The sequence below is a fragment of the Aaosphaeria arxii genome, assembly GCF_010015735.1.
Source record: "Aaosphaeria arxii CBS 175.79 unplaced genomic scaffold BU24scaffold_6, whole genome shotgun sequence".
In the NCBI taxonomy this organism is placed as follows: domain Eukaryota; kingdom Fungi; phylum Ascomycota; class Dothideomycetes; order Pleosporales; genus Aaosphaeria; species Aaosphaeria arxii.
Window position 1 is genome coordinate 1,199,347 of NW_022983479.1, and position 109,043 is coordinate 1,308,389.

At 49.6% G+C, this 109,043-nt stretch overlaps 36 protein-coding genes across 36 annotated transcripts; 15 read left to right on the top strand and 21 right to left on the bottom strand.

The window, feature by feature from the left end:
* Positions 1 to 4,835: 4,835 nt before the first annotated feature.
* On the bottom strand, positions 4,836 to 8,491 carry BU24DRAFT_350792 (valyl-tRNA synthetase; the record flags this gene model as incomplete). Its single annotated transcript, XM_033523657.1, has 7 exons — positions 4,836 to 6,013; positions 6,070 to 6,533; positions 6,586 to 6,693; positions 6,748 to 7,435; positions 7,490 to 7,774; positions 7,841 to 7,956; positions 8,034 to 8,491. The coding sequence occupies 7 exons, from the start codon at positions 8,489 to 8,491 to the stop codon at positions 4,836 to 4,838; spliced, it is 3,297 nt and encodes a 1,098-aa protein (XP_033381849.1).
* A 1,466-nt stretch (positions 8,492 to 9,957) lies between these two features.
* BU24DRAFT_351124 (casein kinase II subunit alpha) lies at positions 9,958 to 11,328 on the bottom strand (the record flags this gene model as incomplete). The annotated part of the gene is given in 5 exon segments (XM_033523673.1): positions 9,958 to 10,053; positions 10,104 to 10,460; positions 10,519 to 10,832; positions 10,852 to 11,034; positions 11,184 to 11,328. 5 exon segments carry the CDS (start codon positions 11,326 to 11,328, stop codon positions 9,958 to 9,960), a joined length of 1,095 nt encoding a protein of 364 aa, XP_033381850.1.
* A 483-nt stretch (positions 11,329 to 11,811) lies between these two features.
* Positions 11,812 to 13,213, top strand: BU24DRAFT_424516 (PHP domain-like protein). Its single transcript, XM_033528525.1, has 3 exons — positions 11,812 to 12,049; positions 12,135 to 12,193; positions 12,395 to 13,213. Exons 1-3 carry the CDS (start codon positions 11,974 to 11,976, stop codon positions 13,100 to 13,102), a joined length of 843 nt encoding a protein of 280 aa, XP_033381851.1. The 5' UTR covers positions 11,812 to 11,973; the 3' UTR covers positions 13,103 to 13,213.
* Positions 13,214 to 13,236: 23 nt separating this feature from the next.
* On the bottom strand, positions 13,237 to 15,269 carry BU24DRAFT_239549 (uncharacterized protein). The gene is made up of 3 exons (XM_033522264.1): positions 15,170 to 15,269; positions 14,608 to 15,120; positions 13,237 to 14,557 (listed from the first exon to the last, which is right to left on the bottom strand). The coding sequence occupies exons 2-3, from the start codon at positions 15,013 to 15,015 to the stop codon at positions 13,541 to 13,543; spliced, it is 1,425 nt and encodes a 474-aa protein (XP_033381852.1). The 5' UTR covers positions 15,016 to 15,120; positions 15,170 to 15,269; the 3' UTR covers positions 13,237 to 13,540.
* Positions 15,270 to 16,210: 941 nt separating this feature from the next.
* Positions 16,211 to 17,023, bottom strand: BU24DRAFT_424518 (uncharacterized protein). Its single transcript, XM_033528526.1, has 2 exons — positions 16,541 to 17,023; positions 16,211 to 16,471 (listed from the first exon to the last, which is right to left on the bottom strand). Exons 1-2 carry the CDS (start codon positions 16,607 to 16,609, stop codon positions 16,319 to 16,321), a joined length of 222 nt encoding a protein of 73 aa, XP_033381853.1. The 5' UTR covers positions 16,610 to 17,023; the 3' UTR covers positions 16,211 to 16,318.
* A 740-nt stretch (positions 17,024 to 17,763) lies between these two features.
* Positions 17,764 to 18,899, top strand: BU24DRAFT_411246 (oxidoreductase-like protein; the record flags this gene model as incomplete). The annotated part of the gene is made up of 3 exons (XM_033526038.1): positions 17,764 to 18,101; positions 18,174 to 18,442; positions 18,499 to 18,899. The coding sequence occupies 3 exons, from the start codon at positions 17,764 to 17,766 to the stop codon at positions 18,897 to 18,899; spliced, it is 1,008 nt and encodes a 335-aa protein (XP_033381854.1).
* A 1,742-nt stretch (positions 18,900 to 20,641) lies between these two features.
* On the top strand, positions 20,642 to 23,039 carry BU24DRAFT_452392 (GMC oxidoreductase). The gene is made up of 4 exons (XM_033531184.1): positions 20,642 to 21,176; positions 21,243 to 21,422; positions 21,488 to 22,487; positions 22,552 to 23,039. The coding sequence occupies exons 1-4, from the start codon at positions 20,940 to 20,942 to the stop codon at positions 22,944 to 22,946; spliced, it is 1,812 nt and encodes a 603-aa protein (XP_033381855.1). The 5' UTR covers positions 20,642 to 20,939; the 3' UTR covers positions 22,947 to 23,039.
* Positions 23,040 to 23,389: 350 nt separating this feature from the next.
* On the top strand, positions 23,390 to 25,222 carry BU24DRAFT_424523 (MC family mitochondrial carrier protein). The gene is made up of 4 exons (XM_033528527.1): positions 23,390 to 23,632; positions 23,696 to 24,410; positions 24,476 to 24,533; positions 24,584 to 25,222. The coding sequence occupies exons 2-4, from the start codon at positions 23,707 to 23,709 to the stop codon at positions 24,962 to 24,964; spliced, it is 1,143 nt and encodes a 380-aa protein (XP_033381856.1). The 5' UTR covers positions 23,390 to 23,632; positions 23,696 to 23,706; the 3' UTR covers positions 24,965 to 25,222.
* A 239-nt stretch (positions 25,223 to 25,461) lies between these two features.
* BU24DRAFT_424524 (uncharacterized protein) lies at positions 25,462 to 25,951 on the bottom strand. The gene has a single exon (XM_033528528.1). The coding sequence runs from the start codon at positions 25,691 to 25,693 to the stop codon at positions 25,520 to 25,522; it is 174 nt and encodes a 57-aa protein (XP_033381857.1). The 5' UTR covers positions 25,694 to 25,951; the 3' UTR covers positions 25,462 to 25,519.
* Positions 25,885 to 27,314, top strand: BU24DRAFT_424525 (uncharacterized protein). The gene is made up of 6 exons (XM_033528529.1): positions 25,885 to 25,962; positions 26,070 to 26,220; positions 26,322 to 26,352; positions 26,545 to 26,614; positions 26,736 to 26,861; positions 26,925 to 27,314. The coding sequence occupies exons 2-6, from the start codon at positions 26,175 to 26,177 to the stop codon at positions 27,093 to 27,095; spliced, it is 444 nt and encodes a 147-aa protein (XP_033381858.1). The 5' UTR covers positions 25,885 to 25,962; positions 26,070 to 26,174; the 3' UTR covers positions 27,096 to 27,314.
* Positions 27,315 to 28,171: 857 nt separating this feature from the next.
* BU24DRAFT_411251 (kinase-like protein) lies at positions 28,172 to 29,367 on the bottom strand (the record flags this gene model as incomplete). The annotated part of the gene is made up of 5 exons (XM_033526039.1): positions 28,172 to 28,516; positions 28,570 to 28,685; positions 28,733 to 28,810; positions 28,871 to 29,171; positions 29,251 to 29,367. The coding sequence occupies 5 exons, from the start codon at positions 29,365 to 29,367 to the stop codon at positions 28,172 to 28,174; spliced, it is 957 nt and encodes a 318-aa protein (XP_033381859.1).
* A 638-nt stretch (positions 29,368 to 30,005) lies between these two features.
* BU24DRAFT_350248 (Methylthioribulose-1-phosphate dehydratase) lies at positions 30,006 to 30,990 on the top strand (the record flags this gene model as incomplete). The annotated part of the gene is made up of 6 exons (XM_033523635.1): positions 30,006 to 30,110; positions 30,178 to 30,321; positions 30,391 to 30,641; positions 30,691 to 30,774; positions 30,824 to 30,871; positions 30,921 to 30,990. The coding sequence occupies 6 exons, from the start codon at positions 30,006 to 30,008 to the stop codon at positions 30,988 to 30,990; spliced, it is 702 nt and encodes a 233-aa protein (XP_033381860.1).
* Positions 30,991 to 32,102: 1,112 nt separating this feature from the next.
* BU24DRAFT_349607 (uncharacterized protein) lies at positions 32,103 to 36,787 on the top strand (the record flags this gene model as incomplete). The annotated part of the gene is made up of 2 exons (XM_033523611.1): positions 32,103 to 32,948; positions 32,999 to 36,787. 2 exons carry the CDS (start codon positions 32,103 to 32,105, stop codon positions 36,785 to 36,787), a joined length of 4,635 nt encoding a protein of 1,544 aa, XP_033381861.1.
* An 833-nt stretch (positions 36,788 to 37,620) lies between these two features.
* Positions 37,621 to 39,523, bottom strand: BU24DRAFT_493985 (uncharacterized protein). Its single transcript, XM_033534006.1, has 3 exons — positions 38,927 to 39,523; positions 38,489 to 38,871; positions 37,621 to 38,434 (listed from the first exon to the last, which is right to left on the bottom strand). Exons 1-3 carry the CDS (start codon positions 39,273 to 39,275, stop codon positions 37,892 to 37,894), a joined length of 1,275 nt encoding a protein of 424 aa, XP_033381862.1. The 5' UTR covers positions 39,276 to 39,523; the 3' UTR covers positions 37,621 to 37,891.
* A 3,032-nt stretch (positions 39,524 to 42,555) lies between these two features.
* On the top strand, positions 42,556 to 47,320 carry BU24DRAFT_239816 (uncharacterized protein). The gene is made up of 4 exons (XM_033522265.1): positions 42,556 to 42,877; positions 43,071 to 43,436; positions 43,496 to 43,653; positions 43,707 to 47,320. The coding sequence occupies exons 1-4, from the start codon at positions 42,859 to 42,861 to the stop codon at positions 47,139 to 47,141; spliced, it is 3,978 nt and encodes a 1,325-aa protein (XP_033381863.1). The 5' UTR covers positions 42,556 to 42,858; the 3' UTR covers positions 47,142 to 47,320.
* Positions 47,321 to 48,028: 708 nt separating this feature from the next.
* On the bottom strand, positions 48,029 to 49,403 carry BU24DRAFT_483301 (uncharacterized protein). The gene has a single exon (XM_033533277.1). The coding sequence runs from the start codon at positions 49,304 to 49,306 to the stop codon at positions 48,347 to 48,349; it is 960 nt and encodes a 319-aa protein (XP_033381864.1). The 5' UTR covers positions 49,307 to 49,403; the 3' UTR covers positions 48,029 to 48,346.
* A 1,252-nt stretch (positions 49,404 to 50,655) lies between these two features.
* Positions 50,656 to 52,513, top strand: BU24DRAFT_483303 (uncharacterized protein; the record flags this gene model as incomplete). The annotated part of the gene is made up of 3 exons (XM_033533278.1): positions 50,656 to 50,963; positions 51,015 to 52,438; positions 52,482 to 52,513. 3 exons carry the CDS (start codon positions 50,656 to 50,658, stop codon positions 52,511 to 52,513), a joined length of 1,764 nt encoding a protein of 587 aa, XP_033381865.1.
* A 907-nt stretch (positions 52,514 to 53,420) lies between these two features.
* Positions 53,421 to 54,526, bottom strand: BU24DRAFT_411258 (uncharacterized protein; the record flags this gene model as incomplete). The annotated part of the gene is made up of 2 exons (XM_033526040.1): positions 53,421 to 54,419; positions 54,479 to 54,526. 2 exons carry the CDS (start codon positions 54,524 to 54,526, stop codon positions 53,421 to 53,423), a joined length of 1,047 nt encoding a protein of 348 aa, XP_033381866.1.
* Positions 54,527 to 55,026: 500 nt separating this feature from the next.
* Positions 55,027 to 57,113, bottom strand: BU24DRAFT_239850 (MFS transporter). Its single transcript, XM_033522266.1, has 5 exons — positions 56,681 to 57,113; positions 56,354 to 56,591; positions 56,091 to 56,295; positions 55,786 to 56,040; positions 55,027 to 55,732 (listed from the first exon to the last, which is right to left on the bottom strand). The coding sequence occupies exons 1-5, from the start codon at positions 56,874 to 56,876 to the stop codon at positions 55,130 to 55,132; spliced, it is 1,497 nt and encodes a 498-aa protein (XP_033381867.1). The 5' UTR covers positions 56,877 to 57,113; the 3' UTR covers positions 55,027 to 55,129.
* Positions 57,114 to 58,345: 1,232 nt separating this feature from the next.
* BU24DRAFT_411260 (uncharacterized protein) lies at positions 58,346 to 59,049 on the bottom strand (the record flags this gene model as incomplete). The annotated part of the gene is made up of 3 exons (XM_033526041.1): positions 58,346 to 58,461; positions 58,519 to 58,867; positions 58,927 to 59,049. 3 exons carry the CDS (start codon positions 59,047 to 59,049, stop codon positions 58,346 to 58,348), a joined length of 588 nt encoding a protein of 195 aa, XP_033381868.1.
* A 583-nt stretch (positions 59,050 to 59,632) lies between these two features.
* Positions 59,633 to 61,827, bottom strand: BU24DRAFT_424533 (uncharacterized protein). Its single transcript, XM_033528530.1, has 3 exons — positions 61,674 to 61,827; positions 60,677 to 61,603; positions 59,633 to 60,576 (listed from the first exon to the last, which is right to left on the bottom strand). Exons 1-3 carry the CDS (start codon positions 61,755 to 61,757, stop codon positions 59,806 to 59,808), a joined length of 1,782 nt encoding a protein of 593 aa, XP_033381869.1. The 5' UTR covers positions 61,758 to 61,827; the 3' UTR covers positions 59,633 to 59,805.
* A 632-nt stretch (positions 61,828 to 62,459) lies between these two features.
* On the top strand, positions 62,460 to 63,501 carry BU24DRAFT_349935 (F-actin capping protein, beta subunit; the record flags this gene model as incomplete). Its single annotated transcript, XM_033523624.1, has 5 exons — positions 62,460 to 62,485; positions 62,549 to 62,854; positions 62,930 to 63,009; positions 63,056 to 63,373; positions 63,428 to 63,501. 5 exons carry the CDS (start codon positions 62,460 to 62,462, stop codon positions 63,499 to 63,501), a joined length of 804 nt encoding a protein of 267 aa, XP_033381870.1.
* A 164-nt stretch (positions 63,502 to 63,665) lies between these two features.
* BU24DRAFT_239875 (NAD(P)-binding protein) lies at positions 63,666 to 64,708 on the bottom strand. The gene has a single exon (XM_033522267.1). It carries the CDS (start codon positions 64,583 to 64,585, stop codon positions 63,779 to 63,781), a length of 807 nt encoding a protein of 268 aa, XP_033381871.1. The 5' UTR covers positions 64,586 to 64,708; the 3' UTR covers positions 63,666 to 63,778.
* Positions 64,709 to 65,243: 535 nt separating this feature from the next.
* On the bottom strand, positions 65,244 to 67,077 carry BU24DRAFT_452403 (uncharacterized protein; the record flags this gene model as incomplete). The annotated part of the gene is made up of 2 exons (XM_033531185.1): positions 66,566 to 67,077; positions 65,244 to 66,453 (listed from the first exon to the last, which is right to left on the bottom strand). The coding sequence occupies exons 1-2, from the start codon at positions 67,060 to 67,062 to the stop codon at positions 65,244 to 65,246; spliced, it is 1,707 nt and encodes a 568-aa protein (XP_033381872.1). The 5' UTR covers positions 67,063 to 67,077.
* A 1,266-nt stretch (positions 67,078 to 68,343) lies between these two features.
* On the bottom strand, positions 68,344 to 70,072 carry BU24DRAFT_464309 (uncharacterized protein; the record flags this gene model as incomplete). Its single annotated transcript, XM_033532193.1, has 2 exons — positions 68,344 to 69,592; positions 69,663 to 70,072. 2 exons carry the CDS (start codon positions 70,070 to 70,072, stop codon positions 68,344 to 68,346), a joined length of 1,659 nt encoding a protein of 552 aa, XP_033381873.1.
* Positions 70,073 to 70,326: 254 nt separating this feature from the next.
* Positions 70,327 to 73,441, bottom strand: BU24DRAFT_350928 (uncharacterized protein; the record flags this gene model as incomplete). Its single annotated transcript, XM_033523665.1, has 2 exons — positions 70,327 to 72,071; positions 72,124 to 73,441. 2 exons carry the CDS (start codon positions 73,439 to 73,441, stop codon positions 70,327 to 70,329), a joined length of 3,063 nt encoding a protein of 1,020 aa, XP_033381874.1.
* Positions 73,442 to 73,644: 203 nt separating this feature from the next.
* Positions 73,645 to 75,002, top strand: BU24DRAFT_424536 (uroporphyrinogen decarboxylase-like protein). Its single transcript, XM_033528531.1, has 4 exons — positions 73,645 to 73,707; positions 73,760 to 73,801; positions 73,852 to 74,387; positions 74,441 to 75,002. Exons 1-4 carry the CDS (start codon positions 73,653 to 73,655, stop codon positions 74,858 to 74,860), a joined length of 1,053 nt encoding a protein of 350 aa, XP_033381875.1. The 5' UTR covers positions 73,645 to 73,652; the 3' UTR covers positions 74,861 to 75,002.
* A 27-nt stretch (positions 75,003 to 75,029) lies between these two features.
* Positions 75,030 to 75,782, bottom strand: BU24DRAFT_493995 (cytosine deaminase; the record flags this gene model as incomplete). The annotated part of the gene is made up of 4 exons (XM_033534007.1): positions 75,500 to 75,782; positions 75,296 to 75,434; positions 75,109 to 75,235; positions 75,030 to 75,054 (listed from the first exon to the last, which is right to left on the bottom strand). Exons 1-4 carry the CDS (start codon positions 75,656 to 75,658, stop codon positions 75,030 to 75,032), a joined length of 450 nt encoding a protein of 149 aa, XP_033381876.1. The 5' UTR covers positions 75,659 to 75,782.
* Positions 75,783 to 76,368: 586 nt separating this feature from the next.
* Positions 76,369 to 78,558, top strand: BU24DRAFT_239935 (uncharacterized protein). The gene is made up of 4 exons (XM_033522268.1): positions 76,369 to 76,490; positions 76,621 to 76,840; positions 76,904 to 77,737; positions 77,795 to 78,558. The coding sequence occupies exons 2-4, from the start codon at positions 76,735 to 76,737 to the stop codon at positions 78,127 to 78,129; spliced, it is 1,275 nt and encodes a 424-aa protein (XP_033381877.1). The 5' UTR covers positions 76,369 to 76,490; positions 76,621 to 76,734; the 3' UTR covers positions 78,130 to 78,558.
* Positions 78,559 to 79,663: 1,105 nt separating this feature from the next.
* Positions 79,664 to 80,153, bottom strand: BU24DRAFT_424539 (uncharacterized protein). The gene has a single exon (XM_033528532.1). The coding sequence runs from the start codon at positions 80,075 to 80,077 to the stop codon at positions 79,772 to 79,774; it is 306 nt and encodes a 101-aa protein (XP_033381878.1). The 5' UTR covers positions 80,078 to 80,153; the 3' UTR covers positions 79,664 to 79,771.
* A 4,244-nt stretch (positions 80,154 to 84,397) lies between these two features.
* BU24DRAFT_424540 (uncharacterized protein) lies at positions 84,398 to 87,695 on the bottom strand. The gene is made up of 2 exons (XM_033528533.1): positions 85,734 to 87,695; positions 84,398 to 85,678 (listed from the first exon to the last, which is right to left on the bottom strand). Exons 1-2 carry the CDS (start codon positions 87,664 to 87,666, stop codon positions 84,804 to 84,806), a joined length of 2,808 nt encoding a protein of 935 aa, XP_033381879.1. The 5' UTR covers positions 87,667 to 87,695; the 3' UTR covers positions 84,398 to 84,803.
* Positions 87,696 to 88,133: 438 nt separating this feature from the next.
* On the bottom strand, positions 88,134 to 90,030 carry BU24DRAFT_394412 (cytochrome P450). Its single transcript, XM_033525222.1, has 3 exons — positions 89,878 to 90,030; positions 89,335 to 89,825; positions 88,134 to 89,273 (listed from the first exon to the last, which is right to left on the bottom strand). Exons 1-3 carry the CDS (start codon positions 89,986 to 89,988, stop codon positions 88,214 to 88,216), a joined length of 1,662 nt encoding a protein of 553 aa, XP_033381880.1. The 5' UTR covers positions 89,989 to 90,030; the 3' UTR covers positions 88,134 to 88,213.
* Positions 90,031 to 96,345: 6,315 nt separating this feature from the next.
* Positions 96,346 to 96,865, top strand: BU24DRAFT_351197 (CKS-domain-containing protein; the record flags this gene model as incomplete). The annotated part of the gene is made up of 4 exons (XM_033523680.1): positions 96,346 to 96,458; positions 96,525 to 96,669; positions 96,722 to 96,780; positions 96,832 to 96,865. 4 exons carry the CDS (start codon positions 96,346 to 96,348, stop codon positions 96,863 to 96,865), a joined length of 351 nt encoding a protein of 116 aa, XP_033381881.1.
* A 2,096-nt stretch (positions 96,866 to 98,961) lies between these two features.
* Positions 98,962 to 100,817, top strand: BU24DRAFT_483308 (putative Ran exchange factor Prp20/Pim1; the record flags this gene model as incomplete). Its single annotated transcript, XM_033533279.1, has 4 exons — positions 98,962 to 99,184; positions 99,255 to 99,841; positions 99,888 to 100,503; positions 100,561 to 100,817. The coding sequence occupies 4 exons, from the start codon at positions 98,962 to 98,964 to the stop codon at positions 100,815 to 100,817; spliced, it is 1,683 nt and encodes a 560-aa protein (XP_033381882.1).
* Positions 100,818 to 104,479: 3,662 nt separating this feature from the next.
* BU24DRAFT_424542 (uncharacterized protein) lies at positions 104,480 to 105,130 on the top strand. The gene has a single exon (XM_033528534.1). The coding sequence runs from the start codon at positions 104,493 to 104,495 to the stop codon at positions 104,988 to 104,990; it is 498 nt and encodes a 165-aa protein (XP_033381883.1). The 5' UTR covers positions 104,480 to 104,492; the 3' UTR covers positions 104,991 to 105,130.
* A 1,774-nt stretch (positions 105,131 to 106,904) lies between these two features.
* BU24DRAFT_424543 (uncharacterized protein) lies at positions 106,905 to 107,331 on the bottom strand. Its single transcript, XM_033528535.1, has one exon. The coding sequence runs from the start codon at positions 107,169 to 107,171 to the stop codon at positions 106,974 to 106,976; it is 198 nt and encodes a 65-aa protein (XP_033381884.1). The 5' UTR covers positions 107,172 to 107,331; the 3' UTR covers positions 106,905 to 106,973.
* Between the last annotated feature and the right edge of the window lie 1,712 nt (positions 107,332 to 109,043).

Here is a 109,043-nt window from a genome sequence, read left to right on the forward strand (position 1 = left end):
AAGATGAGCGAGCTAGGAGCTTGAATTGCTGAATTGTGATAAGACATGTCCGCCCACATCAAAAGCTTCTTCTCATCCTCGTCCTCGATAGTACTATTTTATGATGTCTATGATGCCCAGCTTGTTTCTTACTATCGAAAGGTTTCTTGAAAGCCAATGTCCTCGCCCTGAGAGAAATTCAACGACACTAGGCCAGATGACCGCCAGGGCGAATAGATGCTCAAATCAACGTTTAACCTGCTTTAAGGTTTGACTGTGACAACACATGTCCGGCTGCACCTTTCACATCAATTACATCATGGCCTATAACCCATGTGTCAATTTCCTAGACCTTCCTCAACGCACTTCCCTATAAGTATGGAAGAAATCCTTTGATACGTCTTCATATGACCGCTGTGCCAAAGGGAGACACACTAGAAACCCATGAGCAAGCTTCGAGCCCTGGATTGTGACAACATATCACTGACCACATTGATGGTCTCTACCAATCATTAAGCACTACTTATTGCTTAGTATCCAACACCTTCCTCAACGCGGGATCTTCCATAAGCATGGAAGAATACTTGTCACCAGCTAAATGGCTGCTTGGGCAAACGAACGCTTCATTGAAACTCGATGAACTTCAAATGTCGATTGCGACAACACATGTCCAGCCGCACCGTTCGCATCAAACACATCAAGCAATCTTAGAGCACGACCTATGGCCGAACTTCACGCACCCCCTTTCACCGTAAAAACCTACCAACTTTCCAGAAAGAAATTCTTGATTCCTGCTATACATCACCGCTGGCTGAACAAGTGCTACGTCTAGAATTTCATGAGCGAGTTTTGAATATCTCATTGCCACAATACATGTCCGGCAGCGCTCTTCACATCAATCGTGAATGAAACACCAGCCAATGCGTCCCCTCCATCAAAGTCCTCATGCAAGACACTGGAAAGAAGATATCGACCCCATTGATGTCTTCGCACTGGAAGAGCTTTTCGACATTCACCCAGATCACCGCGGTGCTAACGACTACTATACAGCTAACCCATGAGAGAGCTACAACATTCGAGATTATCGCACGATGTCCGGGCACGCCTCCTGCATCAACCAACTATTGCCCACAACATCTACGTAAGTAAATGTTCAATAAGGCTCTACATGCAAAATCATACCAAAAAGACTTACTTCACTCTGAATGATGTCTTCGCGCTGGAAAGACATTTCGACATTGATGCAAATGACCAAAGAAAACTACATCGCAAATCCATGAGATACCTACAAGAATCGAGTGAGCTAGACACATACATGGATATGGGAAAGCACAGCCTGTGCATTTGGTCCATCAAAGATTCACATCCAAACACACGAACAAGACAACTGTAACCATTGTTACAGGCACCTTATGGAAATACCATTCAACACCCGTTCAAACACCCACCGCGAAGAAACAATTGTTTCAACCGGAACTGATGAGCTCCAAATATTGACGACTGGCACTTTATGTCTGACCACAGCCACGACATCCCCGATCACGACGTACAAGCTATTGCCTATGATCACACACATGCCTCTCTCCCAAACGCACACCCTGTCATATGCACAGAAAAAAAATCATCGGGCATGCATCTAAATGACCACTGCGAAGAAAATAGCTGTATATATCGGAAGAGCATGCACAACATTCGACCTCCCAATCAAGAGTACGTATGATCGAAGGACTATGACTGGGACTCATCTATAACTCTATATCACTCTTCATTTCCAGTACGGACTATGGGTTGGTTTAATGGGAGTCGACCTGCTTCACCACTAATTCACCACCTCGTCCCCTTCTCAAAGATACTCTCATATGTCTTGCACGCAAGAAACATGCAGTATGCATTCAAATGACCACTGTGGGAAAACAGATGCATATATCAGAAAGCACCAAACAGAACACATGAGCAAGATCCATGATTATCGCCTCATGTCCGACCACCACCCCTTTCTTTCTATATCAATCAGTCATAAGGTGACTATATCCTTGCAATGGGAAACCCATAAACATCCATAAAATGACCACCGCGAGAAAACGAAGTTCAAAATATAACACGTGATGAGTTTCAAACCCTAGATTGCGACAATACATTTCCGAACAAAGGTCTACAATTGGCGATCATGGTGCACAACCCGTGCTTCACACCACACATCTTCCTCGGAGAGATTTCCTGCGAAAGGCATAGAAGAAAGCCGGATCCGTCAAATGCATGAGCGCCGCGAGAAAACAAATCTCAACGCAGCGTTAATGTTTTTCAAACAGTACGCTGTGCCAGTATATGTCCCAAAACAGCTTCCGGATCAACCTTTCACTACCTCTCTACTTATGTGTCCACTCCTCAGCCCTCACCTCTGTCTCAAACGCACACCCAGAGACCTTGCTGTGGAAAACCCGTTGCTATCAGTCTTTATGCCCGTGAGGGTGAATAAACCCAGCCATTCAGACCCCATGAGCAACCTTCAAAATCATTATCCTGGATCCATGAATGGAGCCGTCAAGACGAACAGTAGACTTCATGATCCGTCCATGAGCGAGTTGTGAAGTTTTCGTTGCATACATGACAACACACGCACGGGTACATCAATGGCGTCCTTTCGACTATACATCACTGCTTAACTCATGGAACAAGCTCACCATAAATCCCACCGATGTGGCCCTCGAGGAGAATAGTTGGCATCATGATCAGATCATGAGCAAGCTGTGAAGTTTTCGTCGCATACATGACATCACACGCCCGGCTACATCAACGGCATCTGTTCGATCAACTCCTCACGACCGATTCTATGGGAGAGAACTTGTCTTGAGTGCAACCGTGTGTCCGTTGGTGCAATGAACGCTGTACTTGAGCAGGTTCATGAGCATCGAATTTCTTCTTTCGACAATACATGCCCGACCGCCCGACCCGCCACAACATCTTTCGAATGAGAGAGGCAACATGAGAACACGAATCGCAGAAAAAGCAAGAATGCAAATTATCATCATGTTCTCGCCCGTGGAGAAATCTTTTCGAAAGGGGGTTCACGAAATGACATGAGTGCCGCGGGGGGCGGATAATCTATTCTGGAAGGATGTGATGAGAGGAAATTCGAATATAAACGTCGTTGATCTCATGTTTGGACGTGTCGGTAGCTTTGCATAACTGCTTATGCGGCCGTCCTGAATAAAAGACTATAATACCTTCTCATGAGAAAGCTGTGGGGCATTCCGAAGCATGGCAATGCACGACCGGTCCCATCATTCATGTAAAGACACTAAATCCAACAACATGATTGTCGAGCCGAACAAAGTATTACATACGACATATGATGGTGCAGCGCTGCTTCGAAGGAACACGTCGGTGCTCACATGACTGGACGTATCTGTGCCTTGAGATAACCGCTTATACGGTCATCGAGGCGAAAAAACGTCTACATGAGCTCTCCTGAGCAAGCTTTGAAGTTCGCACCGCATGACAACTCGTGCGGAGGCATTTCATGGAACAAGGTTACTGAGCGAACGCATGTGGCCGTCGCGGCGAAAAAGAAACGGAATTGTCACTCGAGGAGCGAGCGCTGCTTCGAAAGCACAATTCCTTGACAATTTATGGTGCGTTGGTGCCTTTGAACTACCGCTTATGTTGCCGTCGAGCTGAATATATGGGATGGAAACGCCATGAGCAATCTTTGGAGTGTTCAGCGTATGACAACTCGCGCGGAGGCACTTCATAGAACAAACTCAATAAAAAGGGTACATATGTGGCCGTCGCGGCGAACAAAGTAACATACATGACATATGATGGTGGAGCGCTGTTCGAAAGCTCAATGTCGTGACAAAATGTCCGGACGTGTCGGTAGTTTCGAATTAACCGCTCATGTGGCCCTCGAACTGAGCAAAGGACTGTCCGTCAACTTTATGAGCAAGCTGTGAGGTTTTTCGAAGCATGACAACACATACCAGGCACTATCACCCATGGAACAACCTTCAGCGCGAACACATACATGTGGCCGTCGCGGCGAACAACTATATACATAAAAGAGAAATGAGCAAGCTTGGGAGTTTTCGGCGTATGATAACACGCCCAGCCCTATCACCCATAAAAACGTCGAACATACAGATGTCATGGCCGCCGGGGCGAACAAAGTAACGGAATTGACACTCGATGATCGAGCGCCATTCGAAAATCCGTAATCCTAATGACGCATGACTGGGTGCGTCGGTGCCTTTGAACGACCGCATATGTGATTGTTTTGTGGCGAATAAAGCACAATTGATGAGCAGTAATGGGGGAGCGCTGTTCGAACAGCAAATGCTCATGACGCATGACTGGGCGCGTCGGTGGCTTTAATCTCCTTTCAAGGCATCTTATGTTGTTGTTTTGGATCCAACAAAACAACCAGACACGGATGATGATCTTATGTTGTCGTTTTGGATCCAACAAAACAGTCATTCATCAGCGACAATGGGCCAGCGCCGTTCGAACAATAAATAACCAAGATGTATGACTGGGCGCGTTGGCTGCTTGAATATACCTGCAAGATAGCCTATGGAGCTGGCGAGTGCGTTGATTCCATTTGATGGAAAAGCGATATGGGGGGAGGGCTTGTGTGGGATGGATGTTGGTGATGGTGATGAGTATCATCATTACGGTGGAACGGTGGTGGTGAGTATCATTGTCAATGAGAACATGCATTTCTTCGAAAAGATATTTCCAGGTGAAAACATAACAATCTTTTTTATCTGTCTAATCGAAAGCTACCAGTAACGACAACGTGCAACTAGCTCGATTCCTCATTCACATCACCCACCATCTCTAACAGATCCTACCATCCTCTACTCAAGCTTCAGCCTCTCAAACTGCTCAATACTCGCCTCCCAATTCCTGCCCTCCACCTCGGCTGCCTTCAGCCTCTCCCTCTCCGTCTCCTTGACGGCATCAGACACCTTCTCCTCCCACGCCTGGTCCATGATCTTCTTCTGCTTCTCCGCGGTCTCGTTCGCCTTCTTGAGGCGGTCCTTCGCCTTCGCGATCTCCTTGTCGATGTCGATGCGGCCCTTGACGTCGAGGAAGACGGTGGCGGCCGTGCCGACAGTGTAGACGGCGCAGCCGGTGGGCTGGGCGTCGGAGGGGGAGAGGATGGTGAGGTTGGAGATTGATTTTCCGGCGAGGGAGAGGATGGAGGAGCGGGAGGTTGGGGATTGGAGGATCGTGGTGGTGGCGTCGTCGAGGGGCTGGATGAAGGTGGTTGCGGAGTCTTTGATGGCGTATTCGGAGATCAGGGACCGGAGGCCCTTGGAGCAGTCGACGAGGAGCTCGTATTCCTTTTCTGCGGAGGGATCCGAGAAGGTGGAGATGAATTGCGGGTACACGGCCACGGTGATGGAGGGCGTGGTGTCGCGCTGGCGGCGGGGAATGCGTTGCCAGAGCTCTTCAGTCAGGAAGGGCATGAAGGGGTGGAGCATGAGGAGGCCGCCTTCGAGGGCAGTGTAGAGGGTTTGCTTGGTGCTCTCTTTCTCCTGGTCGGAGCCGCCTTCAAGGATGGCCTTGCTGTTCTCGATGAAGACGTCGCAGAGGCTGTTGAGGAAGTACTTGTATGCGACCTGCGTTGCGGAGGAGAAGTCGCGCTGCTGGAGAAGGGTGTTGATCTCCTTGGACGCGGTGGTGAGCTTGTGGAGGATCCAGCGCTCGGGAAGGGTCTCGTTGCCAGATTTCTCGATGCCAGCGCGGGGGGTGAAGTCACCAAGACGGCCGAGGACGTACTTGGTGGCCTGGTACATCTTGTTGCAGAATCGTCGGTAACCGTGGATGACGGCAACGTCGAAGCTGATGTCGCCGCCACCAGTGGTGTAACCGCATAGCGCCAGTCTCAGGGCATCGGCACCGCACTCGGGGATGCCTTGAGGGAAGGACGTCTTCTGGTATTTCTCGGCGGTCTTGAGCTCCTTGGGGTCGAGGTTACCAGTGCGGAGTTTGGCATTGAGGTCAGCGAGGCTGATACCTTGCATGATGTCTATAGCCGAAGTTAGTAGCTGTTCATAAATTTTGAAGACACGTTAGAGCACATACCAATCGGGTCAATGACGTTTCCGAGAGACTTGCTCATCTTCCTGCCCTCGCTATCTCTGATCAACGAGTGGCAGTAGACCTCCTTGAAAGGCACCTTGCCAGTGAGCTTGAGCGACAGGAAGATCATCCTAGCAACCCAGAAGAAGAGAATGTCCCAACCAGTCTCGAGGACGGAGGTGGGGAAGAGGTTCTTCAAGTCGGGAGTCTCCTTGGGCCAGCCCAAAGTGCTGAAAGGCCAGAGACCAGACGAGAACCATGTGTCGAGGACGTCCTCGTCACGCTCAAGGGTGAACTTCTTGCCCTTGAACTTCTCCTCCGCCTTCTTGCGCGCCTCTTCCTCGGTGCGGCCGGTGATCCAGAGATCGTTCTCAGCCCGGTCTCCCTCCTCGCCTTCGATCTTGACGAAGTAGGCTGGGATCTGGTGACCCCACCACAGCTGTCGAGACAAGCACCAGTCGTTGACGCTAGGATAAGTTTAGTAGGTAGATCAGGATCAAAACAATATTGGGAACTCACTTCTCCATCCAGTGGTAGTAGACGCGCTCAGAGGTCTCTGGTCGGATCTTGATGTCACCGTTGCGGACGGCGTCGATGGCAGGCTGGGCCAACTCCTTCATTCGCATCCTAAAATACAGTCAGAATCAATTTCAGTCTTCAAACACCATTGTCTGAACTTACCACCACTGAGGCTTCTGCAGAGGCTCAATGACATCCTTGGTCTTCTCGCAGAGAGGGACCTTCATTGGGTTGTCCTCCTTCTTCACGAACAATCCAAGCTCGGTCAACTTCTCGACGACGGAGTACCTGGCATCGAAACGCTTCTGACCCGCAAAAGATCCGGTGTTCTTGTTGAGATAACCGTTGTCAGTCAGGATGTTGATAAACTCCAGGTTGTGCCTCTGGCCGATGGCGAAATCGTTAGGGTCGTGCGCGGGGGTGATCTTGACGGCACCAGTTCCGAACTCGGGATCGACGTAGTCGTCGGCGATGATGGGGATCAAGCGGTCGACGAAGGGGTGCTTGGCGAACTTCCCGTGGAGGTGCTTGTAGCGCTCGTCGTTGGGATGGACAGCAATGGCGGTATCACCCAACATTGTCTCAGGACGTGTTGTCGCAACCTCGACGGTTTCTGAGCTTCCATCGATGGGGTACTTGAAATGTGTGATCACACCGAACTCGACCTTGCGCTCATATCCTGGCACATCAAGGAGCGTCCTGCCAGCCAATTCCTTGTTGACGACCTCCAAGTTCGAGAGTGCGGTGTTCAATTGTGTGCACCAGTTGACAAGACGGTTGGCACGGTAGATGAGTCCCTCCTCTTGAAGTTGGACGAAGGTCTCAGTAACAGCGACGGAGAGGTTCTCGTCTGAACGACAGTTAGTCCATATCTTCAAACACTACACGCAAACGTTAGACATACCCATAGTGAAAGCCTCACGCTCCCAGTCGAAGCTACCACCAAGGCGCTTAAGCACAGAGACGATCGAATCATGATACTCATTTTTCCACTCCATCGTCGTCTCAACGAACTTCTGTCGGCCAAGATCATGTCTTGTCTGCTTGTTTTTCCGCCAGAGCATGTTCTCGACGACGTTCTGTGTGGAGATACCGGCGTGATCGCAGCCGGGGAGGTAGAGGGTACGGTAACCCTGCATACGATGCCATCGGATCATGACATCTTGCAGCGCGGTAGCCAAAGCGTGACCTAAGACTTGTCAGTCCTGTTCCAACTGCCTTATGCCTGGAATTATGTGTCCCGGCGCAAACGTACCGCAGTGAAGTTTTCCAGTGACGTTGGGGGGAGGAATGGGAATTACGAAGCTGCCCTTGCCCTCGGCCTTCGCACGCTCCTCATTGTACTCAGGCTTGAAGAAGCCTTCCTTTTCCCTGCGCACAATATGATCAGTCCGAACTCTCAATCCAATTCAAGAAAATTCCCACAGGGAATAAGGAAAAAAACATACCACCATGCACCCCAAGCGCTCTCGACAACCTTCGGCACATACGCCTTGAGGTGAGGATCCTCGAGCGACTTGAGAATCTTCTTCTCGCCAGGCTTAGTCTCCTCGACGTACTCCGGCAGCGCCTCCTCCTTCTTCTTCTCTTTCTTCGGCTTCGCAGCGGCGTCCTTGCCGCCCGCAGCGCCAGCAGCACCTCCAGCGCTCTGCGCGGCCTTCTTCGCCTTGAACTTGGCGTCCTTCTCCGCCTTCTTCCTCTCCTTCTCGAGCTCCTTCTCCGTCTTCACCTTCTTAGGCGCCGCGCTGTCGCCTCCATCTTTACCGGGCGCGGATTGGCCTGTGGGATCCGACGAGGCGGCCGCGAGGACGTCGTTCTTGGTCTCTGGGGACACCTTGGGGGGCTCGGAGGTTACGGGGCCTGTGGGCTCGCCGGTGGCATTGTGGGAGGCGGCGTTGAGCGCCATTCTGGCGGTGGTGAAGCGTCGGTGTTGAGGTTGTGTGTGTCGGAAATGTGTGGTGGGCACGAGGGGACGGCGGGAGGAGGGTGGATGTGCTGCGTCCGCAATAGGGCTGTGGGTGCTCAATTGCGATTGAGCAAGCTGGATGTATGCGGGACGCAGGTGTAGGGAGCGTCTGGTTTGGGAGAAAAGATATGTGTGTGTGTAGTAGTGGTAGTAGGAGGATGAGTAGGAGCGCGGGGGTAACGCTCGTCGGCGGGGCAGCATAAGTAGAAAGGGCAGTGAATTATTCAGTCATACTACCTTGCCCTACTGTGAGTACGAGTATGACTGACTACTTGCACTACACAGAACGGGATAGGACTTGTGCAACCAATTACTGTGTACTGTAGTACCGTGAATAGGTAAATTATGGACTATGACTGGCTATGACTGGCTAATAGTGAATGACTGGCCGGGTCATCAAAAATTTAATGACTGAACTTGTCTAAAATTGTTGTCAGTCGGAATTCGCCCTCCACCGATCTCTTGGCATTCGCCGCCCCGCTAACTCTTCTTTACATCTAAACACTAATTAGTAGTAGATATATGCTTCAACATTGTTCTTAGTTACGAGATGATGGCAAAACCAAACACAAGATTCATAGAAGGAGTTGATAGAGCAATAGAGAAGAGTCTATACTCTATTCTGAACTCTCTCTACCGCATTCTATCGCATGTCTAATCGACCACCCTCTGAATTTCGACTCGTATCTAAAAGGAGAGCAGTCACCATATGAGGCACAGTACATTTAGTAACCGCAGATACGATATATCTACGATTAGTGCATCATTGATCTCATAAACGTCATCGTACCTCGCCAAATCCGAGCGTATACATGGTCACGTGCTGCATTACCGTCTCGACTCATACAATGATACAGGACAAGTAGTTGTATCCTGAGTCAATCCATCTTGAGTCAATGCAGTGCGGCTGAAGATGAAGATTTTGAATGTGTTTTCGGCTTTGTAGGATATCCCCGTAATCAAAAGAATTAAAAGTCTCGCCATACGTTCGACCATTGTTACTCATGTTTCCCCATACTCCTTCCCCCCTCAATCTCCCTGGCTGAATAGTCTGTTTCCCATCCCGGTGTAATCTACAAACCGTCCTCCATCCACGTTCCATCCATCCCTTGTAACTCTAACAGCGAACAACAAATAATAACGACGCTCAATGTTACAGGGGGGAGAGGCTTCGGAGGAGCATGCGGCAGAATCCCCTGGTCCGTGGTCCCTTGACCGCATGAATTTGCTCAATGTTGTCGCCTAGCCACCCAGCCGCTTCCATCAACGTAAAGGATGCTTGCAAATGGGGTTCCGAAGTCCAGTCCCCGCGCCGGGTCTTGTCGGTTGGGATTGAGCGCGGTTGGTGCGTGTCAGATAGTTAATGCCAGATTGTACATGTTCGCAAATGTCAATGGGTATCTCAATCATGAATGCGGCGTAGCACTGGCGTGGTTCTGCGCATTCTGTCGCACGGGTGCGAAGTATGGATGGGCCATAGCCTCTTGAGCGGTGAGACGTTCCTACGTCATATTAGTACAATGTAGGTAGAATAATCACAAGAGTTACATACCTGATGGTCGTATCGGAGCAGCTTGTCAAGGAAGTCTATCGCGTCGTTGCTAACGAAGCGCTGGTTCTCTGCATTGATGAACGAGTGCCACGGCTTCTTGGGGTATCTCGAGAGAATGTCGTCGTACTGCGCATCGAGCTCGATGTCGTACTTGTCAAGGTAATCGAAGAGATCCTCGGTACCGAGGACCTTGGCGATCTTGACCAACTGATCTGAGTTGCTGTTGCCGTGGAAAAAGGGCTCTTTGCGGAAGATCATCGACGCGAACATGGCACCGAGGGACCACATGTCGAGGGAGTAATCGTACTCCTGGAAATCAACAAGAAGTTCAGGACCCTTGAAGTAACGAGATGCAACCTACGGGAAAATAAGTAACGGAGCTGGGGAAGACAGGTTTAAACCAATGTAAACCTACACGAACGTTGTACTCGGTGCCAGCATGGTAGAACTCGGCGAGACCCCAATCGATCAATCGCAATTTGCGCTTCTCGTGGTCGATCATGACGTTGTGGGGTTTAACGTCTCGGTGCATGATGCCCTTGCTGTGGCAGTAGTCTAGCGCTTTGAGGAGCTCGTTGATGTAGAATCGGACGTCATAATCGGTGAATTTAGGGTATAAGCTACGGAAGTCGGTGTTGTTGACGTGCTCAAAGATGAGCGAAGGGGTCTTGCTCTGCACGCGATCGTTAGAAAGAGAGTCGATAGATGGAAGGGAGACATTTAAGCCCCCTCTATCTCTGGGATGCACAGACCTGGTTATCGCGGACAACATCAAGCAGTGCGACGATATTGGGGCCTCCAGATAAGTTCTGCAAGATCTTGATCTCACGCTTTATCTTCTTCTTCTTAACAGGTTTGAGGACCTTGATGACACACTTCTGGTAGTTGACGACGTTGATACCTTCGAAGACTTCCGAGTACTTTCCTCGACCTAAAAGAAAAGATGGTTGTTAGCAATGGACCTTAATATTGGCGGTAAACCGTGGCGGAGAGGATGAAAACACAGCGCATCCGCCCATTGACCATGTCCGACTCCCCCGCACCATGTCGCGCCGCACCATAAGAAAGTCGAGGACATACCGATCTTGCGCACCACCTCATAATTCTCCAGGACGCCCCAGGAGATGTTTACGCTGTCGTAGTCCCAGTAGGGGCGCGGCATGTTGGCATTGACATCGGCGTAAACCCTGGCGATGCTGGCGCCGCCATTGGAATTGAGCGCCATAGTGGTAGATTTATCTTGCTCAGCCCAGACCTCGAGCTCGGGCTCCTTCACTGCGGGGCTTCCGGAACAGCTCTGTGACACGTCGTTGCGGTGGGGGAGGTGATGGTGGTTATGGAGGAGAGTGGAAGGCTGCAGCTGTCGAAGGTTGGGCGAGATGGAAGAGGTGTAGTAGAGGATGCAGCCGAGGAGTCCGATGATAGCGAGGAAGATGAATCTTCTGTGGGCGCAGGGGTGGGCGTAGGAAATAGAGGGCGTGGGAGCGTGTTTGGAGAGTCCAGCGTCGTTATCGTCTGGTTGTACGGGACGACTCGGACGGCTGCCTTTGGTGTCGTCGTCCTGTCTGCTGGTGTTCGTCTTCGTCCTGTTGTTGCTGGTCGCTTGTTTTTGTGCCTTTCAGTCAGCGGATTCGAGCACGTGATTGGCGGGGTCTTCTCTTCTCTCTCTCTTGGGCTAATACGAGTACGAAGCTCCGGCCAAAAGAGTTGCCGACCTTGCGACATCCTCTCTCCAATCCAAAGCTTCAACAACTATTAATACTTTTGAGCAATTCACTCACCTGTCAGATCTCTCTTACGGACCTTACTATCCCATGCCTTCTTCATAGTCATATTCGCACCGTTCGTATCGCCTCGGTCGCTCGCAAAAATGTATTACGACTTGAACGTTCCATGGACAGACAATCAGAGGGAAATGCAGCGAGCCATCGCGTTCCTCGACGAGTGTAAGTACTTTCCCTCGTCTCAACAACCAGACGATTCCAGCAAGAAACAATAAAGGAGGCAACCAGAACTGACCCGGATCTGCAGTAGGATACGACGTCGTTGCACTCACACACACCCTATCGGGAAAGATCCCTAGCGATCATGTGAGTAATTGGTTTTTTTTATGGTTTCCTTTCCCATGGGATTGGGGACCGTCGTCGCATACTGGATATTCGGAACCCTGAAACACGTTTCGATACACATCCATCCTCCTTATCTATAGCGGTCGACCAGTCACATACGCTTCCCTTCCAAATCAATCCCAACGCCTCCATCCAATATCTCAACTAACTCACCGACCACAGACCTCACCAATCCCAGCAACCCTTCCCTTCACCGTCCCGTCCCGCCTGCGCATCCTCCGCCGCTGCACCCTCCTCCTAACCGACAGCACCACGAACAACAAGCTCCCAGACCTCCGCAGCAGCTACGACATCGTGGCCGCGCGCCCGACCTCCGAGCGCACGCTGCAGCAGGCCTGCCAGACCCTCGACGTCGACATCATCTCCCTCGACCTGACGCAGAAGTTCGAGACGCACTTCAAGTTCCCGACGCTCGGTAGCGCGATCGCGAGGGGCGTCAAGATCGAGTTGTGCTACGGGCAGGGCGTCGGGACTCAGGATGCGAATAGGAAGAGGTTGGTGATTGGGAATGCGACGCAGTTGATTAGGGTTAGTAGGGGGAGGGGTTTGGTGTTTAGTAGCGATGCGAGGAGCGTGCTTGCGCTGAGGGCGCCGGCGGATGTTATCAATCTCGCGAGCGTGTGGGGACTGGGCAGGGAGAGGGGGAAGGATGGGTTGAGCAAGGAGCCGAGGAGTGTGGTGGAGTTTGCGAGGCTGAAGAAGGAGAGTTATAGGGGCGTCGTGGATGTCGTGTATGGTGGTGAGAAACCGGCGGTGGTCGAACGGCAACAAAAGGGTCAGAAGGGTCAGTCGCAACAGCAGCAGAACAAGAGGAAAGGAGATAACCTCGAGAAGGGAAGCAAGAAGTCGAAAGTCCAGTCCGCTAAATAGCATCTAGACATTTCGACTTCGCGCCCTTCATGTTCGATTTCCATACACAAAACTATGATACCCCCTTTCAAAAGTTAGAATACAAAACTTCATACCATTCCACCAAACCAGATCGTTATCCAGATCTCCGAGACCCGTGATTCATATCATCATATATGTTTGAAGTAGGAGTAAAAGTAAAAAGGTGGTGTATATATTACATCTATACTATCTCATTCCATCCATCCTCATATATTCCATCCTGTACAGCCAAGCCAGCCAGCCAGCCAACCCCCAAATAAAAGTGACGTAAAAGAAAAGGAAAAAAAAGGAAGTACAAAACTCAGTGAGTAAGCGACAAGGTCGGGAGATTCGGGGCACGGTTTTTCGTACTACATACAAACATATCTACTATATTTTCTTTAGAAATCACATCCCGCTCAGCTTCCAACGATTACACTACGACAGATCCGAGATATCGAACTCACTCGGCGTGCCAGTCTGCACCGCCCTCCTCGCCCGCACGAGTTCATCGTCGGCCAGCTCCTCCGGCGTACCTGACCTCACCGCGCCGCGCCGCTGACGCTGTCGACGGCTGAAGTCCTCGATGTCGAGTTCCTGGGGCGTGCCTGTTTGGACGGCTCGGCGGCCCAGGACGGCGGTGACGACGCTTTGGAGGTCGACGGTGTTGATGTCGAAGGGGAGGCGGTTCTGTTGGAGTTCTGTGGTGGTTGCTGAGGGAGTTGGGGTGCCGGAGACGAGGGTCGGCGAGCGGATTTGGGATTGTGCTGGTGGGGCGGAGGACTCAGGGGTGGAGGATTCGGGAGAGGACGCGGCGGGAGGTGCGGCTTCTTCTGCTGGGGGTGCTGTGGTGACGGCTGGTGGGAGGGGGGCGGTGTCGTTGAGGGGTGCTGGGGGCGCGAGTTCGAAGGCGGCGGACGAGGACAAGGGGATTTCAGCGGCTGGGGGTGGAGGTGGAGCGGCGGGATCAGTGACGAGAGCTGCTGCTGAGGACGAGGTAGCGACGACGGTTTGAAGGGTATTAGGGGGCGCCGACATGCTTCCTAGGAGATCTGGTTGAAGCTGGAATGGTGGAGCTGCGGGTGCGACCATGGGGAAAGATCCCAGAGGGCAAGAACACTGGCAGTTGCATGAATCTGCTTGGGCAGAGGCTGCTGGGGGCGCAACTACTCCAGCGGCAGAAGACCCGGCTATGACAGTAACACTGCCTGCTGCTCCTCCTGCTGCTGGAGCGGTGGCATGGGTAGCAATGACAGTTATGGCTGGGGGTGCCGGCTTGGAGGATGTTTCCACTGCTGCCGCGGTTTCGTTCCCACCCATAGGATTGCCACCCGCTTGGAGAGGTGGTGCCGCTGCTGCTGTCGTAGCGGAGGCTGCACCGGATCCTCCTGCAATGACTGTGATAGCCGCTGCGGGAGGTGGAGCCGCCGCGGCCACGGTTGTCTCGTTACTGGCCTAGAGGGGGGATTAGTGAATGGAAAATAGAATTCGAAGACAAGACTTACGGCTGGTGCTGCGCCAGGGTGGCCTGCAATGACAGTAATTTGCGAAGCTGGAGGCGCTGCCGCTGCTGGAGGCGCCGCAGATGTGTGCTCTACCATAGGAGGTGCTGCTGCAACGGATGTATGCTCTGCCATGGGTGGCGCTGCAGCTGCTGGAGGTGCTGCTGAAGTATGCTCAACAGCCGGAGGAACTGCTGCTGCGGGAGGTGCTGCTGAAGTATGCTCTGCTGGAGGAGGCGCTGCGGCGGCTGGGGGTGCTGCAGAGGTATGTTCTACCATAGGAGGCGCCGCTGCGACCGATGTATGCTCTGCCATGGGGGGCGCTGCAGCTGCTGGAGGTGCTGCTGAAGTATGCTCAACTGCCGGAGGAACCTCTGCTGCTGGGGGTGCTGCGGATGTATGCTCTGCCATAGGGGGCGCTGCTGAAGTGTGTTCGGCCGCTGGAGGAGCCTCTGCAGCCGGAGGTGGTGGAGGTGGTGCCTCAGCTGCAGCAGTAGTTGTTGTTGCGTTGCCTCCCTGTTCATCATGTTAGCTATTGCATTCAAAGGGGCTTTGTAAAAGGAACCTTACGCCTGCAGTGATAGTAATCGGTGCTGCATAAGAAGTGGAAGTTTCGTTAGCGATCTGGAGCAAATGTCAGCAATCATGTCAAATGTGAAGGTAGTTGGACCCAGAAACTCACGTTTCCACCTGGGGCAAGTTCGGTCTTCATAGTCATCATAGACGTGTGTTGCTGTCCACCACCTCCTGGGATAATGATGACTGGGACGATCTCGATGATGTTGATACCCTGTTGACCTTTGCCCTTCTCTCCTTTTCCTCCTTTTCCTTTCCCTCCCTTGCCTTTGTCGTCGTCTTTTCCTTTGCGTCCTTCTCCTTCGCGCTCCTCTCCTTTGCCCCCTTTGCCTTTGCCGCCCTCCTCTCCTTTGCCTCCTCCTTCACGGCCTCCCCCTTCGCGGCCTCCCTTTCCTTTTTCTCCTTGACCCTCTCCCTCGCCTTGATCCGGATTTTTCGGGTCGAAAAGAATAAAGTCGATATCATCTACATTACCCGGGGCTGTGGCAGCTGGAGCCTCTGGGGCGACTGCCGTTTCTTTAGGTCGCTCCTCGACAGGCATCTCCGGTTTCTTGCCATGGCTGAGCTGTCCCTCCAATCCGATACCGCCATTCTGCTGTTGGCCTTTTTCTCCGTTCAGAATAGCGCCAGCATCAATTCCACCCTGTTGCTGGGGGCCTTCCGGTCCAACGATAATCGAGCCAAAGTCCTTGCCACCCTTCTGTTGCAGCTCGTTCTGGCCGTCCAAGAGAGCACCGGCATCGATTCCACCAGGTCGACCGACTTGCGCATTACCCAGACCACTACCCAAAGACTCCCCTAACTTTCCGGCTTCCACGCTACCAGCAGGTCTACCAAGAGTCTGGCCACCCAATCCCTGGAGTAAAGAGTCGTCAATTCCACCCCCCTTTCCAGCACCGGGCCGGCCGTTGTCGAGGCCACTAAGTAGCGCGTTTGCATCCAGGCCTGCGACAGGGTTGGGATTGCCGATGTCGAGTGCGCGATGAACCTTTAGGTTTTCAATTGCCGCCTCTTGCTGCGCGTTGTTGTCGACATTGACGGTGCCCACACGGAGGTTTGGTACTTTTCTTCCTTGGATGCCAGGGCCGATGTTGTTGCTGAGGTTAATTCCTGGCTCGGGGGCGGCGACGACCACCTGTTACCGCATTAGTATTGAAGAAGACATGCGATAGACCAGAACAATGAGAAGGGCTTCACGAACTGTGGAGGTGATCAGCATAAGCTCGAGGGCGAACCCTATTGATGACTTGATTCTCTTCATTTTGGCGCTAATAATTGTTGATTGTGACTGGTAAGAATTGTGTTCGTATTGCTGTGGAAGGGTATATTGTTGAATGAAATGAGTTGATCAATGTATTAGTAGCAACACACAGTCCAGCTGGAAGTCAAAGTGATAAAGAGCGTAAATGTCACAGACATGCAGACTCATTCGAGAACTGCACAGCAGACTATCGAAGAGCAAGAATCGAAAGAGAGAGTAGTGAAGAGGGAAAGAAAGAGGAATAGGAGGAGGGCGCGAGAGAAAGAGAGTGTGTGTATGTCCGGAGGAGCAAAGAGAGCGTGAGAGGCGCGCCGGACAAGAAAGACCCAAACCAACTAGGATGAGCGCAACAGCCTCAGGCGCATGGCGATTATTGTACGAAACCAATAATAGTGTAAGCTACTTCACAGAACTGCGGACCCACACCCTGTGCCTGTTTCTAGTAAGAGCTTAATCCTCGCTGTCATGGCTGGATAGAGTCTGGGAGGGTCTGGGCAGAGTCTCAATGTATGGATTGGAAGATTGAAAGGGTGGATGCTCATGTTTTGCCCTGCGGTCGCATTGCGAGAACTTACGCGGCCAAGCATCAGATTGTGCTGCGATTCAGGGCAGCTATACCGTTATGGGGAGAAACCAGCTGATTTTTGGAGAACAAGAGGTATCAAGACGGTCTGGCTTCGCGCTGGGGCTGGGGGACATGAGACGCGAGGTGCGTGGGAACTGGTGCCCCCGTACCGGCTGTGTTTCATAAAGGCCGGGTCCAGGAGTCATGTTCCATGAGGCTCCGGCTGATGAGTCCGGCAAAGGTACGAGAACATTAAAACATGGGCTACCGCATGTTCTCTGTCTGCCTCACTAATCAGTAAAACATCAATGGCAAAGTAGTCAGCGGGAGCCGTGGAAGGCGTAGCATTGTTTGGAGAGATGATGGAGTGTCGTGCGATTAGTGTTGGTTGTCATGATCGATGGGCCGAATCTCTAACACCAACGATCGCTTGGCAAAGATCAAATGCGTCATCGCGTTCTCTTTTCGTCCCATTTCTATCCACAGCCTCAACCTTCTTTTCAATAGAAACTACGAGTATTATTACTAGACCAAAGTCATCTTCGTCATAGTCGGAATCGGGACAACTCATCAACCTAATTGACCCGTTCGATACTACTCGTATTTAGGTGCAGTAGCGAATGCGACCGTAGAAGCCATATAATGTCAATACAGCACGCACGCTTTCAACCATTTCATCAGTTTATTTTGTTTGAAAATCCCGGATCAACAACATCGTTTTGATAGAAACATAAAACTTCATACTCGCCTCGTAAGCATGGGCGCCGTCCATGTCCTAGACAACTACTACCTAGCCATCACCCTCCTCATCACCATCGCCTACCAGCTCTTCTTCTTCTCCATCGCATTCACATTCAAATTCGACAAACTCACCGACTTCGCTGGAGGAACCAACTTTGTCCTTCTTGCTATCCTCACCCTTGCATTCAGCGATGCCAGAGACAATGCACGCAACATTGTCGTGTCCGTGTTCATCATGGTCTGGGGAGCACGATTGTCCGCATTCCTACTATTCCGAATCTTGAAGACCGGCAAAGACGATCGCTTTGACGACAAGCGCGACAAGTTTTGGTCTTTCCTTGGCTTCTGGGTGTTGTACGTTCAAACCCTCGTATTCTCTGTTTTGTCCGCTCCCCCGTGATCGTCTCCGACTAACATCGTATGCAGTCAGATGATATGGGTGTGGGTTGTTTCCTTACCAGTGACACTGCTCAACTCGCCAAACGTCACTCAGTACGGTCAGCCTAGTTTTGGAACGGGGCGTGACATTGCGGGCGTGGTGTTGTATTCCATTGGCCTGCTCATGGAGAGCGTGTCCGACATCCAGAAGTACAGGTTCCGTAGCGCGCACGGAAGCGACGGGGCGGTTTGCAGTGTTGGATTGTTCGCGTGGTCGAGGCATCCAAACTATTTTGGAGAGATCATCATCCAGTTCTGTAAGTCTAACATGGCAGACTGGAGTAATGTTTCTTTGCTAATTGTTTCTTGATAGCAATCTTCATGATTGCAGTAACGCCAGCAGCACATGGCTACACCAAAGGCGGTGCATATGCCGCTCTATACTCATCCATACTTGGACCTTTCCTCCTAACTGCTCTGCTCATGTTTCTCTCCGGACTGCCATTGCAGGAGAGACCTGGTGCAAAGAAGAGATACGAAAAGGGTAACCGATGGGAAGAGTACCGACGCTGGCTTAATCGAACCAGCATCCTTATTCCTTTCCCTCCTCAACTGTACGAGAAGATGCCAGTGTTCCTAAAGCGAACCATCTTCCTGGAGTTCCCGATCTACGTCTTTGATCCCGCGAAACATGCTGATCAGAGTAAAGTGCAAGCGTCGACTGCAGAGGAAGGGAGGGCGAGACCCAGTGATGAGGAGGGCCTTCGGTCGTGAGTGTTTTGAGGAAACGATTGCTACGATTTTACACGAAAAAATGCTATAAGATGCCATTCAGTTGCTCAGTTATACCCATATTAGATTCTTCGAATAGCTCACTAATTCATAATATATAACTATCCCCTGCTTCAGGCTCAGATCTTTTCTACCTTGGTAGCAACGCACTGCTTTTTTCGTTGTACCACATCAAATCTCCAATTATTCCCTCCAACATCACGTCTCCCAACTTCTTTTGCCATCCCAACACCGCCTCCCCCACCCCCTAACACCTCACCTTAAAATCACACATCCCCAACCCCTCATACCCATAACACTCTCCACTCTCCCCGTCCGAGAAAACCGCCTCGTAATCCCTACACGTCCCGCACTTCTGCCTCCTCCCCAAACACGGCCCGCAGTCATGCCGACTCTCCTCGCGCTGTGTCCTCGTGAGTTCGTACCACTCGTACTCCTCCTGGAAATTGTTGATGTACGACAGACTCTCGCAGTCGCCGACGGAGAAGATCCCCCATTTGCGGCCCTGGGGGTCGGAGAGATCGCGCCATTCAAGAGATGAGGAGGGCTTGCCGGTTATGCTGAGTTGGGGGAGTTAGTTGGGGTTGGGCATTGGAGGGTGGGGTGGCGAGGTACTTGAAGAGCAGTTGGGCGTTCCAGTAGATTTGGTATTCGAGAGCTTTGGGGGTTAGGAGGGTTTCTTGGATCGTGGTGCAGTGGGCTTGGACGCAGCCGGTTGCGTTTCTTACGCGTGGGGTGAGGGGGGTGATATTGGGAGCAACGTCTATGGAGGGCGTTGGGACTGCGGTTGCGATGAAGGTGGTGAGGTAGAGAGGTCTGGCGTTGACCATGAGAGCTTGAATAGGAGTTGCGTTCGACGTCTTGGAGTTGTGTCTCCGAACATCGAGGAGTTCGTGATGTAGCCAAGACAATGGTCCATCCTAGAATTTATACAGATTCTGTCTCTGCCCATCATCAATTTTCTCTTTACTGCGATGTACAACGCGTTGTCTCGAAGGTCCAACAGATCCGAATCCGAAAGTACGAAAATAACAGGTATTCGCAGCAATCGCGCATTTGATAGGCGACCGTTTTGGTAGATGTTGGGTTACGGATTGTTAGTTATGGTAAAGCGGTGTTCATCATACTCTGTCGATCATACGAGGGCTGATCATACGATGATCGTACAGGACAAGCAGAAGAATAGAGGGCGCTGTGGGATTTAATTCTATTCTAAAATTATTTATCTTAGACCTTGGGATGCCATTGCAATTTTGCAATTCTATACATAGCTTGAGTCATGGCTGATTGTTGAACAGAGTAATTAATCGGGGGTTATGTCTATACCATTCATGTCACTATGTCAACATACAAAACCCTCATGACTTAGAAAAATTAAACTGCTAATAATTTTGCTTCAAATATCTCAGCTCTCTTTCCTAAGTCTGTAACAACCAATCTTGACCCGCCTTTATTTTAACATCGCACACATCTCCGCATTTAGCAAAATCCCTACAACACATTTGCAGCATCAGCACTACAGCCCAAACCACGACAAAATCCATCTCACACGTACCAACCTCCCAATAGCCGAACGGCTACTCGGCAATCTATCTACATCTTTAGCACATTGTGAATAAATTACTATATCCTATAGACAGAGGCACAGCTTGACACGGGAAGCGAAGGACGCGTGAGACCTGCCTCGGCTTATATTTTGCATCCAAACGCATCCCCAGTATTGTAAGCGCTAGACAGCTTGTCTTTCTGTACAAAAACATGTAGATCGATGAGTCTTGCCAGTAAAACATCAAGCTTCTTACATGGGGACAGTCGTGTGATGCGCAATGTAAGAAGCTGAAAACTGTCTCTTGGAAGATGTGGGTAAGTAGGTGGGTAGATATATAAGGGGCGTCGACGTGAGTCAATCTTCAATCTTCAAGATCATTCCTTCCTTCCACCAAAGCGATTGAGAGTTCCGCGCATACATTGAATAGTTTACTTCGATTTCGACATTGAGCAAAAGATCTATACAGAGCACACATGGCCATCGTCACGGTCGAAGACTTCACAACCACCAGGTTCGACTATCTGATCCTCGGCGGCGGCACAGCAGGTTGCGTGGTCGCTGGCCGCCTATCCTCAGACCCCAACATCACCGTCGGCGTCCTCGAAGCGGGGAAGTATCTCCCTGACGACCCTTTCATCAACACCCCCGGCCTTGTGGGCGCGTTGTTCGAGAACCCGGCGTATGATTGGTGTATGTATACCACGCCGCAGGTGAGACTTGTCTACCTTCCTCTCGGGATGGAGGTGATTGGCTGACTGATATTGTGGGATTGGTAGGAGAATGCGGGAGGTGTGAGGCATAATATTCCGCGGGGGAAGGCGCTGGGAGGGAGTAGTGCGATTAATGGGTTGATGTATGTGAGGGGGTCGACGCAGGATTATGATAGATGGGGGAGGATTTTGGGGGATGAGGGGTGGGCGGCGGAGAGTATGATGGGGTATATGCGGAAGCATGAGGTACGTCAATCCTTTCGGCGTGTGATTATTTGACTGGCTATGGAAACTGATTTGGAGGAATGTAGACGATGGAGGAAATCGATCCCAAGGTCGCAAGTCTCTCGACAATTGCGTACGGAAAGGAACATCATGGTACTGAAGGCCCAGTGCGAACCAGTTTCAACGACAATATGCTCGACATTGGAGAAGCGGTGATTAATGCGTGCAACGACGTGTTTCCCACGAAGGCTTCAGAAGATGCATGGTCTGGAAACCATCTCGGCTTTTTCAACAATCTTGGAACGATTGCACGGTCGGGTCCACAGAAAGGGAAAAGGAGCTATGCTGTCAACTACCTCGATCTTGCAAACACTCGCCCGAATTTGAAGATTCTATGCGAGGCGCATGTAAACAGAGTCATTCTGGATGGCACGAAAGCCACAGGCGCGGAATTCACCGTTGGCGATCGTAAATTACAAGTGTCAGCCGCGAAAGAAATCATCGTTTGCGGCGGCGCCATACACTCTCCCCAGATCCTCGAACTCTCTGGAATCGGCGACCTGGAGGTCTTGAAAGCAGCTGGAGTGGAATGTCGGGTTGTCAATAGAGGAGTTGGAGCTAATTTACAGGACCATGTTGTCTCGCCGTTGGTGCACACAGTCAAGCCTGGAGTGTTCACCTTGGATGCTTTGACTCAACGGCCAGAGGTTTTGCAGGAAGCTATGGCCGAGCATGCAAAGTCTGGTTCAGGTCTACTGGCTTCGGCGATGAGTGCCCAGGGATTCTTGTCTTTCAAGGACATCATGAGCAAAGACGAGTTAGAGGCCGTGACGAGTGGTATCAAGAGCACAAAACCTGTGAGCGAGCTCCACAAACGTCAATTGGAGCAGATAGCAGAACAGCTGGAGGGCGAAGGGTCGGCCAGTCTGCAACTCATCCTGTTTCCAATGACATGCGATTTCGGCAATGGTATTCCTCATCAGGGGAAGTTGTTTCCTCAGAACAAGCCAGAGGACCCGGCCGGTGTCACGTTCATGATATGTTCTCAGTACCCCTTGAGTCGGGGTTCCGTTCATATTGGACCAGGTATGGGATTCCAGTTCCTTTTCTCAGCCTTCTAAGATTTAAGATCGTGCTAACATTATGTAAGATCCCACAAAACAACCAGTGATCAATCCCAACTACGGAGGTCATGAGGTCGACCGCATGATCCTGGCAAGCGGCCTACGCTGGGTCGACAAAGTGACACAAAACACGTTCATCAAGGACTCTCTGGCTGAGCGTACGCTTCCATCGCCCTCCAGCGACCTGCAGAGTTTCCAAGATTGTCTCAATGCTGTCGATGGAACGATGTTTGGCGAATACCACGCCTGTGGAAGCGTAGCCATGGGAGATGCATTGGACAGCAAGCTCAGGGTGAAAGGAGTACAGAACTTGCGTGTTGCTGATGCAAGTGTTTTCCCTGGCAATGTTAGTGGGAATATCATCAGTTCGGTCTATGCTGTTGCTGAAAGGGCAGCGGATTTGATCAAACAGGATATGTAGACGATGTAGGGAACTCCTGCGCATTTACAATCTGCCCATTGTTTCCTACATGAATCTATCGTAACCTCAAGATTGCTCAAAGATACAAAGTTCCATTATCAACATGAATCGGTGTAAAATAATGACCTATCTCCGGTGAGCACCCGAGTCCGATTCGTATATGTGGGCCGTGAATAGTTGATAGTGACTTGTGTCCCCCAAGTACTTATTAGCATTATACCAGTCTATCTGAATCGAGATGTCCCCACAGATATTAGGCCAGAGATTGAATGGTTTCGACGATGGAATACCCGAAGGAGGTGTAGTCTTTACTATTAAGAGAGTCGTCTTGGACAGGCGGAGTTTAGGTTGGAGTGCCCTACATCCGGGCGTACAAGGGTGTCAGGCCAAGGCCAATGACGTCGCACCAAATCCGAATTGCCCTGTGACTTGCCAAACACTCGTTCAATCCCTTTAACCTGCTTACTCCCTCTTGTTTCTTCCTTCTCTCCGTTAATCCTGAGTCTTTAATACCTCATCATTCGAAATCTCGCAATTGACGAGCGGGAGAACCTCTTGACGCCGCCGTGCAGGACACGTCTCGTAACCGTAGTTCGAGTAGCAATAATAGCTCCGGCTTCCGTTCCCCAGTCCCACCCGCCGCCCTGTGATCGTCCGGGCCTACACGGTACACTAATTGATTGAAGGTTAGTTTCAAGTTTACAAACAATGATGGCGCCAAGCTGAGACGTTGGCTGAATGGCATTTAGCTATCGCATCAATGCAGAGCCTCTTCCCGACACAGGCGACATTGTCGCAGACCTTCATCGGATGTTCCTCTCTGCCGAACCGCAAACCGACGCCGAATAAGTGGACTGCGCGACATGAGCTCTACCCAGCGTGGAGCGCTGTCGACGATGCGAAGAACAAAGCAGCGAAGCTGAGCGATGCTGCTGCTGCCGAGTTTGAGAAGGCCAGCTCTAAGGCCCAGGATAAGGCTGGCAAGATCGAGCTCTATTCGCCTAAGTTCTATGGTGCATGCACAATTGGTGGTATTCTTGCTTGTGGTCTTACGCATACTGCCGTGACGCCTTTGGATTTAGTCAAATGCCGTCGCCAGGTCGACAGCAAAATGTACAAGGGCAACTTCGAAGCCTGGGGTAAGATTGGCCGCGCGGAGGGTCTTCGTGGTGTCTTCACCGGTTGGGGACCTACCTTCTGGGGCTACTCCGTCCAAGGTGGATTCAAGTACGGTGGTTATGAGTTCTTCAAGAAGTTCTACGGCGACCTCGCGGGCGAAGAGAACTTTCACAAGTACAAGACCGCCATCTACCTCGCTGGTTCTGCTTCTGCTGAATTGATTGCCGACATCGGTCTCTGCCCATTCGAGTCTGTCAAGGTTCGCATGCAGACGACCATTCCACCTTTTGCTCGCACCACTCTCGGAGGCATCAGCCATGTCGTTAGCACCGAAGGTTTCGGAGGGTAAGTTTAGATGAAAAAGCTTCGCAATGCTTGTTTGCATGAAGTTCGAGCTAATCGGTTTCAAGCTTGTACAAGGGTTTGTACCCTCTCTGGGGACGCCAGATCCCGTATACCATGATGAAAGTGGGTCATCCTCCCATGTAACAGCATTTTACATCGCTAAATGTTTGCAGTTTGCCTCGTTCGAAACCGCCGTGGAGATGATTTACAACTACCTGCCCGGCTCCAAGGGCGACTACGGCAAGGGCGCCCAAACCCTCGTCAGCTTCACGGGTGGTTACATTGCCGGTATTCTCTGTGCAATTGTCAGCCATCCAGCCGATGTTATGGTTTCGAAACTCAATGCCACCCGCAAGCCTGGTGAGGCGTTCGGCGCGGCCACTGGCCGCATCTACAAGGACATCGGTTTCGGCGGTCTCTGGAACGGCCTTCCCGTCCGTATCGTCATGATCGGTACGCTTACCGGTCTGCAATGGATGATCTATGATTACTTCAAGATCTTCATGGGTCTGCCAACCACCGGCGGAGCTTCTCAGGAGGAACAGAAGAAGTGAGTAGGAGGGAATTCGTGACGTGTATGATTTCATTTCCAAAGCATCCGGATATTCTGGGTGGCTCCCAGCAATTGTGGCGCCTCATGCCTGGTAGTGCGCCTTGAGTTTCCCAGCCATATATCCTGGGGCGTTTTTTATGCAATTGTATAGTTAAGTTGTGTCGTTGTACCTGTCCATTAGGAGTATGTCTGATGCTGGCCGCTCGATTGTATTGATATCGAATAGGCGACAACTTAATATTCCGCAATACTTTCCGCAATTACAGAATAGATCATCCGCTTTGCATTCCTGAAATGAACAGTGTACAATATGACGCGCCCATTGCGCCTGTGACTCTCCAATCCTTAACTGGCAATGGAGGAGAACGAGGGGGGTGGGATACATCCTCTTCGCTTAGACTGGCAGGTGCCCGGCCAATCAGAATGCTCCGCCCTTATCAGACAGATAACACATCCAAAGCATAACATCACCGCATCACTCAACCACAATTCCCTTTACGGCGAATCTCCTCAGCCAAGCACTTGGTAGCCTCTTTCGCATACACTCACATACAAATTACAGGCACTCACAGACATCTCCATACTTCCTGGCCTCCTCCGAATGGTTCATCCATCGCAAAAGGGTGGCCGCCGGACGTGACGTCTCCGCGCCGCCTGTGAACTCTCTGCGGCGAGCCTGCGAGTGGCTGAAAGGATGTACATCCCGCGCCCAAGGGAGGCGTTGCGTCATAGTCCTTAGTTACCTATCAACTCATTTCTGTTCCGCCGTGTGATCTTACGAGCTGCATCCATTGGGTTTTTTTCTGGTTGCGTTTTCCTTGGTCTGGACACGACGTTCATTTGGGATCGTTCTCTAGGGAGGCAGCATATATTGTCTGCGCCGGTCGCTCATTTCTTCGCGCCGGCGCATTTTCGTTCAAACTACAATTTAGATATCTCCCATAATTTACCTGTCTTAGGCATACGCCAAAAGTTGGGAAAATCCGATAAGAATATTTGGTAATAATTGATTCCCGCCGGGGGCTTTCTTTGTTCGACTACAAGTACCCTTTCTCGACTTGCGACTACATCCGCGACCGAACACCTGACTGAGTCTTTTGAACTAGATTGCGCGAATATCATATCCCACCTAAATCGAATCCCCAGACAAAACAAGCAACAAAAACAAACAATTCAAGAGAAAGAGCCAGGAATTTGTAACAATAGACATCATGCCTGAGCCAACATCAGCACCCATCCACTCCACCGGCCGTGGCGGTAAATCTCCCGTTCATATCATCCTCCGCGCTTTGATCATGTGCTTCATGTATCGATTGAAGCTATATCGCAACAAACACGGCTGACACGTGCAAATACAGGCGCCGGAAACATTGGACCTGACAGCACTGTGTACGTCGAATTTCCTTACCTTTTCATCGCAATTCAAGGAATTCCAAGAAAGAGAGGGGAAGCCAAAAAGCAAATATGCCATTTGAAAGCCCGCGCAAATCAGTACTACCTCTCGCCGCGGGCAAGATCTTCGATCCCCTGAGAACCTTTCATTTATGAAGAATCAAAACTAACCACATCACGAACCAATAGCTACACCGACGGCGGCATCGTCCGCGAAGGCATCGTAGGCGAGAGCGTAGATGGACCTTACTCCACCGGCGTACGTTTCCCTCTCCTCCCCTCTGCATCTACAACATGAAATGCCTCCCAAAACCCCAAACATCACCACCAAATCGAGATCCAAACGCCAGCAAAAGCGCATCTTACTAACCCACCCTCAGCGCGGCGGCGCAGGCAACGTAGGCGCCTCCCCCTCGCTCCAACCCACCCGCCCAGAGGGCCGTCGCTCCATCGACTACATCCCCGAGAACGCACTCAGGCCCCACGAGGAGAACTACCACACTGGCGTAAGTCACCTTCCCCATCCCTCCAATCAACCCCCGGTCACACGCTAACCAATAAATCCACAGCGCGGCGGCTCAGGCAACGTCCACAGAGAAGGCAGCCACAGCCCCAATCTCGCCGCCCAGCAGGACAAGAAGGGCCTGGGAGACAAGATCAAGCACGTTTTGCACTTGGACAAGGATAAGGGGGAGAAGAAGGCCGAGGGAAGCCCGTTGGTTAATGAGTCGAAGGGTTGAGTGATGTGCTGTTCTCCCTTTGTGTAAGGTGAGAGACGGGGATGGGTTAGGGGAGGGGTTGTTATACCTTTTTGTGATTGATTGATTTTAGAATGTATGGGAGGAGGGTAGATAGAGGGGATTGGAGATTGAGAAATGGGGGTTGAAGAGGGTTGAAGGTGTTGGGCTTGTTAGTGCTAATGTAAACGCTTCTAAGGGAGCTGACATGGTTCTCCGTTGATCGTGTGAAGTACTCGGATGGTGAAGACTACTCCACTGCTAACTTAGATCTCCGCGAAATAGGCACATGAGTAAATTTAATTTTGGAACACGCCAACATTAGCGACCCCTCTAGACTTCAGAACTTCGTATGTGAAAACTGATTTCCTCAAGATTGCCTGAAGAGAAAGGCTGTCATGTTTTTAGTCTTTCGGTAGTTCTTCCTTCAGCGTCCGGTACGTTGACTCGAGACATAGGGAAGATCGCCTACTAGATTGAAGCCATCAAGGTGCTCGACAACGTCGCAAACAGTTGCAGGTAGCAGAACAGTCTGGCCGCAGCTTTACTATGGTGGAACATTTGCTACCAAGAATGTTGAACGATAACTATTTATAAAGACGAAATCGAGGGAAGGTTCACAGGTACCTTGGCACGGCATACCTACTTCGATAGATCGTGTGCGTATTATAGATATTCCATAGCGATCATAACAGGTGGAAAAGCTTATATTTTCACTTGGTTTGGATGAATACACCGGACTAGGTTAGGAAGTGGTTTCGACTGATTTGGATACTTTGAATTCAATGATGATAGCAATTGTGGGTCAGGCTCGAGCTTGAAAGTGTGTAAAAAGGGGACATTGAACGTTTGACGAATACAGAGGCCTGTCTTTGTGTATTACGTCTAGAGGTCATCTATGGTTGCCAAAGGCGAGGGGGTTATCAAACGGTAAGGTACAATTACATGAAGAGGAGAGCCAAGCGAACTCGATTGATACAATTCCGGGGATGGCGTTCATTGAGAAACGAGAAACTAGTATAGTGGCTGTTGATTCCTGCACTTAAATTGTGCTTGAATACATTCCATGGTAGCGCAAATCAGGCCAGGCGGCTGAAGTATTCCGACTTCAGAGCTTCGCCAGCAGTTGGTCTCTTCGTGTGATCGACAACAAGTAGATATCGAAGAAAGTCCGCAAGTGACGGTGCTACATCGAGCTTCCCAAGCTCCTCGTCAAAGTCGCCGTATGTGAAGGCGCGGTCTCCCGCTGCTTCGACCATCGTTCCGATTTTCAGTTCCGCTTCGTAGGTTGGGTGATTTGAATGATTAGCAGTCACTGAACCGGGAAATAGCCGCAGCATCTTTGCTACTCCATAAGGCTCGTTCCAAAACCACGGGTCTGTGTCGTGGTCTCCGAAGACGCTAGGACGGAACCAGTCAAAGAGCTAGGGTTCATGGATTCAGATGATGAAGAAGAGGGGAGGAGTTAGGGACTGACCGTGGCGGCAAAAGACCATACATCGGAGGTATGGAAGCAGCCAATTCCTGACCAGACTTCTGGAGCGCGCATCGCCATTGCTTGAAGGCGGCTTTTGTTAAACCCTTCAGGCCGTACTATGCACTGTTAGCATATGTAAGTCCTGGTAAGAGGTGAAACTTACCAAGTCCTAGATCTCCTAGCTTAACGATTGGTGATGGTCCGTCGATATTGGATATGAGGATGTTATCATTCTTTACGTCTATTTATTTCAGCATGAGCTCTGAGCAATGGAAACTCTTCCTCTGAGGGTTAGATTGACCTGCATGTATGAGACGCTGCGACCCCAACACATCCAAAGCGCTTAGCATTGCCTCCGAGACGCTTTTGTGTAATGTCGAGTTGCTTTTATGGGATTCGGGTGACAGATCTGCGAGAGTGCAATCCATCCACTCGAAAGCCAAACAGGACCCCAACTCAGGTTCCATATCTTCTGGACTGTCAATGACATCGCAAAGAGCTCGAAACTGACTGCATGACCTTATGGCGGGATTGGCATAGTATTTGCGCTCGTTTCGTAGCATTGCCTTGACATTTTCCTTGAAGCTTGACTGATGACCGCCCTGCGAAAGTCTAGAGTTCGATTCGTCGCGGTGATATTGTCACCGAGACTCACCATTGTCTTGGAACGATGCTACGCACTCCTGGCAGTACTTCAGCCTTGAAGACACTCGAGCAAGCCGTTCCTCGATCAATGCACTCAATGAGGCGATAGTTCCATTTCATTCCTGGGAGGACCTGGCCAAGGTTTAGAGTCATAACGAAGATGTCTGTTGGCTGTCGAAATTGGGCGCAGATCTTGACATGAAAATGTCAGGGACAGTAGTATTAAGGAATTCAGAGCATTGACTGGCAAGTTTGATTGATTTACGGAGGCTTTGTGGGAAATATTTGCCAGCAACCGTGGATGTGGCGCCTGGGCAGATTATCGAAATGGCATTGGACTTAAAGTGGTCTATGTTTCCAAAGAATTATCGTTCACGTTCGCATCGGAAAGTAGTCTCGATTCCTTGACCTATCTACAGATTCCCCATGTGCTCGCTAATGTTGATTTTCTGCTAGAGATTAAAAGTCATAATGCTATGCTGTGAACAATCTTTAAGATTTCTGTTCCCAAGTAATACGGTGTGGTGTAGTCACACACATTATCATCCATTTCGTATAGCGACCAGAATGCTCCCATCTGGCCAATAGATGGCCTGGATTGCAGCATTCCCTCGAATTACCGATTTGAGTATGGTGGGGTTCAATTAAGCCGTCGTGTGGGCGTGTCTGCTACCCCACTAGATCGCGTCATTGTCGTCCCTCCAAAAAAAAGCGCGACACTTTAACTTGAGCTTCAACCTTCGCAATCAGTACCTATCTATATATATCTAGGTATTTAGCTACTGCCCAAAATGGCGACAGGTAGCAATGCAGAGCATCTGATCCATTCCGACGATCCTGAGCACCCTGCCAACCATATCTGCACGCTTTGCGCAAAGTTCTACGAATTGGGCTGGGTATGTTTTGGCGAATTCCTGCTCTATAATGCTATTCATAGAAGATGTGCTGATATTCAAGGGCCAGGTCACTGGCACCGGCGGTGGAACAAGCATTCGAAAAGATGACCTCCTCTATATTGCACCGTCGGGTGTGCAGAAAGAACTCATGAAGCCTACCGACATGTTCGTGATGGACTATAATACCAAAGAATACCTACGAAGACCTACCGTATGTCTGCATTAGCTTTCAGGTTCCTCGTTGGGATGAAGAGAATCTAACACACCTATCTCATACCAGGTCTACAAGCCCTCCGCCTGCACCCCCCTCTTCTACGCTGCTTTCACCCGAGGAGCAGGTTGCTGCATACACACGCATTCCCAATGGGCCGTTCTTGTTACCTTGCTGGTGGAACGGGAATTTGGCTCCGACGCCCCCTTTGAAATTGGAATGATTGAGCAGATTAAAGGAATACCAAAGGGACGAGGAAAGCAAGGCAACCTTGGATACTTCGAGAAGTTGACAATACCAATCATCGAAAACACAGCGCAGTGAGTTCCCAGGTCCATATTATGAAGCGTAATGCTTATCAAGGGATAGTGAGGAGGACCTCACGGAGAGCTTGGAAGAAGCTATGGAGAAATACCCTGATGCTTATGCGGTACTGGTTAGAAGGCATGGAATGTGCGTATACAACAAAGCTTTGCGACACGACCAGGACTAATGAAAGTAGTTATGTCTGGGGGGACAATGTTCACAAGGCGAAGACACAATGCGAAAGGTATGGTAATCATCTGTCAAGACAATGCTCCACTACTAACGTACGATAGTATTGATTACATCTTACAGCTTGCAGTCGAGATGCACAAGCTCGGCCTTCCGTGGGTCAAGAAATCATGAAAGGTCAGCAGTGATAACGATCTCTCTGTTTACATTTCGAAGGAAAGTTAGAATACTAGATACCAATATCCTAAGCTTGAATCACTCTCGTCAAAAAATCTACTGTAGGTGGCATGGCCGAGAGACAAAAAACATGACGAGCTACAGGAAAGCCGAGTCTACGAAGAATCCTCCATTTTTTAACGTTTTCCAGCTGTTTGGCGCCTGATAAGTCTGTATGGTCATTTCCTGCCGATAACGTAGACTTCTAGTCCACCACCATGGAATGTGAAGCTCTCAGGTGGTACCTGCACAGCAACATCTACACCATTCAAACCGAGCTGTAAGCGCCGTGTGAAGGATCCCAATAGAACCAAACAAAAGCATTATCACACGCAGGATCAATAATCACTGTTCATGACCAGGAAGTAGAGAGAAAATAAAATGCTGGTCTTAGGCCCGAAGTAAAACAGATCTTACAAACCGTATAATTATATGTGAGGTGACAGTATTAGTCTGAACTGGCCCATGTAATCACCAAAAGAAATCCTAGAAATTGTATCTGGCCGGCAAAATGGGCAATGATGTAATGAGATATTTGTTAGACTGACCTGTAGTTGAATAAATATCGCAGTGTCGGAATATGTCATCAGTTTCCTATTCCTGACCCTCAAAGACGTGAGAGAGAAAACGTTGGAATGGTGGTGCATGAGATTGCAAATAGCATTGTTGTGATACATGTTCTATATGAAGTTTCATAATAATTATTCCGGGCGATAGAGGGTATTGAGATATTTAGCATAGAATAGTACCCAAGAAGTTTAACGCCTCAACTCAATCTCGAGCATATAGATCACCATTAAAGTTCCGCTCGTGTAACCTTCCACACGTTTTGATCGCTGGAGGTTGAGCGGAGCGCACGGGTAAGGAGTAAAGCCGAGCGCCGCGCGCCAAGAGAACGTGCGTTCAGGCTGGTCGGCGTTTCCCATTCAAGCTCCCCGTCGTCTTTCGCATTTGAAGATCGCGACAACAGCATCTCCCTCACCTCGCCGCAAGCTGCTCCCCCACCCCGATCCGTTCTCATTCGATCCTGTTCCTGGTTGAGAGCAGGCCTCTCATGTTGCGCCATCGCGATGGCTGAAGTCCCCGATATCGAGGCCTCCGGGACCGCCTTCACTGTTTTGAAGCAGAAGCTCGACCTGGACTTCAACTTCTGCCCGCGCTTCGTCAAAGGAAAAGCTACAATCGAGATCCAACCACAGTCGCAAAACTTGCGCACGATTCAGTTCAACTGCCGCCAGCTGAAAATCAAGGCTATCCGCGTGGATGGACGCAGTGTTTCGGCGCCTGGCGATATAGGCTACGATTACTCCGACTTGTACAAGCGCTTGAAATTACACCCCGGCACAGATATCTATCAACACCATTTCCCGAGAGCTCGTATACGTAGACATGCGCAGAACCAGGAGATCGAGTTGGAGATTTCCATCCCGAAAGGGGTGGATATAGTTCCAATGCGCGCGGAGGATGCAACGATGGACCAGGTGGCGGCGGCGAACAGTTTCGGATCGCTTGGAGAGAGTCTGTACGCGCCCATAAATGTGGAGATAGAATACTATTTGAAGGACTTCCGGGATGGACTGCATTTCGTGGGTGTGGAGGATGGCGACGCGAGATATCCTCACGTGTATACGCGGAATTCCCCATTCACAGGCATGGCCTCATCAATATTTCCCTGCGTGGATGATGGTGTGACGAAATGCCCATTCGAAATTTCGATACGCTATCCGCGAACTTTGGGGGATACTTATTCGAAGCCTCAGAAGAAGCCTCAGAAGAACGGCGTCGTTCCTGAGTCGGGCGAATCACCAAAGGCGGATAGCGTTATGAGCGATGTGGACGACGATCCAGCAGAGTTTTCAGAGGAAGAGAAGGGATTGGAAATGGCCGTCGTTTGCTCCGGGGAACTGACCGATGACGTAGGGATTATTTACTCCACATTCCAGAGCCTCTCACTGATGTTTTCTAGATTTCGGACCCGAACGATCCTACGCGAAAGACTGCGAGCTTTACATGTGCCGTTCCCATTCTTCCTCAGCACGTCGGAATTGCTATTGGGCCCTTCCAGGTTGTCGAATTATCCGAATACCGAGACACACAAGATGACGAACGATTGGGATCCAATGCTATCCGGGTCCACGGTTTCTGCCTTCCAGGACGAGCCGAAGAAGTGCGTAACAGTGCTATGATACTAGCTCGGACCCTGGACAGCTTCACAGAACGTTACCAGAGCTATCCCTTTGAAAAGGCATTCAAGCTGGCTTTTGTGGACGATCTCGACTGCGACGTGGCACACTCTGCATCCCTCTCGATATGCAGTTCCCAGCTCCTTTTCCCGGAAACGGTTTGGGAGCCCTTGGAGGCAACTACAAGGACTCTCATCCATGCCGTTGCAAGTCAATGGATAGGCGTCAATGTAACACCACAGCGTCCAAATGATCACTGGATCATCGTTGGTGGATCGTGGTTCATGACTGAGTTATATCTGCGCGAACTGTTCGGCCGCAACGATCACCGATACCGTCATAAAATCATGGCGGATAAGGTCATGGAATTAGACACTCGCCGACCGTCGCTGTTTAACCTCGGTGAATACCTGGCATTGGATTCTGGGGAGCGCAATTTCATGGAAATCAAAGCTCCTCTGGTTCTATATATTCTACACAACCGACTTGTAAAGCAGAGCGGCAAAAATGGCGTGGATCGTTGCTTGTACCGACTCCTCTTCAATGCCAGGAACGAGAAGTTGCCCAACGGTATCATCAGCACAGATCAATTCCTGGAAATTTGCGAAAAGGTTGGGCATCAGAAGCTTGACACGTTCTTTAACCAGTGGATCCACGGCTCTGGGTGTCCTACTTTCGAATGTCACCCCTCTTTCAACAAAAAGAAGCAAGTCATTCAGTTGACCATCAAGCAGACACAAGGCGATTCGTCATTGAACCCGGACGACCGCACGGTGACGCCCCAAGAGCTGTTCAGAGAGGCCAAAGAGAAGGCCAATGGCTTTCGGCCTAGCGCAGATTGGCCTGCTTTCGTCGGTACCATGACTATACGGGTTCACGAGTCTGATGGAACTCCATATGAACACATCGTGGATATTAATAGTTCCATTGTCAAGGTTGAAATACCCTATAACACAAAATATAGGAGGAACAAGCGGAATAGACTTCGAAAGGAGCAAGAAGCAGCTGAGAAGGGCCAGGCCCTTGAAGGGGAGACACAGGACGACACACCGATATACCAGTTGGGAAATCTCCTCCAAAAGCCAGAGGAAATAAGTGAGTGGAGGCTTGATACTTGGTCCGCAGAGGATGAATCCCGAATGGAGCAAGAGTCCTATGACTGGTTAAGGGTCGACGCCGACTTCGAGTGGATTTGTAAGGCCAACATCAACGACATGCCAGCCTACATGTATGTTGCTCAACTGCAGCAAGATAAGGACGTTGCTGCGCAGATGGAGTCCATCCAGTGGCTTGCACTGAAGGAGGGACATCCGCTTATTTCCAGCATCTTGGTGAAGACCTTGATGGATGACAGATATTTCCATGGAGTCCGGACCCTAGCCGCAGAGGTCATGGCAAACAGTGCAAAGGAAAGCCTTCGCTGGATCGGCCTTTTCCATCTGAAGAAAGCGTTCCGAGAGCTTTTCTGCATCGATGACACTTTGATGACCCGCTCAAACGACTTTTCTGATCGCAGCACCTACATTATCCAATGCGCAATTCCGAAGGCCATTGCCAGGATTAGGACTGTTGATGGAACCGCACCATTGGAGGTAAAGCGGTTCTTACTCGACATGATGCGCTACAACGATAATCGCGGGAATGATTTCAGTGATGATCATTACCTTGCAACCCTTATGCAGTGCTTGGCACAAGCACTTGCCACCACCAAGAAGGGAGCTACGGATCATGATCCCACTTTAAGTCTCGAGCAAGAGAATGAAGAGTTTGAATTCAGGAGAAAAGCTATTGAAGAGCTTCATCGTCACAAACGACTCGATGAATGGATTCCGACATATCATAATATCTACACCACGACTGCACTCGAGTGTGATCTTTTATTAATGCGTAACGGTGTCGTCCCCCTCAAGCCTTCGGATTTCTTGCAGTACACACGAATTGGCAATGCAGATAATGTGCGGCTTAGAGCATGGAAGTGCTTGATCGAGCTTGGAGTGATACGCTCTGACAGCATTCTCAAGTACATCCTCAACGATATATCCTCCGATCCATCGCCAGCTTTTCGTCGAGGCCTTCTTGGTATACTCAATTATGCTTTTGGGCAGGTTGCTGTAGGCGATGTATTCAAGCCAAAGCAATCAGAGAGCCAGCCGATGTTTGACCTAAAGATTGAACAACATGTCGAAGGCCCCTCGGACCGTGAAGCAGAGTTGGCAAGGAGAAAGCTCGAGGGTGCCCTCCGTGCTCTTAAGACAGAGTACGCTGGGAATGAGACGCTGCGCCACTCGTTGGAGAAAGCGCTGTTCAGCACGACAACATCAGTATACGATGCTGCTGAGCTTTTGGAAGTATGCAGTGTCTTCTATTCACCACACAGCAAACTGCCTGTCACAATCAAGTATCCCAAGTACTGGCGAGTGCAACATCTGGGTAACGCCAATATGCGATTCTACCATTCCGATAAATACAGGACGCAGCCAAAGGTGACGCTGGAGTCCCTCATGCCTCAAAAGCAGGTACTGCTGCCTCCTGCGCCACCATTGCCTATCCCACCACCGCCGTCGGCTACGGCACCACCACCACCAAAACTCAAACTACAATTCAGTGGATTCAAACCGAAGACTCCAACTGTATCGGAGCATCCGTCACCAGCCGTTGCAGCAGCAGCAGCTCCCCCAACAACTACCGCTCCTAAACCTTTGGTTGTTGCTCCTCCTGTTCCACGTGCTCCCAACCCACCCATAAAGTCGGAGCCTGAGTCCAAACCGTCTGTCCCAATCCTGAAAATACCCATTAAACCGCCAAAGGTTCCAAAACCATCAAAATCACCAGCTCCACCTGCATCTGTAGGGCCATCTGCGCCTTCGCCCAAGCCCTCGCCCGCGCCCTCACCGGCACCTGCGCCGTCCTCGAAACCTAAACCTCAACCACCGGCCAGCCTTCCAAAACCGAAACCAGCCCCATCTCCAATCTCAGTGTCGGCACCTGTGCAAGCCAAAGCAACGCCACCACCCTCCCAACCGCCTGGCCCGAAGATCAAGTTCAAGAAAGCCCAGCCTTCGCCTTCAACCGCAGCCGCTATGTCAGCCGCTCTGTCCGCCTCTTCTTCGCCATCGTCCACTTCTCTCACTCCTTCGATTGCAGCTCCACCCCCTCGAAAGCCTACATCGTCGACACCTTCCCTTATCGTGAAGTTGCGTCTCCGACCGGCCCTTCTCTCTAAGATTGCCCAGGATCAACGTCTCTCATCTGGCATCAAGCGTAAAGCCTTGGATCAGGCCGATGGCCAACCAAGCTTGAAACGCCAAGCGAGCACCGACATAGGTTTCGCTGCTGGTGAGCCCATGGACGGTATCGTCAATGGCACTCCGGTCCGTAAACCCAGTCTCAAGATCGGATTCAAGAGCGCAGATAAATCGTCGGCACTCAAGGAGAAGAAGAAAAAGAGGCCGAAGATGATTGTCAAATTGAAGATTGGCAGAGAGAACTGCAGAGCCATCAGGCAAAAGGAGAAGATCAAATTAAGTCAGGCGTCAAGTTCCACGCAGGCATCGTCATCGACTCTAGGGTGATGCTGGTTGAATGGTCAGACCCCCTTCAGACGACGTGCTATCTATTATGCTCCCTTTTACTTCCTTCCTATTTGGCGTTTCCTGGAAAGCACATCGGAATCCCTCGCTCACACAACAACTCCACCTCGAGAGTGTGAGCTTAATCAATCAACGAACTCCCAAACGCACGACAAAACAACCTGGAGGGATATCAACATATTTGCATCAGCGAATGGCGTTCTTCTTTTTTTTTCTTCCCAATTTCCATTTCCCCGTTTCTACCACCTTCGATTTATATTCCCCACCCTTTTACTCTTCCCACCTATTCACACTTTTATCACACAAACATTATTATTAACCCCACACCCCATAAATCAATACCCTAGTGCTTTTGGTGGACGGAACAATTGGAGAAGACCCTTTTTCTTTCATGAGGGCTTAAGTCGCGCGGGCTATATGAACGACGACGACGGGGTTCGGAGTCAGTTCGGCGTCTGGCGGATAGTGGAAGAGGCGGAAAATATTAGGAGTAAAGAATGGATATGGAATCGTAGGAAAAAAGAAAACTAATATCTTTATTGACTCGAGATGTGGATGTGTTGATTCGTGATGTGTGATTGTTGGGGTTTGTTTGAGATGGGTTGATGTGTGTGGTATGCGTGGGGATGGGTCGCTGTGCTTGAGAAGACTAGGGGATGTGGTTAGATGAGGTGAGGGAGTGAGTGTGTAAGGCACATCGGACCCTCGAGGGAAGCAGAGCAGTGTATCTGCTGTGTCGAGACGAGTAGAGGGCACGTTCTGCTGTATTCATGTTCGTCACAATGAATAGTGGAGTGGAGTAGAAGAAAAAGTGTCTCAATTGGGTATCTAAATGCTATTTGAGAAGGGGAAAGGGTGGGTAACAGTGGATATTCGTTTTTATCGTCAGGAGGGAAGTCCAAAATAAGTCAAGGAAGGCAAGGTGAGGCATTCATGGCTCCCAAGAAGGTCGTCTGGCGTCCAGAATGTCAATTTTTCGAGGTCAAGACTCCGGTTGGGCAGGCTGCCGTATTGACAAGGAAGGTTCAGGTCTCGAGGAAGGCAGGATTGCGATTCTGGGAGGATCCTGAGCCTGTCGTTAGCGACTCAATCAGCACTCGTTTCACTACCAGCGCTGGGACTCTTGGTTCCCTGTTCATCGTTGGTAGTTGCGGAAGCTTCTTGGCTGACTTCTTCGTCAGATTGTTCAACCGAAGCTACCTGAATGGTGTCACCACCTGGAAGCTCACTGCTGGCTCTCTCCACATTCGCTGCACAGAGCAAGCAGATGATGGGCGAAGTTTGCCAGGTTTCGCCCGTGTGGCCCTCGCGGTGGTCCGTTACGGTCAATGAGAGACTATTCTCCTGAGAGGTTGTGAGCTCTGCAGAGAAAAGTTGTTCGACTGGAGCTTGGGAAGAAGCGGTGGAGCTCGCGCGTTTGACACCATTGCGCTTCGGACGTCCACGTCGCTTAGTTGCAGCATCCTTGTTCTCAACCACCGGCGGTTCAAGATCGTTGGAGCTGTATGCCTCTTTAACAGCTGCCTGTTCGAGGCATGAAGCATGTAGCCAGCCCAGACAACTGTCGCACTGGATGAGCATTTCATCTGGATTGCACTCACGCTTGTCGATACAATGGCGTGGGAGTTGCTATGGGTGGGTCAGTGATGTCAAAGATGACGACAGTCGAAAGCTATATCATACCGAAAGCCGCTTGGGTGCCGGAGCGGTGAAGTCATACGTCTGTCGATAGAAGAACTGGTCGTATCCCAGCACATCATTACGCTCCGCGGTCTCATTCCAGTGCACGACCGAGATCCGTCCCTCAACAGTGTTCCCGTGTATTACATCCATGTGATTGCTTGCGAGCAACTCATACCGTGCATGATAGGGCCTTCGACCGCCGTGAATTTCGTCGGGCGAATACATCCACAAGATCCTGATATACACATGTCGTTCTCCCCCAGCCCGTATCTCAACAACCTTTGCGATCCATTTGGGGTCGTCTTCGGGACCGGGGAATTGCGCATTTCTCGGAGTGTTGCGGACTAAGACGTAGTCGCCGATCGAGATCCTATCCTCGCCCACTGCAACTTCGTGGTAAGCATTGGTATTACACATGACGATGTTTTGATGAAATACCTTTGAACTGCCTGTAGCGGCGAGCGTCGAGCCAGTATTTGGACGGCGTTACACGATAATACACCTCCCCAACGCTTGTGTCATGAAATGGAGGCGGCTGGTACCTTTCTGCGGGTACCAGCGCATCATCGTACTCGTAATCCGATTTCTTGCTCGACTGAGATTTCTTGATTCGCAAAGTGTTTGACTTGATAGCATCGCTCTGCTTCAATTGCTCAATCTTGAAGCGGAGCTCTTCCAACTTGGACCAGTTGATATTCGCTTTCGGACGTTTGGCCGGAGTATGGGCCGGGCTTTTAGTGCCAACAGAGGGCTCGGTTCCAAGAGAAGACTTGCGCTTTGGTGGCATATCGCAGGCGCTCGTGCAGTACTTTGTCGTAAAATTGTAGGTGAGATGGATGATCAGCGCCGGCCACGACCAAAGTAGCAAACACAGCGTCAAAAGAGATGAATAAAGTAGAATTCAGGGCCAAAAACAAAAGCCGTTCCAGAAGGTACCCCGTCCACCAACCAGTACGCAGTACGGGGCAGATGGATGGTGTGTAGCAAATGATAGCAACAGTAAGTGGATGGAGTACTGACTGTGGGTTGTAAAAGTTGTAGGGCTGTGGGCGCGTCATGCTCCACAGCACGCGAGAAAACGCGACGAGAGAGAGGGTCCGTGCGGATAGTACACTCGAAATCACGTGAATCGCCAATGACGACATACCTTACCCATTGCGATTCAATTGATCTATCGTTACTGTACTGTGTATACCTAGTGTACAAAGAGGACACTTCTCTAGATGATCTTGGAGCGAACAAATGCTAACATTGTGAACATAGCATACCGATACGATATATCAGCTTCTACATAGTATCCGCTTAGAGTACTACAATGATTCAGCCAACCCGGCTGTTCATCCCGAGCCAATACCAACATGAACGATGGAGCCGTAAGGCAGGCCCGGCAGACAACCGATTAATCAACCAGAGACCGTTGACATTCGATTAACCTGCCTTATTGTGATTCGTGAAACAATGCCTGGACAATTCGAGCTGAGGTGTCCCACAGCGTGAGACCAAGGCTGAAACGGGTAGAATGCGTTCCCGACTAGAATCTTAGAATACCCATAGAAAGCAATAATAGTAGTAGTAGCTCGTAGTCTTGTACGAAGTACAATTCTCCATGATCAACTATCTTCAAACCTTGGTGATGTTTGATATCATCGTAGAATTACCTAACCACTTAGTCATTGCATTGATTGGCCCCACTCTCGCATGATCGAGATGCCACCTTATTGTTACTCCATGTCCTCCCTTTCTCCATCTCTCCATCTCACGGACGTTCTCGCAGGAAGCAATCGCAATGAGGAAACATTCCTCGCTCAAGTATTACACAGTTCATGCGTGCGCCTTTTCACCCATCTCCCGCCTCGTCATCCTGCACCGAATGGTTACAGCGCGCACAATATTGACCAAAGCTTGGCTGAGCCGGCCGAGATGCACTGCCCCAATCTCATATACCAACACGTTTCAGCATACACATATACATACGAATGACATTACATATTGATTATTGATTACTGCTACGAGTAGTAGCGTTGTTTGTTGAGGACTCGATCACGATTCGCCAGACTGCTCCGGTTTGTTTCAAAAGGGGGAGGCAAACGCGCTCAGTATGCATGGCACAGCAGACAGATGCAGAAGCTGGAGCAAGAGGACAAGCGGAAGCAGAAGAAGACAGAGGAGGAGAGTGCGAGTTCACTGAACACGAGTAGCGCCCGATTGGGAGGCTACCGCACATAGTCCGAATGCTCTACAGCTACCAAGCACCCAATGCGACCATCGTGACAGAATGGAGTCGTAAGCTTTGGCCTGGCACCGTCCTGACGCCTCGCTCGGAATACGACGATTCGCTGTGACCATCTGTCTATGTCTAAGACGAGACAAGCCTGATGCCCCAACCTTTTCATTGTTAATGGTCGAAGATTGCCGCGCGTGCCTCCTGCAAGTACGACGCCAATAATAGCTCGGCGCGAATCAGTCGGTCTAGTCCGATTATTGTTTACACAATAGCTACATCAACAACAGCTTGCCGTCTTGTTGAGCGAAGTTTCCGATCAAGAATCAATCGGAAGAGATGAAATGATATGCTGTTTGCGCCATTCGGGCTCTCCCACGGTCATGTCTTTGAGGATATAATTTTTCCTTCTTGTTTCCGAATAGCATTTGCTTTTCTCGGGCATACAATGGCTTTCAAGATCTGCCATGTTCCCGTCCTCACCTTTCTACCAATGCTCTGACGCCTCTGACGACGACATCGGCTGCCCACACCGTGCACGCCATGCCATGTGCCTTGGAACCTTGCTAGGCCAACAAGAGGAAGAACATCAGTCCGCGGATCATGACAATTGTACCAACGAATATGTACGAGTAGGAGAACATAACACGGAGACTATGTGGTGCCTCTATATCTGCGATTTGGCATTGTTTTTTTCGTCGACTGTGTACTTGGAATAATCCGGCTTTTTTGGAGTGATAATTCTTCTGTGCAGTCCAGACACAGTCGTGCCCAACATTGACTACATTGGCATCTGATCTCATCTCATCGACCATCAACCGTTGACCAGATTCATCATCATCATCCAAGCAAGCGGGCGACCGTGTCCGCCCTTGGACCCTTTACGCTTTTCGTCATCGTCCTAATACTGTAATTATTGAAAAGGCCTCCCCTGTCCGCCCTCAAGGGTTTAAGGTTAGAAACTCCCCCGGCCTTGTTTCTATTCCAGCAACAGCTTGGCCCGCACTGGTCTACCTAGGTATATACCACTGTGACCGTACTCGTACTCTCGCCCTCTTGCTGTCGCTTTCTTGCCTATATCTTTATTCTTTTATCCTCGGAGCATCTGCTCGTATAGGCCTCCCCTCCGCTCCAATCCTTCTCGTACTCCTCGCCGCTTCGAGCTACGCGCCAGGGTCTCAGGAATCCCCTTCCGGCGTCGCAAATCTATTTTGTTATATATTGTGACCTAGCGTTTACATGATTGTACGAGTACACTAAGCAGCTGCTTCATTCCTCCAAGTGCACTCCACGTTCTCGGCATAGCCATATACGCCTCGAATCCTTTTGCTTCTGTTCCATTCTACCAATATTTCGAAGTCAAGTTAGTCTCCTCCATTAAAACCCCACCTATTATTGTACACAGACTCACATTTACAGTAATACCGTAGAAGGGAAGGGAATCCATTATTGAACGACATTTGTGTCTGACTTGGATACACACACCTGCATCAGGCCAGCCACCTACCTTGGAGAAAGAACGGGTGAGTTTGGTTATTACCATTACTTCATTCACGCCTGCTCAGATTCATTTCCTACCTACCTACTTACTCCATCCTCCGCCGTTCTTCGCTCGTACACTAAAGGCGACCTACTGCTTTCCCGTCCACGCACGCACTTGCGCCCGCATCCATCGTCACCTGCAGTTTAAGATACATACACCTGCACCTTTCTGTCCCTCATCCGATACACAGCTACACTACGCATCACATTCCATTCTTTCCTACAAAACTCCACCGTCTCCGTCTCCCGATCCGCATCTACTATTCACCTCCACTGCATCCTGCCTTCTTTTGGTTCTTTTGCACCGACTGACCATACCTGATCCGCTGTAGTCACTCGTCAGCCATCTTCCCTGTCTCCTTGGCCCTAGTCGCTCGCTTCCTCTCGGCTTGTCTCGTGCCTGTGCCTGTCTGTGCCTGTGCCGCCTGTCCAGTTCCAGTCTCGCATACAGACGACCTTTCAATAGCACCCTTGCGTCCACCCGGAACTTCCGTGGCGTGGGCGGCTGATCTATCAACACCACGCGCATTCACACAACTTCTCTTTTTCTGGCAACTCACACCCAGCTGCCGCTTACACCTTTGAGCCAATTCCCCTGCTTGCAGCCATGGTCCGCTCAAGAAGAGGTAAATATCTCCCTAGCCTCCCTCCCTCGTTCGTCCTTTGCATTCGCATTCCCTTCACGTTGTACACCCGGCATCAACTCCCGAGCCCTCTATCCTGACCCAAACTTTACCACAACCTCCCCCGAAATCTTTCAGTATCTACAACCCGTCTAGAATATTTCACTAATGCTGCGCTCTGTGCGCCCTTCTACAGTACTTTCTTTTATGTCAGAATGGGGTGGCGGCTCACCACATAGGAAATCGTCTGCGGCCGCTTCGCCCATAACGTCCCCGTCCCCCTCCAATACGCCGCAGAACACGGGAACCGCATACCCAAACCCATCTGCCTCTTCCGCCGCTCTCGATCAATATGACGGCACAACGGCGAATACTCAGCATCGTTCTGACTCGAGACCCTCGTCACGGCCCATGTCAATGATACAAACCTACCAACCGCCCGTAATGGAGGTGTCACAGGACACGCTTCCCGAGCTCCAACGCATATTCACGTTTCTCAACAGCCATTCGAATAAGCTATATCAGGAGGGATATTTCTTGAAGTTCCACGACACAGACTCGCGTATGTCTAGCCTTTCCCGGCGTCACCCAAACCCCGCGTCACAACTGACCTTTGTTTAGGTGGCCGGCCCGCTGCCGATCGAGTGTGGCAAGAATGTTTTGCCCAACTTGTAGGCACAATTCTTTCTCTATGGGATGCTAGCGAGCTAGACAAAGTAGGCGGCGATGCGGAGGTGTTGCCCACTTTCATCAACCTGACCGATGCGGCGATCCACATGGTAGGACAAGATATCACAGTACCCCAATGTCCCGTCCCGCTAAACTTCTTTAGATGCCCTCCATGGTCCTCAGCGACGGTAAAAAGCTCGACAATATTCTCAGCATCTCGACCGCGGCGAGTAACAAATATCTGTTCCACTTCAACTCCTTCAATTCCCTTACCCAGTGGACTGCCGGCATCCGTCTCGCCATGTACGAGCATACGACATTGCAAGAGGCGTATACGGGTGCTTTGATCGCAGGCAAGGGCAAGCAATTGAACAACATTCGTGCTATTCTGGACCGCCAGCGTGGTTTGCACGAGGATTGGGCCCGCGTCAGGTTCGGTGCTGGAACTCCTTGGCGACGGTGCTGGTGCGTTGTAAGCCCGCCAGACGAAAAGGAGTACGCCAAACTCCAGAAGTCGCAGAAGAAGCAGAGCATTTATGGCCATAAACCTATCGTTCTCAAGGGTGACATTAAGTTCTACGACACCAAAAAGATCACCAAGAAGACACGACCAATTGCGACTGTCCGGGAGGCCTACTCGTGCTATGCCATCTATCCCCAATCCAAACCACTCATCGATCAGTCTACGCTTGTAAAGATCGAGGGAAAGATCACCATTCATTCTAAACCGGAATCTGTCACCGAAGGCTTTGTTTTTGTCATGCCTGAAACGCACCCCGCAGTCTCTGGTTTCGAGATCATGCTTCGCTTCCTGTTCCCTGTGTTTGATACTTTTGCGCTCTACGGCCGGCCTCAGAAACTGATCTCCGATGTTCTCGACACACGAGGACTCATGTTCGCCATGCCTCCTGATAGGCGATATGGTTATCTAGAGATGTGGGATGTTGTCAGCCTCATTCACGCCGAAGGTAGCCAGAACTGGTCTGAGCGACAATGGCGAAGAGAGCTAAAAGAGTTGACGTCGAAACGCATGCTGGCGACCCCATCCCGCGGTACCAGCAGGGCTGGTAGCCGGAGAAACACCCTCAGTCGCGCAAGCCTGTCCGGACGAAACGGTGGTGTTCGGTTCGACGAACACGGCTCCGCTCGCTCCCAACCTTCCACCAGGCAGTCATCCCCATCGCGCCAGCTCGATTTCGAGGCCCAAGGTCCACGACGCGTTGATTCCGCACCTCCTACGTCTAACTTGTCTAATTCCCGCCACCAGCGATCTGTATCAGAAGCTACTGGCTACAGGTCTCGAAGTAAGGAGGCTCCGTCGCGCTTTGCTCACGACAATGGCATCGATGACTATGATACTCCCCCTCCGCCGCCACAGCACGGTTACATCCCGACCAGTGGTGAGGATATCTTTTCGGACGGAGAAGCCAGCCCTATTCGCGATCTCCCGCAAGTCCAGGTAGCGCCAAGTGCACCTCCCAGCAATCCTGTTGCCGCTCCCCCATCATTTGCTCACGCACCGAGTCAACGGCCACCTGTGCAACCAGCCCAAGCACATGCAATGAAGCCCAATGCCCACATTGATTCGGCCACTCTTCATCAATTGGCGGATGCCACTCATGCAACACTACCAGCAGGCATCGCAGTTGCTGGTGCTGCAGCAGCCTGGAAGAGCCAAGATAGTTTGGCCAGCAGGCGGAGTGGTGAACATGACAGAGACGGAAGCCCAATGCATCTAAATGTAAACGGACGACCGCAACTAGCTGATCAACAACCACACAGTGCGAATAGCTCCCGTTCCGGCCATTCGGGCTCCAGGCTACCGACCATCCCCGCCTCTCCCTTCGTCGAGCAACCAGAATTCGTGCAATCGCCCGCGGTATATCAACCTGCAGCACCTGCTGTACCGGAGTATGCGGAAGTGCCTTCGCAACCCGATGGAGAACTTGCGCACCGCCCGCGTCCTACCAGCAGCGGCAGCCAAATCCATCGTAAACCAGTACCAGGTCGGTCTTCACTATCCTCGCGAGGGGACCCTGATAATCGTTCAACAAAAAGCTCAAGTCACGGCAGTTTCAGAAATGACCTAATGGATCCAGCGGCCCTCGCGGCCCTGGACTACACCGACCCCAGCATGCTCAGGACGGCAACGATGTCAAGCAGCGTCTACGATGATGACACGGTGTCGACATCCACTCCAGATTACGCAAGTGTATATAGTCAAGAAAGCAAACCGCCTGTCAAGAGGGTACCGGAGCGTCAGGAGCGACCGCGTAGTGGGATGTTGAAGTTTGTTGGTGATCCAGATCTGAATAAGAAGAAGACGGAGGTTACGGTGGGCGATGTGCACTATAATCCCGGGGCAAAACAAGAAGAACCCACGTCCGATATTCCTGAGATTGATTTTGGTCCCACTTACTCTTTGAATCCTGATGCTAAACGGCCCGGGACCAGCGGAACCATGACTCAGGACCTTCACGATAGTGGCTTTTCCCGCTCACAAGAGAAACTCAGTCTAACCCCGGCGGAGCAAAAGCGTCAGTCTTATCTCACTGGACGAACAACCCCTATTGCCGCTGCTCATATGCGAAGCTCTTCTGCATCACCCAATTACTCAGATACTCGCAGTGTTGCCTGGCAGCCTGGCATGACTTCTCAAGTATCATCCGAGAGGCCCAAGTTGACTCCCGATGAATGGGTGGCACAGCGTGCCGCTCCAGGTCCACAGGCTTCTCCGGTCTACTCGCATGGGCGTAGCAGGTCGCATACGCCCACGCTACTCACCCGGAACCACTCCGGTGATTGGTCCCATATGCCGCAGCTTCAAGAAGCGATGCCTGCCCGTCCTCCAAGCCGCCCGTTGAGCCGTCCCAATTCACGTGGCGCAACCCATTTGTTAGATCAACGGCCGACCTCCCTATCTGCACGTGAACAGGAGCAAGTTGCCCGAATGACCGGAACCCCCCTTATTGACCTGAAGCACAATGTGAAAGAACCCCCGAAGCCATCATCCGCGGGCCTGACTGCATATATCGATAAGCGTGAGAAAGAAAAGGCAAAGACCAAGGCAAACCGTAATTCAGTCGCCATGCAAACCGAAATTGATCGACGAATGATGGCAGCTCAGCAGCGTCAAATGATGGAAATGCAGCACATGAACCAACAGCAGACGAACCAACAAATGGCAATGGCGCAGAGCCAATATGCTCCTTCCGTCATGGGTGCTCCGTCGATGATGGGCGCTCCAACCATGATGGGCGCCCCTTCCGTCATGGGCGGAGGCTCTCCCTCTGTAATGGGCACTCCTCCTATGATGGCAGCGCCCCAGGGATACCAGCAAGCCTTTGCGTATTCAAGCCCTAGCCAGATGCAGCAGATGTATCAGCAGCCTCAACAGGGCTACTTTCCACAGCCTTCCATGTCTCCTGCCATGCAGCAGGGTTTTGGAACTCCTAGTCCACAGCCAATGCAAGGGCAGTACTTTCCACAACAGCAACATATGATGCAGCAACAACAACCGCAGGCACAGCCGTACGGTGCCAGCTTTGACCAAGCCCAGGCGGCGGCGCGTTTTGCCCACCATCAACGCCGGGGTTAGATTCCATCAATGTGACAGAAGATAGAGCGTGGCCGAAATCATTGAGTGAGGATTGGACCGTTGAAGATGGCGGTCGACGTTGCTTTTGTGTGAAGCGAGCAGAGGCAGTCAACGTAAGATGAAAGAGAAGCTTTCCGATTCGATTCTATGTAAATTCTTCATTGGAGAACCACAACTTTCGCATAAAGGCGACAACAACGATCACGACGAAATGGATGACTGCACAAGAACCATCATCATCACGACTCATATTCACTGTATCATTTCCGTTCTTCTGCATATAAGGGATTTCCCGTTTTCCCTCTTCATAGCAAAGCGGTCTGTTTTAACTGGTATTTCCATTGCACTTTCCGGGAGTTCATAGCATGCAGAGCAGATTTGTTTTGAGGGAGAGATTGAGAAAAAATTTCGGAGACATGAAAGCTGTTCCTCCGGGTGCGCGAACGGGCAAAGGGGATTGGGCTTTAGACTTTTGGGGGCCATCGATGTCCTGGTGTGTCACAAATACATGTATGTATGTGTGTTTTCGGTATATAGAAGAGTGCAAATCATACGAAGGATTCGTGCCGCCAGACTTTCGGACGTGCCATTATCGTTGCATTGTCATTTGGTGATTCGGTATGATTGAATGATTGAAGGAGATGCCAATGTAGTACGAGGAGCAACGCTTACCCGACTCTACCGCGCCCTACCTACCCCGAGTTGACCTCACACATTTCTCATTTTCCATTGGCTGAATTAGTCGCCCACTGAGGTATTTGTTTGGTTGCGCTGGAGGCGGGGGCATGTGAGAGGATTGTGTTGGGTTTTGAGATTCCATTTGGTTTAAGTGTTTGGGATTTGGAGATGGTGAGGGTTTTAAGACGATTAATTACTGAAGTATAGAGGCTTTGTTATGTTAAAGTTATTATACATTATTGCTAGGTAGAGGGACTGTGTATATTTCTTTCCCTATTCAATCGAATTATAACTGAGTTGACAGAACGGGAAACAATAAAAGAGATCTGAGTGGCAGTGTTGCTGTGCTAAGGAAATGGTGTGTGATAAGAAATTTGACAAAGTCCAATAACGGAACAACATCAACTTTTGATAACCTTTCGACAACATCTTTCTCACACCAGTCCAGCTAGTTAGAGAACCACACTTAGTTGCATCAACGTAACAAATCAATTGGGTTCGTATAACCCAATCTCTCATCACCATCATCACTTAACCTCCGCCACAATATCCAACCACCCCTGAATCAAATTGATCAACCGCTTCCGCCGGTCCCTCACCTCAGCATCCGCAATAGCATCCGTCGGAACCAGGCAAAGAATCTGCGTCAACTCCTCCGTCAACCTCGTCCTCTCCTTTAGCGCCCTCCCCACCACATCTCGAGGCCGACGCCCCACGAAGTCCTTGCATTGCGGAGCATACTCCCTCGCGAACCGATCCCACAGCGCGTCGAGAGTGCGGCTCATGAGGCGGTCTTCCGCGGAGGGAGGCCCGATGTCTGCGATGGAGTCGGGGGACTTGGAGCGTCGCTCCGTGGCGGGTTTGCGGCCGCTGAGACTGTCTTTGTAGATGGCGGTGCCTTTGCGGAAGTGCGGGAGGGGGGTGGGGGGTTCGTTGTTGCGGGCCATTTTGGGGGGTGAGGGGGAGTGGTGTGTGTATTTGTAGTTGGAGGTTGAGGTGGTTTTGGTTTTGGGATTGTTGTGGTCGTGGTGATTGGGTTGGTGCTTGTGGTGATGGTGGTGGTGCTTGTGGCTTTTGCGGGATCTCAGTGCGGGCTTGAGGTCGTGTTTGATGCCCACGACGACGTCGTCGTCGTCGGTGGTGGGCTTGAACGACATGCTGTCATGACTCTGAGTGGACGACGTACGAGAATGCGTCCTAGTTCTGCCGTGTGACGACGGGGGCGGGTAGATCTTGATTCTGGGGAGCGGGCGCTCGGCGATTGGGTCGACGAGGTATTCTAAGTCTGAGTCGTCCGAGACGTCGTCGGAATCTGGGTCGGCATTGTCGGAATAGTCGAGCTCGGGTACGTCGCGGTCGTTGAGGTCATCTGTGAGTGGATCTTTGAGATCGGAATAGTAGGATAGTGTGCCGCAGCAGGGGCAGGAGAATCGTTTGGAGCTTGGTTTGAGGCCTGGGGATTTGCCTCGTAAGGACTGGAAGATCATGTTGGTTATAGGGAGCTTGGTGATGTGGGGAAAGTATGGATCAGTGGCTGATATAACCAGAGAAGTAGTTGTAAGTTGTTAAAATGTGACGAATTCGGTGATGCAAAGATAATATAGAAGACACTGATCAAACTGTTTGTCAAGTGTCATACAAAGTTTGATATTGCCGAATTTGTTGAAAGCTGTAGAATCAAACAATATGATAATGATGATTCTGTATAGCAGATTATATTCTCGTCTATAGGCGCCTGTAGATATTCCGAATTAGTAGAGCTCGGCCTCTCATCCCAATTTGTAGGTATAGCCGCCAGTATGTTCTACCTTGAGACTGCATAATGGCGTTTCGTCGACCAAGCGAACACTAGCGCAGCCAAACAGACCGATCAAGAAGAAGTGTTACGCATACGCCCCAGGGGCAGCTTGCGGACGTATCAAACGCTCGCAACCCGGCCCCCACAGCTAACCCACGTGCGAATTGCTACCATGAACTGCTAAAAAAGCATGCAATTCGCTTTCCAGAATGTATTTAAGCGATGCTGCGATCGAACGAGTCGCGTTTAGAGGTCAATCAGGGGCGCAAGTGACATAGAGCTGAAAACGACAAGCCTACATCCTCCGATACATTCACTTTGCTGTGTAAAGTGGCCCCCAACTCGGCAAAGATAAAGACCATTAGAGTTTGTTCAGTGTACATATTTCGACCACGTAAAAGGAACCAAGCAAATGATTGCGTCGGAACTGCCAAACCAGCTGCCTCTTTCGGTTGTTTACATTATGCTCAACAACGATCCATAGCGTCCGTAGATGTATTTTAGGTTTCAAGGCAGGTTTCGTCCTGCTTTCCAGGCTTCAGCCTTGTGGCCTTAAGAGTAAGTGCAGCGTGGGGGAACAGATTATACAATTCTAAATGTCCTAGAGGTGAATTAAGCTGGAGCTAAAAGCACCAATGAGTTGACTGTTTCCGGTTGTCCGAAGTATGCTGAGACCCTTCCAAGCCGTGACACTTTTCACTCAAACCGCCTATCAAAACGTTGAGTGATTGATTGAGGCACCTCGCTGGTGCATTGACTGCAAGATAAGAAGGAAGTTCACTTGAAGCTCTGTGCTTGGATGCTGTCATTAGGCATCTACAATTATGGTGAATCGGTGCCACATGATTCATTTCTCATTGCGCACGGAGCAAGCCAAAGATGTGAGGCTGGCACTTGCAGCAGCACAGTAAACTGATTAATCAGGTCTCACAATGATTCTTATCAACAGTTCTATATGAAGAAAAGAAATTCGACTTCCTTCTCCACTACATCTATTGCAACAAACGTCTCGACTACTGTTCAATGGATCCAACAACCATGGACAACAATCACCATCCACCACCAACTTTGTCGCCATTGGAACGCCTGCCACTACTCCCACTCGAGCAGATCTGCGAATATCTTGGTGCAGGAGATAAGAAGCGATCCAGTCTTCTGGCATTTGCATTGGCCAGTAAGCACTGTTGCGAAATAGCAGAACGCGAACGATTCGAACGGCTTGTGCTCGACGTGAAAGGCGAAGAGCATGCAGCATCCCTGATCGAACAAATCCAAAAGACGCTTTCGATAAAAGACCGTGTGCGATATGTTCGTCGAGCGAAAGTCTTTGGGAGCATGGTAGGAAGGTACACGGATTCAACCCGATTGTGAACCAAGGATCCCTGTTTGAAAAGAAGACTGAAGGAACTCACCAATGACGAAGACCCTTTCACAAGGCCAAACCAAGAAACATCTTTCGTTGGCGTAGATCTCTCATGGAAGAAGAACAAGCGACAAGCCAACCTGAGATGGAGAAAATTTGCAGCATTTATACGGACGCTACCAGTACTGAAAGAGCTAGTTTGGGTATCTTTTGATCAGGTTCCACGATGCTTGTTAGATGTTCTCCACACAGAATGTGTCAATGTTACTTTGCATGTTCTCACCTTTAGTATACGCAGCGTCTATCAGGGGACTACGGAATATGGCGAAGTTGATCCCGATGAATATGCTCTGATCTCGTCGCCTAACCTGGTCAGCATATCGGGTCCCTCCATTTCAGTCCATCATCCACGTCTCGACTATTCCACACATCCCAACCGCTATGCACATCTCGATTACAATGATAAGATTAAAATCGCCATGGCGAGGGGACTGGCTCCTAATTTACGATCTCACTGTTTATGGCCACAAGATCTGCCAATTGCGGGAGAGGGACTGGATTATCCACGGACAAAGTATACTTGGCACGACCCATTTAAGGCCGAACCCCAGGGACAGTCCTACGAAAACACAGGACCTTTGAAGCGGTGGATATGCGTCTTGGATCAGGATTTATTCAAAGAACTCGAGAGACGTCGATCTCTCGACTCTCGGAGCAGTGTCGCAAAGCACGCTTTGAAGATGTTGTCCGACGAGTTGGTAAACTATGATTCGAGCAACCTCGCAGCCGTGGTCGTGAACATGATCTCGTTCCGGGCCCATGAAAGAGCACTCATAATGCGGTTTTTGGTGGCCATGCCGCCACTCACTGTACTAAAACTTGAGGCAGTCAACGATCATATCATACAAGCCATCCGAAAGCAACACGGACAATCTTTGAAAACTCTGGAGGTAGAATATCTCATTTGCATGACTAGAGAAATCGAGGAAATTCACGGAAGTTGCCCTAATCTCCGTCACCTCAGTCTTACACTCTTGCGAAAAAACGGGGATGTAAAGGAAGTTGCCTTATACAAAGCCCTGGGTCGATTCCGGAGACTGGAATCTCTCTCCCTAAAACTTATGAATGATGTCTTTAGAGACAATCCCAATGAAATCAATACCAATCGGACACGTCGCGAGCTCATCGATGGTGCAGTCGACCAAACCCTCGTTCAGGCGATCTTTCGATATATTTTCGAAAAGCATCGTATAGAGCTAGAAGGACTAAACCCATCCCTTCAGCGTCTAAAGATCCAAAGCGCCCCACTGTTTACCAAGCTGGCCGTTACAGAAAAGATTTGTGCTTATATGTCTCGGCGCTGGCAATGTGAACGCCGTCGGGTGGGTCTGGAGTGTGGGGAACTCCACTGCGAAGAGCTCTCGCGCCCATTGTGCCTAGGTCAGTTTAGGTACAGAGGTACGTTTAGATCGGATAGAAATTTCAAGGAAATTATGTCCAGATGGGAGAAGTCATCAGGATCAGGACAAATAAAGAGAATAATGATCATGGCAGTTTGGGAAGAACTATGGCCAGAGTCCAAGGGAAGAAAAGACTGGTATGATGTTTGGCACAGTTTCCCTTTGGCTGAATATTAAGATTTCCCTGCCTGTTCGTCTGGCACATCTTCGTCATCCACCACCCGAAGACTGGTATGTTGGCGATGAAGAAGGACTGAGGGTCGTTTCTTTTTAGCCTTTGGTATTTGTCTTTAACCTGTGTTATGGGAAATCTTCCACGGACCCCTAATACGGCATTGTGGCGAGCTATGTAAGATGTTTGTTTTGGTAGGAACTGGTTTCAGGACCAGCCTTCAACTGCATGACCTATAGAGATGTATGCTTTTCAGCCATGGTCAGAACTTCGATTACATTACCCTCTATATATATACAAATACAACCTTTAATCTTTGATCCTTTAATTAGGATACAACATAGAAGTGACTGTTCATTGGAAGTTGTATGTCAACCATCCCAAAGGCAAATTCATGTTCACTGTGATGCGTAGAAGAATTCTCAAAAGATAGTAGCCATACGAGAGATCTTAATCCCCAGAGATGAACAGCTTCTACTGTTTTAACTTTTGTTTTTACTATCTTGTCCTACACCTGTCTGTCACCTCTGTAATATAGCAATACAGGAAAAGCCCTTTTCCATGCAAACCTCCTTAAATTGACTGGATTCTTTCATCGAGTTAGAAGAACGACGTCATTGCTACCGTGAAATATGGAACGGGAATCCGAGACAAGGTTTCTAGATTCTCTTAGGCTATGACAGATACTAAAAAGCAAGACGTCAAACACCAGAGGATTTCGCTGATACAAAACCAACCTTCACTCTCGACCAAACCAGTACCTGAGAACCCCATACAACCCTTCTCTCCATACACACAATCAAACTCATCAAACCAAAACCCCCCTCTTCCTCTCCTTCCCCCTACCCCCCTCCCCATCCTCCCCATCCTCCCACCCAAACCACCTCCTCGGCCAAATATTCAATCCAATCTTCTCCCCCCTCCTCACCGGCAACCCCGCATGCCTAACCCTCTCATCCCCAACCCCCTCCCCATCAACATTAACCCAAAACACCGCATTCCCCACAACCGGCTTAAACGCCACGCCCCCCTCGACGCCCACATCCTCCCCCGGCACCACCGTATCCCCATACACCTCCCGCAACGCGGAGGCATTGGTGAGAGGACGCACGTCGGGGAACCACGTCTCGCCGCCCTCGAGGGCGTCCGCGCGGAGGAACACGAAGAAGGATGCGGGGCGATTGTACAGGCGGCCGGAGTTGGGGTCGCCTGGGGCGCGGAGGACTTGGTGGGTGGGCCAGTGGTCGGTGTGGAGGTCGAATTTCTGGGTGGGGTGGTAGCGGACGAGTTGGGGGGTTGAGAAGGGGGAGGAGGGGGGGAGGAGAGGGCCCATGAAGGTGCGGGCGCGGGAGAGGAGGCAGGTTACTAGGGGCGAGGTGAGAGGGAGGCCGGCGGAGGTGGAGGTGCGGCCGTGGACGGGGATATTGCCGGAGGGAGTGGAGATGTGGGAGGGGGTGAAGAGGGAGGCGCCGAGGTGGATGAGGGAGGTGGATTCGAGGGGGGTTAGGAAGGAGGTTATGTAGATTACGAGGGGGGAGGTTGAGATTATGGTGGTGGTGTAGGTGTGGTTTGGGGTGCAGGTTGTGAGGGGGGTGAAGGTGGTGAAGGGGGTGGTGTCGTTGAGGAGGTTGTCGTGGGATGTTGATGAGTTGGTGTTGGTGGATGAGATATCATTCCAGGTATTGAAGATGGGTGGAAATTGCACGGGGAGGAATTGGTTGAGGACTCCTGTCCCAAGAACTGCTGATACTGTCACTAGAAGAGCTACAGAAGAGATGGGAAGTCTATAATGGGATCGTGGGTTCTTCTGCTGATGATGTTAGATCGATACAGTTTGGGTGTGAACGTTTATGAATAAGAGCCTACGTTGATCGTGTTTGGATCCCGTGGTCGAACTTCATCTTTTACGTCCATCTCTTTGGCAGTCGTGAAGATCGTAGCTCGCAGAACCTGAGGCTGAATGGGCAGGTATATCAAAAGGATAAGACGGTGACTTGGGCAGTCAGTGAATCACAAGTCATTACAATCCAAGACCAGCTTCGCAGGCTCAAGTACGCAATGCAAACATCCGACTATAAATTATCAGAAGTTGCCAAAAGACCGTTTCTCCCACAAGACAGATATATCATTTCCCCAACACACCCTGTCCCCTCACATGTATCGGAACATTCGACACAGCTTCCATATTACAGTAACGCTCGCTTGGCTCCCCAAGCGATGGGGAAATTATCTGGGGTTTAATCAACATGGCGGGGAATCCCTGCACGTGGATAAATGAAACGAAGAAACACGTTATACTTTTCCCAAGCATGTGAGCTTTCCAAAAAAAATACGTTTAAAGATGCAGGGCAGGTTGGCACTGGGCAAATCAGCTTTGATAGATGGAAATAATATTGAACTATTATCATATAGTGATTAGCTATTCTTGAGCAGTCTTGGTATCTCGTGTATCAGCAACAAACCCCCTACGTTCTTAATGATGCGTCTTGTAAGTAAAGCAAGCAAGCAGTACGCCCCCTAAGCGTTGAAATGCCACCTCGGATGTCTATCACCCTGCCTCAGATCCTCATCGGAGTCATGGAACCCATTCGTCTCGGGGTGCGTGGCGAGATACTCTTGTTTCTGTCTATTCTCCTTGTTGAGGATGACCCAAAGCGTGCTCACGACGACGATATTCATGACGAGGTACCCGAGCGCGAAGGAGTGACCTAGGAGGTACCGCGGCGCGGTCTTGGGGCGGTAGAGCTGGGTACCCAGCACGGCGCCGAGGTTGCCGATGGAGATCTGCATAGCGTTTGCGGTTGCGCGCTTGGTTTGCCCGGAGACGTTGATGGCGGGCCAGGAGAGGACGAGGGCGACGGAGGGGTAGATGCCGACGGCGGCGAAGAAGGTGCCGAGGTAGGAGACGCCGGGTTTCTGTTTGGGGTTGGGGTTGGAGAGGAGGATGATGTAGCCGATTATGGCGAAGGAGGAGGTGATGACGATGAAGAGGGCGCGCTTTTTGTATTTCTCGGAGAGGATGGCCCAGAAGACGGTGAAGATGGTGGCGACGGCGTAGGGGGGGATGGTGAGGAGTTGGGAATGCGCGGAGGTGTAGCCCATGTCTTTAATGATTGTTGGCTGTGCAGGTTGTGAGCATAACGCGTTGATTAAGTCTACAGGAAGAGACTTACCATGAAAAGAGACAGAGTATACAAGGGAAGACTCATGGTGTGGAATCCAAGGCCGTATAACCAAACCTTGATATCTTTGCAAGATTCCCATACATCGGCCCACCTGAAAGCCTCCTGGTTCGTTGCATCGCTATCAGCCTTCAGACGAGCCTGGATGAACGCACGCTCCGTCTTGGACAACCAGCTGACGTTCTCGGGATAGTTGGAGATGAACCAGTAGGCAATGACCGCAATGACGCAGGTAAGAATACCTTCCTATATCATTGTAAGATTGATGAACAGATATAAACTCAAAGCGAACTCACGAGAATGAAGATCCATCGCCATCCCGCATACCCACCAACACCCTTCATATGCGCAATACCCCAAGCCAGGATACCACCAAATGCGCCCGCAAGCGAAGCGCAGCTGAAGAACAGAGAAATGCGGTACTGTCGCTCATCTCTCTTATACCACATGGAAAGATAGTACACGACACCTGGGAAAAGGCCGGACTCTGTCACACCCAAACTACATCCCAATCAGCATCGAGAAAGTCAATTCGTCTCCAGCAGCCACGGCAACTTACAAGAAGCGCACGACGAAGAACCCAGCAAGATTCTGGGTAACACCCATAAGCGTAGCCACGATCCCCCATGCGAGCGTCAAAGTTGGCAGCCAGAATTTGGGCGTGGTCCTCTTGAGAATGATGTTGCATGGTATTTCGAAGAGCACGTAGCCGATGAAGTACAACGTCAGACCTGTTAGGTACTGGTTTCCTGTCATTCCAAGATCGGTGGTGAGGCCCTCAATACGCGCGTTGGCGACTGTTGGTTGTTATGTTAGTCACATGACGTCAAACAGCACCATGACGGAGGAGAAAAGATAGATAGTGCTGGGTAGTTGATTGGCATACCATTGCTACGGTCGAGGAAAGATAACAAGTAGAGAACCGATACCGCGGGAAGCAATCTCAGGTCCAATGCACGCAGCAACTTCTTCTCATTGACGGCACCGCTCTCAGCCTCGAGCTCGGAATCAGATGTATTAGACGCAGGCGGGCCCTCGCCTTTGGTAGCGTCGAGCTCACGCTTCTCTTGCTCGGTCGCCATGTTGTTGGAACGCCAGTAGGATGTGATCGATGAATGATTCAACTTTCAATTGCAATCCCAAAAGTACAGGCAGAAGGAAGGAAAACCGTTGTCCCTGTCCCAGTATCCAGGTCTAGCAACGAGAACAGCACGCTGCAGCTCTTTAATAAAACGGCGACATTGGCCGGCCGTCACAGACAGACTCCTGCATGATGCAATGGCAACCCACAAGACTGTCATCACGCAAGCGAGTCCTTGAACAAGACGCCACGGAGACAAAGCTTCATGGGGTAATGAAGTCTTGATTGGGTTGTGGGCGCTCATGTAACTGGGGTTTTTGGGACATGGCGGCGGACGCGAACCTGCCCCATGCGATGAGCTAATTCATGGCGGACCATTTATCATTGGTGATCGTAGGGGAATTCTGATGACATTTTGGGGATTACTGTCTAAGCGTGGGAGCGGGAGCTACAGAATGAACTGGTAGTAGAGGTGAATGGTAGTCGCTGGTAGCAGATGGGATGTGATATTCGGCATCGCGGGGGTGAATGTCGTGATTGCCGATCTGCATGCCCCCGTCTCTTTGCTAGCGGGGCGGGAAACCGTTCTTGACGAGGCTTTTGGTCCGATGGATGGGATCGAGGCTAATGGTGGAGGGCTAGATCTTCTGCATAATTTCTTTTCTACATTGTGCTACTGGATCGGCGGAGTGTAGGAGATTGAGACCGGGCGAATCGAATTGATACAGCGGTGGTGAGGATTGATGGTTGTTGCGGAAGCGTGGATGCGATGAGGTTGATGTGATTATCTGCACAGGCCATATCTATCAAGCCATGTCCGTCTTTGTTAGCAAGTGTAATTCAACATCAGCCCGTCTCACCTTTGGAGTGAGCTAAATGTCTTGTATAATTCTTGGTATGCTCAATTATGACGCAGTGCATTAATTCGACTTCATCGACGCCCATGTGGAGACAATGTTGTGATAAGAGAGCAACGGCCCGCAAGCGCTGCATAGCGTCGATGGGGCGAGGCTGGAGGCGTCAAGAAACATGAAGCTACCACCAAGGCTTATTGCGACATCTTGCTCTGATTTACAATGCTACATTTGGAGTCTGGAAGCGAACATGAGTAAGAATTCAAACGTTTTAGAGGTAAATCGTTGTATTTTATTCGGATACTAGGCAAGATCAATGACAGAAGCCAAAGTGATACCACCACCTATGTACCAGGATAACCTAATCCGAATTGTAATGCGGTCCGGTAGACAGCGAAAGAGATGCTATTCCGGTACCAAATTCTGTAGCTTTTCCATGAAGCCTTTTGATCGAAAAGAAACCAGGAGAACCGTCACTCCAATATGCCATATCGATCAGTCACCCACCCACCAATCCTGAATGCGCCAATTGAAGAAAACTCCCGAAGGTGAAGGGCGGTAAACGTGTGTAGCAGGTAGAAGAATGCTATCAAGCACGCGGTTGTTGGTCGGAGACTCAGACGACCTCTTCGGTGTTCGACTCGTCGTCGCCGTTGGTGGTGTCCTGGGTCTCGGGACCAGACTCATGCTCGTCAGACTGCTCCTCAGCCTTGACTTTGGCCTCGGTTTTCTCTGTCGAGAGGTATTAGCACACACCGCAAAGTGAAAGAGAAACACTAGAAGACTTACCGGTAGCCTCCTCCTGGGATTCCTGCTTGACCTTGGCACCGCGGCCACCCTTCTTCTTGGGAGATGAAGGCTCACCATCAACCTCCTGCTTCTTAGCAGCGCGCTTGCGAGGAGTCTTCTTGGGTGCGGGAGAACCATCTCCGCCGTTGGTCTCTGCCTCATTGTCGCCATTCTCGGTCTTGCCCTTGGGAGTAGCAGCCGGCTTCTTTGCGCCGCCGCGCTTGGGAGTGGCCGGAGCAGAGCCTGGAGTGCCGCCAGACATGAGCTTGACCTTGATCTTGCCCCAGGCGTTGGACGCGGAGCGGTCATTGGTCATGCCGGCCATCTGAGCGAGCTTCTTGTAGTCGACCTGTGTAGTATGTTAGGTCACTGAAGAGCCTGAAGGTGTTGGAGGATGTGTTTATTTACCTCGGGTGGACCCGACTTGAGGCACTGCATGGCGAAGCTGAGAAGCTCAAGTTCGCGCTCGGTGAAGAGGCCAGAGACAGGTTTGGCGCCCTCGGCGGCAGTGTTGGATCCTTTGTCAGACATGTTGAAGTTGAAGTTGATGATGAGTTAGATGGGGTTGGAAGAAAGAGATGAGAAGAGAAGAAGATGGTTAAGAAGATTGTAGATGCGAAAGAGTTGATGATCAAGAATAGGCGTTAGGAGCGTGGTGTGAGTGAGATCAATGTTGAGAGAAAAGAGATGGAGGATAGCAGGCGGAAGTCAAAGATATATAGGAGGCTGGGGAGACGGTGAGAGTGCGAGAGCAGATTGCGAATGAAGGTGAAAGCGAAAATTGTGCGGTCTGATGCCGCTCGCGATTTCACTCTCACCTCAGAGCAGCGCCCTCGGAAATTGCAGTGTGCTGCTGCTCATTGTGCGAGCGCTGCCTCTCTTGACAGGTAGATGCGAGTAAGATGAAGTGAAGTGAAGTGAAGTTAAGCCTGAGTAAATTGGTGATCGTTGACGAGGCGACTATGGGACGATGAAGCGGGCTCACTGTGTTCTTGACGCACGGCACGGCAGTTTATGCGTCGGTTACCTAACTGTACTGCTACTGGCTGAGTAAGATAAATTAGGAAAGCTATTCACATAGTCAATGAGAGATAGTCAATGCCAAATTGTTGGGGCATATTTTGGGTGGCTTTTTCATTTTTCTATGTTGACTCTAGCCGATGTGCCGGCTCGTCGCGAAGACATATCGCCGCGAGACATCCAACGTCCTCCAATGGACATCCCAGCTTAGTATTATTACATGCACCCAAACACAAGTGGTGTTACAGTTTCCAGGGCGACATCACGCTACGTAATGTTGACCGATATACCTTTCGAAGCGACGACATCCTGTACATAGCCCCATTTGCTACAATCTGCCAACAATCCCCGCAATCCCGCTGCCTTCAACTTTTCTATATCCTCCACACTTCGCTGAACGTCGTGCTCGAGAGCAATCTTGAACTTGTGTCCCGTGAAAACGAACGTTTCATTGTATCGATCAAAAACAACATCCAAGAGGTCTATATCATCTTTGAGGCTTTCATCTCCGGTCATTCGCCACTGTATGATATAGACGCATGCGGCGAGGTATAGCGTAGAACCCAAATGTGGTGAGACTACAAGATCCATGGATATCTTCGAGGCGTCTTTGATCGTTTTCACAATGTTCTTCGCTGCCAGCAATGCACGAGCAAATTGATCGGTTGCAACTTCCTCGTCTGCACCTCTGGCGGAACGGAAATGCAAAATTATAGCCATTAGGTTCAGTGTCAACGAGAGCCAGATCGACTGGCTTTGATCTTCTGTCTGTACATCCAAAAGCGATGTCGCGGCTCGTGGTACACTCAGCCACAGTTTACCGAGATAGGAGTCGAGCTCCTCGCATTCTTCTGCGAACTCTTGCGAGTTCGGGGTGGCGTGGACCGAATGCATCGTTTCCGTGATGCGTCCTAGCAACACATGGGCGATAACAAGATGATGGAAGACATTGATCGGTTCTGCTGGCTTGGGCCGGGAAAGGATGAGGGTATTCAAGCGTCTCGAGAACGGTACAGTCATCGTCGGATCGAGAGTGCTCTGCTGGAATTAGTCTTGCTTTTCGGCAGTGTGTAAGATACGAAGGACTTTGCTATCACGATTGGACAAGGTGGGCGCAGTCGACGATTTATTAACTTACACCAGCAGTTAAACTTTGGAAAAGCTGTTCCGCAATTGGTATATTGACCATGATATGCCGCTCGTCCATGGCATGCGGCCATCCTACTGGCCAGGTGAAATTTCGATCCACGACAAAGAGTAGCCAAAGCGTTCGCCTCAATTCCTCTTTGCCTAGATCAGAATGTGGCCTCTTTTGCGGGAGCCCATATACCGTGTCATCGGTCGAATCCAAACGGTTGAATCCGAGCGCACATATTTGTCGCCATGCTTTTCCCAGGATTAGCCACGCCGTAGAAAAGTCCCCAGAGTTATTGGCGTGACTCATAACACATATTGCAGCTTGGAGCAGACGAACTGGATAATCCGGGTATCTCGTGGACTCCTCGTACAATTGCTTCGCAAGGTCGTACCACTCAGCTTGCCGAGCGCGAATGTTGAAATCGTAATGATATCGTGCAGCAATTGTGCAGATGGCGAAAAGGACAAGCGGACATTCTGTTTGGAGTTTTCGACTCTGGACCTCCTCCAAAAGGGTTTGCTTATGGAAGCAAGGATAGTAGTGGTAGGCGTTCTCAATGAAGAGTTGGACTAGTTCAAGTAATATCTTATCTGGTGGTAATCTTGTGTGAGGTAATAGATCTTCCTCTGGGTTGAATCCTATGTCAACCGGAGGAGGGACCAAATCTGATACGGGAGGGGTCGGACAGCCAAAAGGCTGCTCGTTCAGCAGTGCCGGATCTATTGCTATCTCATCGTTGGTTTCGAGTGGTGGTAGTGCACTCATATCACTTATTCCTTCTAGGCCCATTGGAAAATTGGGGGCAGCTGGAAAGAGTGGTCCGGGGAAAGAGTACATAGACGGTTCCTCAGGCCTATTTGGTGGAGGTGCACCATACTCGCATTGGATGCCCCATTTCCTACATAATGAGCAAGATGGTCGAATGCCCTTTCAGCGGTGTCAGTTTGAATAAAGGGAGGGCGCTGGTGATTGAGTCAATCTTGATGGCAGGACTTACGTCGCATCTTTTCTTTCGATGCCTACAGCTTGAGCAAGCTTGTTTTCGCTTAGCGACAGATGCGGGAGCTGTTAAGGTCTGCATGTTGAAGTCATCAAGATAATCAGCTGTAACAAGAGGAGAAAGAGCAAGATTAGGAGTAGAACGATGATGATATAATTGGATTGGATTGGATTGTTATTGTTCGAAACGTGAAAGATGACGGTGGCGGCGGCTTCTCGGAGGTTCTTTCTCGTGCTCTGATTGGTCAAACGCTTGCATGGAATGTGTCTAAGCCAGGTGAATGTGATTCATACCTCAAGCAAGTAACTATCGAATTAGATATTGATAAGTTATTTAATTATATTTCTATGCTCTCATTATGCTATTTCTGAATATCTCAAGTCGATGTAATGTCTTCTATATCATTCCAAACACAATCTGCTGCCTTGATCGTGCTCAGTGAAGGTGGCAATGCTCACTCACTATAGATAAACAAACACAATACAGAGAGGAAGGAACGTGAGTGAAATTGTAAGATGAACAGATTTTTCCACAGCATCTATGTGCTCTTTCCACATGAAAACATCACACAGCTCATCCATCAAATTGAACAAAAATCATTGCAACGGTAATCGAACGATCAATTTGTATTATCCTACTTGGGCCATGGTTGGCATTGACGTTGGCAGAGAGGTGGCCCAAGCGCATATGCTGGAGGGGCATGGTCATGCAGCTTCTCCAGCACTCGGCATCATCAAAGACCCACGCCTCTTCCACTTCCTAGACCACAGCACAATTGGAGCAATGGCCGACCCTATAGACAGCGCACTGTAAGATACCCCAAATTCCCTCATGATATTCCATCTTGACCGCAGCTGACCGCCATTCTCCAGCGACCTTCTCCGACGCCTCAACCCGAAGGACGTCAAGGCCAACGTCGACCACCTCATCAGCCTAAACCCCGACCTCACCGAAGACCTCCTAGAATCCGTCGACATCCCACTTTCGGTCAAGAAATGCTCGAAGACAAAGCGTGACTTCCTTTGCTGCGACTACAACCGTGACGGTGACAGCTGGAGGAGTCCATGGAGCAACGACTTTGAGCCGCCGCTGGACGACGGCGAGGGTGTTACTCCAAGTGACCGCATAAGGAAGATGGAAATCAGGGCTAATGAGGCTTTTGATGTTTACAGGGAGCTGTGAGTTTTATATCTGGATGGAATAGAGCTTCACGAGCGGATCACATCCTAAGAAACATAGCTGACCGCCCCCAGGTACTTTGAGGGTGGCATTGCAAGTGTGTACCTCTGGGATATGGATGATGGTTTTGCAGGATGCGTGCTGCTCAAGAAATGTACGAAAACCGCTCTACTATCCTCACATTCGCTGATGATTTGCAGCCGTTTCTCCGTCCCCTAAGAGCTCCGGCAGCTGGGACAGTATCCACGTCTTTGACGCCCAAGATCGTGCTCGTACCGCACATTACAAGCTCACCTCCACCGTCATTCTTTCCCTCGGCACCGACTCGGAAGCACTAGGGGGACTTGATCTTTCTGGAAACATGGTCCGTCAAGTCGAAGCCGACATGGCTGTTGAAGACGACAGCTCCCATGTCGCCAACATCGGCAAGATGGTGGAAGACATGGAGCTCAAGATGCGCAACCTGCTTCAGGAAGTCTACTTCGGCAAGGCCAAGGATGTCGTAGGAGACCTGAGAAGTATGGAAATAAAAAAGAAGCGCGGTCGGAGGTTCTCGCTGACGGAATTTATAGGCATCGCACCGCTCAGTCAGACGAATCGGGACCGAGCAACGCAGCGGGAGATGATCAGTGGCATTGGCAGGTGATCGCTCGACAGGATTCGACGGCGCCACATAGACATCAATGAATACCAATCCATTCGAATGTATGCGGAAACTGTGGCTCTTGCGTGCGTGCTGCTTGTACTTACGAACCGAAGAGTGAGGAAAAGGCGTAATTAACTGATCTTTGATGATTCTTCTTGATTACTATATTGATACGTATCTGCTGACGATGACACGAAAGAATAATCAGCACGGAAACGAATTAATTGGAATTACAGTTGACTACACCACAGCCTCTAATACCACCCACTACATCCTATCACACCAGAAGTCGACCACCATCCGAACTCGCGGTCTTCCCCGTAACAAACCAATCCCTCATCAACCACCCATACGCCTCCGCCAGATCCTCCGGCTGCCCCAATTCCCCCGTAACACCCCCCTCCCTCTTCATCTTCTCTAATCCATCCGGCCCCAACATCTCCAAATACCCCTGGAGCAACTCCGTCTGCACCGCACCAGGCTCAACCTGATTCCACCTAATCGGCTTCATATCGACCGCCATGCCCCTCACCAGCCCGTCGGTCGCCCCTCCCCACGCCGCCGCGATCGACCACCCAGGCATCGGCTTCACCGTGTTCGTCCCGCCAGTCACAGTCACCGACGACTTGTGACTGACCGGCATGTACTTGCCCGGGTTCGTCGCGAGGACCTTCGCAATTATGACCGGCGCGAGCCACCGCACTTTGAACCCGTCGAACACCGTCGCGGGATCCACAGTCTCGACTGTCGGCTTCCCGTTGATGTCCCCCGTCGCCGTGAACACGATGTGATCGACCTTCTTCTCCCCTCCGTTCGTCGCTTTCTCGAATACATCGATCAGCCCTTTCTCAAGGTTCACGGTGTCAGACAAGTCCAAAGCGAAGCCGGCAACCTTGTCAGAAGGAAGGGACGGGTAAAAGCTCCGTAACAGCGTGACCTTGTCGTCGACTTTCGGCTGCCGGGAGCCAGAGATGGTCACGTTGGCGGCGTTGGACAGCGCCATGGAGGCTGTTGCGAAGCCTATGCCAGACGTGCCGCCGAAGATGAGGACATGTCGGTTTGTGAGACGGTTTTCGTGTGCCATTGTTGTTGTTGATGAATGGATGGTGGATGTTGTGTTGTAGTTGAAACAGTTTTCTGCGTCTGGGAGATGGGAAATTGGGTAATTGATATCTTGTATGAGTATCTAATAGCGAAAATGTATCTACTTGACTATTTCAACCTTATATACATATCTGTTATCACCCTTTCGAACAATTGTGCTCGGCGTATTTTTCATATCTCCATCATTCCATCATTTATCACCGAGCCCGCTCAAACTCTCGAAATCCCGCCTCCGGCTTAACTCCCCGCTCGTACGTGGTTTTTTTTTGCGCTCCATTTCGGGCGGAGATGGGTTGAGTGCGAGTACTATTGGATCTGTAGGTGAGGTTGCGCGGCGAGCGGGGTGGCGAGCGGGATGCATGAGCGGCCTGGAGCGGAGTGGGCGGGCACGGCGGGCATGGTGGGCGGGCAACGTCAGAACGGCGACTCGTTGATCGGATGAGCACGTCGACGAAAATTAGGTTAGATAATCCTCAAGGAACTTTATTCGAGGAAGAGTACGAAAAGAAGTAAAAAGAAAATATAAGAAATCGAGGTAAGGGGAGAGAAACAAATGTGTTTTCATTTCACGTTCTCCATGCATCATGAAACTCGTTGCTATATACGAACATCTACATGTCAAAAGATATATATAATAATCAGGAAACCAACTTAAACACGTCCCCACCCCCCAGCATCTCCCAAACCGCGCCCTTCCTATCTCCCACGACACTCGCACTCGTCTCCCTATCATCTAGCTGCTCCCACACATGCGGCGTACCAGTATACCTCCAGATGCTCCCATCCGCCCTCCTCGCATAGATATAAATGCCCACCGCAAACACTGACACGACATCCCCTTCATCGTCGATGACGACCCAGTAGTACTTGACCGACTCCAGCCAGACAACGAGTCCGTCGGATTGGAGCTTGTAGAACTCGGTGCCGCCGGTGACGATCTGCGTGTTGAGTGGATTGACGTCGACGATGGTCCAGCCGCTGCCGTAGGGCCAGGTCGAGCGTACGAGGTCGCCGTTGGTGAGGAGGTTCCAGATGGTTTTCTGGTCGGTGACGGCGATTTGTTTGCTGTTGCGCGCCTTTTCGATGGTCGTCCAGATGAGGCCGTTGCCGCTCCAGCGCGCGACCCAGCCGTCTTTGCGGCGGACGTAGATTTGGTCGGAGGCGGCGACGATGTCGACGACGTTGTCGGATGGAGCGCCGATGTATTGCCAGTTGGAGCCTGTGCCTGAGTAGCGGTACACGGAGCCGTCGGTGTGGCGTTGGTAGATGTTGCCGCCTGCGCCGGCGATTTGGGCGGTGTCTTTGTTGGAGTCGACGACTTTCCAGGCGTTCGATGAGGGGGTGTAGGAGAGGACTTGGCCGGATGAGCGGAGTTGGTAGAGGCCGTCTAGAGCGGAGGCTGTATTTTCTAGAGGAGTGGAGACTTGGATGATGTCTTTCGTGCCGGAATTCGTGTCGATGCGGTTCCATCGTGGGTCCTTCCAGCCATACAGTGTGTGGATTGCGGCGGTGTCGTCTGGATGCATTGGGCGGATGATGCCATCGTAGTATGGCCACATGATGGCAGATTCGACCTTGCTGTGGGAGAGGCCAAGCGCGTGCCCTATCTCATGGACAGCGGTGAAATTGAAGAGACGGTCGTCAGCCCAGTTGTAGTCGTCGTTGAAAGTCACGTTGATGAGGCCAGAGGACATTGTCAGACCATCTGCGATCATGTTTGTATATGCATACCCGGTTTCTGCAGCGCCCAGAGATATGAATCGTATATGAATGTCAGCACGAGGTGTCGAAGTCGAGGCCTGAGTAATGGTCAGAGGAAGAAAGGCCATCCATTTGTCGAATGCAGCACTACCCAGTTGTTAACATTAAAAGCCCAATAATCTCTACATCCCCGTTCCATAGCAGCGGGAAAGGGAAGGCAAACTAATCTTCCCAGTCATCGAGAAAGATTCATCCATACCTGATAATAGCCCTCTGTCTGTCCTGTGATAGATCCGCCGTGTAGTTAACGAACCGATAAGTCAACGCTGTACGATCCCACTTTGGTCCCCAGAGCACATATCTCTTATGCATAGTACTGTTATCGACTATTGCGTCGGACTCGTTATATGGCTGGACGGTCGCGCACTGAGGCCTGCTCATCACCGTCTCCATCCGCTCATCGTAGACACCAGTCTCTGGCTCTCGGAGCACTCGCTGAATCTTCCGTATGGCTCGCGGCATGTCCGGGTCTCGTATCGTATCATTTCGTCGGAGCCATCCAAACAATTTGAAGAAGTCATGAATGTGTTTAGCTTGTCTTGTTCGATTTTGTCGCCATGTCGGATCGAGAGTGGGTGAGGAACTTGGTATCACTGCAAGTGTTCTTGCCAATATCTTCTCAGTCCTGTCCGGGCTTGCGGCATTGGCTAATGAAAGGGTGCACAGGAGGTAGGCCACGGTAGTGGGAATCTTCATGCTGGCGATCTGTAGAGGGAATCCCGTAGCTATGGTTTGAATATGCAGTATCACCCACCAGATTTTCACTGTCCCAGAAACCTTGGAGTGTGAAAATCAGCACAACGAGACAATCGGCTCATTGAATCTGATAATCGATGATTATCTACAGACGCAGACCAGTGTCATTATAATGAGACAGATTCCATTTCCTCGAGCGAAACCAGCATGTACTTCACGGATGCAACATATCCGCATTAGGGCAACGACTTCGTATATGCTCTATATGATGAATGAGAGGGCATACGTGTGAAAGCACTATAGCGGGCCGCTCATGCTCAGAAAGCAGGCGGGTGGGGATCGCTCGTATTCGGTGCAGTGGATTGTTCTTTGGTTTCTATTTTTCTACGGCCTGGGTTTTGTATATTAGAAAAGGCCTCCCCTCGTAGATTGGAAGCTTGAGGTAGACATTGAAATTGAGTTTTAGGAGGGGTTCATGACTGGTGAGCGGAGCTGATCCATGCGGCAATCACTGGTCGCGGCTGAGTATTGGCAACTGTGTATTGCTTAATTTGGCGGCTGTATGTGCGGATGGTATGATCGGCATGGAGTGCTGCACGATTTGGCTGATTGCGCTCGTTAGGCTAGGCAGATATTAGTGGCCCTGTGCAACGTTATATATGAAACCCCTTGGAGAAATGTAACTTTGCCGAGTGCCCAGTCGAAATTGCCAGATGACAACAACGCCAAAGACTGTTAAAGAGAACATGTCGATAAAGAAACAGAATTCGAGTATTTGACTATGGTGATGATTCCTCGTTCCTAGATCTAAAGATTAGCATACAGCAAGATCTGAGAATGCCGAGCTTCAAGATTAACCTGAGCACCTATGCATGCAAATCTGACACTATACTGTATATTGAGCAAGAAATCTCGGCCTCCTGCGAAACTTCGGAACCAGCAATGTCGGACAAATATAGAGATTACCGTCTTAGGAGTTCTAGGCGCCAGCACTTAAATCGCGAGGCGGAAATATCTCAGTCCGCCCAATCGCTTCTTCACGCCGTAGCAGCTTGCCGTGGTAGGGTGAGAGACACAGAGACAATGAGAAAGTAGACCTTGGAGATGAACAACTGGTCCTGGGAGACGATTTGTACCATTTCTGCAGTGTGCATTGACTTGAGATTGTAGTGTCAGCGTGCTGCGAAATATGCATTAGCAAGACGCTACAAGTCACCAATGCCAAAAGAAATGAAGCTCTATTATCATCTATAGGGTCTGATGCTTTCATGATCAAGTCCCTTAGCTCTCAGACTGAGCCAGCCCACACCGCGGGCATTCAGCGAGTGTACAATACCAAGGATGAAGACGATCTTCCTCTCGTTCCTTCAGAGAAAGCTCATATTCCATACTCGATGCAGACGCAGACGACGAACGTCTAGAAGGCGTGGCCTTGTTTTCCTCGACTGGAATACCTGGCGCAGACCTAGAAAATGAACGTCCCGTAGATATGGACTGCTTTTGCTCGACTGGGATGTCTTCGGAAAAACGGCTAGGACTAACGAACTCCCCTTCTACGTTCGCGTCAATCGTAGCATCGCAGGTAATCTCTGGTCCAGCGAGAAAGGGGGGCTCAAGCACCCACGAGAGCCATTCATGGGCAGCCTTCGAATTCCATTCTGTTGACCATGGTATGGCATACTCAGGAGCCTTGTTGAGACTACGCATCACAGAATCTAGATATTCACGTTTCGTATGCACCTCGCTCTGATCGTCTCTCTTGCTGTCCGATTTATCGTTGGTCTGATCGCCTTTGGCATGAATATCGCTATCAATGTCTGGTTTACCATTGATTCGATCGCTTTTCGGATGATTATCGGTACCAATGTTTGACTGGGCAGGCAGGTCCCAATTTGAAGATGAGTCGCCCCATACGCTATCGTGTCCAGGCAAATCGCGCTCTATTTTTCGCTTGGGGACGAGGGTAACTGCTGATGTTGACTTTGATATACTAGATTTGCTTGACAAGCCTGACTTCTGAGACGTGGTGCACTCTCCCATATCAGGATGCAATGTGTGCCGTGGCCTGCCATTGACGGTTCTTGCTTCGTAGGGAAATCCACGAATCAAAACAGCAGCTTCAACGTCCGACGGGTCAGTATCACCAAGTTGTACTTTTAAAGCTCGACTGTTCGTTATTGTGGTTGCTTGACTAATCTCATCTTCGGCATTGAGAAAGCTGGAGGGCCCATACGGTAAGCTAACGATAGGATCCGTCCGTGAATCTGCGTGATCATCCAAGTTGCCACTTTCCGCCTCATTCAATGATGGTGGCGAAGATGCAGACTCGGGTTCGGAGCGGTCGGTGCCACTTGATTGTTCGTGTAAGGATGAAACATGGGAGGATTCAGTCGATTCAGAGCTGACCGTAAGACACTGCCGCAAACACGTGCCATCGCCAGTGCATTTAAATGCTGTTGCAAGATATCGACGGACCATGGAAAGGGGACAAGTTGGACCTAGAAAGTCTGACATTGGAAACTGCTTTCCCCTGGCTCAGCATCAGCATGCTATGATAAGACTGCAATAATTGTGTGCACAAGAATGCAAACTTTACTTACAGCCATGCGAAATTGCACACTGTCGTATCGCTCAAGATTTCCCATGATCTTGGAATTACTGTATGTGAGAAGGTCAAGTTGCATACCGGGTGTCCTTGCTGTTCGACTACAGGCCAGGCTCTGTAGACCACTCGCACAAGCGCCATTTTTTCTGCCATGAGAAAATAGACTTGAAGGTCAACATCTAAGTTAACGCCATCGCTTTGCATTGTGATAGGGACCCCGACACTTTGTATCGACTCGAAGGTGTCAGGAATTGGTATGAGCATGGATGACAAAAGACTGTGAAGTCGATCATGTGCAAATTGAGTTGCCTCGGAGCGAGCGCTGTCTTTGCGCATGATGCGAACTTTAGTAGGTAGGCGCATGCCTGTGGGCGAATTGGATAGCCATTGGTATCGCTCGTCCATATTGAGTTGCGATGAGAAGATGATGTTTTGGTAGCTCAACGAAGTACGCAGTAAGTGAAGATGTTCCGGAGTGAATGCAGAAATATATGGGTATTCGCGAGAACGATGTTCGCTGTGCTGAATAAGTGGAGATAATGATACATGAAGAAATACAAGAGATGAAGTCGGAGATAGTCGTTGCGCGTAGTACCTTCCTCGGATGATACCTCAAGCAAAGGTCCATTTTGAACGGTGGCTTGCGGAAAGCGCTATCCCTATTTGTTAGCTTCGACAAGTTCAGTTTTTGGTCGATGAGACTTGAGCTCAGCAAGAACCATTGCAGCTATCGTTACTGCTTCTTCGGGTAACCCAGCAACCCGTGCAACCTTGAGTGCATGGCTTTCTCGATTCACACCTTTCCGCAGACGGTGTACATAAGAGAATGTTCCGTCTTCCTTCTCCGATACATCATTGCAATAACATGCTAACTTTTCGAAACCATTCGTCATATCGGCGAGGGCATGGAAGTGGGTTGCAAACAATGTCCGGCATTGATTCTTGTGATAAAGATGATGCAGGCAAGCATATCCAACGGCGATTCCGTCTTCTGGTGTTGTGCCTCGACCCACTTCGTCCATGATGACGAAAGAGCGAGGTGTGGCTTCCTTGAGAATCTGAGCAGTCTCCAGCATCTCCACCATGAAAGTTGACTGGTCCTGATACAGATTATCTGCTGACCCCACTCGACTGAAGACTTTGTCTACTAGCCCAATCTCGGCATACTCAGCAGGTACGAAAGAACCTGTTTGTGCAAGAATGGAGATGAGGGCATTTTGTCGTAGGTATGTACTTTTGCCCGCCATGTTTGGCCCAGTGATGAGCCAGATACGCTCGTTGTCTCCGAGTAGGCAATCATTCACAGCGAACTTCCGCCCCTGATCGATCAACCCAGCTTCGACCACCGGGTGACGGCCGCCAACGATGTTATGCGACGTACCCGAGTTCAGGATGGGGCGTACAAATTGTTTCTCGACGGCGAGTAAGGCGAACGCGCAGGCCACGTCAAGTTCGTCCAGCACGGCTGCATTGCGACGCAGCTTGACCAGGTTTCGTACAACATCCTCGCGAAGGCTTGTAAGGACTTTCTGCTCTTCATTACGAATACGGTAACGTGTTTCGTCCATCTGGGCCCCCAATTGTGTCCACTCTGGGACTTGGAACGATCGCGTAGATTTGCTGGTACTGAGGCTCTTCGGATAGTGTGGAGTAACCCGAGCAACGTCTTTACCTTTCACATGGGCTATATGAGCAAGGTTTGGGGTCCATTTTAAAACTAGACTATACGCCGAGAGTTTTTCTCGTAGGCCCAACTCGAGCTGGGATTTCGAGTCGATAAGAGATTCAAGAGTATCATGCAGCTTCTCTAGATTCTTGCTCGCGCTCCTTTTCATGATCCAGATGTCGTCCCTACCATCCGTAGCGGGCTTGAAAGAGGGAGCAATCACATGAGGCTTAGGCTGGATTCTTTTGGGAATTTGTTTGAGGTCCTCCTCTCCGGCTTCCTTTCCAAGGACATCTTGCGCAAGGTCTGTCATTTCCGCCGCTTCGTCATCTTCAATGCGATGCTGTTCCAACAGTCCCTCTTCATCGATCGCTTCTTCGATCCGTTTCGATAGTGAAAGGGGTGTACCTAGATCAAATCGTTTGATTAATCTGGGCACACATTGCCGGCGACGCTGCTCAACTTCCTGCTTTTCTTTGCCAATAAAAATACTACTGCGCGTTTGCGAGTGCTCTTGAAGCGTATTGACAAGCGTGACTGTGGTCGAAATAGTCCTTGAAAGTTCAAGAAGATCATCCGCGTCTCCACGACCAACCGTGAACTTAGTGACTAGTCGGAGGGAGTCGAACGTGTGGCTAAGTAAAGTTATCACGTCTTGTCGTAATTGTGGGTACTCTATCATTTCTTCGACAAGATCAAGGCGTTCGTTGATAGTTGATAAAGACATTGAAGGGGCAGCTAATTCAAAATCAGTATCATGGGGTATCATTTGTTTGACAAGAGCTCTTACACAAACGCTGGGTCAACAGCCTGGTTCCACTATTTGTAACCGTCTTTTTCAGCGAATGAAGAAGACTTCCTTCGTAGGTTCCATCTCGTATAGTGCTTCGTATTTCCAAAGCTCTAAGACTGTTCCTGTCAATGCTCATATGATCGTCGGGTTGGTGCCGAACCGGCGCTTGTAGTCTTGTCCTTGAGTCCAACAGCTGGTGTTTGACGTAATGCAAGAGGGAGCCACCAGCAGCCACCTCAGAGTTCGTGAAGTCCGAAGTATCGAAATCAGCAACTACCTCTTCGAGCATCGGTATCCAATCCTTAAGAGTCAACTGGTTATCCGCCGGCCGCTGAAAAGTAATGATATGGCCATCGTCCTGCAGGATCGAGACGATACGCGATTGACCGTCCTCTTCAAATTTACTATCCAAAACAATCTCACGCGGTTTTATCCGTGCCACAACCGAGGGAAGTGATGCGATGTCTGTGGTCTGGGTCGAGAAATCTCCACTAGAGAGATCGATCCAAGCAAGACCAACCTCTGTCCGGGGAAGATTGAGCATGGAAGTAACACTTTGACTGCCAGGACTTTTCACAACGGCGTCGTTGACATTCAGGGCTTCAGGGTCAACGTGAATGCTCAGAAGGTAGTTGTTCTGCCAAGGGTCCATGAAATGCTCATCGATCAACGTCCCGGGAGTCACGATACGGGATACTTTACGCGAATAGAGTGATTCGCCTTTGGCCCTGGTGGCAGCATCATTGAGGAACTCGTCACTAATGGCAACATGCTTATTCAAATCCTGCACGAGAATCTTGAGGTATCGATCGAGTTGATAGACGGGGAAACCAGCCATGGGCACTGCGGGTCGTTTACTGCCCTTTTGTGCTTTTCTTCTCGACTTCTTTATATTCAGTGGCGGTGCATATTCATCGGCATGTTCGAAGTATAGCTCATAAAAACCACCAACGCGTGTCAGGAGGACGCAATGGCTAAATTTCAGCATGTTATTCCGCACCTGCTGAAGAAGCGGTGGATACTCTGGCTCGTCAACATCCTGAGGTGGGAGGGGTTCGCCATCATTCCCAATGATTCCCTGCGGCAAATCTTCCAAATTAACCTGCGTCTTCCTTTTGGCACCACGAATTGGGATGTATGAGAACCGCGGTTGGCGAGGTTGGTTTACACGTGAATTCGCTTTTAGACGCGTCGAGCTCAGGTAAGGGAAAGCAAGCGAACTGACGGATGCCTGATGCGGAATCCAAGGGATTCGTCGACCCAGCTTGGACAAACTTTGGTATCGCAGTCCGTTCGAACCATGCTTAAGCAGCATGGTCTCCTCTGATGCCGAGAATCAAGAGTGAGCTGTGGGGATCGCGGTGGCATAGATCGTCACAAAATATAGCCTTAGTTGCACCTGATTGGGACTAGCTCCACCGCCGCGGGGCATTCCGAGATGATTCCGCATTCTCATTAATATACAAAACCGAGGCCAGTTTTCGAGCAGACGTCGCCTGAGCTTATACTTCGACTTTACGACAATCATGGCGCCCCAATTTGAACCCATGAAGAATGACCTCATTCTCCGAACTGCGCGAGGTACACAATGCCATAGAGATTGTCGAACAGCTGACACTAATTCTTCGCATAGGTGAGAAGGTGGAGCGACCACCCATGTGGGTAATGCGACAAGGTGAGCTTTCATGAGCCTTTGATGCTATTCAGACACTGAGAATTTCGTAGCTGGACGATACCTCCCCGAGTACCACGAAGCAAAGGGCAAGAATGATTTCTTCGAATGCTGCCGGTCACCCGAGATCGCCTCGACACTCACCCTGCAACCTATTGAGCGCTACGAAGGTCTCATCGATGCCGCCATTATCTTCTCCGACATCTTGGTGATACCGCAGGCAATGGGTATGGAGGTTATAATGGTGGATAAGAAGGGTCCGCACTTTCCCGAGCCATTGCAGTCGCCGGAGGACAAGCAGTATAGGGAGATTATGGATCGTAAAGTCGACGTGAAGGAGTCGTTGGACTACGTATACAAGGCCATTACCCTCACACGACAAAAGCTTAAGGGAAGAGTTCCATTGATTGGTTTCTGTGGCGCTCCCTGGACGCTGATGAGCTACATGGTGGAAGGTGGAGGCAGCAAGTTCTTCATCCAAGCGAAGACATGGTTGTTCAAGCACCCAGAGGAGAGCAAAGCGTTGTTGCAGAAGATCGCAGAGCTTTGCGTGGAGTATCTGGCACTTCAAGTGCAGGCTGGAGCACAGGTTCGTGATCAATGATCACCCCAAGACGAGCAGTATTGGCTAACAACGACTAGATGGTCCAAGTATTCGACTCATGGGCAGGAGAGCTCTCGCCGGCCTCTTTCAAGGAAATGTCTCTGCCATATCTTACCCATATTGCAGATAACCTTCCCCGAAGGTTACAAGAGCTTGGTCTCGAGCGCGTCCCCATGACTGTCTTCGCAAAAGGAGCATGGTACGCCTTGGATAGTCTCTGTGACACCAACTACGATGTCATCGGTCTGGACTGGCTGCACGACCCTGCGGAAGCGTACAAGATTGCACGCGCGAAGGGAAAGACCCTCCAAGGAAACGCAGACCCGGGTGTCTTGTACGGCGGACGGGAAGCAATCACCAAGGTCGTGAAGGAAATGGTCACCGGCTTCGGTGGCGGCAAGCAGGGATGGATTGCCAACCTGGGTCACGGTATGTTGAGTCCGAGTTGCATTAATTGATGTGTTTTGATATTGACTTTTCCTAGGAATTACACCGTTCGTCAATCCCGACGATCTCAAGTTCTACTTCCAACAAATACATTTCTATACATCCTCATAAGTCGTCTCGGCGGCCGTATCAAAAGTCAAGATATAATCAAGTCATATAACTAAACCCAAATGTTGGGTACTACTCTTCACCAATATCCTCGTTCCTGTGAGATTGTTAGTGGTGTAATCTAGTTCTGTTGCATTCTAGCATGACGTACCATTCTGCCGGCTTTTCAGCAATGAACTTCTTCATGAGTTCTTTGCACTTCTCGCTCTCTAGCACGACGACCTCGACTCCTCTTTGCTTCAGATACTCTTCGCCTCCTAGGAAAGTCTTGTTCTCGCCTACGCAACATTAACGCTACCGAAATCGACAGATGATAAATTAACCAGGAGAAGACTGACCAATGACTACACGCTTGATACCATACATGAGACAGGCACCGGTACACATATCGCACGGCGACAGTGTCGTGTACATCGTAGCACCGCGATATGTACCAGCCGGCAGCCTTCCGGCGTTGTTCAAAGCTGAGATTTCGGCCTGATTCAGGAATCAATTTGTCAGTCGAGGAAACACGGCACACATATTTGGAACAGGCAACAAACATGTAGAATGGCACTCCCCTCCTGGATGCGCATATTGTGGCCTCGTCCCAGTACCTTGCCATCAGCTGAGACAAGTGCTGCGCCGATGGGGACTCCGCCCTCGGAGCTGCCCTGCTCTGCCTCCTGTAGGGCTGCCTTGAATCCGATATCCGACTCCATGGTTATTTGGCTAGGGGAACCTGGTTACTAATAGTCACTCGATATAGCGGAGTGTGTGAGGGAGAACAAAGATGTTATGAGACAGGCATACAGAGGACAAAGAAAAGGAGGAATGCTATCGAAGTGGGATTATGAATTTATTGATTACGGAGTACATACTATTAATATGGATCTGCTAGTCTCTGAGGGTATCTCTCTTCCCGTATTACGATGAAATGTACTGTAAGTCGACTCGTATGGGAGAATTTTAAGACCATCTGGGATCGATTTCCTCTCCCGGCCTATCGCGATAAGAGTCGATCATCCGTCTCGGCCGCTGATTGGTCGGCGCATGTTTCGCCCATGGAAATCTCTAAATGGAACGTTAGTCATGCATCCCCATCCTTCTACATCCATTCCCCCATCCCAATAGACAACCAAAGAAACAGTTTTCTGTCCCTTTTTATTCAGTTTCTAAATATTAGAGTGGTATAATAAATATTTATTCGCATTGTCGGCGTTTTCTATTGTCTTACTCGCACAATTGAGCTGCGGCGAGGCTGAAAGTTGGCTGTGGAAGGCCATAGAATCGCACCGAAGGTTCGGTCGGCACAGCCGATTTGCTCCAATCCGGTTGGCCATTCCATTCTTTAACCTTCTTTTAAGTCCCCCAAAGCTTTTTCAACGCCGTCCACGCCTCTACGCACGCCTATTGTATTCCCAATACCCTTCAAATAAAACATATCACCTCCGTTTTCTCTGTCAACCACCCCAGAGACTTTGGAATCACCCTTTCATCTTTTCCTCATAGAATCACTTCCCAGTGTTGCACGGCTCCCCACGGTGAAGCTCGGTGAGTTCCTCCCACTTCTGCTGAACAGTCAGCCTGCCTCGTCGTTGCCACAGTGCGGCGAAACCTCCCCCCTTCGAGTTATTCAATCGTAACAACCTCCACCCGTATTAAGACCCGCTGACCGAATAAGAACCAGAAGATTCGACCCTTCGCGCTCCTCATTAGATCTTTTATTACGATCCTATAAATACCCAATACCCCGCCATCCCCCTCCTTTCTCCGGTAATCGACACAATCTACAACTATGGTGAAAGACACAAAGTTCTACGAGATCCTCGGGGTCTCCCCAGATGCGACTGAGGCTCAGCTTAAGTCTGCATATAAGAAGGGTGCGCTCAAGCATCATCCAGGTATGCTCTCCCGCCCAGTCTCCTCGAGAAATCAAAAGTGAGCCCCAGGCTGACACAACCTAGACAAGAACGCACACAACCCCGAAGCCGCAGAGAAGTTTAAGGACCTGTCACACGCGTACGAGGTCCTCTCCGACAGCGATAAGAGACAGATCTACGACCAATATGGTGAGGAGGGTCTCGAGCAGGGCGGTATGGGCGGCGGCGGCATGGCTGCCGAGGATCTGTTCGCACAGTTCTTTGGCGGCGGCGGCGGCCCCTTCGGAGGCATGTTCGGCGGCGGCGGTGGTGGTATGAGGGAGACCGGCCCCAAGAAGGCGCGTACGATCTCTCACGTCCACAAGGTGTCGCTTGAGGACATTTACCGCGGAAAGGTTTCCAAGCTTGCTCTCCAGAAATCCGTCATCTGCCCCAAGTGCGACGGTCGCGGAGGAAAGGAGGGTGCGGTCAAGAAGTGCACAGGATGTGATGGTCGCGGTATGAAGCACATGATGCGCCAGATGGGTCCTATGATCCAGCGATTCCAGACCGTCTGCCCCGACTGCCAGGGCGAGGGAGAGATCATCCGCGACAAGGACCGATGCAAGCAGTGCAATGGAAAGAAGACCATCATCGAGAGGAAGGTCCTCCACGTCCATGTCGACCGTGGTGTTAAGAGCGGCCACAAGATCGAGTTCCGCGGCGAGGGTGATCAGCTTCCTGGCGTCGAGCCTGGTGATGTCGTGTTCGAGATTGAGCAGAAGCCCCACGCTAGGTTCCAGCGCAAGGATGACGACTTGTTCTACCACGCTGAAATCGATCTCTTGACTGCCCTTGCCGGTGGCCAGATCCACATCGAGCATCTCGACGAGAGGTGGTTGACCGTCGACATCATCCCCGGAGAGTGCATCAGCCAAGGTACGTTGACAAAGAAACTCATCACAGATAATGATCAGAAACTAATTATGACAACAGGCGAAGTCAAGGTCATCCGCAACCAGGGTATGCCTTCATACCGACACCACGACCACGGCAACCTGTACATCCAATTCGACGTCAAGTTCCCCGAGCGATTGACCGGACCCGATGGTGGCAACATCACCCCCGAGCAGATCAAGGCCTTGGAGAGCGTCCTCCCCCCTCGTGCGCCTCAAGCCTCTCTTCCTCCACCAGACGCCATGACTGAGGACTTCACCCTCGAGGATGTTGACCCAACAAGAGAGCAGGCCCGCGCCCGTGGAATGGCCATGGACGAGGATGACGATGACATGCACCCCGGTGCCGAGCGCGTCCAGTGCGCGTCGCAGTAAATGCATAACGAAGACATTGCGGGATGATTAATGGCATACACGATGAGGGTGGGCGGGAATTCAGCGTCAGCGTGCGGAGCGGATTCGACACAACCGGTCTGGGCACGAAATACGAACTAGCATTGGGGTCGGGTGTTCAGAGAGCGCGAGCGACGAAGCCTCTATTGGGCTTCGGAAGCTAACGTTCGGATTTTCGGGCAGCACTTCGAGTGCTTTCTTTCAGTCTCAAGAATTTCGAATCCGCTGCTCTCTGTTAGGAGTACACAACACCTGCGTTTCCCTTATCATACCCCTTCCTTCCCTGTTTTTGCTTGCTTTTTTGGTTCCTAGTTCCATCTATCATCCATCTTTTTTCCCCCTCGAGCTTTCTTATAGACCATGGCGGGCTTCTTCTTCTTCTTTCAGGACTGGCTAAAGACCCGCCTTTTCTTCCCCTGCTTTTCTTGTTTTCCAAACTTCTCGAGGGACAAAGGAGGCGTTTGAATCAATTCCCTGCAGAAGCGAGCATAATACTTCTTATCTGCTGCTGCTATGAACGGACGGACGATGTTGGGATCGTGGGAACGGGGATTACCGGAGTTTGTATAGCGTGGCGTAGGTGTGGCGGTGCGGTGCGATGGAGCTTGTGACCCTTTGGTCACGTGGCTACACACTCTGAAGGCATTGCAAAGGAGATGGATGTATGGGACGGGCATAGCATGGGCGGGAGTGAGCAGTATTAGACACTTGTAGAAAAATCGGAGTTGGTAATTTCAAAACACCCTCGTGCCTTTGCTACATGCAATTGGTGATGGCTGCCGTTCGTCGACATTCAATGTGAAGGATACTATCAATACGGACGACACATCCCCATGTGAATGCGTGCAAACAATATCACGCCCCATGATTCTCCCTACGAACGAAATGTATCCCATGACACACCCACACCCTCATTCCCCTCCCCCTCCCACACGTTTCCCCTAGCGGAGGAAGCACTATATAATCCCCCTCGCTCCCTATTCCCTTCCTCCTTTCTTTCTTTCTTTCTCTTCACACTTCTCAAACTATCATTCAAACTTTCCAAGTTCGCCTCTCAAACTATCATTCAAACTTTCCAACCTCACCTCTCTTCCTTTATGTGCGGAGATGGGGAAAGAAAACATGCGAGACCCAGATTCCATGTGGAGCGTGCAAACTGATGTTCGAGTTGTTCATGAGCGTCCCTCGTCCGCTGGCGATACGACGATAGAATAACGGTCCATGTGCGGGAACAGCGATCAGAAGAATGATATGAGGAGGAACGCCGGAGAAAAGACACTTGACTATATGATGCCTGGGTTGGGTGTAAGAGAATGCACACCACTCTTTATGAGCGAGTGGTCGAGCGAGGGAGATCAAGAACACAGGAGAAGCTATGAATTATGGGAAAAAAGGAAGAAAGAAATCGACAGATGTTCGAAAAATGTGATTAGTCGAGATGTATGAGTACGAGGCCTTCACGATGTCTTGGGCGGGATTAAAACAATTCATCGGAATGACATATCGTCTGCCCGGGAAAAAAAAAAATAAGAAACCCTCTACTATAAGAGTCAGAGGTGTGGAGAAGCGAGAATAACGCCGAAAAATGGAACAATGGGAGGAGAGAGGAAAAGCACACAGACTGTCAGAAAATGTGTGGGAGAACAAAAGCACTGAATTCACTATAAATGCGACGTGTGCCTGGAGACGAGGGAGTAGGATCAAAGATGAGTTTGTGATCAACGTATGCGAAGAACGGAGGGGAGGAGGGAGGAAGAAACTTTGAGGAGCTCAAATGATGGGAGGGGAGAAAATTTAGACAATCCGCCTGAGTATGTGGGGGGAAACAAAACATTGGTGAGGGAAGCGGATGCTGTGCCTCCTTGAAAACCGACTTAAGAGCATGTTCAATGTTGGTCTTCCTGCGTCTCAGGTGGGGGACCAAAAACATTTTCTGCCAAAATCCATGTGGTTTGGCCGTGTCTCTTCTCCGAAAAAAGAAACGGGACGAATACATGTGTCTGGAGCTGTGAACCCAGCCGATATGGTGTCAGAAGTGGAGATAGCAATCGTCCATGAGCTGGGAAAAGCGGGATTCCTTACTAGCTATGTCGTCGGCCTTCTTCTTCTCTGCGAAGAGGAAATTGCATATGAGCTGGAACCGGTGGCTACAAAAGTCATCAAAAGTCAACATGAAGTTCGCTTTCGGCCTGGATCCATGTTTCCTTGCAGTATGAGGTGGAAAATTCAAACATCTTCCGAAAGATGTTCGGTGGCTGCATCTCTTGTCCATTGGTGACGTCAAGCATGTGCCAGGGCCCGTGAACTTTGGCAACGATGTCAAAAAAACCACGTGGCGATTACTCTGCATGGGAGTGGGAGTCCGATAAATATATCAAGCTTTCATTATGTTGTCTGTTTAGGCTTTGTCTCTTCAGGGAAAAGTCACAAACGCAAATAAACATGTGAGCTGGAGCTGTGAGCCGCGATGATGGAATAAAACAAACCAGAGCACCTCATATGAGGTGAAAATTGTCCAGACGTTCCTAGATATCTTGTCTGGCTGTGTCTCTTCGTCTAAAAGAGAGATTCTGTGGCATTCGCTGTGACTATATTCAGAAAAGATCATCGTGCCTCTCAATGAGCCAAACCAGGAAATATCTTCCGACTATGGGAGTGGAAACTCAAAAAGGAGTTTGTGATTTTCATGTCCCTCGTCTGGCTGTGTCTCTTCTAAAAGAGAAGCTCTTGATGTGAGCTGGAGCTGTGAGCTATAAAGATGGCATCAGAATGCTTAATCCGCCTTCAAAAGAGCTTAAGGGAAAATCATGAAGCAAATTCTTTGGGGGGCCGGAAAAAGATATACCTGGACGCTCACACTGTCCGTCTGGCTGACCCTTTCCTTTGAGTGCCAAACAAAGAATGTGAGCTGGGAGGTGTTGGCTGTAAAGCGGTCTTTGAAAAGACGAGGAAAACATGGACCATGAGAGTGGGAGTCTAGAAATACAATGTCATCGTCACATGTCGTCTGTTCTCCCTTGTTTCTCCAAGTACTTCGTTTAAAAAGAACTTTGGCAAACGATAATGTCCCGTGCCGGGCGCAGACAACTTCATTCTTATAGTCTTAGTTGAGCAAGACAAAAAATGTCCTCTGATCTGTCTTGAAAATCTACCAGCCATCACAACAGAAAGACCTACAGAAGTGGAGTGGAAGAGAAGAAAGTGAGAGCAGGAATGGAGATGCCATCGTGTGCGGTCTAGACCAAAAGAATAGGACATGGGAAACATCTTTGACGTTGTCTCTTTGGTTGCGTCTCTCCAAGTAATAAAGTCACATCATGTCCGATCGAAAGACAAAGCTGCCACAAGTCATGATGGTGTCTGTCTGACTGCGTCTCCATCTAGAGGCTCGAATAACGACAATTCTGGTTCAATGACGAGATAGTAGGGACATGACACTTGAAGGACTAGCTCCCTTGACTTATGTCCGATCGAACAGAAGTATTGGGCCATGATGAGATTTTGAGAGATCAAACTTGGGAACATAGGAGTAATGTTTCTGTCTGTTCCTCTCTCGGTAAGAGGAGTTCACCGATTCAGAAAATCTTTATCCACGAGCACATCCAATCCGAAACTGAAAAGGTTAGATGAATTTTTGGTGTTGTCTGCGTCTCTCTCTGGGTAACGGACAAGAACAAAAGCTAATGCCGAAGTGGCTCGTCTGTGGATATAATACTCTCAACGTTCCTCTTATGTTCTATCGAAAATGAATGGCTGGATGATGCATCTTAAGAAATTTCAAAAAGCCTTCACAACAGTCACGTCTGGAACAAAATGAGAGAGAAAATGCTTGATATTGTTCGTTTGGTTCCACCCCGCACTATTACATCAGTCCATTCTAGTCCTGTTCGATCCAGGAACAAATATGGCTGAGCGATTTCATGATCTGTCCGTGTCTGACCGACTGATAGAACGATACCAATACATGGTTCGTCTGGGGCTGTGAGACTTGCGAACTCTTACTCATACCTGGTCAAAACCTATAGCTTACCCCCCGATGGGAGTGTGAGAGATCAAGAAAACCATGCACTACGGCTCGTGTCCCTTTCTCTCATACACATTCTCAGGATCATCAATCCGAGCCTAAATTAACAATGACCACGTTCAATCGTAGAAGAGGCAAGGTTGCAACGATATCAAACTTGTCTGCATCAGTATGCCTTTTACGCTTGTAGGGATCCGTTTAAATTCTGTCCGAACCGAGGACAAAGCAAATTACACATACCTTACACTGATTATAGCGCCTGGACAAGCCACAGCAGTCCCACAGGACAGCGTAAGTAGTCGGCGAACAGAGAGAAGACCCCCTTGGACAAGGCGGCCTTTGCAGAGATGTAGTACATTCGACGTGGCTGGCGCATGCCTCCTATGCTCTCTGCAGGGTTGGAAAACAACCGAAAGGCCTTCTCATATATTGGTCTCGGAGTATCTGCCTGCAATTTGCCACCTCACCAATACCATTCTTCAACATGAAATTTAATTCGTGAAATGGGCAATCCACATTACTGTCGACTAATGTCCCGCTGGCGGTAATCTTGCAACAGAAATGCCTCAAGTCCGGTGTTTCAACCTTCAATACGAAGCTTATCAGTACATGCAGAGAATGAGGGCAATGGACGTCCATCAATCGTTGAGGTCCATAAAACGCCCTATAGCCCGTTATGAGATATAATGACCCCTTGTTCGAATCCCCGCCGAACGCTGCCTAACTTGAGGCCCCGGAGACCCATGAATTGGGGAATTCGGAAGCATTGGAGAGCGACTATAATGACAAGAGGCCTTTCGCAAGGCCCCGCTACTGCGTGCCAGAATTCCCAGTGGTCAAGGAGGAAGTTTCCGCCCGCCAGACAGTTGAATCCGCTCAACCGGAGGTTGACCCACCAATGTGGACGGGAAAAGAAGCTGAGAAGCATCAAGAAGAATTGTAGAAGGTGCAGACTCTCTCCGATCCTGCTGTCTATGTGATCGGAATCGACTCGCGCCGCAACCCTCTGAAGTAGCTGCCTCTTGATATGCTTTGTTTCTTCGGAAAAGGCGCAATCAATTACAGCAATCCCAAGAAGATTCCCGCCAATGCAACCTTGTATTGGCGCTGCCATTCACAGCCTGGAGATATCTCCTGTAGCAGTTCATAGATGGTAATATCATCTTCTTCCACTCTACCATAATTGATTGCATCATCGGATCTTCCAGATCAGAGACGCTTCCTGATCTCGACATGAAAATACAATATGACAGAAGCAATCCATATGAGCTCTCTTCTGGTACAATCCACAATCGATAAAAACATGTGGCACCTGTTCCATTCGTGGTGCTCGGCCTCTGCTCTCCCAACAATCGCCGCGTTTGCTAAGGCGCTCATATAGCTTTTGTGAGCACCTCATGTCCGAGGACCCTACTCCAATGCGATGGTAATTAAGAGAAGTTAGAGTAAATGGGACGAGGTGTCTGTGATTGAATATATCGTTCTAAAAGGACGGACGAGGGAATTTTGAAGACCTGGATTGAGGGATCTTACACGCTCTGTCGGAAAAAATACCAATCTCAAAATGTCCTCATATTACTGCAAAAACATCAGGATGAATCTTCATCCTTGCCCATGCCCTACTGTGGTAATTTCAATAAAGCCGCGTTACTCACGTGTTTCTTCTAGACTGAATAGTCTGAAATGCGTTGTTTCTACGCTCCATGGGAACGAATTAAATAATATATCGCAGAATGTCAGATATTGGAAATATCTCATCGTGCAAGGAACAGGATACAGATCGAAGCCACGACCCCTTGGTTGTGCTCTGCTATATTCCTATGGTTTCTTAAGAGAAAGCACAGTGACTTGTCTACTGCTTGATCACGCAACTGCCAATAACAACACTAACGCAACCAATACTCAGGAACCGACCCTCCAATAGTGGGCATGCTCTCAAACATCAACATGAATTGCTCGCAGACCGTCTCATCTACAGCGTTTACTCAATGAACAACATTCTTAGTTGGATTGAATGACGATAGCAAAGATTCTGCTAATTGTCGATTCAACACAAATGTATGTTCCAAGCAGCACATGTATGAACACATACGTCCATTGACCATGCTTCAATCAGTTCGGCGAGTAAGAAGGGGGGGGACATGTAAAACTATGGAGGGACATTCGATGGGATTTTCATCGTCTACTACATCTATATAGAATAGCTGAGAGATCTATATCAGTGGGCATGAATGAATGATATCTAAAACGTATTCATAGTCCAACAGTGCTTCATAACCTATAGACAACATTCTGACGCCACTCATTCCATTGTCAGACTTGAAATATTTGGGTAACAAAACCGATTATCCGCCACATAGTCAATCTGGTTGCTCATACTCAATAGCGAGCTGATTTGAATCCTCTTTCCCTGCCTGTAAAGCATATATACTTCGTTGGCCTTCCACTGCACGTTGTACACTTGTGTCCTGATGGTCCATTCTCTCCATGGCTCTAGCCGTGCTACGCTTCTCAGCGTCCTCTTGACTCTCAATCATCCGGTGTTGATGTGAAAACTGCAATTCTTTACTCTCCTGCATGTATCCCATTTCGTTAGAATGTTCAATTTGCCTATGTTCACGCCGTTGTATAGTCATCTGCTTGCTATGTGCCATAGCAGCCCTATGATATCGATACATGTCATCGATATTGGCGTTTGTACCGTCATGCTGTCGCTGAATGGCGCATCTTTGTTCAAAATCGACAACATTTGCCTCTCTGTCGCTTCCTTCAACAAAGGCGGGAGACCCCTAGGTCTGGGAACTTGACGATGACCCATAACGAACCATTTCTCCTTGCACCCACTATTTCGCAGCAGAGTGACGAGTGATGACTTGATATCTTCTGTGTGTTTGGAATATTGTCTGACGTAGAAGTCTGGGGACATGAATATTCCCTGCGCATCCTCATAGATGAATAACTCCGAGTCTGTGCAAATGTTCCTGTAGATCTTCGGGAACCGCAACAGTTGTCTGGTAATTTCCACCGGCTGCTCGTTGTCTAGAGCCAAGTGTAAAATGGACTTCCCGTTCACCCTACGACTCAAGTCGGAACGCACACGGATAAGCATTTTGATTGCCTCATATGCGCCTGAAACTTCTTGTCCCGTCTTCAGCGTAGCTCGGTGACAGAGCTCTCCCAGAGCTGTTCTCCCTTCGTGTATGTGGCTGGGGAAATCTGGATCATGGTGCTTGTCGATGAGTAGCACTATCATGTCTGTGTTGCAAAGACGGGAGGCTTCCTGTAAGCTTCCATCATTGCGCTGCGCACCGTTTTCTAGCAGGAAGCGGACTGACGTGCTATCCTCATTTGCTGTAGCATGGAAAAGGGGGGATCTCCCCGAAGAATCAACTGCCGACAGGCCAACCTTCATTTCGATCAGCCTCTCAAGTATCTTATGCCGCCTGAATCGAGCTGCTAAGCTGATGGCAGTAGTTCCGGAAATCTCTGTCATAAAGTTTGCGTTTGCTATAAGCAATCAGTACCGGTGTTGTACTGCTATCAATGGATCAGATGAACAGACCTCGTTCCTCTCTTCTCAACAACTCCAGTATAAGACTGTCGCTAATTTCGGCTTTTGCCCATTCAAGGGCCCAAATGAGTGGTGTAACAGCTTCTCCATTGCCACCAATCCGGGGCAAAGTCTCCCCTGCAGGATAACCATGATCTACTAGCAACCTTATCAACTCGTGTCCATTGAACCGGCGCATAGCTTTGAAGACCACATCGACTCCCGGATTTCTGCTTTCATAATTTTCATGATTCAGCGTGGCGGAAACAAGGTCAAACAAACGCTCATATTGCGCGTGCTGAAAGTGATCAATGAGTGTCTCGACGACCAAGTCGAAGTTGGCCTTGTAACAGAGTAGTAGATTAAAGACCTCGAGATCGTCCAGTAGACCAGCAGTAACAAAGCAGGCACATGATTCTGTGTTGACATTTGCCCCTCTGCGGATCAATCCCCAAAAGAAATCAGATTGCTCTTTCTTGTAGCCTTTTAAACTCTGGAGAAGAGCACGATCCTTGAGTGATTGCTTGGGATTACATTTGAGAAGCGCAAGACAAATAGTCAAGGAATTGCTACTGTCGTGTATCTTCTCTGAGTCTAGCATCAATTCAAAAGCCCTCTCTATTGCGCTAGTTCCAGGCTCCCTGAACAGCAAGGCTTGCACCAGGGATGGATTGAGGGTTTCTGTTGCCATGACGAGAGCGTCTTCAAGCTCCGAATGCCGTTCGTCGCAGTCCGCAAGTAGGAGATTCAAGAAATGAAGATCTTGTTCCTGGATTGACATATGTAGAGCAGCTTTCCACACTAAGCTATCAATCTGATGGACTGTGACAAGCTTAGCGAATCGAAGCCTCGAGACCCTATCAAGTTGAAGACAGGATGTGATGGCCTCAGAGCGTAACTCATTGTTTAATGCCTGGAAATCCAGCAGTAATCTAACTGTATCGTAGTCTTCCTGGGCGATTGAATGCAGGAGAGTTTCTTTAGAAACAATTGCACCTGCTGAAAGTAGGATTCTGAGAATTTTCGGTTGATGAGGTGGTATGGGGGAATCCATAGTGCAGGCAAACTCCATCGCCTTCTCCAATGCTTGTTGGCTCGGTGTCGTAGATATCAACATTACAAAGATCCGAACTTGATTTGTGCGTATGGCAGATACTAAGGGTAGGCCAGACGAGTAGTTTACATCTGCCCCGTAAGAGAGTAGTGCATAAACCATGTTGAAATTATTACTCATGACGGCCGCCTGTAGCGCTTTATCTCTTTCACTTTGGTCAATGACATGCGTAGGCGAGCTCAAGAGTAGTCTTGTCCAGCTCATGTTTCCGCTCACAGCGTGAGAAAGGAAATCTGGATGACACTTGTTTGGATTGGCCCCCCAACGAAGCAGCTCCGTAGCAATATCGAAAGATCTCTGAGCAATCGCTATTCCCAAGGACTCATCAAGACTACTCTGTTTGGGGTGACGACTCGCTATAAGCTGCACATAATCTTCTTGATAGTTCTTGGTCGCACGCTGCAGCCAGTCAAGGTTTTCGTCCTTGACAGCTCGATTCTTAGGGGAATGTTTTGTTCTGTTACCTCGACGTACATTGACATCGAAGGATCGATTGGGGTATAAGTCCACGACTGCCTGCGCGACTCCGATTGAAATGCCGTTGCTCATTAAATGGTCAAAGGCGTCTTGGCGTTCTTGCAAAGTGAATGCGGCATTCGGGGTTCCACTCATTTGTTGTCCGTGGAGACCGATCGTTGCTCCATAATCTCTGTACAGCTCTCTGATACCTCTTGCAGCATGTCGAGCATGCGATAGGTGTTTGAGAGCGGCATCGCGGTCATTAGGGCCTAGGAAATTTGGCTTGGGTACCCTGATTAGTCGATGAGGTTTTTCCAGAGGGGGGACGCTATATTCGGCACAAAGTTTTGCAATATATTGATTGTCACACATATTTGACAGCTAGTGTCATAAATCTGAAGTGTTGGCATGGGAAAAGGTGTGCTAGTAACAAGACAAAATCTCAGCCTGATATACATACAATCAAGCGATCAGGCTGAGACAACAGCGCACCTCTGACTCTAAGCTACACCAAATTCATGACTCAAAAATAGCATAGAAGCGATCGCGGTATCATTGGTTCATAGTTAAATCTTGGCTACCCTTGAATTGACTGCTACAGAGTGCGTGATAGCACGTGGTATGTTTGCTGGACAGTGCAGCCACCTTGCTGAGAGTCACTCCTCTAGAAGGTCTCCCCGCCGCTGTGGCGTGGTTGGCAGGGCATTATGCAAAGTCAAGCCACCAATACATAATATGGATGATAACAACTCGTTGGCCTGGTGGCCTGTTAAAGAGGGTCTTCTATGGTTGAGTGTAGAATACCACTGTGTGGACCAGCCTTTCACGATCAGTCTGTTGCCTCACGCCTCGCATTTTTGAGATGGTACAGAAGACAATAGTTCAGAGCTTTCTTTTCCCTATAAGTCCACGGATTGTCTCAACGTGAGGATACGTGACAAGGATACCCGTCTGCAGGATGTGTTCCTGCTTTCTCGGTCTGATATGCTCTGTCGCCATGTACAGTTTTGACAGGTTTCCCCATGGCCCAAACCTTAAGGCGTGCCAAACCACACATTTGCCGCTCTCTTATGGCATCCCACTCATCGTAAGCAGGCACTATATCAAAGCTTCTTGCTACCATGACCATTACAGTACGAATCTCGTTGTATACAAGTGTCTGTCCAATACAATTTCGTGGTCCTTGCTCAAAAGGACGATAGGCCGCAGTATTAACATACAGATCATGCTCTGCACCGACGAGGAACCGCTCAGGAATGAACTTCTCTGGCGAAACCCATACGCGAGGATTGCTATGGACTGCTGGGTGAAGAATTGTTGCGCCTACATAATCCATTGGATAAATGTTTCCGTGACGATCGGTAATAGATACACCGTTTCGACCAGCGCGCATCGTTGCTGCTGGTGGGTACAGACGTAACGTCTCTTTAATGACTGCGAGCGTGAACGAGCACTTGTTCAATAGGGCAGGCTCTTCCTTTAACATTCGGGGTGTTTGATTTGCGTCGGTTCCAAACATGGTGTCATGTTCGTCTCGCAGCTTTTTCAAGGCTTCAGGATGCTGTGAGAGAAGATGGAAGACATATACAATGGTAGATGAGGTGGTGTCGTTACCCGCAAAGAGAAATAGACGAGTTTGATAAGTTGCATAGCGTGCGAAGTGCTCGTCCAGTTCTAGCGTACGTATGTCTTGTTGGCTTTCTTTGATGTATGCTTCGATTGCCAAAGCTATTACAGATTTTCCAGATGTGTGCTCTATTGTTTTGTTGCTATCAAGCTTTGCTTGCTTCAGATCATTGAATCGCTTGATCAGCTCCTTTCGAATATGGGTATTCATTACTCTGCCATAGTACCTTTGAACGAGAGGGCGGAACGGATGCATCAGAATTCTTGGATCCCAGAATGAATGCCACGCGATGATGTTGTTCATCGCACTAACAAGTGCGCTTTCTGAACGTTGGCAATCGAGATCGGCATCTCTGTAGGCGAGTTATGTAAGATGAGGGTTTATCAGTGTTCACGGTTTTGGGGGCAACTGACAGCGTCAATTTGACAATAACATCCATAGTCAGACTCGTTGTGAGGCTGTCCAGCGACACAATACCGTTCTTCGCCCCCTCTTTCAACCTTTCAAAGAAGATTTGGACTTTGTCGATAATATGCGGTACGTTTTCCATCATGACTGATGAACTGAAACCTGGATTAAAAAGTGATCGCCAAATTTTCCACTCCTGATCGCTCATGGATATGAGATTTGGCCCGCCGGTAATCGGTCTCATGAATTGCAAATGCATATCAGTCTTTGGCAGATTGTACTTGGTCGTTATCTGGACAGCGGCATCAGGATCATATACCACTAGAAGCGGCGGATACACAGGCCAAAAGTCCATCAAGAACACCTCTGTATCGGCGAACTCGAGGGCGAGATCCCGCATAGCAAGGTTCACGTTCGCATCAGGTGGTAGTCTGTTGACGTATTTCTGAAGCGTTAGGAGGTGGCCAGTGAACCAACTCCACTCTTTTGGCATTGGCTAGGAGATACGTCAGGTCTCAAGACAAGAAACACTTTCTTCGATAGCTTACGATGCCTTGCTTTCTTAGGTCATTGATCCTAGAACGATGAACATAGGTTTTATGGAACAGATAGCTCGCGGTTGTAAGAGCAACAACCACAAGTGCGGCTGTCCAAGACATGACTTGTTTGAAACCTCAACAAAAGACAAGTGAGGATGTTCAGATGAAGAGACTGTGTGGCACCAAACGATATTTAGATGAATAGCAGCTATAAAGTGGCACAGCTGCTGCACGGGCCATAGACGGCAACATCTATCAACCGGAGTATGCGGGGCGTATCTCGTCAATATAATTAGTAAGTGACCGAATCCTTCAACAAAGCAAATCGCTGGGTCTGATGTGAAAGCTTGCGATTATGGCATATAGGTATGACGTTGTGGAGGAAGGAAACCTTCTTATGTTAACTTCCAGCTCATGAGCTGTAAAGTTTATGCGACGAGTTTCAGAGACCTCAATAGATTCAACGCGTGCTAGTGATTACTGTTAGAAATGTAATCGATGGGTACGCAACGTAGCCTCCGATAACAAATGGCTTTAGTGTATCGCTTGTCCCCGTGCGTCTTTGCGGTGAACAACACTATCGCAGTAACTACATACATTCTCCAAGAACACGACCGACTATAATTCTTGTTTCGGGGTTGTATTCACGACTGTTTAAACCAGCCGGCGTAGTGAAACAAATCAAGGTGGTGGCTACGAGGATAACATCACAAAGGGCGTACTGTAGGGCATGATCACACGCGTTCCGAACCCATATGTTCGGCCCAAAAAGAATTTCACAAGAGTAGAGGACTGACCCCTCGAACAGTCTCACATGATTGCTCGGCCAGCCCAAGGCATCACTTACGTGGGCAGGCGCAGTGAATTTGAAAGTCCCCTCAAACGACTCCACAAACGCTCAAGATTCTGGCTTGGTATAAAGGCCTGCACTTCCAGGGACGAATTTCTCCACAATTAAAACATTCGAACCTGCAGTGCCTTCTAAGGAGAGAACAACGAGAACAAAACAGACAACTACGCATGATATGTGGCCTCTACGGTTGACCCGAGTTCCAAAAGTTGAGAACATGTCCCTACGTGTCTCTTCCACCTTTTTTCCACATGGACAGAATCGAATCCCAGTGAAGGACCTTCATTGAAGCACCTTCGGTTTCAAAAAGTCAATGCGGTCTTCGAGAGAACAAAAGCCAACACTCAACCTCTGCATGTACCATCATTCCACTGACTATCTTTCGACGGGACAATGGAAGACCCATGTTTTAATTTGAGAGTGCCACCCAGTCTGGGCCCGAAACTTTGTAGCTGAACAAGACGCAAAGAGCACAAAAAGAACAAAATGGAAAAGAGCTGCCCCTGAAGAAAATCAAAGGAATAACTTCATATTTACATGACTATGTTGTTTTCGGCGAGGTAAACGTCAAATCGAACATGAGACTTATTTTTCCAATCAATCAAGGTTATGCTGGCATGGACATGAAACAAAAAATACATGTATGAACCTCATGTTACCTCTGTCTCCTGATATTTGATTCAATACCGCTTGTCCATCTCATACGCAAGAGCTATAGCGATAAAAGGGAAATTTATTCTCAACGTCGAGCACGCAATCTTTCAATGATTTTGGAAGAAACGAAACGATTGAACGCATCGCTCCAAAATGTTCAAACGTCAGTTCATGTCTTCGAGAACACTTGTCCAGAAAGTATGACAAAGAGCGCATGACCGGAAGCATCCGGACAAATTGTTCATACATGTTTCGTTGATCTCTCGCTCCAAAAACACGGGGGAGGGAAGCAATGGGAGCACCGCTCATCTACCTTTCACAAAACCAAAACTACATCTAAGGTTGGCTATGACAACATTGCATGGTCGGGTGAACACGTCTGGTCCTTAGAGAGGAAGGTGCGACTTCGTATCTACCGATTAACGCTGGCAAAAGTAACATTTCGTAACCTGACACAGAAAAAGAACAAGAGCACTCTCGTTAATTGTCTCTGCAGTGACCAGTTACTTTGTTCTTGAATCATATCATGAGTAAAAAAAGAGGTAGCAGGGGCATGGGTCGACCGTCTCACCCTCACTGCAAGCGGACAGCCAATGACTACGATTCAAAATCTTAGTATACAATATGGACGATGTACAACATGATCCAGCCGATCGAATTCACCCATGAGAAGACCTGTGATCGATGAGTACTATACAGTGCAGCACTTTGTCTATTCCATTCATCGTTCTCGAAGACCACCCTCTCGATGTTTCGAGAAATTAATGCTGCAAAAAATAATGCGATGGTGCCTTCGCCTTTCATTTTCCAAAATCGACAATCTTCATTGCAATGAGACTTGAAATCTTTTGCTAAAAAAGCAAGCAATACACGCGATGTTGTATCTAAGATTCAATACCCCGATAAAATGAGAGATTATATTATACATTCCCATTTCATTCAGAAACTTATCAGAATCCTGGGTATACGTGTTTGTTGGAATCGCCGAGAACAAACGAGGAGCTCTTCCCCTGTGATGTAGACTCGGATCCTTGAAGCTTAAAAATATCACGACTTCCGATCCGAAAAGCCGCCATCCGAATCCCAAACGAAATTGTTTATGACTGTTGTTCCGGGACATCACGGTAGATTCTAACATCATATCATGTGAGAGATTCTGCACCCTTCTTCCTCCAAAAAAAAAAAAAAATAATCAAGCATGGCCCATGGCTGTCCTCGGAGGAAAAACAACAATTACCCACAGACAATGTTGTCACAATCCATGCTGTCTCGGAAAGCATGTATGCCAGTATTCTTTCACGACCGGTATATGACAGAACGCTGCCGAATTTAAGTTGGAATACAAAACGCCACGTGCAAAAGAACTTTGCATTGGTGTGCATGTGCGTCCAAAAGAAGGAGTGAATGTATGCTATGCGGCTCCCCGTGATCCTCCTTCAATTTGCGATAATCAGTACAGCTCAGAAATCTTTCAGAGAGTTCTCTTTCTCGATCAGCGCAGAAAGCTCCTTATCTGATGAAATGGAACCATGCACAGAGTTACATTCACGATCTATGTTGCTCCAGTGCGACGTGACTGGCCAGATGAACGCATCCTTTCCAAAGATCCCGACGACATGCATGAGAGTGGAACTCCCAGTGACATCAGTCTACTCCATAGAACGATTATGTCTGTTTGCTGGACTTTTGGGGTACATGGATAAAAGACTTCAGTTTACGATCTCCATACTTGTATGGAAAAAGAAGCTACCTGTGCTTTTAGTTGTGGACGTTGGAACATACACTTTTAGTTCCCCAAGGCAGGTTGCTTCTCTTACTGGAGAGTTCCTGGCAAATTTCTATGTCCTTCCGAGCGCTCGATGGCTCGTGGATACGAAATTCGACGGTTCTTCTCCTGCTATGGCCTAAATCCAACCCACGATTCGCCCACAGAAGTCCAGTCCTACCTCCCAAGTCCTTACACAGCAGGTTGCCACAATGTTTGCTGACTTTGACCCGTCCAACCGAGTTCACTTCGATAATCTAATCTCAACCCTTCGCGCAATCCAAATTTAATGTCAGAAGCAGTGTATAGGACATCTTACTGGATTCTCACAGAAGTGTTCTTACCACACATTGGCGAGTGTGGATGTTTCATGAAAATCTCATCCCGAAATTATGATACATGCGTCGCCCTGTTCCAACGCGGAACAAAGGCAAAAATAATCCAAACATTTCCTCTCTTCTACTGAAAATTTCCGGATATTGGAGATGCATGTCTCAACACCCAGATGGGGTCGCGGCACATGGGTCCTTACACCACAGGGTCGTGACACTTTGCATTGTTTGCAAGACGAAACCCATGGATCCCCTTGATATAATTTGGCTATCGATGAGATGAAAATCTTGAAGTGAGTTTCTCTCAGCTGCATGTTCTGTCTGCGTTTGCTCATCTGCACAAATCCGAAAACTCTAGAAATGGGCTGAACTGAATCTCATGGCCCGTCTCTGCTGTTGAGAACCAGAAGCCATACTTTCCCTCTCGAATAGCACTGCCCGAGAAGAAAATTTTCAAATCTGCCATGTGCAGTATTTATGTTGCGCGCGTGTCTGCCCGTCTCGAAAGCCGAAAGCTCAAACCAAAGCACGGTATGTATTATGTTGGTGTTTCCGCCGCTTCCCGCTCTACATAAAACTATCGGGTCCAACGACATGGTCTGGTGTTCGAAATCTCGAAAGCACGTTACTGTCTACCTTATGTGTGGAACCTTTCCTCTCTCCGCATTCGAAATGTATGCCGATTTACATGATGAAGACCTGACGATTCGACGCGCATGTCATTTCTTCAAATTCTGGTATTTAATTCGAATTTTCAACAAGCCTTCCATGGTCAGTGCCATATACATGACCACGAGCAGACCCCCCATCTATATAGCCAGATGGTAGCCAACCTTAGCATCACCAGAACAATGCAATACTTTCACTACCATAGAAACAATCTATCGTATGGCTGGTGAGCTCCTATCATGAAATCACCCGTGTTATGTTTCTTTGTTGGTTGGGCAGACGAAACGGTAATCCCAACGCAATATGTTGAAGTATCGGTCGAGAAATCATGGAACATCTGCGAAACTGGACTGCAATGACTGCCAAATGTCGTTTCAATCATTACTTTATCTTTCAAATGGCGGGATCCCAAATGAAACTCTGGATCGAAGACATGTGTCCTTACTTCTGCCCACGATTATAGTTTTTGTGTATCCTAAACAGTTACGATTGTGGCCTATGGGTGCCGTCGAGAGCTGTCGAAAAAAATTGAAGTGGACCACGTTGCGTCGCATGTTGTTCGAAATGCGTGTCCACGACGCGATATACGAAGCGGGCTCGTCTTTCACGTGGCAGCATTCACACCAGACTCTCTTCATGGAGGAACTGTCTTTTCCCATCAGGGCATATCTCGAATTTTCGTCCTCCGAAAACCACCAAACAAGAACCCGAATGGGTTGTCCGCATATGGGCTGCTGGTCAGAATCTTTCGAAACCCACATAGAAAACCTTACATGTGGTGTGTGGTATGAACAACCCTCGAAAAATTCTACGCGGTTTTATGCGGTGTGAAGACGTCCTGTCAAAGGCTTTATGGCCGGCAGCTTGCCTCGATCGTCGAACGGCTCGGAAAACTTCTACAGGGACTCATCTGATATTACAGCTTCAAAATCTCTGTCCATACGTCGCATGAGGACTTTTCCGAACTTCTCGACCATTCACTTTGATGAGCTCAACAATTCTAACGATGGAAAACGTCCGCAGCCGTTCCACCACCGGGCCGACGAGCATGCCCTTCCTTCTTGTTCGTCATCTCTATAACCAAAGTTCGGTTGTTCCACGAAATGTGGTTGCTGGCTGGGCCCTGAGAAGCACATTCACAATTACTATGATGCCTCGCATGCATAGTGTCCCATGTCTCAGAAATTCTTGTCGAAATACACGAAATAATCAATAGTATCGGAAATACACAGCATCATGCATCTTGTTCCCGGTCGCGGTACCCAGGTCGAACATCAAACGTGCGTTAATTCCAAAATATGTCTTGTCTGGCCCGCGAGACCTGCACAAATGTGTGAAATGAGATCTGTATTTGCTCACCGCATGCTTGTTCATGTCATTCGAAATCATCATTATTCATATGGGCAGACTTTTTTCTTGCTTCAAGTCAACATCTATTTTTGATTCTGGAGGAAAATATGAGACCACATCCTAATGCACTTCGGGTCCAGTATATGTCTATCGAAAACCGGGAACAGGCCTGAGTGTTGTTGATGTAGAACGCGTGGTACATCTTGGTGGACTACAACACTCTAGGGACCATTGGCAGGTGGATCCGTTGAACATCAGTATCATATCAACACCTAGTTGTATTGTTGTTATTATAGGTTGAAATTGGAATAGAATACTACTGCGGTGAAGTGAAGAGGCTCCAAGTGATGTGAAGTTACGTGAAGTGACGTGAAGAAGCGTGGAAGTGAAGTGTGATGTGACTGATGGTGACCAGACCGGGTTGGGTTAGGTTCAACGGCTAGACCAATGGCAGGCGAAAAACAGCGAACGGGCGCGGGATAAACAAGACGAAGAATCAACAACCAACCAAGAAGAGGACGACGAATGAATCAATAACATAACTTGACCTGAATTGGCACTTGACCGACTCATCCACTGACCGACTGTTTGACTATCATTGTACTTTGTTCTTCACTTCTTCACTTCCTTTCCTGCCTGCCTACCTACCTACATTCAGATCACGCCCAGCACACGCGAAGGTATAAACACTGCCTACTGCCACCGCCTACCGGGATCTCGCCCCACCTAAACAACAACGTTGGTCGTCGCGAACCTCAACCCCACTGCACGGCACGGAGCACACGAGCTCTTCACAACCGCTTTCGCATCCTCCACGACTTTCCACGACCTATCCACACCCCCTCCCTACCGCTACCATGGCTGGTCTTGACATAGATTTCACGCGACGGAACAAGAAGCCGAGGCCATTGTCCGAAATGGAGAAGGAGAAGCTGGACGAGTTCGTCGATTCCATCCACTACTCTTCTCGGTCCGTTGTTTACTTTTCTCTTCTTTCCTGGTCCCGATAATGAGTGAGCGCTGACGATAATACTAGCTATAACGACAGCGAATACGAGTACCGACATGTGCAGCTTCCCAAGCAAATGCTGAAGGCCATCCCGAAGGAGTACTTTGACGGTGCGAGAGGAACGCTCAAACTTCTTTGGGAAGAGGAATGGCGGGCACTCGGAATCACACAGGTATGAGGGAAACCCACCATACCAACGCAAGGGAGATACTAAACAAGTACAGAGTCTGGGTTGGGAACATTACGAGGTGCATGAACCAGAGCCGCACATTCTTCTCTTCAAGTAGGCAACCTCGTCCCTCCACCACTCAGGGAACCATCTAACCGACCGCAGGCGCCCGATAAACTACCAACCACCGATGCACTGATATGGCCGGCAAGCCGCCATAGCTCCTCTCTCTTGACATCCTTCCCAACGTATACCTCCCACGAGCGGTCGTCGCGCCACCGAGTCACCTCCCGCTATGGAGCCCCGTCCCCAACTCCCAGCTTCCTTGTCTATTTTTGGCGAATTAGGTCGGATCTATCTTACGACAGCATGATAATGGCGGGACGAATCACTATCCAACTGCACCATATTACGATCGTGCGAATAGCGATACTTAGAGCTGATGACGAATGCTCACCTTTGTACATATAAGCAGCACATGGGCTATCAGGTATCAATGGATGAATAAACGGTTCGAAATCACTCTCTGCTTGTCGAAGATTGACTCGGGAGACCACTTGATGTTTGCTGCTGACTATGCGTTACCAATCCGTATTAACAAAACCAGTTTGAAGTTACCTGCATCTGGCCGATCCCATTAAGAAGATAAGACTTTCGCGAATGATCAGACGACGTCACACGCAAACTGAACAATAGGATGCAAACCCTGCGACCTGGCCGCCAAGACAGAAGCAAGACGCAGCCTGTGGTAGAATCTAGGACAATACTTGTACATATCAAACGTGGCGCGCAATCATCATCGCACGAATATCGCAGATGACTTCATCGAGAATCCACTCCAGAAAACATCCCAGCAACTTCAGAATTCCCATACAAGACCCAGATTGCCAATGCATACACCACCTGTCGTGCAACTCTACGAAATCACCGTGACGAGTTGAACGTCTCATGGTCAGTGCGTGCAGCCATGCATGCATGCACATTCACTTCTAGCTAGGTAGTTAGAGACGACAAAGAGTGTACCACTGTACTATGTACAGATTGCAGACTTGCTTGTTAATCTGGGGCGTATCTACAGTGTTTAGGTCAGTCTAGGTATCCTTTTGTACGACCCAACCGTATAGGCCGGGAATCCGGGCCAGCTATTGGATCGACAGTTGAGATATGCATGGGTCGTCTTTCCCCTTAATTCTAGCCACTATAGCATGCGGGAGCAGCCGTTTTCGAGTTTGAGACAGCGAGGCGGGCTGTAGGGTGTATGTGTGCGACTGGAGACGAGAGAGGCCGACGCGATTGAAATGTGGCTCTGTTCGAGCTGTCTTGATAATTGATCAAGATTCTTTCCAACCAATCGCGTGTGTCTCGGAGTATTTCATCGGAGAAGAAGGAATGTCCGCAACCGAAGCATAGTCATACCTTCAATATCTTCCTTTTATACTTGTAACAAATGATCTTGCTCTTGTAATTAAAAAAATAATAATCAATTGTTCTAGAGATAAACTACGTTAATAGGAATATTTATTAATTTAATTAGGGTTTAAAGATTCTTAAGTAATTAATTTTAACGCCTAAACAGGATTTACTTATCCTTATACCTTGCTTGGTAAAACAACATTAGTATTTATAAGATGCCTTAAAAACAAATAGATTAAGCATATAGGGTCAGAAAAATAAGTGTTTGTTTAGATTTCCTATGCTAAGACTACCAGCCTTTGTGCTTTTATTGCTGACCTACTTCCTTTTGGCTCCTGGATTGGTTTGGTGATTCTACCTCAGTCCTATATTGCTTGGAACTTCACTATGAGTGCGGAATACCTTTTGTGATTGTTGCCGTGGATTCAATGAGAGCGCAACATCGTTGGGCGCAAGCCCTTCAGCAAGTGTCCAGTCACTTCATGAGTAGTCTTCGGCCTTGATCAGTGTTTTTGTTTCTACGTAAGACCGCTTCCAGGTTCATAGAATCACTGATGAAGGAACGCATTGTAGTGAATGATGTTCAAATAAACTTAACTTACCTACATCTTTCAACTCCCATGGCCTATTGTTGCCTAGCCAGGACCCATTTCTTTCATGTTATTGTGCGTAGGCGCAGAAAGCCAGCACGTGCATTGCATTGTTTATTGACAAAGAGTACGCGCGACAATCACCAGCCTCTCCTTTACACCACGAGCCACTTAAGCACCTTTACCTCATCCAAATTTTCTCCCGCAATACTCATTCGAAGTAGCATCAAAACTTCAGACACGCTCTTCAACACCACCCTACAAGCCGCTTCAGTGAACAAAGCGATCTACAATGGCACCTACCAGAGCTGCTGCGGCTATGGCAAAGGAGAAATTGTCCGAAAAGCACAATTCTCTTGATAAGATAGCAAAATCCGTCATCAAAGGCCCAGGAAAACGTCGCGGAGCTGCGATCCCGCCGACGAGTAGCAACTCCGTCAAGGGAAAGACGGACAAGCCAAGGCGTTCGCAGAGAAAGAAGACGAACACAAACAAGGATCAGAAAACCACACGCGGTATGTTTTTCTCATTGCTTTTCCGTCGCATTTTGACTTCGTGGCTTTGAAAGGCTAACAGCTTGTATAGAGACACAAGAACGCAAGAGCAAGGCAAAACCCGCGATCAAAACCGCAAAGGGCCAGAAGCGCAAGGCGACTGAACCAGAGGAGCCACAACATCCGAAGCGACCAAAGCTTGCCAAAGGCCGCATCATCGCCAAAGGCCGCATCATCAACCAAGTTCCCACCCAGAAGCTCAACGTCTACGTCTGTGGAGAAGTCAGCGGAGGCGAGCTCGGCCTCGGCCCGCAAGTCAAAAAGGTGAAGCGACCACGACTTAACCCAAATCTCCTTCCCGATCCCGTGGGGGTTGTCCAGGTCGCTGCTGGAGGCATGCATGCTCTTGCTCTCACGCACGACAATCGAATTCTGTCATGGGGTGTGAACGACAATGGTGCCCTTGGACGTGACACTACGTGGGAGGGCCAGCTCGTTGATATCGACGATGCCGATAGTGATAGCGACGCTGGGATGAATCCGCTGGAGTCTACACCGACAGCCATTTCCAAAGATCACTTTCCCCCGAACACTACATTCACCCAAGTTGCGGCGGGTGACAGTTCAAGCTTTGCCCTTACTGACGACGGGCGTGTTTATGGATGGGGTTCCTTCAGAGTATGTTACCAGTCTCCTTACCGTTAACAGAGCTGACATATTTTAGAGCAATGAAGGAGCCGCTGGCTTCACGATCTCCAAGCAGGGCAATGTCATCGAAAAACAACCGACGCCGATTCTGCTTCCCACACTCAAGGGAATCGTCCAGATTGCCTGCGGCGCAGATCATGTCCTTGCTTTAGATCAATCTGGTCGAGTGCATGCTTGGGGCAATGGTCAGCAAAAACAACTCGGTCGCCGTATAAGCGAACGTACAACAACCCAGACTCTCGTTGCCAGCCAGGTATCAATACCCAGAAAGAAGATCGTGGCCGTTGGCTGCGGCGCATATCATTCCTTTGCCATCGATAAAGATGGTGGGCTGTGGGCTTGGGGTCTGAACAGCTACGGAGAGACAGGCATCCCTATAGCGGAGGATGAGGCGATTAGCCATTTCGTTACTCTACCGCAGAAGGTGGAGAACATGAAAGGCAAGAAATTGACGGCCGTGGACGGCGGATCCCACCATTCGGTTGGCGTAACAACAGGCAGTGAGTGTTTGGTTTGGGGGCGCCTGGATGGCGGGCAGTGCGGTATCGACGTGCAGAGTCTTTCGGAAGACAGGGTGATTAAGGATGTCCGGGGCAATCCTCGGATTCTCGCTATACCCACCGTTGTTCCTCGTAAGTTATCCTTTTCAACTGATTTGTGTATATATTCGCCATCTAACATGTTTCTAGATATTCAGACGGCAGCTGTTGCAGCAGGAAGCGACCACACAATTGCTGTGACGAACGACGGGCGTGCATATTCATGGGGGTTCAACGCTACCTTCCAGCTTGGACAAGGAGGGAATGATGACGATCCAGAAGATATCAGCGTCGCGACGCTGATTGATAACACTGCGCTGAGAAGTGCCAGAGTGAATTGGGCCGGTGCAGGGGGACAGTATTCGATCCTTACCGCTCCTGCTGAGAGCCTGGTCAATGATGAATAACGAGATGAAATCTCATCTAGCTTACTTGAGGCACAATATAGATGTCAAGATTAGATAGAGGAATTAATTGCTATAAAGACAGCTCTCTGCTTCAAAATGTAGCTGTCTAATCTTTGATTAATTAGGAGGCTAGCTAAAATTAAAAGGATACACAAGTTATTATTCTTTGAATAATGAATTTTTTATTTTAAAAAGTAAATTTTCAAAGTTAAGGCTGAGAAAATCATAGTTTTATACTTTATTACTATTATTCTGACTCCTGGGAGTAAGGCTTCTGATCGTTGTATCTAGTAGCTAATATTCTTTCCCTAGGGGCGAGACTCATACCTCGTAGGTACGAAGTGTGAACGATTAACTCAGCAGAAAAGGCGACTTTCTAGAAGCATATCATTCATGCGCACCCACCGCCATCTTCCCTGCTCCTACTTTGCGACGATTGGTGGTAGGAACGCATGCATGAAATCGGAGAAGTCACAACACGACCGTTTGGGATTAGCGCTCTCCGCAGTGTTGATGTTCTGCAGGAGGCCTTCATCTCGACCGCATCAACACTCACATTCAGCATCTGGATAAATTAACTCTACCGGACTTTGGACGTCTTCAACTGTCCATACAATCTACTGCCCCAGTCCTAGCCCGCTCTTGACACCGGCACTCGACAGCTCTGAGCTCTCGAACGCTTGACTGTGTCAACGGTCTGTCAACGGCTTGATATTCAAAGGCATCCGAGATCCCCTTGATGGTCGCATGGCCTGAGGGATGATTATGGCTACAGGCAACAGCCTTTGGGCGATTTCAGTAATGGAGGATATGTAGTGTTCATGAATTTTGAATGTAATCTTGATAACATGGCCAGAATTTGATCATTAGACCTTTAGCTATGAAGGCGTAACACACCAGGACCTAACCGAGCTACAAACTTTGTGCTTACTGTTACTCAAAACAACAGATCTTCGAGAAAAGCGGTCGCTACGTTCCTGTTCTACCGCCACGATGCACCTCGCCAAATCCGACAACACTGGGTTTTGTCCGGAGACAATGGCATCATTTTCCGTATATTTGAGATGCTATCGACGGCCCCTGCAGACCCCTTGACCCTCATCGCTTTTCGGCTGTTTCCTCCGGTTCGTCCTTCGACCTCGCAACAGCATCTCGCGTTTGGTTACCCCAGACCGACCAAAAGCCAGGCATAAGTAGTTTCAGCCATCGCTTGATCCGTGCGCTGCAATATGCCCGATAGTCCAACTTCCTCTTTTGCTGGTTGGATAGTGAACGTCTTTCCGAAGCACAGATGGGCACTCTCGGTACCAGTCTTGATACCGTCCCGTAGTAGGCTAAATCCGTCTCAACCGTGGTGGCCGGATATGGACCGAGCGAAAGAAGAGATCGGCGTGTATATACAGGTCCATGTCCATTGATGTTGGAAGGAAAGAATGGAAAAGTTCAACTGTCCAGAGACTGCATTATTTGTTCAATTTGGATTCACTCTATGACTGCAACCATGAAGAGCTGGCTCCATAATCATCGTCTTCGCAAACAACGTTCAGGTATGGTAACACTTCACATAACGTGAATCATATATTGACACGGACAGAGTCACACCTGCTACCAATCAAGCAGGATGAGCCATTCGAGGTCATGAAGACCACGCCCAAAAGGCCACCACCCCTTCGACTGGATGATGCTGCCAAGCTTGCTGTATCAAGTACATCAAGCAGGATGTCGATAGAGCGCTACCTCCAAGCCCCACTGGAAGATGAGCCTGCATCAGTACCTGCAATCACAGCAGCCTTGAAAAGACAGAATTCCCAAAAGTCTCAGACTGCTCCAGTGTTACATCACACAACGCACTCTAGAGAAAGCTCATACGACGCGGCTTCGGATGGACGGCGCACCTTCTACACATCCGGGAGCGCCCCAACTTCGACCGGTACGTCGTACAGTTTCGCATCCAAAACCAACCGCGCAGGTGCCCACCAGCGTAACATTTCCTTACCGGACGTTCCCGAGGTACCCAAAGCAGAGCAATTGGAGTTCGAAGCCGCTAAAGTCAGTTCTCCCGAGCGCCCAACAACATCCGGTACAGTCGACATGGAGAAAACCTGGGCCGAACAGATGGAGAAGTTGATGCCAGGCTACCAACGTGACACACAGATCGACTATCGCGCAAGGGCAGAAGTGGAAATCGCTCGCATACAGGACAAAGCTAGAGAGCTAGAAGAAGAGATGCGAAAGTTCAAACAGGAAAGGGAAGCATCGCCAGAGTTGCTCGTTCCTAGAGTCACTGACGAAATGGCCTACGCGCAAATGGCCGCTCGTCCAAAGCTGGCTTGGATCTTGGGCGGTGATATAGCAGATGCTAAGAGCATTGAGCGACCAAAGTCTAGTGGGAGTGCGTTGACAAGCACTACCGATGCTGCTGAGCGGCCAGACTTTGGCGGTCTTTTGAAAGAAGAGGCACCACAGAAAGAGTTGAGGCGATCTCGGTCCAGTGGAGCTTTGGACGAAAAGGCACGACAGGCTGCAGTCAACAAAAGAGCGGCTGGCTTCTTCGAGCGCAAACCCAGTAAACGTCCGAAGTTCTTTTGTACGTTCTGCCAGAAAAGGTTTCACAGTCGATTGGAATGGATGAGGCACGAGGAGACTATCCACATGCCCGAGGAGCTCTGGGTTTGCTGCCCCCGTACAGGACAATTTCCAGACAGATGTCCGTTTTGTGCGAAGACCAACCCAAGTCCAGCGCATCTCGCAGACCACAACTATCTGACCTGCCAGAATAAGCCACTTTCGGAACGTACATTTGACCGGAAAGACCATTTTCTGCAACACATTGCTCAAGAGCACAAGGTCAGTCCTGGACAAAAGCCGCTCCGGCTGACCGAATTGCTGGAGGCATGGAAGCATCCGTTGTCTCTGAGGGAGGGGCATCAGGCCTTACACTGTGGATTCTGCGGGAAGACATTTCCCAGCTACAAGGGGCGGAGAGAACATGTGGCTCAGCACTTTCTCGAGGGCCAGGACATGATGTCTTGGTGGAGTGCTCGTGTCAATCATGATGTCCCGCATCCGAAACCTAGTGAATCAATGCATCGAAATCCGTGAGTATACAGATCGATAGGACAGAAGCGTTGGACTAACTGTTAATATAGCAATGTACCTTACAGCTGTAGCTATTGCGAACGAACCTACGCAGACCTTGCAACGGCGCAGAAGCTCCACCCGGTCTGCTCGATGTGGTCCTGCAGCTTTCTGCCTGGCATGCAGTACACCATCTATCCCGCCGGTTCGAAGGAAGAATTGGAAGCGGTGTGTTGCTACTGCAACGACACGCTCGTTCGCGGATCAGGCAGAGTCAAAGGCTCAGTACTCCGCGACCACATCAACCAGCACAACTTCCGCAACTGCAATCAACGACTGTACTTCTCAGGCCAGCGATTCCGACAGCACCTCCAAGACAACCACAAGTCAAGCTATGACGGGACTCTCTTCGCCGGATGGCCCCTCCTCTTGAAATCCAGCAAGAAAGAAAAACCCTCCATCTTCGAGCCCGTCGACCCCGCGACCATGGCCCTCCGACGCGCCTATACCGACCCAACCTCCGTATCCATCAAGGCCAGCAACCGCAACCCCAAAATCTCAACCGACCTCCCACCAGAGATGCCCAAACTCAACTTCATGGACCTCTCCGAAACGCCCCTCCGACCCACCGCGCCCCGCAAGAGACTCCGCCGCAAAGCCTCGAACCAATCCCTCCCTGCTCCCTCCTCCGGCGCTCGCGAGATCCGCTCTTCAAAACACTTCTTCACCCGCGCCGCGACAATCGACCTCGCATACGGCACCAACGCCTCCTCCTCCCCCTCCCATACCACCAACCCATCCCCCGGAACCTCCTCCCAGCACACTCACCACAGACCAGGCTTCCCCCTGCACTCCCTCCCCATCGACGCCGTGACCTTCCGCCCAGTCTTCTACCGCCGGCGGCTCGACGCATCGACGCGGAACAGGATATACGTCAGGGACGAGGCGGTCGATGGGCCGTTGTCGAAGAACTCACAGAGGCTGTTCAGGAGGGTGGAGAAGGGGGCGTTTGGGGGGCTTGTGCTGCATAGTTCGATGGTCGGGGCGAGTGTTGCGCGGATGACGAATAGCGTGGATGTGTATTGTCTGCATTGATTTTTATTGTGTCGTGGAGTTGTTTGAGATTTTCTTGGTTCTACTGTGAGGGGGGTTGTGAGGTATAGATGACGCGTGATTGTATTTGTTCTTTTGATACTATGCAATATCGATATGATCCATCAATATTCTTCTCAACCCGATTTGCTTTCACTACTAGAACACCAACGATAGATGTACACGTGCGTATCCATGTCTCCTTTTCATCCATCCAGTTTTGGATGTTTCGTCTTGTGTACCTAATCTACTTCATAAAGCCTTTTCACACATTTGCTCTTTTCCTTCCTCTTAGATGTGTCATTTACGGTGGAGAGGTGTCGGCGTCTGCTAGGTATATCTAAAGAAACTTGACAGGTAGCGCTATGCCTTTCTCCTCCTTCGTCTGCTTCCAATTTCAATTTTCAGGTTGATGCGTATGTTTTCTTCCGTACGCAGACATAGAGAGAGAGTGAGATATCGTGAGTTCACGCGTACGGTTAGTTATGTGTGATAGTGTCGATCGGTCACTGCGAAAAGAACGCTACATATCAAAGTGCTCAATCAGTCCCTCACAAGGCGCAGTATCAACTCCGTCCCAGACGAACATAACATCGCTCGTATCTGTCTTCTTCCACCAGCCCGCCCCACCAGATGACCGACTGTGACAATTGGTAGTATTTCACTACTGGCTGGCGCTCGTCGTCCATCCATTTACTCACCACGATCCACCCCAGCGTGAGGCTTACTTTGAGGATGGGGGATTTGGTGGGAAAATGAGTAGCCTATCCATAAAGCCGACCCGACATCTAATACAGTCCTGCCTGACAAACAGACCACTCACACACACACACACCCCAGCCCTAACTTACCTCACCTTACCATACTCGTACCGTACCGTACCTACCTCTCTCCCGTCTAAGACTAATGGCTCAATTCCATGTGTGCGGCGTGCCAGTTACGTACGTCGTACCTAATGGGCATTCGCTCGCTCGCTCGCCACTATGCTTATCGCGGTGCCTAAAGTGTCTAAGGGGGAGGGTGGAGTGCTCGAACGGGAAGTGTAGACGAGGCTAGGTGACTGCACTGGTCGCGTTGAACTTGACGTTACTTGACGTTACTCGGGGAAAGTGTGTGAGTTAAGTTAGTTAGTTGGTCTTGGCTTCGAGACTCAGAGTAGGCAGGTACCAGCGAACAATTGGATTTGGGGGAGGTGTAAGTGGGTGGGTAAGATGCCGTATCTGGACGAAACTGAAGCAATGTACACGGTACGGGTATTTGTGTGAGGATGGGCAGGGAAGACGATGTACCGGTACCTCGGCTGCTGGGCTGGAAGCGTATTCGCCGGTTGTCGGTGGTGGTGGTGGTGGTGGTGGTGGTGGTGGTTTGTGGTTTGATAAGTGCAATCAGCGGGGACGGGATTGGTGGAACGGGGGTCACTTACGTGCGTACTTACACCTACCTACTTACCTACTAGGTACTTGTACATACAGCACAGCTTGGTGTGCGAACAAATCTGGTTTTCTTGTTCAGACGATATCGATAATGGTGTAGTTGTTTGTATGTATGTACGAGTGGGCTTATTATCACGTTTGCTGCCGGAGACAGGCGTAGAGTTGGATCCGGGAGGATTAACTATAGAGACCTGCTGGATGAGGAGATGTGGCAGGGTCGTATCTACGTATGCAGAGGACTTGGACATGCAGGGTGGGTGAGGCATGGCATGGGTAGGGTGGGTGGAGAGCGACGCTCGTATCTACATATAAGAATAGAAGCAGGAGCTGAAGAGGTAGGCGTGGAGATGTAGCGGTACATTTGCTGGAGGATAGAGAAGATGACTCTTCTCGAAGATGTGGCGATTGATGGAAAAGGGCATTCGGACCCTGGAATGATATGGATTCTACGGAGTAATGATGATGATGATAGACATAATGATAGACACGATGAACATCACTCGAAAACGGGAGATATCGACGATTGTCTTGGCTGTGGAGCAAGGCACGATAATCAACGACGGCGATACCTAACTCCGGACCGGATATGGTAAAAGTTCGGTCGGTTAGGTAACGATTGCAGAGTGGAGAGTAGCTTGTAAGGCAAGGTGGAGTGGAGCGGAGTGGAGTGGAGTCGTACAAATCTCGTATGCGTGCGACCTCGAGAGACGAGAGACGAGACACGAGACGACAGACGAGATGATGGATACATATTATGGAGATTATTTGACCCGGACCCTGAAATTCGCAGGGCAGGATCGGCAGTGGCCCGGACACGTGCCGTGCCCTGCCTAGGCGGTGAGTATTCTCGGTAGCATCTGGATACGCACGCAGCAGTTGTCGACGTAAGAATAATTAAATCATTACGAACGCGAAGAGACCTAGAGAAAATTAAAAAAATCCATGGATGAGACGGTAGAAGACGGAAGATGGCTTCCTAGGCAGAGGGGCGCAGCTACGGAGGTGGTGTGGTGTGGTTATGAGGGAAATGAATTTTCATTATGTTATGGAAGACGAATGGAGAAGAACGGATGATGATGAGCCAGGAGAAGGTTAGAACGGCGGTTGAAGGTGAAGAGGGTTGGAAGGGATATGACGCGCAGTGCCAATACCGAGTACATAAGAGTAATTCGGTCGCTTGGTTGGATGCGGAAGGGAGAGGGAAGGGGAGGGTTGAGGTTAAAGGGAAGTGTAGTTAGAAGTAGAGTTGATGGGTGTTGGCTAATACGGTAATGGGAAGGGTTGAATGATGGATTGGCATACATGTGGTGATTGAAGAGAGTGGATTGTCGATTAGTGACTCGTAGTTGGTTACACAGTACACAGTATGTACAGTAACTAGTGCGAGTATGAATAGTCCCGGTACTTGTAACTACTGGGGAGAGTGTACGTAGTGTGTAGTGTACCTATGTACGGAGTAGTATGTACGGAGTATGTATGTAATTACTGGTGTAGATCTCCGTTATCGTGTGCGGAGTGGCTTTGTATGGTTGAATCTCTGAAGAGCAGAAAACGTGGGCAAATACTTTTACACAAGATCAACTCTGGTGGGGGAACATTGTCGAGATATGATTGGACGATAAGGGACATAGACAAGGGGAGGACGTGATTGGACGATGGGCAGGGAGAGTGGATGAGTGGGAATCTCTTATCTTGCAGGGCCCAGGGACCGACAAACCGGGAGATTCTCTCCAATCTGAGGCTAAACTTGTTTGGGTAATTCATCACGTAAGGGTTTCCAACGTCTGTCTCCACCCTTTCCAGCCTCTTGTCCTCGTCTCTACTCTAGTCTCTATCAATGTCTACGATTCTCTCGAGTCTCTGCCAACCGAATCCACTCAATTCCCTTCCGAATCCAATCATTCACCCTAGCCCCCGTCGCTTATTCCGTAACATCTACCTGATTATTTGCATTTACGAGTAGATTATCATCATCATCGTCGTCGTCTCAGTCGTTGTCTATCCTACCGAGTACATGCCTTAGTAGTGACCTATTATTGTTCCGACAGTTCAGTTACGTTACGAGAGTAGTCTATTCCATAGGTTAGCCTGCCCGCTAGTTCCCATCTCCTCCGCCGTCCCATTTGTCCACCACTATTCACAGTCTCTACTACTCTCTACTACTCCGTACTCTCTGACTATTTCCTTCACATGTTACGTTTACAATTCATTTCCAACACCACCTACACAGTAGTTACTACCCCAAGACTGACATTCTATGCCCATTATTTGCCCATATTGACCTTCAACCATTGATCCATTGCTGCACCTCAACATCCTACATCCTATCCTAACCCAGAAGACTACAACTCCCCGTGCGCCCGTCTTCTGCCTTGTATCTCGTCTTGTCTTGTCTTGTCTTGTCTTGTCCTCTTCTTTTCTTCTTCCTACTCACTCACTCACTCACTCTTCCCGACTCTGCTCTCTTCTCCATCATCTCTCCTCGAGATCCACCTTCCTCTCCTCCATCTCCGCGCGCGCATTGTCCCTGCTTCACCCAGACAGAATCCACCTCCACAACTCACCTCCACTCTCTCCTCCTCCTCCTCCTCCTCCTCCAACAGTACAGTCGCGAAACTTCGCA

Coding starts and splice junctions, on each gene's coding strand:
- BU24DRAFT_424518 (XM_033528526.1), bottom strand. CDS start 16,609: ATGAGTCTGCATGTCTGTGACATTTACGCTCTTTATCACTTTGACTTC. Junction 16,472..16,540: donor AGCTGGACTGTGTGTTGCTA/CTAATACATTGA, acceptor CACAATTCTTAC/CAGTCACAATCAACAATTAT.
- BU24DRAFT_493985 (XM_033534006.1), bottom strand. CDS start 39,275: ATGCCACCAAAGCGCAAGTCTTCTCTTGGAACCGAGCCCTCTGTTGGC. Junction 38,872..38,926: donor CCGCTACAGGCAGTTCAAAG/GTATTTCATCAA, acceptor ACGAAGTTGCAG/TGGGCGAGGATAGGATCTCG. Junction 38,435..38,488: donor CGGCACCCAAGCGGCTTTCG/GTATGATATAGC, acceptor ACCCACCCATAG/CAACTCCCACGCCATTGTAT.
- BU24DRAFT_424543 (XM_033528535.1), bottom strand. CDS start 107,171: ATGTATCCATCATCTCGTCTGTCGTCTCGTGTCTCGTCTCTCGTCTCT.
- BU24DRAFT_394412 (XM_033525222.1), bottom strand. CDS start 89,988: ATGTCTTGGACAGCCGCACTTGTGGTTGTTGCTCTTACAACCGCGAGC. Junction 89,826..89,877: donor ACCTAAGAAAGCAAGGCATC/GTAAGCTATCGA, acceptor CGTATCTCCTAG/CCAATGCCAAAAGAGTGGAG. Junction 89,274..89,334: donor GTTATTGTCAAATTGACGCT/GTCAGTTGCCCC, acceptor ACTCGCCTACAG/AGATGCCGATCTCGATTGCC.
- BU24DRAFT_424536 (XM_033528531.1), top strand. CDS start 73,653: ATGGCGCCCCAATTTGAACCCATGAAGAATGACCTCATTCTCCGAACT. Junction 73,708..73,759: donor CATTCTCCGAACTGCGCGAG/GTACACAATGCC, acceptor TTCTTCGCATAG/GTGAGAAGGTGGAGCGACCA. Junction 74,388..74,440: donor AAGTGCAGGCTGGAGCACAG/GTTCGTGATCAA, acceptor AACAACGACTAG/ATGGTCCAAGTATTCGACTC.
- BU24DRAFT_239875 (XM_033522267.1), bottom strand. CDS start 64,585: ATGGCACACGAAAACCGTCTCACAAACCGACATGTCCTCATCTTCGGC.
- BU24DRAFT_239850 (XM_033522266.1), bottom strand. CDS start 56,876: ATGGCGACCGAGCAAGAGAAGCGTGAGCTCGACGCTACCAAAGGCGAG. Junction 56,592..56,680: donor TTTCCTCGACCGTAGCAATG/GTATGCCAATCA, acceptor AACAACCAACAG/TCGCCAACGCGCGTATTGAG. Junction 55,733..55,785: donor ATACTCTGTCTCTTTTCATG/GTAAGTCTCTTC, acceptor CAACCTGCACAG/CCAACAATCATTAAAGACAT.
- BU24DRAFT_239549 (XM_033522264.1), bottom strand. CDS start 15,015: ATGGCAGAGCATACATCCGCAGCACCCCCAGCAGCAGAGGTTCCTCCG. Junction 14,558..14,607: donor ACCCTGGCGCAGCACCAGCC/GTAAGTCTTGTC, acceptor TCCCCCCTCTAG/GCCAGTAACGAGACAACCGT.
- BU24DRAFT_452392 (XM_033531184.1), top strand. CDS start 20,940: ATGGCCATCGTCACGGTCGAAGACTTCACAACCACCAGGTTCGACTAT. Junction 21,423..21,487: donor GGTATATGCGGAAGCATGAG/GTACGTCAATCC, acceptor GGAGGAATGTAG/ACGATGGAGGAAATCGATCC. Junction 22,488..22,551: donor TTCCGTTCATATTGGACCAG/GTATGGGATTCC, acceptor ACATTATGTAAG/ATCCCACAAAACAACCAGTG.
- BU24DRAFT_239816 (XM_033522265.1), top strand. Junction 43,437..43,495: donor GTTCCACGACACAGACTCGC/GTATGTCTAGCC, acceptor ACCTTTGTTTAG/GTGGCCGGCCCGCTGCCGAT. Junction 43,654..43,706: donor CCGATGCGGCGATCCACATG/GTAGGACAAGAT, acceptor AAACTTCTTTAG/ATGCCCTCCATGGTCCTCAG.
- BU24DRAFT_424540 (XM_033528533.1), bottom strand. CDS start 87,666: ATGTGTGACAATCAATATATTGCAAAACTTTGTGCCGAATATAGCGTC. Junction 85,679..85,733: donor GTTGAGAAGAGAGGAACGAG/GTCTGTTCATCT, acceptor GATTGCTTATAG/CAAACGCAAACTTTATGACA.
- BU24DRAFT_239935 (XM_033522268.1), top strand. CDS start 76,735: ATGGTGAAAGACACAAAGTTCTACGAGATCCTCGGGGTCTCCCCAGAT. Junction 76,841..76,903: donor TGCGCTCAAGCATCATCCAG/GTATGCTCTCCC, acceptor GACACAACCTAG/ACAAGAACGCACACAACCCC. Junction 77,738..77,794: donor CGGAGAGTGCATCAGCCAAG/GTACGTTGACAA, acceptor TTATGACAACAG/GCGAAGTCAAGGTCATCCGC.
- BU24DRAFT_424524 (XM_033528528.1), bottom strand. CDS start 25,693: ATGACGCAACGCCTCCCTTGGGCGCGGGATGTACATCCTTTCAGCCAC.
- BU24DRAFT_483301 (XM_033533277.1), bottom strand. CDS start 49,306: ATGATCTTCCAGTCCTTACGAGGCAAATCCCCAGGCCTCAAACCAAGC.
- BU24DRAFT_424533 (XM_033528530.1), bottom strand. CDS start 61,757: ATGCAGACCTTAACAGCTCCCGCATCTGTCGCTAAGCGAAAACAAGCT. Junction 61,604..61,673: donor ATCGAAAGAAAAGATGCGAC/GTAAGTCCTGCC, acceptor CACCGCTGAAAG/GGCATTCGACCATCTTGCTC. Junction 60,577..60,676: donor TCCAAAGTTTAACTGCTGGT/GTAAGTTAATAA, acceptor TAATTCCAGCAG/AGCACTCTCGATCCGACGAT.
- BU24DRAFT_424523 (XM_033528527.1), top strand. CDS start 23,707: ATGCAGAGCCTCTTCCCGACACAGGCGACATTGTCGCAGACCTTCATC. Junction 24,411..24,475: donor AGCACCGAAGGTTTCGGAGG/GTAAGTTTAGAT, acceptor ATCGGTTTCAAG/CTTGTACAAGGGTTTGTACC. Junction 24,534..24,583: donor TCCCGTATACCATGATGAAA/GTGGGTCATCCT, acceptor AAATGTTTGCAG/TTTGCCTCGTTCGAAACCGC.
- BU24DRAFT_424525 (XM_033528529.1), top strand. CDS start 26,175: ATGCCTGAGCCAACATCAGCACCCATCCACTCCACCGGCCGTGGCG. Junction 26,221..26,321: donor CCACTCCACCGGCCGTGGCG/GTAAATCTCCCG, acceptor GTGCAAATACAG/GCGCCGGAAACATTGGACCT. Junction 26,862..26,924: donor AGGAGAACTACCACACTGGC/GTAAGTCACCTT, acceptor ATAAATCCACAG/CGCGGCGGCTCAGGCAACGT.
- BU24DRAFT_424542 (XM_033528534.1), top strand. CDS start 104,493: ATGGACCTCTCCGAAACGCCCCTCCGACCCACCGCGCCCCGCAAGAGA.
- BU24DRAFT_424516 (XM_033528525.1), top strand. CDS start 11,974: ATGTATTACGACTTGAACGTTCCATGGACAGACAATCAGAGGGAAATG. Junction 12,050..12,134: donor CATCGCGTTCCTCGACGAGT/GTAAGTACTTTC, acceptor CCGGATCTGCAG/TAGGATACGACGTCGTTGCA. Junction 12,194..12,394: donor GAAAGATCCCTAGCGATCAT/GTGAGTAATTGG, acceptor CACCGACCACAG/ACCTCACCAATCCCAGCAAC.
- BU24DRAFT_424539 (XM_033528532.1), bottom strand. CDS start 80,077: ATGTTTTTGGTCCCCCACCTGAGACGCAGGAAGACCAACATTGAACAT.